The sequence below is a fragment of the Coccinella septempunctata genome, chromosome 8 (genome assembly GCF_907165205.1).
Source record: "Coccinella septempunctata chromosome 8, icCocSept1.1, whole genome shotgun sequence".
Classification (NCBI taxonomy): Eukaryota; Metazoa; Arthropoda; class Insecta; order Coleoptera; family Coccinellidae; genus Coccinella; species Coccinella septempunctata.
The window spans coordinates 18,313,788-18,432,426 of NC_058196.1; the positions used below are offsets into that span (position 1 = coordinate 18,313,788).

Sequence of the window (118,639 nt, forward strand, 5' to 3'; positions counted from 1 at the left end):
CTCAAAAAGGGAGACGGGTACAAGCTATTCGGGGAATAGTGTAAGAGAATTAGTACCGTGGTTAAAGTCAGTTCAGGGCGTAACATTGTTTTTATTTGTGGTATAGATCGGATATAGGATTTTGGGAATTTCGTATAGAGTCGAAACGAAGAGCGTTAATCGTTGACGACGGAAAAGTGCGGGAAGTGCGGTTGAGTGTAAAGAATTCGCCGTACTGTGCGAGGAAAGTCTGGTGATCGAAAAGTTTACCAGCAACCCCAGGCGAACGACGGTCGCTGGTCGCAGAAAAAGGTAGAAGGTTCCAATTTTTGTTTGTCCAGAGTCCTGAAAGCTCCTCTAAAATTCATCTGATTTTTGATCATATTCTTATTGTTGTTGTGCAATTGAGAAAAGATAATTTTAATCCAAGATTTTATTGACGGAATTTTGATGTTTATTGCTTTGCGTACTTTGCATGTGTGAAAGTAGTTGAGATTTTATTTTGGTCGTCATCGACCAAATACATGCTTGTAAAGAAGTATTCAAATTTCTGCAATAGATTTATTCGTTAAATTTCACCAGAGTTTCATTTAAATTTTCTCCCCAGAAAATATAGAAAAACATCAAAGACCTGTCCTTCGCGCGACGGGCCGAATCCACCATTTTAGCCTTTAAAGGGGCCTTCAATTTTGTGTAGTTAACATCTTCAAAATAATCACCCCTGTTCAGTGGAAAGCCGCTCTTCCATTGATTCCAGATAAGGGGTGTTTTATTTCAACAGCACTCTGTACCAAAGATTATAGAGACTCTATAATCTTTGCTCTGTACTTTTAACTGGAAACCTCAATTTAAACTCCTTTGCCCCATTTAGTTCTACCACTGCTGGGTATACAATTTACTGGCTGGCGTGCAAACCCGTTGGGAGCAGAAAACAGAGCTGAGAACATTTTCCCACCGCCGGCAATGCGTTGTTTTGGGTGTGTTCATAAACTTACTCCGAGAGTAGAGTATGAGTATGGTCATGCTCAGAGAGCATACTCTGAGGAACTAAAAGTACGTTTGTGAACGCTTCGGGTAATCAGAGCTTGCTCTGAGTAAAGCTACATTCACAATCAATTCACAGGCCGAAGTGTACTTCGGCACGGAAGCTTAGCAGATGGCGTTCTCCGTTACCATTCACAATGAAATTCAAGACAAAATTTCTTGCAAGTCGCAAACTATCACTTCGGCAAGGAATTTCGTGCCGGCTATAGATGATGCTGATGCTTATGTTTTGATCAGTTACATTTTTGATTCATTTGAGTATTTGGTTCCAAGATTATTGCGAATGGTAAATTTCGTGCCGAAGTGCACTTCGGCCCGCGAATTGATTGTGAATGCAGCTTAAGTTTGTGAACGCAACCTTTCCCGACCTGAAATTTATGACATATGACAATCTATGATTGTTTTGTTTATAAAAATTAGGTTATGTTTTCAACATAGGTTTTCAAATAGAAACAGAATGACTCCCATTCCAGAAGAAAAATTACCAGAGTTCTTCAAAGACGTTGCTCGAAAAAATGTATTGTATGCTCCTTTAAGATCGAAAACGGTAAATCCTATTGACTGGAATTTCAAAATCACGTCATGGAAGCAGCTCATAAATTTATATTGTTCTTCAAATAAGGTTTTTTGCTTCTCATTAGAGTCGTTGAAGGTTGCATTTCAAGATAATGGAAGAACACCAAGTTGCTTGGAAGAGGTATTGGAGAATATGCTGCAAAATAAAGAGATCGAACCATTAGTAATTTTTATCGAGAAGAAGCCCAAAACATGGATTGAGTGGGCAAAAAAATCTCTCATTTCTGTGCCGTTTACATGGTCATTGAACAAAATGAAAAATTTTATAATTTCTCCTGATCTGAATAAATTGGAATATGTACCTTTGGATGTCATACATCATGAAGCGGATTTACTTCTTAAAGAATTATCCATTATTCACAAAAATGAGGTGATGAGCTTGGCGGAACTCATACAAGAAAGGAACATTGATGTTAACAAGCAAAGAGATTTTGAGATCTTGTTTGTGAGTTTATATAACCGGAATAAAATTGACATGCTAGAAACTGAGGAAAGCTCTATTAAATCTGAGAATTTACTGATAAAAATTTGCGATCCTAAACATTATGAACCAATATCAGAGGTGGATTTAGGCATACATACCCTGAAAGCCAATGAAAAGGCTTTAGAAAAAAATATTGAATTTCTAACAGAAAGTGCTAATAAGTGTAAGGATGAAGCTAAAGCCTTTATAGTTAAAGGCCAAAAACAGTTGGTAAATATTCCCCAATATCATTTTTCAACCAAGTTCCAATATTAATTGACTAAAAATGTTTCAATTGCTTGAAACTACCTAGATGTTATTTTCCTCATTAAATATTTTCATTTTTGTAGGCAAAAGCAAGTTTGAAAAAGAAACATGAGATTGAGTTACGAATAAATAAGAAAGCAGAAACACTTTATAATTTACATACTTTATGGAATAAACTACAAGATATGACTCTTAGTGAAGAAGTATTGGATTCTTACAAGAAGGCTTTAGGAGCCTTCGAAGGAACTCTCAACAAAGGAGTCAACACAGATGCAATAGATGATACAATGTTAAAAGTAGCAGAGGTAAATGAACAAGTCAGTTTGTTTTTAAATCAGTGGAAATTATTATAGCTTTTAGTATAACTAATTGTAAATCTGTATTACAGATGTTAGAAATACAATCAGATATGGAAAGTGCCTTAGGAAGATCGCTACTGGACAATGAAGATGAAGACCTGGAGAGAGAATTGGAGGACCTAATGGAAAATGATAAATTTAATAATGACAATAAGGGCAGTCCTAGCAGAGACAATGATGAAAGTTTGATTGAAGCCATGAAAACTTTAGAACTGAATTTACCCAGTGTACCGTCTTCTCCTGTTATTGTTCATTATTCAGATCAAAATATGAGCAAAGAGGTTAACTAATATTAGCAAGATATTATTTTTGTAAAAATTTTTTATGTTTATTATGGCCAATTCTAGTCTATTAAGTCCAGTGAGTAATTTTAATTGAATGAAGGGTGAAGATTGTTTTCCCAATATTTTTTCTGTTTCATGTACATTTTTAAATATTACAGTACATATTTATATATTTTATATTACACATGTTTGTATGGAGTGTTTTATTGAAGTATATTTTCAACATGAAACTGAACCTCTTAAATTTTTCAGAAAAAAGCAGAAATAATCAAAAAGTGTGGCCTCGCATTTTCACAATTTTTTTCATAACTATCCCAATAACTCATAAATCGTTTATTTTTACCTAAGATATGATATGCTTTTGAAATTGCCATTAAATCAGCTCTCTCAGTGTGCCTCATCAGCTAGAACTAGTTGAAAAACAATTAGAATTGTATTTTATAAGGGAATGGAAGATAACATGCAACCATATGAACTAAATTGATAGATTATAGGAATGAATATAATACCTGATGATAGGAATGTGGAAATACCTGATGTACCAGGATGTTCCTCATCAATTAAGGAAGACATGCTTTCCAATGCATTTGCTGAAACACAAGGACTCAGCAATTTTGGTTCGGCCTTGGTGCAAACCATATCACTAGGCCCTTCCTCTCCATTATTTTTGAGTTCTCAATGAGGGGGTGTTAGTCGAGTGAATTTAAATTTAGAGATTCGGTCTGGACAAAGGTCAAGAACTAGAGAACAAGGAAATTTATAATAATTAGGTGAAAAATTAAAATAAAATCATAACTTTATTACATAAAGCTTTGGTTAATTCATAAATAAAATTTAATACAAATAAACAGAATAAAGTATATAACAGAATGGGAATTAAAAATATGATAAATGAAACTGGTAAAATAAACTGTTGTTGCTTTGTGATTAGCAAATTAAGAAATTATTTCCTTCGAATCTTATTTTCTTGCAGTTGTATTTTCAATGAACAAAAATAATAAGTTTTGCCAAGTCATACATGCAAACGTCTCCATCAATTTAATCTCTGAATGTGTGCCTACATGAAACTATTTCTTGGTGAAGACAGTCCGAAAGGCCCGAAGAATAAAATTTGGTTAGATTTTCTGCTAAACCAACTAGCTCAGTATCACAGCACCTTTTCAGAGTCGAAAGGAAATATTACTTGAAATCTTTGTATGGTTGCCTCAAATCCTTTGAACCGATGTTCTATAGTAATTCAAAACTCCCCATGTAGCTATGTCCCTTCTGAAATAGAGTAAGCATTGTAATATATGAATATGATAATAAGCTACGTTGGACGAAAATAGTAATTTTAGAAACAAAATTAATACCTGCAGAAGAAGGGATTACCCAAGCTATGGGAATAGCATTTCTATTGAGTTTCTGTAAACTTGAATTTGTGAAAGCTTCTCTTGGGAAATGGTTATTGCAAATTCTGTGATGTTTACTAACAGAAAATCCTTTCAAACCCAGAGTTTGCATCCACAGCTGATTCCTGCGAAAGAATATATACATTTTCTCACATGATCTTGGTTTGAATAAACAATTTTTCTTACTTCTCGGGGTTGTATGGAAAGCAAAATAATTTCTGAACTTCTGACTCGGAAGCCCCACATATTAAACACTTTCTATCAGCCATAATAAAAACTCAATACAAAATTTAATAACTCACTCTCAAAATTCTTCTGCACTCGGCATTCTCTAAAGAAAAAAGAAATTCAAAATTGATCAGATAAGATAACAGACATAACATAACCAAAGAGGAATTTGAATTTTTGACTTAACCAAAGAGTCATCAGCATTTTTCTTCTTCTTCTTTATCATTCTGTACATAAACATTTCAAATTATTCTGAAAACGAATGTAGCGCTATGTAAAAAATGGCAAATCATAAATCAAATGCGAGAAAAGGATTCAAGCGTATTCAAGTTAGGTTGACTCTATAATATAATAATAATATATAATTTTTTTTATTTTTCTAATACAGGGTGATTCATAACTATTGGGACATAGGCTAAGGGCAGATTGTTTGGACCAAAATATGGCGATAGGACCAAATATACCTCAATAAAATATTGCTGTGGAAAGAGATAGAGGGGGATACAGGTTGTAATAATGTACCATATCTAGAAACAATTTTTAATTTCGAATCAATTGAGTTGACATACATTTCCATTCGACATTATACAAAAACCATTAAACGTCTATATACAGGCTGCTTCAATTATATCGTCTTGAATCGTCAAGAATACCCAAAGTACGGTTACGGGGCGTGAGAATGTCCATCTTGTCATGGGAATGGAAACATATGTTCGTAACTCTGAGCATATAAATAGAAAAATTACTAACACTATGAACAAGACTGTTCATTAATAAGATATGCTCTCACTTTTCTAACGCCCCGTAACCTGTAGATAACTCTTAATAGAGAACAATCAAATTCCAAGTACCCATAAAACCCTAATCAATTGCACCTAAAATAATTTCTTTTAACACAAAGGATACCTGACATCTGACCGAGCACCTTTCGTTGCATATATAACTTCTAGCCATTTTGGGTATTCTTGATGAAGTTGAGCTAGTGCAACTCCATGCTGTAAAATCCCTGAACGGTTTTAATAACTTGGAAGTTTCAGCACAGAACTATATCGATAAAATTACCACAATTATATAACTGTCTCGACTGGAATGAAAAATGTAGTTTACAAGAGAGGGGGCGCCGAGTACCATGTACAATCATAAAAATCCAAGAATTTGACTGCTGAAGTAGATATTTGTATCATAACTGTAACTTATACGTTCAACCTGTTCTTCGAGTAAAAATCGGACTAAGTTCTTAGATGCCGCCTTAGAAGTTTAATATTCGTCTAAATCAAAGAGTTCACCATTTCCCTCATCGTCTAACTGCAAACTTTGGAAGTCTACCTTGTACCTTAGCAAACCTGTAAAGAAAATTACTAATTAATATTATCTATAATTATATTTGAAACATTGCAAACAAAAACATACACATCAATATTTATAAACAGACATAAAGTCGGCCTGACATTAGATTCATGTATAGGACCTTCATAAATGATTGAATCACAACTAACCTACTAAAGTATGACATGACGTTAGGGACGGCTGCCGATCAGTAGCGCCAACTGAAACTCGCACAAAACCGAACAATTTCTTAGAGTTTGTGTTGTCAACGTAATATATTCTATTAAATCTTTAAAACCCATAGTGCAAATTCATAGGAGGGAAGAAATAATCTTATACACTATATATTCTGAACTCCCAAGTTTATTTCATACAGGCTGACATGTTTCGGCGGTTAAGCCATTATCAAAGTCATTTTACGAAACTTTGGTTCAAGTCAGGTAATGGAATTATTAACAACTCTGGTTCGAGTCGAGAGAAAACATCAAAAACTCAAAAATTACATTAAATATCGAAAATCTAAAACTCGTGATAGAAACTGGCGGAACATTAATGGTTTAGGTTTAGATTAGGTAGGCCGCAAAGCTGATGGTAACGTTAACGTTAACCACTGACGAATGAGCATGCGTCAATTATAACAACTCTCTAATGACAAAAACGTAAGATTTATTTACTGTGCTCTAGACGCAAATTAGGGCCAAATGACCGATTGGGGTTAGCCTGGTTGGTTAATACTTCGAAGTTTTTTCTTTAATTCATAATTATTAATATCATTGAGCTTGTTCACGCTCAAAAACTTTTTTTTGTTGTTGTTAAATTGGTAAGTTTATACTTATTTTTAAAAATCATGAAAGTCAAAGTACAAAATGATTACTAAGCGACGAATGCCCAGAGTGAGGAGATCGAGACTTCTGTTTTCTCTGCTGGAATCTCCATCGGGCAGCCAAGGGCTGCAGGGCAAGAACTCCACCAAGGCTGCTAACAAGGCCCGAAAGGGGGGATAGAGGGAAGAAACAGCAGCAACGATCAGAGAGACCAAGGAGAGAGTAATTAGCGAACTTCTGCAGAACGCCTTCGACGTTTGGGCACTCTATAGAGGGTACCCTCCATAGGTCTGTCAAAAGACGGCTATTATACGGTCGCTGGGATAGAAACCCTTAAGAAGCAATTACACCACATTCAAATTCAAATTAATGACTTTCTCCTCCTGCTAAAGACCTTCTATTGATATGTGTTTTTCAAGGATATTTGATGAAAAAAGTAGTTCATTGGACAAAGCCAATCATATTACATTCGGAAATGGAAATGGAGAAGAAAATTATTTTTCACATTTCTCCGAAAAATAAAAAAATAAGGCTTCGCAACGATTACTCATCCATTTCAAGCATTTTCCACCAAAAATAATGAAATAAAGATGAACAGTTAAACCAGTGGAACGAATCTTAAAATTAGAATTCTCTTTTTTTGTGTGAATATCAACATCAAATAGTTCAATTATTTCCTTTCACCGCATCTGAAAAGTCACGTGGTATGATAATTAAGATACTCTTAAGATGATGGCTTCCACCCACTTCCCAAATCACATGGGAATCAGCAAAGAAATCTGGACACTTGTAAAAAAATTCGTTACTCCAAGCTTGGTAAGCAAAGCTGCAGATGATGATGAAATCTTCATGGCTATGGCTCAACAGGGCTTGGATTGCTTGATACACTTCCTGATAAGCCTTTTCAGATTCAGCCTAGCATGCAATTTCATTCCATGTAAATGGAAGAAGGTACTACATGAGCATACCAGAGAGCAATAATATCCTCTGAAGGCTCAACAGTATGCAAATCCACTTATCTTGCCTTCAACCTTATAGCCAGAAGTGCTGGCTCTCAATTCTAGAGAAACCTTGATAGCTGCAGTTCTATAATATCTTTCATGCTGCCCTCACTGAATTCCCGGTGAAGGCAGCCAAGGCTAGACGCGTTCCCCAAAAACAAACGTCATCAACGAAACACTCTGTAGGCTTCAAAGGGGAAGGACGAAATTATTGAGCATTTTCTTTGTGAGTACTCTTGTAGCGTGTTGCGATTATTCTGTATATTTGTGAATGACCGAAAGTCATCGTTGGTTTAGTTTAGAAGATCATCCATAAGTCGATAAGTGTACCTATAGAATCGTCCTAGTTCAGTTGGTAATTAGGAAGAGTTGTCTGTAAATGAAACCCATGCATGATATTATTTGTTCCTTACTGGGAACTCCTTTTTCCCGAAATATAATATTGTCACAACTGGGCCGATGCCAAAGCTAAACCGCCTAAAATCTGATAAAAAATACGGCCCATTGGTATGACAATCGCCAGTGCTTGTGCGGTACCGATTTCGAACAAGGTTTATTTATTTTGTTGAGCATGTTTACTTCTTGGAAAGACCAGAAATAATACGTGGGTTTAACAGGGTTTTATTCCGGTTCGAAAAATGTATTCTCTGATATTAAAAAACAAGATCTTGAAGGAGCATATGAGTAGTTTTCCGAGTTTGAGAAAACGAGAAATGAGCACTAGGCCTATGAAAATGCAGTCTGCAATGTCATTGAAATTATATAATGATGATGTTAAAAAGAACCAAAAAATGATGAGCCACTTGATTTACGTAATTTAACAAAACGTAACAAAGAATTGTCTTTTCGTGGACATAAGTAAAAAAGTTTTCAATGCCGGTAATTTCAAAGAAACTCTCTATCAGTTACGGTTCAGATACAAGAACATTTAAAAAGACATCAATGTTTCGAATTCACTTTGGACACTTGAATATGTCAAAGAATGAGATTATTTCTTGTTTACCAAAGTGAGGGCGATTTTCAAGAATCGTTTCGTTTATCTAATCAACGTTAACAATCTGTTGTCTTTTATTATCTACATATTTTCTATAGTCGTTGTTGCCAAATGGTGAAATGGAAAAGGAGCATTGAAGATTTTGTAAAGGTACAAAGATGTTGAAAATACATAATATAAGGAACTCTAACGAATTGTCAAAATCGTCGACAGCGTTCACTGTCGTGGGGCACACAAGCTTTTCCTTCCATTGATTCGCATGCTGTTTTGGTCGAATATTGTGTTTTGTGAATGTCTTTGGAAAAAAAGTTCTTCCCTACGTTAGATCAGAGTGATTAGACTATAAATTTCTAATAAATGCCTCTTTACACTGATACTAAAAAGCTTTGTGTGCCCCACTGCAATGAACGGTCATCTGATTTTGACAAATCGTTAGAGTACCCTATGTATAATGACTGAAAGACGCTTATTCTTCTTCTATGTGCGATGCCCCACTGGGCTGAACTGAGGCCTAGTGACCCATTGTTCATCCGCTTGTAGTTGGAGAGACTCAAACCCTGAGACAAGCTGACAAAAACGCCACAAGTCGACAGAGAGGATTCCCTTTCACCATAGGAATGGTGAGTGTTGTGTTTCCTAGGTGTCATCCATTCTTAACTCTTCGAGGTTGCTATAGATGAACAAAATATGTTCAACCGTTTCATCAGTGCTCCTGCACCAGAGGCACAGGAAACGACCAGTCAGTCTCATTCTATTTAAGTGTTCATTAAACAAATAGCCAGTCCACTGCTTCACTAGACTCGGCTGTTTCCTCTCAAGAGTCAAGAGTTTTTTGACCTCGGGTACAAAGGACGGTCTCTCAATGAGAAGCCTCGACTTCCTGAGACCACTTCTCATGCTCATTCAGAGGAAAATTTCCTGTCCAGCCATCTATTAAAGTAGAGCCTCCCTGCATTCCTCTACTAGGTGTGGGTTGACCCTCTCCGCAGAAAGAGATTTCAGGGTCTGACTGTCGCAATAAATAGAGATGTGTTTACCGGAGTTCCCTCTGCGGATATTCTCTAGTGCACAGTCCAGAACAGCATACAGTTCAGCCTGCACTATGGAACAATCCTTCCCTAGGGGGATGGACAGATTGAAACAATTCCCACTCCAGTCCCTGTGGACATCACAGAGCCATCGGTGAACCAAGTGGAACCTTTACTCACAAGAAGCCTGTTTGATGTAGACCATAGGTTTCTGCCAAGAACAATTACACTGTAGGGTTGGGCGAAGTAGAAGCTGGTGCCCTCGCGGTCTACTCTATGGAGAAGGGATGCGTTGGCATCCTTCACCATCTTGAGAGCCCTTGCGTGCCCCCTGAACAGTCCTCTATCGCGCCATTGTCCCTGTTCCCAAACCCTACGAGTTTTTATAGCCACCTCTGTAACAATGAGGTAAACACAGCCAGTAGCGGATCCAGCTCTCGAGAAAGGGGGGGGGGGTCACGGTCAGGTGGATTACATACCCGCCAATAGATTTTTTGGAGACAAATCAGCACCCCCAAGAGGAATAGTTCTTCAAACACCTAAATTAGTCAATACTAATCAGTGAATTGGAACTTAGCTTGAAATGGACAAATTATTCTTCCAAAATTAAGATATTTTTCATTATTGGAACCAATTACCCTTCAATATTCACTTAATTATGATGAGCAACTAAAAAAAAACAAAAAACAGAATAAATGTTTACGAACACTCAAATTCAATTCAATTTTCTCAATTGAAACATTTTTTTATAAAACACAAGATTTGAGGGTTCTTCCAGTCCAGGGGGGGGGTCATGACCCCCATGACCCCCCCCCCTCCTGGATCCGCGCTTGAACACAGCACACTCCATGGGTGCCGTAGGGGTGGATCTCAGAGCGCCTGTGATGGTTAGGCATGCGATCCTCTGACATAATGGTGCTGCTGAAGTTCTTCCCAGTCCAAGTGTAGGTAAGTATAGGCCTCACCACTACAGTGTACAACCAGTGCATAATGTGTCATTTGAAGCCCTATCCCTTATCAAGTACTCTTCGAGAAGACCAAAAAATTACATTAGCCTTGCCTCAATGTGTTCGGTCCACAGTAGTTTGTAGTCCGGGGTCACATCGAGATATCGGACTTGCTCGGATAGGGTGAGCCCAATCCCTAACAAGCTAGGAAGCTTGATGTTGTGGGGCTTCCTCCTCCTAGTAGAACCATCTCCGTTTTACCAGGATTAACCGAGAGTTCATTCTTTAAGCACCATCGTTCAATCATACACAGAGCATTCTGCATCAGATCGAAGATGACACTGAATACCTTACCTCTGATCAGTAGGACAAGGTTTCCGCATAGGCCACAACAACGAACCCAACCCTAGCCAGCTCAACCAGGAGCCTATTCAGGACAAGATTCTACAGTAGACGCTTGAAAATAACAGTTATAATTTGAAAAGGGGGCTGTAGTTCACCGCGAATCTTCAATTCTCACATCAATATCATCACTTGAATCCATCTAATTTCTCATCGAAAAACACAAATAATTCGTTTTATTTACAGATGCAGACACTTCGATCTCAATAAACGTACGAATTCCAGGTTGAAATGTCTTTTGAGTGGGAATCTGTTTAGATGAAAAAACCGGACATAAACATTTGGCACTGATTTCAAAAGTATTTTAAATCGAACGATTATTTCTACCTCAAACAAAATATTTCACTTCTAAACAAACATCGTTACTAAAATACGGTTGCAGGTAAGAATATCTCACACATATTGATACAATTAAATCCATCACATTCCATAAAAAAAAACACCAAACCAAAAGGGAATCCCATCAAACGAATTTTGATAATATTCCAGTTACTAATTATGACATAAAGTACAAAAAACCAATTACTAAATAAAACGCCAAAAGACCACAAATTAGAATAAAATAAAGGAAAAATCCACAAGCAAACTACGAGAACACATTTATTATATGGTGTATACCTTTTTTATTAAACCTCTAGGATATATGTGGACCTTTTTAATAATCATCAAGGTCAACATCATCTAGAGGCTCATCTGCCTGAAGAGATTGGAAATCAACTTTGTAGCGTAGAATACCTTTAGTATTTTCATCCGAGCAGCACAAATAGGACAAATAGGATTAGTGTTAGTAAGTTTGTTAATCACAACGATAAGAAAATTTATAACACATAAGTGAATTTGCAAAGAAACGTCAAGCAAAAAAAATGTTGTTGATCAGGAAACCCCATATAAGCAGGTAACCATAACATCTCATGAAATCATCAACAGATAATTAAAAACCTGGATAACTCAAAAGCATATTTTCAAAGCTGGATACTCACCGCCTATTCCTCCAAAACCTCGAACAAATTGCGATCCTTCTTGAGACTTATCCGTGATTATTTCTAAAGTAGCACCAAAATTCTTGTAGTTATTTGCCAGCCATTCCAACAGCGGCTGGCATTCAACTAATTCTAATTCTACGCCACTCTGAAAAAAAAGCATGTGTAGAAAAAACATGGCTTACAATGCAAATGCATCATGTTTTATGTTTTTCATTAGGCACTTAAACAACCTAGATGTATTACAGTTTCAAGACTGAGAGAAGGGAGATCAATTTAATATATAGAATATTATACTGTCAGGTTTTTCGAATCATCAAATATTTTAGAAGATAAGAGCGTTCCTCAGTTTGTTCAAAAACTCGATTTTTACATGTAATTTGAAAATTTCCTTGGTTATTTTGAGTAAGAATCACATTTTTAATTAACTCTATGGTACCAAAAAATTGAAAATTTGCTTAGTGAAAACATAATGCATATACTCCATTCAAGAATTATTATTCTATCTCAGGAAGCTGTGAAAAATCGAATTTAAGTTGGTATGAGCATAAAAAGATTTTGACTTGCGGAATTCAGGTTGGTATTGGAATAAACACTGATCCATGGACCAATTAAATCTTAGAACATAGAACATGTTCTATGTTCTAAGAATTAAATATGTACTTTGAGCATAGAATACATTCTATGAATATGTATAAGTCTATGCACTGACAGAAGATATTTTAAATTTTGTACTCTTTATATTCTTGGATCAATAGAACAAATTGAGAAAATTATTGTATTAATATAGAATGCTGATATATTTGCTCTGTTCCGACCTTACTGACGTAACTTACCATTAGGGCTGGGCTTTCAAGGCCTACTGGGATGTCAGTAATTCTCGAGTGGATAAAAATATATTTTCGAAATAGACAAAAAGTCGAAATTTGGTCATATTTGAAAAAACAAACGAATATTAACGATTTTTAATGAGAAGTTTTCACGAAGATCAAGAGTCCTATTAACATTTTTTTTCTATCTGGTCTGGAATTACGAGAAACAGCCAAAATCAAGCAATGAATAAGGCAGGAAAGAGAGGGCAAAAATTGCAGCAGACACACCTTTGGCTCCAATTTTGACTTCATTTTTTCTTAGATAAGGTGTTGTATGAAAAATCGATTGGTACATGTCTCAACTTCGGGGGACTTGTAGTTTGGGAGATATGATTTTTTAGTTTTAGTTCTTATGAAAATTGCGATTATTTGGTATAAATCAGTCGAATTGTAATATTTTCTCTGATCAGTGCTTGAATAACTAAATCCAATCGGTTATGCATTTAATTAATATTTGAAAATGATATTTTCATGTACAAATATGATTTTTCACTGTCCCAACCTAAACTAACCCAACCTCAAAACCATTATTTATATTTTCATCGAAAATTGAAAAATTCCCCACATTTTTTAGAATAAACTAACTGAAAACGTTAACTCATCGAGTTCTCTTAGTGCTAACATTCGAATTCATTGAAATTGATGAAAAAATCAAAGACAAAAATCCAAGGTGGTCGCTAAAGTCAAAAAAAGGAAATTTTATATTTTGTGTGTGAATACTTACTTCTTTGTCAGTGAAGTGAGACTTGTCCTTCTCCTGCTCGGGGGTCAAATGCAATATTGTCTCGCTACCAGAGGTGTGGTTCTTCAGAACGTATCGTTGGATGTCCAAATTTTCCCAACAAATCAACGTTTCCACTGCACCCAGTTCGAGACCTCTGAGTGTATCTTCAACTCCAAAACAGTATTTGCCGGTGTCCTGGCTGATCTCGTCGAAGTATCTTCCTATAAGCTTCTTTTCCTGGATGAATTTAACGTTTTGCAAAGATTCGGCGGCCAGCTCGATAGCCTGGTTGAATCCATTTTCGCCTCCATAAGACACGTCAACCAACTTGATGACTTTCACTTGCAACCTCTGAAGATGAAACATAAGTTGGTGGATTTTTTTTTTCATTCATGTTTTTGAATGTTATGAATAAGGAATCAAGATTAGAAGTAATGAATGAGAGATAAAGTCAATTCTCAACACTTAAATTTGGTTGCTCAAAGGAAAAATCTAGGAAGATCATAATTTGAATATTTATATCTATTTTCATTAATTCATGTCCAGTAGATCTCAATTCCTGGACAGCAGAGATTTTTTTATTAGCTTCTTGAAACCTACATATTGAAACAAACAAAACAAAAACTTACCGGATCAAACATGTCAGACTGGGATAATTCAGTCTTAAAATCCGCACTACCAGCCAATATCAGACCTGCTATATTTGGCTTGTCATTAGTAATAAACAATTGAGTGGCAACTTCAGCTACTTTCCTAACATAATTATGACGTTTTTCCATACGGAGACGTGCAAAACGCAGAGCCGACTGACCTCCTCTTCCATGTTTCTTCGGAAGGTCCACAGTGAACTTGTGCAGCACTTCTCTAGTGTTACCTGTGGTCATAAAATGTGATTAGAATTGCTTCTCAATAGATACTAAGTCGCTTACCTTGTAGAGTTCCAAAAAGAGCTCCATTACCATCCATTACAATAAAACCAAATTTGTTGTCATCAGCTAAAAGAGCAGTTAGGGCTTCGGTATGGAATTTATTGTCGCACAAATAAAGGGAGGTATTGATTGGTTTGAAAGGTTCGAAATCGATATTAACCTTTTTTTCTTTGCCCTCATCTGTTACTATAGTTCCACAGTATATTACCAATCCATTTGGAGGCACTTAAAAAAAGAAGGAAAATAATCCAAAACATTCTCTGCAGCATTTTTGATATTATTATATAGTTCATTCCTAATACAGAGCGTCATAAATATTTGTAACATTGCAGTGGGCATCAATTTTCAAATTCTTTAATATTTATAATAAAACCCATCAGTACCATGCACCACAAGGTATTTCAAATCCTACCGCAATATTATTACAATAATTTATAACGGCCATGCATAGACATCGATATGTAACATTTGATTTTATGATTCAACCATATGGACTGGTCTCACATGATAGATTCATTCAGAAGATGGAAATGGATATGTTTGCAAATAGTGTAAACATTGATCCCTTCCTATATAGTCTACTACCTCCTAGAGAATTTGATGTTTCCTACAAGATTATTTCTCCTGTTTTGGATGTATTAAAACTTTTATTATCACGATTCAATTCAAATCATAAAAATTTGTGTCATTTAAACTATAAGGTTCATTAATTTTCTGATAAATGATAATACTTTAACTGAATTATCTGTGTTAGATTTTGCCCCAGTAAATAGAACACCAATGCACATTTTTTTCATTTCTTACAGTAACGGAAAGTTACAGGTAAGTTCAAATAAAAGCTTTCGATTTACCCTTTGTATAGAGCTTCAGTCGATGTTGTACCGAAGTGATTGCACCTAGCACAGACAACCTGTTCACTCTCGACTTAATGTTGGAGGCAGTGCCAAATTCATCGGCCAACATTTTGCTAATACGTGATATTTGATCCTTGGGCGGAATGATGAGGGAAATCATACTCGTTCCATTCCTTGAAAGAGATGTGGTGGTAAAAGCATATGTTTTAAGAACGGTCAATTTGATAACCTACCCCCTTGCTTGTTCTAAACTCTTTATAAGCTTCTTTATTTTCCATATTTCAACGTTACGATCAGCCGAAGTCTCTTCGTTTGACATGTTTAATTCGTTTTATGGGTATTACTGTGAGTAATTAATATAAACGTGTACCCAATTTGAGGTTTTTGACTTACAAATGGCGCGACCCTGTCCTGTCACACTAAACCCAGTGGGGAAAGGAAAGAGTGAGATGAGAAATAACTGACGAGCGCTGCACCAAACCAGCTAAAACCAGAAAATAGTACTTCAGAACTACCATCTACTCTGTAATCTGTGAGACTGAGAACTACTGAGTCTAACCATAGAGTGAAAAGTGAAACCGAAATCACAAGCGCAGAAAAGCAGGAAATAAAATTTTCCCTACCGCGTTCGGCAATAGCATCCGAGAGCAGGAGGATATTTTAGTCACGTGACCATACGTGACCGTACGGATGTGTGTCCCATAAGAAAAACTTGGTTATTTGGCAATAAAAATAGTCTAGATACTATCTTCAATCTTGAATAATTCTCACCTCTTCGTTGAGATGATTCAATATTTAGAAAATTTTTTTTTTCATCAAAATATATTTTACGTATATATTAAAACGTACCACACAGATCATGGAGGGCTCGACTTCGATTTATCCCCACCTCAGATGTTTATTTTTTATAAATAGAATTTTTATGAGGAATCAAATGGTATTGATTTCAATCTGCGGAAGCAACAATTTTTTGAAATCTTCGTAAAGTGCACTAAATTATGACATTTGCATGTTTCAACAAATTGGGGTTTGAAATAATTTATTGGGAGAAATGTGAATAATTGATAAGTTTTGAATAATTCGTGCCCCACCTTAGATTATGATGATTATTTTTTATAGATAGAATTCTTTATGAGAATTCGATATTGTGAATCAGATTTTTTGTCGATTTTTTCTTGAATGCAGTAGAAGGTACAAAATCTTTTCGTACAACTATCAATCTCTGGAAACTTTTAATTCGAGAATAACGATCGAAAATTTCATCAAAATCCGTGCTATAACATGAAATGTTATATTTTTACTTTATGGTTTTTTGAACCCAAATCAATAGAGAAAAAGGATATTTTCATGTATGAAGGTGCATTCACAATTCACTTCGCGGGCCGAAGTGCACTTCGGCACTGTTTTTTTTATTAAATTCAAATTGTCATAAACGAACGATTTCAGAGCAATCCGACCGGCTCGTGGCAATTGCTGAACGCGGTATTTGTTCTGTTCTTTGATTGTTGAAGTCATAGATATCTGCTTTTGTTGAGAAGTTGCGTTCTGTGGTTAAGTAGTAAGAACAGGAACAAAAAAACTAGAAAGTATTCGCAATGTTCAAGTACAATTAGGCAATTTTCTAATTAATTTTCTATAGAATGGAAAGAAAAATGGGTTCAGTACAAATCCCAGGAACCAAATATGTTTCTCAAAGTTCGCAAATGTTGGTTTCCTCCGGAATTCCCGCTCTAGATGAAATTTTAGGTAAAATAGTAATTTTCAGGTTAGGATATATGACCAGAAAGAGATTAAAATATCCGTTTGCCTCATTCGTTTTTCAAGTGAATACATTTTGGAAAGTATCTTGAAAACTGTATATTACTGCTAGTAATCGATTTATGGAGTTGTTAATATTGGTTTAATTTCAGGAGGGGGTTTACCTGTTGGTACCGTAGCCCTAATTGGTGAGTTTCTCCTTGCTTTTGAACTTTCATTCACCATTCCATCTCACATTGTCCCATTAATTTTTTTCTCAATTAAAATTTGAATGATGGAGAACTTTCGGTTAATGTAAGTTGTGCAATGATAAAGCATGGGATATCAACACTCGGAGTATAACATTTTCCTTTACTTGGGTTTATTATTTTTGTTTCGGTAATTACTTGTAATGGTTGTATTTTTTTCAGTATAATAAATTATTAGAGACCTTCCAAGATCCATCTTTATATGGTACTATATACTTTATACTACTATATATTACATGATGTTGTTTGTTCAAATTGGAGTATAAGCATTTTAATTCATTATAATAGTATTTTTTGATTTGAATTTTGTATTTATATTTCGAAATTGTGGGGAGTTTTATAAAAACTCAGATCAGAACATTCAATAGGAGTGATGAAAACATTTTGTGTTACACCATAGCATATATTTTTTAATCGATATTGCTGCTATTGAGCTAGTACAATTATTGAACGTGATATGTTTAATTATAACTATCTTATCTTGCATGAGTCATCAAAATGAGATATTTGATTTGTAATGGAAAATAGCTGTTGTGTTGAGGCATGTTTGAAGTTATCACTTGCGCTATTCTTGGACTAATTGTTGACTTATCATTGCTTGAAAGAAACACTAAAACATAGTGATCAGTACTTCTTAATCAAATTTTTTCTATTGATTATTATGGTCCATTCAAAATGAAGTTTAACATCTACTAATAATTCATCATTGCGAAAAGGGCTTCATGAACTATGAATTAAGGATCAAAAATCTCCTGGTCATGAGGAGGCCTATTACATTTCCGGACTTACAACAGATAGTCTGATGACAGTTTAATTTTCGTTATTGGCTTTTTCATCCAGTTCTTTCAAGGTAGATATTCGGTTGAAACTCAGTTGCAAACCTGTCTAGTCTGGTACATTGCTCTCAGAGACTCCCGCTCCAAAACTTTCTAGTGTCTACGTTAAAAGTTGAAAGTTATATTTAAGCTGGTCTTTGTCACAACCAAGTCGATTCTCATGTTAAGCACTTTTCTAGCCTTTCTTTTGGTCAGGTGTGGTTTTGGCACAAAGACTAGCCTGTATCAATCTTTCAGTGATAGGTTGTAAAGTCTGTGTTGCTCATTTTGATGCGTGAAGAGGAGGGAGGTCGAGTAGCATTTCCATGGACGCAGTGGGTGTTTAGTTTTGCAACTGTTTAGTTGCAGCAGTGAGTACAATGGATTTATATGGGGATGCGCCGACATGCAAATGAAATAGTTTCAGCCTCGACATAAACTAAGCGATTGCGCAACTGTTTTGAGCACAACGCTTGTAGTGCTCCTGCGTTCGTTTATTTGCGGTTGGGTTTATACTAGTCGGTGCTGTTTCCTACTGAAGTGTTAATAATTAAATATTATAGAGTTTCAAAATTGATGGTCACTGCTATGTAACAATCATTTGCTTAGCTTGTGTTATAATATAGATTCTGTTTTTCACTGATAAAGAGAGTATATGTTAAGGCTAAAGTTAGGCACGATCGAACAGGTGTCTCTACGTAATGAATTCACAGATGAAAAATTCGTGAACTTGGAGTCCTGTTCGTGAAAATGACTATTCGAATATTTTCACTGTTTTATTTTAGTTATTGTTACTGTTATTTTTAGATCAATCAGGAACATTTTCATTTTATAGGAATTTTTTCGTTTTTACTCATTTTATACATGGTGCATCAACAGAGCGACTCAATCGACTCTACTTAGCGCATAAGCTAAAATTATTCTGACTTTATGGGAAGGTCCGAAAGTGGTAAAAGACGATACCCCCCCGTTTTTTCAAATGAGAATAGCCAAAATTCGTATCATATTCTAAATATGCAAGAAATTATTATTTCAGAATGCATTGTACCTCAATTGTCATGTGTAATTTATCAATGAGCTTTTTTGATGTAGACCACTTTTTTCGACAAATTTCGTTGTAAGGGTAGTTTTAACAAGAAATCATATGTTTAGAATTGTTTGAGATAAATGTATGATTTTTTTTTAAATGAATCCTCAAATTGTTTTCAAGTCTTTTCCATTCTACAGATGGTCCGAAAGACACTGCGATTTTTCGAAAATGACCTTTGAAAAATGTCAATAAGTCCATTTCTTAAAATGGCATGCCTCGAACTTATTTGTCTGTTTGATACCCTAGTAAGTGATGTTCATATTTATGGAAGCATTTTAGGCCTAAAATTAATTTTAAAAACAAAAACTATTCATTCAGGCCAAAAATGTTTTCGATATGTTATGTAGGGTCTTATCATTTCCAGTAGTTCTTTAAAACTCGTTACACTCATTCGGTAATAATTGAAAAACTTTTTGGGATATTTTCGTAAATACAAAAACATTTTGTGAAATTGACCCTTTATCAAACGCTGTGAAGTGAATATGTGTTCCTAAATTTTCTTCTTTTGGAATATTTTCTTCCTCCTATGAGTCCAAAGGCACACAACGTTGCTAACACATCGATGTATTGCAAGTGAAAATTTACATGTCGGCGTCCACCTGGAGACCAAACTATTCGGTTGCACATATGGGCGCACTCCATCCGCCTGCAATTAAACATCGTAATACGCGAGATGGTATACTATACACAATTAAAGGAATTCCTAATAAAAAATGAAATACTCAGAAACAATCAACATGGATACACAAAGGGGAAGTCTATAAAAACGGCAGAGTACCAATTCATTAATGAAATAGCCCTTGAAAATGGAGAACTAGCTGCGGGGATGTTTCTTGTTCTGACCAGAGCATATGATTGTTTGGACTGTAAAAAATTATTGAGTAAGCTGGAGAGGATATGGGATTCGAGGACCAGCATTGCAATGGGTGAAATCATATTTCACATTAAGAAAACAAATGGTGAAAATGGAAGTTGAAGAGGAAGTGTATAAATCAAATATCTGGAATAACTAATGCTGGGTATACCACAGTGAAGCATTACCGGACCTTTTTTTTTGTAGTATACTTAAATGATTATAAAGTGAGTGATGATTCAACAAATAGGAAGGTAAAGTACGCAGATGACACCAACCTACTTGTGAAAATTTATATCCAGAGCTGAAGGAATCATGCGAAAATACGATGGAAGAAACTGATAAATTGTTCAAGAGTAATAATCTTATTTTAAATAGAAAAAAACCAAGATTGTACTATTCACTCCAAGTAATGTAGGCATGGAAGAAAACAATACAATAACTCGTGAGAACGAAAAATATCAAATATCAGAGCAATCAAAATTTTTGGGAGTACATATAGATAATTGGAAAGAGCTTATAACAGATCTCTGTGGAAAAATTCAAACAGCATAATATGAGATTTGTTCGTAGAGTGGTTTGTAGTGGTTGTGAACTGTACAGACCAAGCGAAATTCCATTTTAGGGTAGCGAACATCCATTTGCGCTTGCTCTGTACAGTTCACAACCGTTGTGAACCACTCTACGAACAAGCCTATGGTTTCAGAATAACATAAAAATATTTTAGTCAACGTAACTTTAAAATTGTGTATCATGCAACAATAGAGGCCAATCTTCTATGGATTCGGAAATATAAAATCCTTATCTGTGTTGAAGAAAAAAGCAATAAGAATTCATACCTGCATGAAATATGATCATTCAAGCAGAGGTATATTCAAGAACATGGGATTGCTAACCATTTACATCATATATGAGTACATGCATACCAGAATATGCACTTTTTATTGAGAAGAATCCTTACCTAAATATGAAAACCCGAAAATTACTATGAATCAAGAAATATCAACTTTATATACCCGAAACACAATTTAACAAACCAAAAGCAAGCTGAGTACAGATGCCTGAAAATCTACAACTGTTGATATAGATTCAACACTATAAGGTTCTAGATTCTAGATCCTTATTATTAGTCTTGAAGATTATACAGGCTGGGCCATCCCGAATTTTGAGCTTCGGGATGGAATAACGAAAAAACGCTCGTACAGGTCAAATTTTGTTGAAAGGGGGACAAAGAAGGGTGTTCAAATGAGTTTGATATCACTACCCCTCTAGCCGCAACCCCTAACAGCTTTCATTTTTGAATAGGGAAAAGGGGTCGAGCAGCACCTTGTTGGAAAGGCAATTCCATTTCCTGCATGAGTGTATTTTTTTTTTCATCGCTTTATTATTATACAGAGTGACTCAGTATTCCATCAATAACATTCACACGCCGAATTTGGATCTTTGAGATGGAAAAAACGCTCGGACGGGTCAAAAAATGAATTCGATATCACTACCCCTCTAGCCCCTACCACTTAGAGCAATTTTGCGTTGAATTGAAATTTTATGATGACTCACGAGCGAACTGTCCCACACCAACTGAAACTGCTAATTGAAACAAGCCTATAGATTAGGAATTCCATTACATTTTTCAGATTAGACTAGGCCACATTCAATTACCTCAAATTTGAGATTTTTCAAATAGAATTTTGTAGCCGATCCCGTTGAAATAACCAATTTTTCTTTTTTTTCCACAGAAGAAGATATGTATGGTACATATGCCAAAGTTGTGCTGAAGTATTTCATAGCTGAAGGTGTCGTATGCAAGCATTCGGTATTTTTAGCTAGTCAAGATTCAAGTCCTCATGAAGTGGTGAGCCTGAATAATAGAAGTTTTACCTTCACCACGTAAATATTCATCTTTTTTTTTTTTCAGATAAAAGAAATTCCTGCTGTGATCCATTTCGACCAAGAAAACACTACTAGTTTCAGTGAACCCAAATCCTCTGATACCAAAATGAAAATAGCCTTCAGATATGAGAAATTACCAACTCAAGAAGTGGAGGATAAACATATCACATTAGGACACTTTTATGATCTTACAAAGTCAATGCCCCTATCAGATATCGAAAATACAGATATTTATTACTGGAACGGAAGCAGGGTAGAAAATGGTTAAGTTATCCTGAAAAATGTATTCACATTTTGTTGACTGGTCTTTTATCTTTAGGTGTCAGTAGCTTCTCGAATCCTGCCTATAATGACTTGTTGCGTCAGATCAAGACCAAGATAAAGGATGACAAGTATTTTCTCAAAGACAACCCTTCAAAGAAATCCATACTACGAATAGCCTTACATTCTTTAGGGTCACCTCTCTGGTTACCTGTTAGGAATTCATTACATTCCCTGGACTCAAGTAGAGATTTGGATATGTTTATTTTCTGCTTGAGGGCCTTGGTTAGGTCTGCATTAGCTGTAGCTGTGATCACTATTCCGTCTCATCTTTATAGGGAGGTATGCTATTTGTTAGAAACGAGTGCGATCTCTTAACTATTAACTAGTGGGCGATACAGGCTTTCTCAGTCAAAATATATTTATATTTTGAATAAATTCTTTCATTAATAAGTATTGCATTGTTTCAGCATGCATTAGAAAGATGCATACACTCTAGTGACATATCTATGCGGCTACAATCCTTTGCCGGAACGGAATTGGAAACTAACAAAGTATTGTCTGACTATCATGGATTCTTTCAACTCACCAAATTGGCCCCAATAAATTCATTTGCTTCAAGACATCCTGGTTCACTAGAGTATGTCTTCAAGTTGAGGAGGAAGAAGTTTGTGATAGAGAAATTGCACCTGCCACCAGGTAAGGTTCGATTCCTACACATTGTTGAAACGATTTAATATGAGATGAAGTAGAGTCAAATTTTTTATTTTCATTTCAACTACCATAATGTACATTGTTAAAAAAAAACATAATTAATGAATTATTCTCATGTTTCAGATATAGAGGATACTAGCAGCGATAGAAGTAATAAAGGAAAGATTATCACTCCTGGCTGTCATGGTACAAATAGGCAGTTACTAGATTTCTAGTAAGAGATACTTTGTATTTATAGATTCTATTTATTACCAGAGATCTTATTAAGCCGAATTATTTTTTTTTATGAATGTGATAACTTATTACTTATGTGTTTTATCGATTATGATACTTCTCATAAAATTGTAATTAGAATTCTAATACACCTGAAGGTTGTTTGTTATTGAATTTACGACTGCCAAAAGTATTCAAAGATTTCAAATTAAAACAAGAACACAGTGAAGTGAAAACATAATTTCATGAATAAAATATGTAAAAATTCTTGTTTGACTTATTATTTGAGTATTAATTTAATTTCTGTCTAGGAGAATCAATCCAGGTGTTAGCCTTGCCCAATTTCTTCCACATGATCCCAGTAATTTCTCCTGTTTTATATGCACAGCTATTATTGTGGTTCCGATATATCTGATTACTGATTGTTGGGTGTGTTGGACGGATAAACCAAACCTGCCACTGCGACCAAGCGGTCTATTGTAGCACACAGGCAAGCTCGTAGAGCTAGATTTCTCCCTCCAGTCCCATCCTGCCCAAAAAGGAGATGATGTCGGAGGGGGAGTGATTCTTGGGTTCCTCTAGGATCATCATCTTAGGAGAACCAAATACTCCATGTCTAACCCTGTCTGCCGCCGGGCAGTCACAAAGGATATGCTCAATCGTTTCGTCCTCCTCTAAGCAGAGTCTGCAAAGCGGGTCATTGGCGATGCTAAGCTTTTTAAGGTGGGCTCTGAGTCTACAGTGTTCTGTGAAAGCCGCCATTATAGATCTCAGATTTGTTCTAGAAAATCGTATCCAACGACTAGTGTATGGGCTGGGAGGCACTGAAATAGCCCTATGCGAGTGACACAATCCAGGACGGTTGCGCCAGTACTCCAGGACCTTTTGCCTTATCCAGCTGTTTCGGTCCCTGATTAAGGAAATTCCTATACTAGGTTCCGGGCCAATAAGCGCTGATGTTGCGCCTTCTCTGGCTAGAGCATCCGATGCATCGTTGCCCCTGAAGCCAGAGTGTCCAGGTACCCAAATCAGTTGCAGTCTGTTTGAACTTCCCAATTTGGAGGGTTTAGATCTGCATTCAAATACCTGTGCCGAGTTGCATTTGTCTGCCGCGAGAGATTTAATCGCAGCTTGACTATCCGTTAGGATTTTTATTGACCTACCCGCCCAACCAATGTTAAGCAAATGGCTTGCGCATAGATCAATGGCGAAGATTTCTGCATGAAAAGCTGTCGTCGACTTTCCCAGATTGGCACTAAGTTCAGTCAGCGGTCTACGACTGTAGACTCCGGCTCCACATCCCTGACTGGTTCTGGAGCCATCAGTAATCCAGCAAGGTCCTTGTAGATAGAATTCCTTATGACCGAGCCATTCGTCTCTGCTTGGAATCCACAGAACACAAATAATTGGAAATAGTTGGAATCAGAGAACTGAAGGTTCCATCCGTGATGGTTCTAGTGATTATCTGATCAGTTCTCATGCCCATCACCTCGTCTGTCTCCTGTTGGACTGAAAGACGACTGGGCACGAAAGTGAGTTTGCGTTGTGGATGTAGGTATAATCTAATAAGGCGAGTCACTTATAGGGTTCCATATTTATTTAAAAATCACAATGTCTTAGCAGATAAACTACGTGTAAAGGTATGTCAGTTCAAAAACAGTTTATGAACCGTTGCTTGCAAAATGATTTCGAATGAATATTTTCATAATCAATCGAAATACTGGAGGTGACGTTATTGGGGTGAAAAAAAATCCGATTGATCATATTTTCGTCACTACCGACGAGATTTGTGAGGAATAAATGTAAATACTGTATATGATTCAAAAATTTGGGGGAAAAAATGAGTTGAGAGATTGCAGAAGCAGTAGAGGTACTATTGTGAATATGATATTTCCTTGATTCATATTCCTTCCCTTGAAATGAGTATAAAAAAACGAAATGTCCGTTGATTGGTCCCATGTGGATAAATAATTTTCGCAAAATTATCATAACTTTCCTGAAATTTTTTACAGCAAATATTAAGGTTAGTAGCGATTAAAAAAAAATTTCTCATTTCAATATGGTGTTTTTGTATGAGGTGAGAGTTTCACGAAGACTTCGGAAATAACGGAACATTGTTTAAAGTTTTTCCATTTATAGTAATTTTCGAATGTCACCCACGAATATTGGAAAAATTATCGTTGAAGGCGCTGATGCTGACATTTTAATTTGCTTCTACTCGATCAATACAGACAAATCAGTGAATGGCTTCCTGATTTCTTATTCGTTTTTAATGTTTTTCCTAAGGTGTAGAACGCCAAAATAATTTAACTCCCAATATATCGACGTGTTGTTCATTTGTCAATTGCCAGCTCGTGTCAATCAAATGTCCGTGGAAGCTCGACTACCACCACATGCAGGTGAAATTTAATTTTCGTTGGGTTTTCTTGGTTTCTCAGTTTTTCTGTCAACTTTTCCGAATTGTTCTTCCGTAAGATCTTTTCACAAATATGAGGAGGGTTTGAAAAAAATGAATAAAAGGATTCTAGACGTTTATGCGATGATTCAGATATGAATGGACACCATAAATGAATAAAATAATCGTATTGACTTCTCCATTACATTAGAAATGAGTACTTGGTGTCTGCATATCATGCACTAAGAGATATCTGCGAATTCTGTGATTAATCAGAATTACCGATATTTGGATATTTATTTCTTACAAAAGTAATGAATTTAAAACCATTCAAAAAGTATTAATGAGTGAATTTTGGGCCTTAAAATGATTTAAAAAACTTTTCTGAATGCTACTGTTTATTGCACGGATTCACAAGACTCAATTTAGCAATAATCAAAAAGCAATTCATTCATTCAACACACTACTTTCCTCATAGGAGAAATTGCATAAATTTTCATTATAAGTAATCTTCATCATTATACTTCAGTCGTAAAATATCACTTCTCTACTATTCAATTCTTGAACAGGCCTAGTGTTATTCTTCAAATCACAATAGAGCATATGAGTTTTTCTTAACTTTTTCATTTGGCAGCAAGATATGGATAGGGGCTCTGGGTGTACTATCCATCTGACTCCTTCAATGCAGGGTGGATGTGTCAGAGAACCAACATAACTAAAATATCCTCTGGAAAAACATGGTGCTAAAAGTGATACAGGAATTGTCTCTATCTCATATCTTTTGAATGATTCAGATGCTGGTCCAAGTTGCTCTAAAATTATATTCAAGTACGGATTGGCTATTGGAGTCGTCTGAAATAAAAAAATTAATGTTATGAGGCGACTATACAAGTATCGTCTGGAACAGTTGTTTATGCATCTGGAGGCCAGATTCGGCATGGTTTCCATCGAATCCATGTGAACTGTGGAATAAGTACAAAGATGACTTGTCAGAAGACATATTACATCGTATTTGTGGCACATCAGGCAATCCTAATCTAGAGGTGAATGCTTCGATTTTGATCGAAGACCTGTGTTATCTCAGTCTGGCAGTTTGTTGGTTAAGTTAGGAATGCCATCATCTTGGAACTAACGACGTTTTCAATAGAGAATAGGAACGCGAACGAGAGTATGATCGAGATGCTTTAAACCAATTAGTACAAACAAATGTACCACTATTGAATTCACAACAAAAGGTTATGATAGGATAATGATGACAATTGAAGGAGGGAATGGGGAGGCTTATTTTTCCTTGATGCCGCCAGTGGAACTAGCAGAACCTTACTAATCTCAATAATTTTAGCTACTATTCGAGCAAAATCAGAAATTGCAGTAGCAGTCACTTCATCTGGGATAGCAGCCACGTTCAGCCACATTCAGCAGTGGCAAAGGTTCTGACTGCAAGTAAAATAATACTGGGATGAATGCACAATAGCCCACCAACGAGCATTGGAAGCACTTGATCGGACCATTAAAGACTTGCCCAATGATTCAAGATGTTTTGGGGGCGCATTGATTCTTCCGTCAAACATTACCGATCGACCGCTGCCGATGAAATAAATGCTTGCCTAAAATCATCAACTTTGTGGGGCTATGTGCAAAAACTACAATAAACTACAAACATGCGAGTTGCATTGTTGAGTTATCCATCTGCCAGAATTTTCTCAGAACAATTGCTGGATATAGGTAATGTTCCGGTCGATCAATAAACAGGTTTGATTTCATTTCTTCCAAAGCTGCACTTTTGTATCAACCAAGGATGAGCTCATAAGCAAAGTATTCCCAAATATAATTGCCAACCACAAAAACCTGAATTGGTTGAGTGAACGAGCCAATCTTGCGGCAAAGAATATAGATGTTGATAAGTTAAATTTGAATTCAAATTGAAATTAAATAGTGCAACAAACCAGAATGAAATTAAAAATTATCCTAGTGAGTTTTTGAACTTTTTGGATTTATCAGGTTTGCCACCACACAATTCACAACAAGGTCGGATCAGTTGTCATTATGTTGAGAAATCTTAACAAGCCAAAATTATGCACGCTTGGTGGTGAAACACCTTAAAAGTAACGTGATTCATTGCACGATACTCAAAGGAAAGTATAAAGGTGAGGAAGTTCTTATTCCCAGAATTCCGAAGATCCCAACAGATATGCCATTTGAGTTCAAGAGAATTAAATTTCCCGTTCGTCTTGCGTTTGCTATGACAATTAACAAATCGCAAGGCCAGTCCTTGGGTGTGTGAGGCTAAAATATAGAAAAGAGTTGTTTTTCTCATGGCCAGTTGTATGTTGCGTGTTCACGAGTCGGAAAACCTTCTGCCCTATTTATTCTCGCACTAAAACTAAAAACGTCGTTCATTGCAAGGTACTACAATGAAGGAATTGAAAAATATTCAAAACTGAAATTTATAATATGTACAACAAGTCGGTACCTACCTCTTAAATAAAGAGAATTCTTTTAATGTAAATAACAATGTACCATAGACTTAAAATAACATGGACTCCGCCTGTGAGAGAGAGGTCGGTAGGTTGAATAAGATGGAGAGGTTGTGGGCAAGCTTGTAATGAATTCCTGTTTACTGAGGAAAATTGGAGTTCATTTTAGTGCATTCCTTTCATTTCACATTTCCGCCTTTGAAAATATTTAATTCTCGAATATTCAGTGCATTCATTCCGATAGGCAGAGTAAATGTAAAAAACCGTTTATCTGTGTTTAACGTTGTTTTTCTTGCATGCCGTTGAAGATTTTGACGTTTTTCTGATGTTGATATGCGATATAAACCGGAGCTGACGACGTTTTTCACTCTTGTCGCATTCTGGAATTTTCAGATTTTTAGCTTGTGGGGGGATTTGCCTATAAAAGCAGATTTTCCCCCGCGACAGTCTCTTTTACTCTGTACTCTGTACTCTCTTTTCTCTACGATTCGATTTTGATTGTGTGCACGACAAGCCGTTCAACGAATTCAGAAATAATTTTGTGTTGCGAGGGTTAGTGCTCTTAGGAATTAATTTTTAGTTTTCGTTTGTTTTCCGCGAGTGCCTGAAATAAAGGAGGTAGGTCTCCGTCTTTACCGTTCAGTTTCTTTATTAGACCTACACCGGTTACTTCTTTGACACTGCTGTACTGTATCGCTTTCTGTTATCTTTTATCGTACTTTGCCCTGCTTCGCGAGTCTGACTTTTCCCTTCGCTATCAGTCATGGTGCGTAAGCCCTTGGGGTAGTGAAGAGAGAGTCCCGTCAACACCCTGTTCGCGTTCCGCGTCATAAGTGTTGAAATCGAAATCTCTTATTTTCTATCAGTCATGGTGCGTAAGCCCTTGGGGGTAGAGAATAAGAGATACCGCTCGTCGTCAGTGAAATCCCGTAGTTGCGCTAAAAATAGACCTTTTCTTCGCTATCAGTCATGGAGCGTAGCCCTTGGGGTAGCAAATAAAAGTCTCGAATAGATCCGCCCTGGTTGTGTTTCTTTTAATTTCTGGAGAAATACAGTTGATTACATCCCGATACCGTATAGCAAGTCATTTCACTTCGCGAGGTCATCCTCAGTATCCATTTCGTCAGTTCTGGTTGGCGCATTTTATTGAACAACATTTGATTTTTCACTGTACCCGGTATAAACTTTATAAAGTGCTCGTGATCGGATAGAATTTCCCGAATGTATGTTAGCTGATCGATTTGCTCATTTTTCATACCTACACATATTTCCGTTGTATATATAATCAGTTTCCGAAGGTGTGAATAAACTTTTACACAATTCGATTTTGACTACTTCGTTATCGCTACCACCCTAGATAACAGCGAACTCTGTCTCCGACTAGCAGCTACTCTGGTAGGTTTGCTATTCTTCCTAGTGAAAAGAATAGCTGGCGCTCGAGATAAGTTTTCTCCGAGGAAACCACGTTACAAGCTGTCAAAAGGTTATAGAACACACAAGTTTATGAGAAAATTTTCTTTAATAAATTTTCAACAAGCTTCCGAGAAGACAAACAGGAATTCCATAGCATTCCTTCGAAATGAATTATGTCAAGAAATATCTGAGTTTTATTCATGAATAGATGTAATGAGAATAATAATCAACGTATCAACACCTTATGGGCAAAGTCTGCCAGAATTGTAAAAATTTTCCATGATAAATGTTCAATAAGCTTCCGAGAAGGCAAACAGGAATTCCTTAACATTCCTTCGAAATGGAAAATATAAAAATTATGTGAGTTTCATTCAAGAATAAATATAATGTGAATAATACTCAACGTATGAACACCTTGTGGGCAACGTCTGCGTCACATATTTGTTTAAATCCATCATATGATTTTGACATTGCCCACACGGAATCAGTTCATCTCTTTCTTATTCGATTAGAACGCATAAGCTCTTCTCTCTTCAATGCACCCAACCTCTCGATCTACTGAAAAGTCACGTGACAGTGAGTCCATTTTATAAGTATTATAAGTCTATGCAATGTACATATCTATTTTAATGTAATTAAATTTTTGTATATTTTGTACTTTAATTTCATCTAATATATTTCCTGCTTGAAAAAATAGCAATGGTTAGTACAACTTTATGTAACTCTAAAGGCGCATTTATACCAAACGAGCATTATTCGCGAACACTGTTTGCAAACAGTAGTTCGGGCGGTGTAAACAGTCATCGGCGCCGAACAGAGTTCGCAAACCCTGTTTTCGAACGTTTCAGAGAGCTCGAGCTCATTTCGCCACATGCCGGTAAAGTAATGTTTCATTATAAGGCACTGTTTGCGAACAATGCACACAATATGCACAGGCGGAGTAAACACTCATCGACGCCGAATAAAGTTTACGAATCCTGTTTCAAAACGTTTTAAAAAGCTCGATCCTACGAAGGCGTAGAAGGGCCACATAATATTTTAAAAATATTTTTCCTTAAATTCCGACTTTGAAGTCGGAATTTAGTTAAATTCCGAGTTCAAAGTCGGAATTTAACAAAATTCCGAGTTCAAAGTCGGAATTTAACTAAATTCCGAGTTCAAAGTCGGAATTTAACAAAATTCCGAGTTCAAAGTCGGAATTTACTAAATTCCGACTTCAAACTCGGAATTTTATTCAGTTCCGAACTTCTACAGGGTGTTCTACGACGACGTAGATTTGTTCCTGAATTACAGTTTGCTTTTCTACAAATATTAAAATTCATATAATACAAGGTGTTCCCACATTTATGATGAATGAATAATTATGTGCACAGGGTGTACATTATTATTTGAGTTTTCTTCTATTAGAACATAGATACATGGAATGGCCATTCAGTGCTACGAATGAATTGTTTGTAGTCCTCACATTCGATGTTTCTCTGTCTAGAGCGACACTAAGAGAGTGGCATTTTATTGAAAAACTCACATGTGCCCTGTATATTCGTATTGAAAATTGATGCGCCAATGATGTCCGAATCAACTGTCTCAATTGTGATTGGCGAATGTTTATTTTCCATTCCATGTATCTATGTTCTAAGGTCATAACAATGATATGACAACCTTTTACAGACATGACATGACATGAATATTTTTTTAGACATAACTGTTTTTTACGTATATTCCGGATATTTTATGAAAAAATTTCCTTTTCTTATGTACTCGTGAGGCTCAACGGACAAGAAATCAGTACTCTCCGAGGTACACCCGGTGTGCTTTGATGTTTTTTACACGAAGAGGTCATTACAACGGTGAGAAAACCTCATATAGGTTGCTCTATGACGAATTGGTTCATTTCCAAATATGCTGAGCTATTCATGAGAGGATTCAGATTGCCCAAAATAAACACGTTGTTCTTTAATAAATATTGAACTTGATGTATTTTATTGGAGTCATTAGGTCCATGTTTTTTAATAATTATGAAATTATGGTCGCAGACAGGTAAGGTTGGGGCGGTTGGGCACAACCTCCCCCCACCCCAGTACTGAAATAGTAACCATAAAATAACATTGAGTTCCCAGGCCCCCCCTCTGTATATATGGAGAAATAATCTATGTCGTCGTAGAACAACACCCTGTGCATCTAGCCTGTATCGGTTTCGAAGTAAATAAAATTCCGACTTCAAAGTCGGAATTCTACTAAATTCCGACTTTGAACTCGGAATTTAGTTAAATTCCGACTTTGAACTCGGAATTTAGTTAAATTCCGACTTTGAACTCGGAATTTTGTTAAATTCCGACTTTGAACTCGGAATTTAACTAAATTCCGACTTCAAAGTCGGAATTTAAGGAAAAATATTTTTAAAATATTATGTGGCCCTTCTACGCCTTCGTACGATCCCGTTCCTTCTCATGTCGGTAAACCGACGAATCATCAAAGGGATTCGGATTTCCTTGCACTTCTGGCGTCATATCATCGAAAACCCCTGTGGACCGTGATAAGTTATATTGGGTCTTGGTATATTTTGAATTGTGGTGAGATCTCTCGATTCGTGATTTCATACTTAATCAATTCATTTGAAATGGAGTCCATTTACGATGGCTTCACAGACAGACGGTAATAATTTTCGATATTGATGATTTTGAAATTCGGTAAAGGTACATGACACTTCCATAAGAATCTCCTGTAGCCAAAAATCGTGTTAGTGCCAGTCTAACCGACGCTGGAATGCTCTCACGATAATTGGTGTCTTTCTTGACACTTTTTCCTCAAATTTGGCGAGTAATATATTAAAGTCCAATAGTGACATGCGGCAGAAATTTCTAAAAAGTTCAGTTCGTCTGCTCTCAAGTCATCTAGCAGCTCGGTATAATTTCTTCCTTTCAGAAAAGAATTGACCCAGGTTGTTCGTCCCTTCCTTTGGCGTAGTTCTTTCATTCGAGAGAGTATTACTATCAGAGACTCTGATTACTATAGATTCAGTAGAAATTGCAATTTTAGATAATGAGGGCGCCATGCCGGTGCACTTTAGAGAGACCTCCTTGAATTATCAAGAACAACTGCTCGTTCGGACAGGCGCGGGCTGTGTGAACACCTCCCATTCTGAGTTTTCGAACGTTTGAAAATATTTCAAAACGTTTTGAAATGTTCGAAAACAGTGCTCGTTTGGATAAATGCACCTTAAGGCGAATCAAAGTTCGCCGGGTCAGCTAGTTACCTGATAAATATAAGCAACCATGATAGCATCACCAGCATCAGCTGCGATGAACTTATTCCTATGACCTGCTCTCAAGAAGGTTACCTGCAACTCCAAAGCAAACCGCTTGTTATTTATCATGTGTTCAGTACCTTCTTCGTCGTTTGGACCCCATCTTAGATTTAAGCAGTGCAGCTCGTACACTCCATCTAACGGTCCACCACAAATTTTCGGTATGGAACATCCTTTATATTCCGGGTACAAATTAACTGAAAAATATGAAAGCACATCAAGAAACTTGTAAACGAATATCGAAAAAGTCTGATCATTGAAATTATTAGGGCACTATGCCCCTCTGGTCGGTCGGCCTTGGGGTTGTCTAGCAAGGTTCTGACGTTCCATGCTGCAGAAGCTATGTGCTTTTCATTGGTTGTTGTACGATGATTCACTCGCTCAGGCACCCTCCCCCGGTGATCCGAATGGGAGGGTATTTTACCTCCGGATACAAAATTTTTGTCCTGTTCGACTGATCCATCCTTTTGTAGGAGCTGCGATAGAAGGTGTTTTAAAGCTGCACTGATAACGCTGTCAGTGCAACAGTGGTTGCGGTGGCGACTAGATTGTCTTGTGGCACAGGTAACCTGAGACGACAACTACTAAGACGTAACTTAAGCAACGCAGAGAGCCATTTCCTGCTCAAGCCAATATTAAGGCTAGGTGATTGTGGGAAACAAAGTTATACCGCTCATGTGCGGTCGCCAGAGTCTCGTTCGTAAGAACAGGGTGCACCACGAGTAGGTGAGGATGGCATTTGAGAGGGGAGGCTATAAAACGCATCCTTTCCCCTTACGAAGCCGTTAAGTGCTCTTTTTCAAGCCTTGTATTAGTTTGAGGGGAAAAAAGTTTGAAAACTCCAAAAGAATTGAAAAATACATATGCAATTCTATTCGACCTCGAATAACAGATTATGAATCAATGAATCCACTGTATCTATATTTTTCAAGGGCCAATTTAACCACGGAAATAAACTCTGATAAGACGTAAACTGGCCGATTCATGTCGATGACGCATATTAACTTCAGTTATTACGGAGTATTTCCTTGTAATGCGGTCTTTCTACTTTTCTTATTTCACTTCATACACAAAGCAGTTGTAAATGTTAGAAACGTTTGAATTTTAATCTGAGTTCAAGTAAGCGGAGTAAAATCACTGTTTGGTGAAATTGGCCTCAAATCATTAGTCGAATAGTTAAAATTACAATATTTCATTTCATGCTTACTTGTATGACCATCATTAACAAGGATGAGCTCAGATGGAGGTGACCGATAGTCTCTAGAAAATTCTAAAGGATTGAGTAGAGTTTCCACGTGGACTACAATGGCGCACGAAGACTGTAAATTTACAGGACTTTGATTTTCTCCACACGCATTTGGAAATTTTTCTTTCCATGAATGAGGTCCTGAAAATTTCATCAACTTTATTTTCCCCGATACTCCACCAACTCGAATAACTTTCTTCAATCTACGGGAAAAATTCAGGTTGTTCCGCTACCATCAAGCAACTGCTCTACCACTGCGTGATCAAATTCTGAACTACATGATGATGCAATTCATTTATAGTTCAACAAAACAGATTTGAGTCGTTTCATCGGTTCGATTTCATGATCAATTGTGTCTTGTATGTAAATCAGAAAATCTTTACCATCGCATTCTCCATATCCATAGGATCCCATAGTTTGAGCTTGTCTAGAATATGTTGGTTTATTGGTAACATAAGTGCAGTACTCAAAAATTGCGAGATAAACTAAAATGAAAATTCCGAGAAATATATAGAAAAAATCTAAGCAATATGAATCCAACATAACAGAAATTTCAGGGACTACCAGAAACGACAACACATGACAAACACTGATTTGTCACGTTCTTTTGACGCAAGGGAAATGGAAGTGACTTTTACTGAGTTCGAATATATAAATCAAAGATTATTATCTTTGATATAAATCAGAGAAAAATAGAGTGGAGCAGAATTTCAGATCATGTGACTTCAGAGTGTAGTGATCCAAAATGAATACCTGTTCGTTTCGAGCAAGTATAACGTCCAGTTTCATAATCGAATTTAACGTCACTTTAAGCTTAAAGCTTCCTTTACTGTCATTTTTAGTAGGGTTAAAGGAAGCTTTAAAACTGAAGCGACTTTAGGTTTGATTATGAAACCGGCCGTTAAACGAAAATAACGGTTATCCATGATGAAATTGGACACCTTCACGGATCGAAAGCTTAGAGGCGATATGATAACTGTTTTTTGAGCTATTAGAGGATTCTTTGGAGTGGATTTGTCTTCGCTTTTCACCTTAAATACGAATCAACTGAGGGGACACAACTATAAATTAAGAAGAGAGCAATTTTTCACCCGAGGACGGGAGTATTTTATATCAAATAGAGTATTCCAGCCTTGGAATGGGCTCCCCTCCGATATAGTGAACTCCTCTAGTGTGAACATTTTTAAGAATAGGTGGGATGCATGGAGGTGTGGAGGATGACTGGCCAAGGCGTTTTTTCTTCAACTTGTGTATATATTTTTTTTTTTTTTTTTCTGGAAAGAGTATTTGTTTGATTGTTCATTTTCTGTACAGGATGGTGAATTTGTTTATTATTCCTTTGCCTTGAGTTATATAGATTTATCTCAACTCATTTGTACTTTATAATAATAATAATAATAATAAGACTCTGTCTACCTTACGTCGAGTTTCATAATCGAATTTAACGTCACTTTAAGCTTAAATCTTCCTTTACTGTCATTAGTAGGGTTAAAGGAAGCTTTAAAATTAAAGCGACTTTAGGTTTGATTATGAAACCGGCCGTTAAATAGTTAAATGAGAGCAATTATATTTGTTGTACCTACTTAATTTTGATGGTAGGCTATCCGACATCTCACAAAATTTCATATGTCCCTCGAATTCAAAGATATTAATGTATGTAATATCTTTGCTCGAATTAATATTTTAACCAAAGATCAAAGAGTAGAAAGATAGGAAACGCCCCCATATCGCTAGTAGTAAAAACCGACTACATTTTGGCCAGTGAAAACACATTTGACAATGAGATGACGCTGAAAACGTATTGTCAATACAGAAAAACTGTTTAATAACAGTTTTCTGTTTTATAATTGAAGGGCGCAAAATACGAATTCTATTCCTTGTATTGAATTTTAATATTGACCTTGTTGAGACCAGAAAACAAACATCCTGAGCGACCAAACAAAAGGATGGTTTTGTTTTGTGACCAGGATGTTTGTTTTCATCTGAACATTGTTTGGAATCGATTGGTATCAATGAAATACGCTGTTGGATGGGATAAATTTTCATTTGCAATCTATAAAAAATTTACAAAAATTTGAAATTTGGGTCAACGAATAGAGTTTTGACTAGGATACAAGAGTATATGGTTATCTGCTATAGGTACGTCAAAGGTGTTTTTTCTGTGAAAACGTTTTGAATTAATAAGCTGAGTTGAATTTGTACAATTTATATCAGAAATTTATATGAACCAATATTCAATTTACCGTCATAGAATACACATTTCCGTTACTTAGAATATTATTTACAAAATATTCAGAACCACAATTGAAAAAAACCTTACAGAGGTATACAAGACCTGTTTTCTGTATTTAAGCAAGTACGGGCTTTTTACTGAAACCTTCTGTGAGTGTTTTGTTCATTCATCAAACAATTTGCATATTGTGTCATAACACTCATAGAAGGTTTCATAAAACCATAGAAATACCATAAAACTTTGACTTTCCAAACAACAATTTGACAGTCATCCGATTCCCAAATCGAAATCCATAAAACCTTTGCATTTCTGAATATATTGAAGGCAATTGAGAATCTTTGAATGGACGTATAAAAGTCATAATTTCCCCTAAATGAGCCCTTCATGCAAGGGATGCTTCCTGCATACAACAATTTACGTGGATGAACGGTTCTCAATCGACTTGCATTAAAATGTTCATTGCACATGGTGTAGTCAGTAGTGTTTGCAGGCCTTTACGCCCTGAACATTTTATCCACTTCGTAGCACTGAAAATAAAAATCAATGAATGACCGAGTCACATGTTACCAGTTTTTATACTTACATTCCCATTTTCCCCAGTAAAATTCGTTTTATTTGATCCACAGTTCTTCACCATACAATAATTTTCGAACGATATTCTGAGGTTTCCCCCAAGAAATTAGGCAAAAATTTCAATAATCAGACACTAAAACGGGCTCGAAAAACAAAAGGCGATACAAGATTGTCTATGGATACGAGTATCAAAACATTCAAAACCCGTTTGACCAAAATTGAAAACCTCGCAAAATTTCATAGGTCCCTCGAATTAAAATTTTAACCAGTCTTAGGGCCTTAAAAACACATTTGAAACACAGATGGCGCTCACATTACTTAGTCGCTTCGTTTCCTATCTTTCTACTCTATAATCTTTGATTTTAACCAGTCTTAAAAACACATTTGAAACACAGATGGCGCTCACATCACTTAAGTCGTACAGTGACTTTATATGAAGTCACTGTATTAAGTCGCTACGTTTCCTACCTTTCTACTCTATAATCTTTGTTTATTATGTTATATTATACTATAGATATATGGAAATGCCTTATACCAAGGAGATATATCTCCTTGCGTTATACACCCAGAGCATAGATGTATTTATGTTCCAAGATTATACGTATCTCTGTTATGTTTCGCAATTTGTCAGGTTATCTATGGATCTGACGTTATCGAAGAATAATGAGCAAATATTTTAAAACTGCTTCAGACAAGAAGAGAAAATCAACTGATCCATTCGGAGCAATTTCTCAAATCTGCCATCAGAAGGATGAAAAGAAAGCTCTCGCGAATTACAGTACTTGGTTACAGGAAAGACATGCTGTTCATAATAAGCTGTCTAGAAAATTGAAACGACAATCTGGGGAGCTGCTGATGAATGTTGGAGAAGAATCTAACCAAGTCAAGGAAGAGAAGAAAGCTTTAGAATATACAAGAATACCTCAGACATTCGATAAATATCGGGGAAACCCAGAATGGTGGGAATTCCCACCAGGCTTGCACGATAAATGTTCATGTAGCAGGCAAGAGGTTACATATTTTTATCAAAAAACCAAAGAGCAAAGGAACGAAATTCCTGAGATAGAGAAAGTTGGACTGCCTGGTTTCATCAAAAACGAGAAAATGTTATACCCAAGAACAAGGTCAGTGCAAACCAGTCAAGAAATCGCTCTTTGAAAATTTGTAAGCTGCAAGATTTTTGGGATCTGTTTCGTTCCAGCTCATTATTCAACAGATACTCGTTATCAGTGTTTTTTCATTTAAATCTGCAACTCTAAGACCTCCAGTACTAAAGCGTAAACATAACCGCTGTCTCTCCACGTGTGTTATGGAAAGAGATAGACCGTTCATCAAGATCAAGCTGGCGAATCTCCATACAACAAGAGATTATTTCTTCTTCTGTCCACAAATTCTCCTTTCTATTTCATCAGATCCCATTTTTATTCAATTTTTTTTTTTAATAGACAGAATGGTGAAGAAAAAGTTTTTGAAAGCGGCAATAAAAGAAGTTTATCCTTTTCAAGAAAAACCAACCAAAATTAAAGTAATATCTCATTTAGAAAAAAAATCAAAAGTATAAAATAAGCTTTTAAAATGGGAAATACTGTAGGTGAATAGATCAAGAATCAAGAACACTGTAGGTGAATAGATCAAACGAATAAGGTAGATAGATGTGGAGTTTATAAGCTTACTTCTTATGATTGTTCGTCTTTTCAAATAGGTCAAACAGGCAGAAAATTTCAGAAAAGCAGCATATCAGAACATAAAAATTTTTTTACGTGATGAACTTATCACAAATTTTAAATTTAATCGATGTCCATTTTGAAGTAGATTATCCGTGACGTCACTATCAAATTTTGCATTTCACACCACAGAAAACTAATATTACACCTCCTTTTGACTAGGTGTAAATAAACTACACCTCCTCTACACTGGTGTCAATCCAATCAGCAAACGAAAACTAAAATCGAGTGTAAATAACACCTAGTGTAGAAAACTGCTACACTATCTATGCAAACGAAAGGACCTAGTGTTTACATTGCTTGCGCAGTTTAGTTTTCGAAATCACTTGAGTCTTCTAAATCATTTAAATTTTTCGTTGATCGATCAGAAATAATTCCAAAAATTCCACTCTCTGATCGGGAGGACCTAAAAGCAGGTCCGGTCTTCCAAATGATGATTCAACCGTTCTTCAGGTGTTCGAGGAACGCAACAGGACCCTATTGTTGGGGATTCATCTCTCATAGATGTACGTTTATTAGTCATTGAAGAATGAATGCAGTTACAAACGACCGATGAAAATGTGTCTTTATTGAATTGATAATATCCAGAAATCACGCTCCAATTTTTTCAGGCCATTGTCTGTTTAAAACCTTCAGTTGTGAAACAGACTTTAATGATATCTAATTTCAGGAATGTTTACCGGAAGTGGCAAGATTCAAACTATCGCAAGAATAGAGTAGAAGAGCTTTCTTCGCTTCTGAAAAATATTGAACCCCATAATCCAGAATTTGACCGGTTGATTGTGATTGGAAGAAATGCACCATGTAAACATGAAGAATCGCAGACTATTACCAGTCTCAGCAAGAGTTTTAGCGACATGAGAGATGGAAGGAGAAAAACCAGTGTTTACGATTCTTCCCTCAAATGTTGCTTGAAAATAAATGGGGTCTACTTTTATGAAAACTCCCAGTCGTTATCTACTTCCAGAAAATTTCACGTTCTCTTCGAGTACGACGTTCAAAGCTTGCCTCTACAAACTCAATATATAGTATTTGAAAATGTGGGAAGAGTCACCATAAGAATATCTTGGAAAAAAATGAAAAAATTCAGGTTGTTCAGAGACATCACAAAGAGAAATAATACAGAATTCTTCTGTTTCGATAAGAACATGCTGATACTTGTTCCTGGACAAATATTCAACTTTCCCATATGGTTCAGAACGAAGAAAGTTTGCACTGTGGTCGACACTTGGGAGATCACAACGATTCCAAAGTTCTGGTCCGAAAGCATTCGGGTGTTCTTCGTTCTGCAAGCTCAGACTCATATTGAAAATTTTATGACAAGGATCAGGAATATCAAGTTGACTATAAACCAAAGAGTTAAGAAGAGGATAATCAAGGAGATAATAGAGGATATAATGAAGAAATCGAAATACCAGGTTTATAAGACTATAGATTACTCTTATTATGAACCTGAATTATTTGAGGCGATGAATTTCGATGACTCGCAGCCTTTGCGTGAACCTAAATATCAGTACGATAAAGATACTGTCGAACAGTTGAAGAAATTTTACGCTGAAGTAAGGCAATCTTATCATCCGAAAAGATGGAATTTGAATGTTTGGGACCTACAAATTCTCGCTAGAGTTAAAGATCTGATAGATTACGCGGAAATGCGAACATCCGAATTCAGTAGATATAGAGCGATGATGGCCTCCAAGTGTGATATGCTGGATGATAAAAAAAGAAGTACGTCAGAAATTATACTGAAAAACAAACTATCAGGTTCGGAAATAGATGGTCAGTCGGATCCATTTCTACAGAAAGAATCCAGATATGGGCAATTGATGAAATTATTGTGGAACATGTCACCTCCTTCCATATCCGTCAATACAGAAAGGACGAAGTATTTTCAAGTTTATTCCATATTCAATGCATATTTCACACTCATTTCTTTGGAACTTCACCAAATCAAAACATTTTCAACAAGTCTGAATGAACATTCTCAGAATTCTCAGGGTAATGTACTTCGTCTAATTTTCGAGAAATTCGATGAAACTCAACTAATTCGTACCAAGAGAGCTTTTCAGGAGGACACTTACGCGCAACCTAAGCCCGAAATATTGCAAGATATCTCAGCCACCGAAGTTCAGAAGATACACAGTTTATATTTCACGAGTACTTCTTCCTACACGGCTGTGGGTAAAAAAGCGGATAAGAACGAGAAGAAAAAGGGCAAGCAAGAGGATAATAGGATGTCGAAAGCTAAACCAAGCCAGATACCATCCACCCTGAGCAGGAGTTCATTGGATGAGATGGGATTGGTGAACCTCGACTTTGACCCATTCGATGACATACCTGAATATCCTAGAGAAACTTTACCGATGAAGCGATCATCAGTGGAATCTGGAGATAAATCACATGATCTATCAGAAAAGGGGCAAGAAAATGAAAATAACAATTTTCTTAATATTTACGTTATTATATACACTCACTTGTGTAATGCTATAGATGCCATGGTTGATGCGTTGGAAAGTGCAAGGGAATACAAAGTGCCCCATGAGAATATCGAACAACTGAAAGCCTGTTTCAAGCTATTCCTTGACGAAGAAGAAGTAGAAACAGAGGATCGCCCTATTAACCCCTTCACAAACCCCGAAGAGCGTGATTATTTCGAAAAAATTCTGAGAGCTCATTTGAACGAAGTAACTGGTAAATATTTGATTTGCGGTAAAACTGAAGAAGTAACAATTCAACGTCACCCGGTTTCCTTTTGGAGTGCAGAGAAGGAAATAATCCCGGAAATACCCCAAGCGCCCTCTATATTTTCTCTATATAAGCCCGTACCAGATGAAATTCGATATGTAGAAAAAGGAGCCCAAACACCACAAGTTACTGAAGTATACGAGATTGAGACAGTTTCATTTGGTAGTAAGGAAATCTGCGAGTGTCCTTCCGAGTATAGACAGTCTCCAGCCTCTCCACCGGAAAGGTTTTATTATTCAGACGATGAAGTATTTGGTGAACCAGATGATCAAGGAGGTGTCTCTAAGGAGACCTCATCGAGAATCGGCCAAAGCTCTTCCGATGAAGCCAATGAAATTCCTAAAAAATCAGCTTCTTCTGTTCGTGGAGCTTCTCTGTCACTACTGAAGGAGTGGAATAAGAAACAGTGCTCGAAAAATGAATTGGAAGAAGTGCAAAATCGACCTACCTGAAAGCTTTTTCGCTCTTTCCAAAAAGGATTCCCGATTGTGCTTCTTTGTGATTTTTGTCGACTAGCCAATCTTTCAACATCAGTTCATCTTTAATGAATGTTATCATCTCTATTTTCTGTCATAAGTTATTAAATTTGAAAAGGTACATACGCTGCCCAATAACTATTGCATTTGATAGTTACATCTTATCTATTGGGTCATTCTTTCTTTACCTGAACTGAACCAAAATAATATGGACAGCTACAAGAGATATTTTCATCAATCTAACATTCAGTGTTATATCCGAGATGAAGAGAAAATATGAAATACCTATTTTCAAGTTTCTGGATCATCTGATTGTAACTGAAATCTATCAATCACGTTTCTCCAAATGGTAAACCCAATAAATTATCACATGCTTGGATTCCTCATCAAATTTTCATTTGATTTCGATCACTGATTATAATGGGGAATTCTCCTCAATTTGGGTTTTCACAGCATATGCAAGTTTAAACTGAATAATTATGAGTTCCATTCATGAATTTTTCAAATGCACCGCGGGAACTATTCAAAATCATTCTTCAAATATGAGGTTTTGAAATTTAAATCGCTTCCTTTCTCGTTTACTATTTGGCAACAGCGCCTATTAGAAAATAAAAAGAACAATGGCTTCTTTATAAAATAACAGCTGTTGATTTACAGCCAACGTAAGGCACGTACTCACTGGTGTGCCTCAACAGCAACCGGCCATACCATCCCATAAAATTTTACGGGCATCGTAGTAGACTTCATAGACAGCCATCTTTGTCTATCTCATCAAGATAGTGTAATTGTTGTCCTTTATTATCGATGCATATTTCAGTCGATGTTGCCAACTTGTGCAATAGATACGAAACGCTTTAAATTTTAAGTACCCATTTTTATTTTTCATTTTTAAGTACTCAAAATAATTTTTTTGGGAAACGGTTGGAATGGTTATTTCAAAATGTGACGTTTCAAAGATATTTCATAAAAAATACATCATTTTTGTCAAAAGGTGTATTCCCTGTTCCTGGCAGAACAGCTTAATATCTGGTCACAAAAGATCTTCAATAATTTCTATAGTTTCAATCACAGAACTGGAATATATATATAAATATCACCTAGAAAAGTATTCGAAGAAATATTCAAATTCAGAGCATATTAATCATCATTCAAAATGTTGTTAGGCTAGTTCTCATCGCTCCATGTGTGTATTTCTTATGGCGCTGTTTTGCTACAGACGACTGCGATAAATGCAGTAAGCGGTGCAAGAACCTCGAAGCTGTATTCGGGTTCGGCTTTTGGACGGTCCGAGAATTGTTCTAGGACTGCGCAAAACTGTTGCGCCCTAGTATAAAATCCTCTGCGCAGTTCTAGAACCATCCTCGGACCGTCCAAAAGCCGAACCCGAATACAGCTCGAGAATAACCATTGCAAGATCGTCGCGTTGTTGATAGTCGTTCCGAGGAAAACGGATCTTTAGCAAACCAGACTACTTCCCCATAAGTTATTTTTGGTCTCACAATCATGGCGCATACTCCATTCACTTTCATTTCAGCACTCGGTTGGCCACATTCCACTCTGTATAGTGAGGTTATGACGCTTGTCAAAACATTTTTGGGTTTTAAATAAACGCTATGTTCTCCGTTCTACGTAAAAGTCACAGTAATTACGTATTTTATCACAATGTCGAATCTGTCGAATTTCTTCGGAAAATATGTGACGAACATAATTGAAGTTTATACAAACTGATTGAAGGCATACCAAATCTAGTTATTATTTGCATGGAAAATACAAGAGATCGGTTTTTAAATATTTTTATTTATGCTATGGCAGAAATTTGAATTATTGACACATAATATGCAGTAGCTTGAGAAGAGTTAAATTTGGTTATCTTCTTTGGCTGAAGGTTGAACACGTTACATCTGTTGTAGATTTAAAAAAAATCATCCCGTAGATGAAATGCATCTGATGCAGGGGTAGAGAATGTGTATCACTCGAAGAAATTAACGGACAATTACAAGAAAGTTAAATTCTTCAACAAAAAATCATCTTGCATCAATGGAAATCAAAATAATTAAAGAAAGTTTCAAAGGCAATAGAAACTTACCATGAACAAAAATTCCACATGAATTAACAATTAACAGTACAACTGGCTGATTCCTTAAGACATTTACAATATATTGTACAATTTAAATGAAAATTAGAAAAATAAATTTTCTGGAGCTTATTCTATGATGACATTAATGGAAAATGCTGTAGTAACTTTTCACATTCGTTCACCCTGATATAAAATTCACAAATGCCACCAATTTTTTGGGTTTCAAAATAGAAGGAAATTCCTCGTCATCCTCTTCATTCACAATCTTTCTGATTGTGGAAACATTCAGCTAAAATATCGGCTAAAGATAGGTGTGAGCATAAACTTATGATTAGCCGGCTAAACTTAGGTTTATATTCGAGGACCGGCTAAAGTTCGATAAAATATTCATTTGCGTCAGGGAATTTCATCTTTAGCCGGCTAATGTGCACATTACCCAAAACGAAACGGCTAAAAATGTATTCGATGGATATGCGGAGGGGTGATGTCTTTTGAATGGTAGAAGACAAACGCTCGCGGCCACGTTTTTGTTTCAATTTTTAGGATTGAAAAATGCAAAATAGCTCGTATTTTGATGAAGAAGTTCGCGACATCATTCTCTCCCTTTTTCTCGTTCAATTCCCTTGCAAATTATGAATAACAACAAGATGAAAGATAACCATTTACTCTACAGTTTTCCCTCACTCTCAAAATAGCATGTTCGTCTCAAATTTTGTCATTAGGCGTTTAGATTTTTAGATTCGCTAAAAAGAATACGTTGAGACAAGGTAAAAACACATATACTTCATTCACTTTTATTTTAGCAGTCGGTTGGCCATGGAAATTTGACACATTTCACTCTGTATAGTACGAAAATATGGGGTTATAAAGCTTGTCAAAACATTTTTGGGTTTTAAATCAACGCTATGTTGCCCGTTCTACGTAAAAGTTTCTGTTATTACGTATTTTATCAATATGTCGAATCTCTTCGGAAAATATGTGACGAACATAATTGAAGTTTATAAAAACTGATTGAAGTCATACCAAATCCAGTTATTTGCATGGAAAATACAAGAGATCAGTATAATATCATAATATGCACCAGCTTGAGGAGAGTTAATGTTCGTTATCTTCTTTGGCCTACATCATTTGTATATTTCAAAAATATGAACTCGAAGATGAAATGCATATGATGCAGTGGTTTGGAATGGGTTTCTCCCGAAGGAATTAACAGACAATTACAAGAATTTTTCTTCAACAAAAATCATCTTGCATCAATATAAGTAAAATGAATTGAAGGAAGTTTCAAGTTAAGATGAACCTTTGACCAAAAATTTCACATGAATAAACAAGTAACAGGGCAACTTGCGCGTATTTGTGGCTATTCATCTTAATACATTGATGTAATAATAATAATTATAGGTATTTATTAGTACCTTAAGACATTTACATTATATAGGACAAGTCAAATGAAAAATAGAAAATAGTTATTTTCCTATCAAGTGCGGAAAGTGATACTTGCCCGCACGAAACTGCCGTTGCCCGAACGATGCGAAGCAGAGTTCGGGTAAGCAGTTGAGTGCGGGCAAGACACTTTCCGCAAGAGTTAGGAACAATATTTTTTCTACAAGCGCTTGAAATATATAAATGTATCCATTTCACGAAAAAATCATATCTCATTTGATTAATTCATATATAATGACAGACGTAATTCTGCATGTCTTTACCATTGGTTTCTCATCGTTGACGTTCGGTGCATAGAGACATGATCGAATTTAATTTACTCTATAAAATTTGCGTGCGGGAAAAACCCCTGCTAATCCATTCCCGCACGCAAATGCGTGCGGGAAAGAAATAGCAGGCGTTTTTCCCGCACCTTTTGGGAAAGTGACTCTTTGCAACTTGAAATGCGTGCGGGAAAAAGGTTGAACGCGCACGCTTGTGGAAAAAATTCATTTTAGGGAACTTATTGTCCGATGACATTTATCGAAAATCCTGTAGTAAACTTTTCGCATTAATTCACTCAAACATAAAATTCTCAAATGCCACCACTTTTTTGGGTCTCCCAATAGAAGGAAATTCTTTGTTATCCTCTTCATTCACAATCTTTCTGATTGTGGAAATATTTAGCTGAAATATATGTCGTTTAGATTCAGATGAAACATTATATAAATTCTCTTACATTGAATATGTTCGCTAATGCCTGACGTATTGTAGATTTTAGAATATCAGGGTGTAACTATTTGAATGAGTGGACCTGAATTCTAAATAGGACTTCTTGAAACCCCGTCTTTATTTCAATCACTTTCGGCATTTTCGTAATAAAAATTGTGGCAACGGCGTTATGACATTAACGACATTTCATGAGTGCCAACCTAACTTCGTTCTAGTTACAAAAACTTGAGAAAATTATTTCATGGCCAACCGACTGCTAAAATAAATTTGAATGAAGTATATATGTTCATTCTGAATTTCTCAACTACCTAACATATTGCTTTTCTGCTATTGAAAATATGCAAAATTAATACAAAAAAAGCATTGCATTAGTAGCTTGATTATATTACTATTTCTTCAAATTTTTTTAATTGCCAAAAATTCGCGCCCCTCAAGCCTTGTCAATACTTTTCTTATCTTGTTTTCTATTAGCTTCGACATTTTTAGCCGATGGGCTGTGGTTACACTTAAGTTTAGCCGGCTAAAGATAGAAGAAACTAACATTAGCGAATACCCGAAGCTAAACCTAAGATTAGCCAGCTAATCTTAAGTTTATGTTCACACCTATCTTTAGCCGTAACATATACATTAGAATATCGGGGTTACCTACTATTTGAATGAGCGAACCTGAATTCCGAATAGCACTTCCTGAAACCCTGTCTTCTCTTCTTTTCAATCACTTTCGGCTCACTTGTAATATTTGTTTGATTTCAAAATTGCTTCGTTGGAACAGATAAGGACCATCATGACTGGAATTCGAACTAAAGCCGTGGGCGACGATGATGTAACGCTGGATATGCTCGTTCATGCGTTTCCAGTAATAGAATCGTATGTTCAGCATCTGGTCAATAGCTGCATAGTGGCCGGTGTGTTTCCTGTGCAGTGGAAGTACGCTATTGGTATACCGCTTCCGAAAACAGTGGAGCCTACTTCTTTTTCGGATTTGAGGATCATCAGTATTCTGCCACTTTTGTCTAAGGTGTTGGAGAAGGTTTTGTCTGATCAGATTTCGGAGTACGTCAATGACTTCAATTTGCTACCATCGTACCAGTCTGGCTTTCGCAGGAATCACAGTACTGCTACTACTCTGGCATCGGTCACAAATAAAATATTCCATGATCTTGATCGGGGTTATTCTGTACTTCATATTTTGCTTGATTTTTCGAAGGCATTCGACACGATTAATCATTCCCTTCTGTATGCCCAGCTAAAATATTTTGGTTTCTCTGCCTCAGCTGTTTCTATGATAAGATCCGTCCTAACATTCCGAAGTTTAAAGGTGCTGGTGGACGGCAGGTACGCGACACCGAAATCAATCTGGGCAGGCGTTCCGCAGGGTTCCATATTGGGGCCATTGTTGTTCATTATTTATGTGGCTGATCTTTTCTCTTGCTTAGACCACTGCATTGCTGAGGCATTTGCTGACGATGTTCAGTTGATGTTCTGGTTTAGGGGAAGTGAATTGAATTTGGCTTCGGCTAGAGTCAACCAGGACCTTGTAACGATTCGACAAATGTGTAAATCTCATAATCTTTCCATTAACTCGGCGAAGACCAAATGTATTGTTTATGGTAAAAGGAAGGATAGGGATAAAATCAGAGCCAGTTTGGATCTCAGTCTCAACGGGGATAAGTTAGATATAAGTAATGACGCCAGGAATCTGGGAGTCTTATTTGATGAAGATTTGAGATTTCGGAAGCATGTTTCCACTTTAGTTAGGTCGGCGTTCCATAAGCTTAGAATTCTCTATTCTGCACGTAAATATTTGACTTTTCAGATGGGAAAAATTTATCAGAGGTATTAGTTTTGTCAACTTTCAACTATTGCGACATAATTTATGGCCCCTGTTTGGAATTCAGCTTGTGCAGAATTGGTGTTGCAGATTTGTTTTTGGTCTTCGTGAGTTTGATCATGTGTCTGGAAAGATCAAGAATTTGGGTTGGCTGAGGATGGAAAACAGGGTGATCATTTGGTTCCTAAATCTGGTGTTCACTCCGTCAACATTAGATACCCGTACAGGTTGACAGTTCCGGCTCATCGAACAGCTGGGTTTCGTAGGTGGTTTTCCTTTAATGCTGCAAAAGTAATGAATACATTTGACATCGATGTTAGAAATTTCACATCGTTTTTTGCATTTAAGTCTCAGCTTAAATCTTTTCTATTTACCGGAGAATAGATATGTATTTTTTTCAGATTTTTTTTAAGTCAGTGGTGGTACTCATATATTCCTTTATGTTTAATTAATGTAGAATGCTATTTTTTTTTGCATGGAGATTGTTATTCTCTTCCTTTGAGGCTGTTGGTTGTCTATTCACTATGTGTGTACTCTATATTTCATTTTTATATTGTAATTTACCATAGGGGATGTAGAGTATTGGAAATATACTGTACGCAGCGAGATGACTAATATAGTTGAAATATGAGTTATGTAAACCATAAGCAGATTTGTTCCAACTCGTGGCATTCGATTTAGAGAACTGATGTGAATAAAGTGTTTCCTACAATTACCGAGTTTTCTTTAATACATTACATTTTGGCGACGAGGATAAAGTAAATTTGATTATTGGAATAGTGGAAAGTGAAGAAGGACAAGAGGAGTTCATAAGTGAGAGTTCAAAAGTGACAAAAGGAGTTCAAAGTGAGTAAACAAAAAATACTGAATTTCGAGTTCATTTGAATTCGGTTCGAAATTGGATAAATTTCCAAGTTAGCTTTAATTGAGCTTGTCAACTGAATAAAATTGGATAAATTTCCAAGTTAGCTTAAATTGAGCTTGTCAACTGAATAAAATTGGATAAGTTTCCAAGTTAGCTCAAATTGAGCTTGTCAACTGAATAAAATTGGATAAATTTCCAAGTAAGCTTAAATTGAGCTTGTCAACTGAATAAAATTGGATAAGTTTCCAAGTTAGCTCAAATTGAGCTTGTCAACTGAATAAAATTGGATAAATTTCCAAGTTAGCTTAAATTGAGCTTGTCAACTGAATAAAATTGGATAAGTTTCCAAGTTAGCTCAAATTGAGCTTGTCAACTGAATAAAATTGGATAAATTTCCAAGTTAGCTCAAATTAAGTTTGTCAACTAAATGAAATTGGATGAGATTCCAAGTTAGCTCAAATTAAGCTTGTCAAATTAATAAAATTGGATAAATTTCCAAGTTACCTCAAATCATTGGATAAAGATAAGTCTTTATACAATGCTCAAATTGAGGTTGTCAACCAAATAAAATTGGAAAAGTTCTAAGTAAGCTTAAATCAATAAAAAAAAAATAAAATAAGAAATTGGATTAATTTCTCCAAGTTAGCTAGTGAACCAAAAGACCCAAATTCTCATGCGCCAATATACTAAAATGAAATATCTGGTATCTGATTTCTAGAATGACCACTCTTTCGGGAATTGAGCAATTCCAATGCGAAGGTGATCCACTATCTCTAGGATCTAGATGGGAGAAATGGAAAAGAGCGCTACAGATCTATCTTGCCGCATCGGACATAGCAGAACCAGCCAAAAAGAAAGCCATCCTCTTACACTCGGGCGGCATGGCATTGCAAGAAATATTCTACAGTTTACCTGGAGCAGATATTGATCCCACAGTGGATGGCAACCAAGTCGTAGATGTCTTCAAGTTAGCTTTACAAAAACTTGATGAGTATTTCTTACCTAAGCAAAGTAAGTTATTTGAACGATATTCATTTCGTTTGATGAAGCAGGCAGATGATGAGAAATTTGATAAGTTTTTGGTGCGACTGAGACACCAAGCATCGAAGTGTCACTTTAGTGATATGGAGGAACATTTAATCGACCAAATAACTGAAAAATGTAAATCGAAAGATCTGAGACGGAAAATTTTATCTCTAGGAGACAATATCAAACTAGATGATATCATATTGGAAGCCAACGCCTTGGAATCTGTGAATCGGCAAATGCAGAAATTTGAAGATGCTGATAAAGCCACCCCTAGCACTAGCGACACAATAAATAAATTGCAGATTAAAAATGACTTTCCTAGCGACTTGAATAATCTAAAAAAACAAGGTTGTTCTAGATGTGGAAATCTGCGGCACAATTCACAGGATCCAAGGTGTCCTGCTAGAGATTCAACATGCACAAAATGTAATTTTAGGGGTCATTTTAGAAAATATTGTAAGTCTAGGAGAAAAAGGGAGACGCTTCCCCAGAGAAGCGAAAGAAAAAGTAAATATAGTAAACAGTCAAACTCGATTAATAAACTGGACAGTGAATCTGAGGACCCGGATTACATATTCCATTTGGACGATGATACAACTATCGTTTGTAATGTGGGAGGTATTATGATACCTATGATAGTTGATTCGGGCAGTAAAAACAACATTATAGATGAAATTACCTGGGAAAACTTGAAACAAAGCGGAATAAGTATACGGAAACAAGTGAAGGGAACAGACAAACAGTTTATTTCATATGCAAGTAGCAAACCGTTGACAGTATTAGGATATTTCGAAGCAGAAATCAGAGCTAATAATAAAAAAGAAAATGCTAAGTTTTACGTTATAAAGAACGGCAAAAACAACCTTTTAGGAAAAATAACCGCAACCTCATTGGGTATTTTGAAAATCGAAGTGAATGTAAACTGTGTGACGTCTGCTTTTCCCAAGATCAGGGGCATAGTCGTAGATATTCCAATTGACAAGAATGTGCAACCTGTTGTACAACCGTACAGACGAATACCGATACCTTTGGAACAAAAAGTTGACCATATATTGAAAGATCTACTAGACAAAGACATAATTGAGGAAGTTAATGAGCCCTCGAAATGGATATCACCCATGGTCCCTGTGCTTAAAGGAAATGGCGATGTTCGTATTTGTATTGATATGCGACGTGCAAATCAGGCCATTTCCCGGGAAAATCATCCCCTACCAACAATGGAAACTCTTGTTCCCCAGTTGAGGAGGGCTACCTTATTTTCGCGACTGGATATAAAAAATGCTTTTCATCAAGTGGAAATATCGGAATCTTCTCGTTTCATTACTACTTTCATCACCAGGAAGGGCCTTTTCAGATACAAAAGGCTTATGTTTGGTATAAATTGTGCTCCAGAAATCTTCCAAAAAATTATGGAAAAAATACTGATCAATTGCCTTGGCACAATCAACTTTATCGATGACATAATTGTATCTGGGGAAGATGAGAATCAACATGATGAAAATTTGAAAAGAACACTAGATACGCTCAAGAATCACGACATACTTCTTAACAATGAAAAATGTCAATTCAAAATGAGTTCAGTCAATTTTCTTGGCCACGTTCTTTCAAGGGAGGGCATCAAACCTTCAAAAACTCATATTGATGCAATAAGGAACTTTCGCGACCCAAAAACAATTGATGAACTGCAGAGTTTCCTAGGATTGGTTAATTTTGTTGGTAAATGGATTCCGAATCTGGCAACCATAACCGAACCCCTGAGAGAACTTCTCCGGTCAAAACTAGGGAAGAATGCCAATATCGAAAATCATTGGAAGCGAGAACAAAAAGAAGCGTTTTCCAAATTGAAAAATGCTCTTTCTAGTAGATCTGTTTTGGGCTACTATGATCCACAAGACCGAACACAGGTGATAGCCGATGCGAGTCCTGTGGGTTTAGGTGCTATCTTGTTACAGTTCGACAGTAAGGGAGCTAGAGTTATCTCTTACGCTAACAAAAGTTTGACAGACTGTGAACGGCGTTATTGTCAAACCGAAAAAGAAGCTCTAGCTCTTGTATGGGCCGTTGAGCATTTCAAAATATACTTGTTTGGCAAAGATTATTTCGAATTAGTGACTGATCACAAGCCTCTGGAGGTTATTTTTGGTCCAAAATCCAAACCTTGTGCTCGTATTGAACGATGGGTTTTGAGGCTACAATCGTTTAAATATAGAATTGTCTACCGCCCAGGAAAAACAAATATAGCAGACCCTCTATCCCGTTTACTCGTCCATAATGAAAAAGACCAGCCCTTTGAAAAAGAATTCATCCATCATTTAATTGAGTACACGAAACCTGTAGCTATCACCATAAAAGAACTTAAAAAATATACAAAAAGTGATAAAGAAATAGAATTGATTAAAGCAGCTTTAAAGGAAGGTAGTTGGCCAGAAGGGACTGAGAGGTTTAAAATCTTTGAAAATGAGCTTTCTTGTTATTCTGAAATTTTATTACGGGGTGATAAAATCGTTATACCAGAAAAACTCCGGAAACGAGTGCTGGATCTGGCTCATGAGGGTCATCCCGGGATTGTAGCAATGAAGAAACGACTCAGAAGCAAAGTATGGTGGCCAAAAATAGACAATGATGCGGAAAAAATTGTGAAAGATTGCAAAGATTGTACCTTAGTTTCTGCACCTAACCCCCCCTGAACCAATGAAAAGACGTAAATTGCCAATAAGCCCATGGATAGATACAGCTATTGATTTCATGGGACCTCTTCCAAGTAATGAATATTTATTTGTAATTGTAGATTACTACAGTCGATATAAGGAGATTAAATGCATGAAGAATATCACCTCTTCTGATACCATTAGAGTTTTGAAAGAAATTTTCTCTAGGCTAGGTATACCCGAATCCATCACTGCGGATAATGGAAAACAATTCTGTAGCCAAGAATTCAAAGACTTTTGCAAAAATCATAATATTATCCTATTCCACAGTATACCCTATTGGCCTCAACAAAACGGAGAAGTAGAACGCCAAAATCGAGATATACTGAAAAGATTAAAAATTAGTCATATTAATAAAAGAAATTGGAAAGATGATTTATTAGACTATTTGATGATGTATAATAGTACTCCTCATTCTACTACCGGCAAAACACCATCGGAATTATTTTTCCGGCGACAATTTCGTGACAAATTACCCATTTTACCTTCCCACTCAAATGAGTTCTCCATGGATGTAGTGGAGGAAGAAATCCGTGATCAGGATATATGGGAAAAAGAAAAAGGGAAAATTTATGCAGACAGAAAAAGAAAAGCCCAAGAGAGCGAGTTACAGTGTGGAGACAAAGTATTCGTCAAAAATATTCTTAAAGAAAATAAGCTTACTCCCACTTTTAACGCAACACCGCATACTATTACCAAAAAACAGGGAGCTGATGTTGAAATAGAGAATGACGAAACGGGACAAACTCTTCGAAAGAATGTTGTCCATTTGAAGAAAATTGCCGGTGAATGGACAGTTGCTACACCACCATGCACATAATGATTCAAATATTTTACCGCTATATTTAATTGCCTTAGATTGTAGCGTTATCATCTTATTTTCTTTCGCACCTGGAGTACTATTTGCATTTAGATCAATATCGGTTATTGTTTGAATTTTGTGTATCTGTATCTATTTGTTTATCTGGTTGAATTGAAGTTTATATTTCCCCAAAAGGAGTTAATTCATGTTTGCCATTTTCATTCTAGATTAGTCTAAGGCCATTAAATCTTTATTTTCTATATTTTTTGGTTCATATAAGACAAGTATATATATATATATATACATTTCTCACTCTCCTATATATAACTTTAATATTCAAGTTTATTATTATTGTAAGAAAAAATGTTTCATTTTCTAATGTTTGTCATGTTTTTTTTCATTCTCAATTAGTCTTTATTTATGTAATTTTTCTGAACAGAAACGGTATCATATCTATATACCATAGTTTCAAATAGAATTTTATTTTGTGAGAATAAAGAAAAGAAATGTCATGTAAATTTGAACTTTCTGAAAAATTATAAAGAAAGATAGAGATGTAGAGTATTGGAAATATACTGTACGCAGCGAGATGACTAATATAGTTGAAATATGAGTTATGTAAACCATAAGCAGATTTGTTCCAACTCGTGGCATTCGATTTAGAGAACTGATGTGAATAAAGTGTTTCCTACAATTACCGAGTTTTCTTTAATACATTACAGGGGAGATTAAACTTCGCCCGGCGATTCTTCTCGATTTATGTAAGTTGTATAGTTCTTTTTTTTACTTGTTAAGTAGTGCCAATAAAGTCGATTTATTATTTTTATATTGTATATATTGTTAAACTGTGAATGCTGTATTGGGTGTTGCCACCTGTGTGTATTCCTATTTGTCTTAAATGAATGAATAAATAAATAAATATTAATTGATACCAGTTGTGGCAATGACCTTATGACATTAACGACATTTCATGAGTACATGCCAACCTTTCTCCGTTCTAGTTACAAAAACTTGAGAAAATTATTTCACGGCCCACCGAGTGCTAAAATAAAAGTGAATGGAGTATAGATTCATTGCAGTATTTCGCTTATTCGGCAGATCCGGAGTTATTTGTATTGCGGAACCAGTTTCACGAAAGAATATGAATTCTTGCACTGAAAACACTAATAAAACATTAAAATTGCAACAGTGAAGCACTAGTTTTACCAATAGAAAACGCTATTAGTGTAGTCGCCTATCTCCGCCACTGCTAATTCTGGTAAGAATCAACAAACAACTCATAGCTCAGCCGAAGATTCAAGTCACTTAAGGTACCATAAATAAGCAACAGAACGCCTTATCCCTTTCGCGTCTGCGTCATTCGCCAAACTGCTTTTCATAAAGTTGGTAGCACGAGTTGTTCAACCGCATCATTCAAATTCATCGCTGAAAACAGTGAAAACATTAGAAGCGAGCGTTCAAACACTAGTCCTCGTACGAAACGAGAAGCCAGAACGTGAGCGATTATTCGAATCCTCGTTGTGTTTTGTTTATTTAGTGCGCTATTGATATCATTATGTCAACACTTCTGCTCACCCCTGGATTGAAGAAGAACGAATGCGTATGTGAGGATGAAAGGCCCAGAGTAGAAACACCTCCAGGTAAATTCAAATTCTTTTTTTAGGGGTGGGGAGGACTGACCGAGGAACTGACGATTTCGATCGATCTCGTGATAATGATTCATTCGACCGCGGGAATTTTCATTCAACCATCAGGGTCGAGTCAAGAATGAGTTAACCTCGTATGATGAACGGTCATTCGAATTCAGAGTAATAAATTATTATCTAATTACATTTTCTAAAAAATGTTGTTCTGTAGAGTAGAAATTTTTCTTCTACAGGGTCGGTGTTCGCTGAGTGACTGTATAATAAATATACCAGGTGGCCCACCCTAGACGCGGCGCTCATTTTGAGGGAGTGAATAAAGATATTTTGAAAATCTTTTCTTGTGGTGTGTGGGGTGTTCAAAAGCACAATTTAAAATTATTGTCATATATACAGGATCAAGATATAGACCAAAGTTATACTTTTCTAAATGTAACACTCTGTATTTGACCTCAAAAATGGAATGACGAGCTCAAATTATGATGTTATTTTTCAGATCACTTTATACATTAGAAGGACCATTTATGAGATAATGGTGAAAATGGTTTACTAGTTTTGAATTAAAAATCGAAAATGGCTCAGAAACTATCTGGTTTAGATGTAGGAAAATCTTATGAAGATAGTTTCGAAATTAATTTTTTCTACAAGCGTGCGCGTTCAACCTTTTTCCCGCACGCATTTCAAGTTGCAAAGAGTCACTTTTCCAAAACGTGCGGGGTTTTTCCCGCACGCAAATCTTATAGAATAAATTAAATTCTATCATGTCTCTATGCACCGAACGTCAACGATGAGTAACCCATGGTAACGACATGCAGAATTACGTCTGTCATTATATATGAATTAATCAAATGAGATATGATATGTTTCGTGAAATGGAAACATTTAGATATTTCAAGCGCTTGTAGAAAAAATATTGTTCCTAACTCTTGCGGAAAGTGTCTTGCCCGCACTCAACTGCTTACCCGAACTCTGCTTCGCATCGTTCGGGCAACGGCAGTTTCGTGCGGGCAAGTATCACTTTCCGCACTTGATAGGAAAATAACTATTTTCTACAAGCGTGCGCGTTCAACCTTTTTCCCGCACGCATTCCAAGTTGCAAAGAGTTACTTTCCCAAAAGGTGCGGGAAAAACGCCTGCTATTTCTTGCGGGAATGGATTAGCAGGGGGTTTTTCCCGCACGCAAATATTATAGAGTAAATTAAATTCTATATCATGTCTATGCACAGAACGTCAACCATGAGAAACCCATTGTAACGACTAACGACAGAATTACGTCTGTCATTATATATGAATTAATCAAATGAGATATGATCTGTTTCGAGAATTGAATATATGTATTTATATATTTCAAGAGCTTGTAGAAAAAATATTGTTCCTAACTCTTGCGGAAAGTGTCTTACCCGAACTCAGTTTCGTGCGGGCAAGTATCACTTTCCGCACTTGATAGGAAAATAACTACACTATTCAACAAGGGTTCTCCCACCTAAGAAATTTATATATTTTTTGTTAGGTATTCCTCACCTTATTACAAAAATAATAGTACTTACGTTTGTTTAGCTCCCGTTCTCAAAATAAATGACATTCGTGAATTGTCCATGTTCGCACTTCTGTACCCTACGATACTTTATAAAATAAACAAACTATTGAAACAAGTTCAGTTTCTGGCAGCTTTGAATGACTTTGAAAAAGAAGCCGGAGTTAATTTATAGAAGTGACCAAAAATTTTCTTGGCAATCACAAATCTCCGCAATATGTAAATATCGTCAAAACGATGTTACAGGCTCATCAAAAAATGGGATGCAACATGTCCCACCTAAGAGATTTATATTTTTTTTGATAGGTATTCTTCACCTTATTACAAAAATAATAGTACTTACGTTTGTTTAGCTCCCGTTATCAAAATAAAAGACATGCGTGAATTGTCCATGTTCGGACTTCTGCATCCTACGATACTTTATAAAATAAACAAACTATTGAAACAAGTTCAGTTTCTGGCAGCTTTGAATGACTTTGAAAAAGAAGCCTGGTTGTCCTTTGTAGAGGTGACCAAAAATTTTCTTGGCAATCACAAATCTCCGCAATATGTAAATATCGTCAAAACGATGTTACATGCTCATAAAAAAATGGGATGCAACATGTCCTTAAAGCCCGTTTGCAACAGCCGAGAATTCTATGGAGAATTCTCTACAAAATTCTCGCAAGAAAACGGCAGAGATTATTTTGTATGTAACTGAACAGAGAATTCTACCGAAAGTGCGTATGCAACGGTATATAATTCACGGCGCATGAATTTTCGAGCAAATTCTCTAGAGAATTCTCGGCTGTTGCAAACGGGCTTAAAAATACACTTTTTGCAATCACATATTAATTTCTTTCCACAAAATATGGGAGCCGTAAGTGACGAGCATGGAGAGCGATTCCATCAAGACATCACGTCATTCGAAAAACGCTACCAAGGCAAAGGGGAACCCTCTATGCTTGCTGATTATTGTTGGTCCATCATTAGAGAAATACTGGAGTCGTCCTACAGCAGAACAGACAAAAGATCTAAGCGATCGGAATCTTTTACACCATTGCAAATATTGTAATGCATTGTTTTTGTTAAAAATCATGAATATAATCATTAAAAAACAACAAGAGCTAACTTCCACTTTTTATTTATCGTGCGTTTATACCTTGGCTACGAAGATTAAAAATATATATATTTTCCTTAGGTGGGAGAACAAAGCTATAATTTTGTCGATCAGTGCTATTTACGTTCAACGAGATATAGAAATACCGGGTATGCCATTTGAAATAAGAAAGTTTTCGACGATCATCAACTACAAATGTCTACAAAATTCTGTCTGTATCGCTGGCGTAACTAGTTTCTTCATTTTGCTATTTAAAAAAACTCCATATTTTCGTCATTATTTCGTAAAGGGTGCTTCTGGGCTATAAAGTACATAATAGGAGGAAATTCATCATAACTTGAGCTTGCTATTAAATTTTTGAGGTCAAATATAGGGTGTTATATTTAAAAAAGTGTAACTTTGGGCGATATCTTTTTTTCGAACACCCTGTATATATGACAATAATCTTAAATTGTGCTTTGGGACATCCTACACACATCACAAGAAAAGATTTTCAAAATATCTTTATTTACTCCCTCAAAATTAGCGCCGCGTCTGGTATGGGCCACCCGGTATATCAAAAGTATATCAATAAGGCGAATCTTGATCTCACTTACAAATGTTGGATATATTTCCTCATTTCATATTTACAGGGTGATTTATGTTTCTGGTTCTGCAGAAAATATGTATCCTGCCATACAGCATCGGTGATTTACCATGGTTTCAATTTAATTTTCGTACAGTTGAGAACTGCCCTCAGATCGACCAACTATCAGTATCAGTTGGAAATTCCAGGTGCGGACAAACTTTCTGTTTTCGTTAAACCAAAACAAACATCCTGTATATACTTCCTTGTTACCGCCAGAGCCGTGACGAGCACACACTCTTTCAGAATCTTTTATGTAATGAATAACCCCATGTCACTTGAAACGGTACAAGCCATTTTACAATTTAAAACAGTTTCATCAAATCAGAAAATATATAAATTCACCCGAAAATAATTTTATGAAAAAACTAAAATTCTGACAATTAACCAAAAATAGAATAACAATAAATCATCTATTATTCTCCTATAAAGAAATAATTCTTTAAGTCAAATATGGACATTAGCAAAAAGTCTAAAAGTGCCTATACACGCACCGGCGAACTGCAGTCCAGGACTGCAGATACGTAGATCTTCAGTGCAACTGCACAACAGTTTTTTGGAGTTTCAGTTTAAGTTGACAGTCTTGGACTGCAGGTCGCCGGTGCGTGTATTGACTCCTCTTAAAGCTCTATCTATATCTATATATCATATACATTCACACGATTGTGGAAACTGTGGTTTTTTGGACAAAACTTAATGAAAAATTGTTCTCCAGTTCTGAGGGAGACTGTATTGGCATTCAGACTAATTCTATGTAATTATTTAATAATCTGTAAATGAACATCAAATCGAAGTTCTTTCTTCTCACAAGGAGTGTTTGCAGTCCCATCATATCGTAAAGATTATTATAATTTAACTCTCACTGGGAATTTTGAGCTTAGAAATTTCTTCTGTACCCTTTCTAGCTTGTTACTTTACTGTGTAGGTACATGATAAAATGGTGACCACACAACAGTAGCATATTCTAATATGGATACCATATATACCAATTTAAGGTGTATCAGAAGTGAATAGAATATACTGAAATATGGTCTTTGAGTACTAAGCAAAAAGTTCTGACAAAGAGTTCTTTCGTGTCTCGAGCACAAAGCACTGGAATTTCACTAAATACTGATTACCTACTAAGCGCTTCGTGAAAGTAATTCGATTTTTTTAACACTAAAAGCTCTTTGTTCAAGAACTGTTATCGATGCGATTTTTTGTATCTAATTGAGAAACCATACCTTGTATAAAAAGTGAGTCTTTGACTCGCACAAATATTTTAACAGTAGATTCTTGAGGTCAAAAAAAACTTTTTCCCTATACCATTTTTTTCGATTTGGCGCTGATAAAAGATAAAGCCATTTCATTCGAAAAAACCGTTTGTGACATTTTTTTATGGTTTTTCAACAGCCTGTATATTTTAAATCGAGCCGATTTGGAATAAATGGTAAAGGAAAAAAGTGTCTCTTTCGGCCTCAAGAATCCTTTGTTAAAATATTTGTACGAGTCAAAGACTCACTCACACTGTTTATTATTCAAGACGATACATTATTGATTAATAAGAAGCAAAAAAAAATTTATAAAGAGAAATTTGATCTTCGAACCGTTCCATACTTCTACAGTTTCAAGATTTCGTATGGGAAAATAATGATTTCCATAGCCATATCAAAATCTTTATCTTCATGCGAATGATACCATTTGTCTTTGTCTAGACACATGTTCGTATTGGTGAGAAAAGAATTCACATGCTTATATAACTTTGAAGCAATAAGAGCATAATGCGCTCCCGTATCAGTCCTATCACTTTTTCTGTCAGAAGTTTTCACAGACGTTACTGAATCTGACTATGAATATTTTATCGAATATAGTCCAAACTTTCAATATATTTATTACCTCTGAAATCAATACAGGTTCGTAAGGAGACAAGTCGTCTATCTCTTATACAGGTCGATTCAACGCTATGGCCTTTATCAAGACGTTTATGGAAAACTGCTGAAAATTTGCATGTGGTGGTTTTCAACCACGAACTTTCTCCCAAGAATATTTCATATTCTCACATTCGATTCGGTACTTAGTAGAACAAATACATAGACATACAGACATGGACTGTGCCTTCCCTTCCTATCTATGCATGAAATACGGTCAAAAAAAGTGACAGAGAGAAACGCACGTCGGGAATGCAGTTGTCTCTTTCTAGAATATCGATTGGTCCACACTCACCTCCATGTGAACAAAAAAGAGAAGGTAAATGCCCGACCATCATTTCTCTCTTTCTATAAAAAAAGCCAATTTCATGCTGACATTGCTCAGTCCATGTCTCTATGTCTATGAACAAATACGAGAAGTTAAGGGAAATTGAATAGGCTGGATGGCATTCTCTGTGAGCTGTCTCTGCGCATTCTGACTGTAATTAAATTTGTTAATTTCTTGCTATTTTCAATTGAATTTAGGATTATGGAGTTATCCTAAAGCTATAACCAGTCATCAGTCATCTAATTTTCCACAAAGTAGGTCCATTTTGCATTTAATTTCGATTCATTGGTCATAGTTACCAAATTACATTCTTCAATTTGACCGTTGAATTAGCAAATAATTGTTATAACTATAGTTTTATGTGCAAGTACTATTTACTGCCTTTTGGGTTATAAAATTTATCATTGGAATAACGGATATGTTTAACGCATTCTCTAACCTAATGGATATACTGATATTCGAAATCACCAAACTCATATAATTGATCAATTCGGAAAAATGGGTTATTACCATCTTAAAATCCAAGCCGAAGGACTAGCACAAACTATTCAATTGCCTGGATTACTGAACCAGGAGAATAAGGATTTCAGGGAAATGTATTTTACAGGAGACGTGGAGGATCATTTTTGGTTTATCCCAATTATTGTTCTGGGAGAGTTGGACCTCACAATTGACCATTATAAAACACTAGCTTCCCTTCCTGGCTCTGCATGGATGGCGTAACTATTGGAAAAAAAATTGACAACCCATCCTCGATTTCTTCTTTTTGTCACTCAATCGGAATCTTCTTTTTCTCACTCAATTCCGCGAAACCTGGACAGACATCTGTTCGAGAATCAGTTCTTTCAATTGTCAAAATCCTTATAAAATATACTCTATGACTGCTCAATCTGTTGTAGGAAATATATATATATATATATATATATATATATATATATATATATATATATATATATATATATATATATATATATAATAGTTATTTATATAGATCTGGATCTTGTTAGGATTTCTTTTTAGGGGGACATTTCATAGAAATATTCTATTCTGAGGAGATCATTAACAGGGCATTTGAATTCAAGGAGCGATACCATATATCATAAAATAATAGATATGAAAACTATATTGATTGTTAAATACTGAAAAATGGAAAGTTTGTTTGGAAGAGGAAGGAGGAAATTTTGGATAAAAATTATTATGAGTTTCTACTTTATTATTTATCCTGACGATACCTATAATATTCAAAATTTTGTTGATTCATCTATGTTCTACGAAGGCCACGTAATATTTCAAAATTATTTTTCGTAAAATTCTGACTTTAAAGTCAGAATTAAGTTAAATTCCGAGTGTTTCACATTCCTTGGTTTAATTTTGATGAAATATAATGATTAACTGCATATTGCATTCATATATTTGCAGTGGGCGAAAAACCATCGTATTTTTGCACCATATGTCGTGATCACGACCCGACATTCCATTAATTGTCATTACGCCGTTCATGTGACAAGAAACACTATAATTTCACGCCTTTTTTTCGCTGTGACCTTTTAACTAATTAAACGCAAAGATATTTCATGTACTTGCTGAAATAGGATAGCCAGAATGTGGTTTGTGATAGATATTCCACGGATTCATCACAGAGCATCATCTTGGAGGGCCCTCTACGTCACCAAAGAAACTTCCAGTTATTATGTATACGCTTCCTCGAGCCCATTTTTTTCTGCTTTGTGTTCATTATTTTCAATTCACATTTATCTTAAATAATAGATAATAATAGCCTATCATCATTTTATTACATGGTCCTTCGTGCTGTGGTGTTTGTGTCTCCACGATGATTGACAAGCTCCGACGTTGCATCGCACTACGAAAAAGCGCTTTGCATGAGATAAGCGGTCTGCATCAGTTGGCTGCAGACGCTCAAACCAATAAAATACTATTAGCTAAATTTAGAGTACAATATTCTAAACAAGTTTTCAGAAGACAAAGGGGATTTTTCTAGTTTTAGGGACATATTCGACGATATTGTGCATCGCAATAAAAAACTACAACGAGTAGAGAAATTTAATTACTTACGTTCCTCTCTGGAGGAAAGTCCATTAGATTTGATTAGGAGATTGAATGCCACTGCTGATAATTATCAAATAGTTTATGATAGTTTAGTTAAGAGGTATGTATATACCATATACCAACCCTCGAGCACAAGCTCGCGCTCATTGGCTGAAAATTGGGAATTTCCCAGTCTTGTCTGAAAATCCTATACCATTACGTGAATTGTTAGATACATTCGCTGTTAACTTGAAAAGTTCAAGGAACATGAATGTGGCTGTAAATTGTGATATTAATTCAAGCGCTATCAGAGTCTTCAATATTCATAATGATTGAAGTAAAGGTTTTAGGACTCATCTAAGTGAATAAAGGAACTACTCTATTTTCTGCACCAAGCTTCGCAATTTACTCATTTTGAGGGATCAAATGAAGATATTTTGAAAATCTTTCCTTGTGGTGTTTGTAGGATGTTCAAAAGGGTGTTCGAAAACAAAGATAAAGACCAAAGTAACACTTTTTTAAATGTAACACTCTGTATTTGACCTCAAAAATGGAATGGCCAGCTCAAGTTTTGATGAGTTTCTTCAGATTACTTTATAGCTCAGAAGCACCCTTTACGAGAGAATGGCGAAAAATCGAAAATATGGGTTTTTTTAATTAGCAATTAATGAAGAAACTAGTTACGCTAGCGATGCAGACAGGATTTTGTCGAGTAGACAAGTTGGCTATTCCTACATATTAAAGAAAATTTCAACTCTGGAATATATAGAGTGATCATAATTAATTCTCAAACATCAACTACAAATGATCGTCGAAAACTTTCATATTTCAAATGGCACACCCGGTATTTCTATATCTCGTTGAAGGTAAAAATTTTCGATTTTTAATTCAAAACTAGTAAACCATTTTCGCCATTATCTCGTAAATGGTCCTTCTAAGGTATAAAGTGATCTGAAGAAAATCATCATCATTTGAGCTTACCATTCCATTCTTGAGGTCAAATACCGAGTGTTACATTCAAAAAAGTGTAACTTTGGTCTATATCTTTATTTTCGAAGATCCTGTACATATGACAATAATTTTAAATTGTGCTTTTGAACACCCTACACACCCCACAAGAAAAGATTTTCAAAATATCTTTATTTAATCCCTCAAAATGAGCGCCGCGTCTGGGGTGGGCCACCCGGTATAATTCTCAGATCAAAACACAGTTATATATCATTACCCTCTGAACATCACCGAAAGTGAGGTTAACTATGTGACTGTGTCACTTTTTTTAGCGTATTTCCATTTTTTCTTATCTCGATCATTTCGCGTATCAGTCTCTTATGATAGTTATTTTTCGATTTCAAGACTTTTACATTGTCAACATCAGCTTTATGATCTAGATTATGGGCATGTATTGATCAGAGCACACCTTTCATTTCCACTCCTTATATCAGATTTATGGTGGTATTCTGCTTTCATCTGTAAACCAATCTGTAACTTTTCATGAACTTACAGAAAAATTACAATTCTGAACGGTTTTTAGTGGTCTATAGCTTACAGGAATCCGTAACTATTTAAGATAAGTAGTTCAGAAGTGACACTGTCAATGAGATAGTGACAGAAAGATTTCCAGAATTGCATTATTTACGAATCTGTCAATCTGAAACTTACAGATCGATCGTACGCTACAGATTCGTAACTTACGAATGAAAAGCAGAATACAACCATTATGTTGAGATAATCTACTTTTCACCCACTGCGAAGTCTGAAAGATATAAACCTTATCACGTTCCAGGAAACCTATTTGATATATGACGTTACTTTTCAGCGGTACTGGAATCGGATCATTGATTCTACTGTACAACTTCCCAACTGTTTTTTGAGTATATGTTGCTATCTGTACATTTTCATCTCTGAAGATATTTTTTATTTATTTTTTGTTAAGTCTTTTATATTTTATGAAATAATATAATTAATTTCATATCAGTTGTTCGTGTTTGCTGTTCATTTTTATTTATCGTTATGTTTGATGAATGCAATAGTTTTTTTGTCATGCCAGCTGGATAAGAATTCTGCACCAATATTTCATACAATTGTTTTGAATCTTGTTTCTGAAATGTGCTATGGTAGATTTTGATCACCCTATTTTTCATTGGTTTTATGAAATTGATTTTTATGTTGATATTATGGTCTGAAAAATTAGCACATGATTTTTTTCTGCACCAATTTAGTTTTATTAAATTTATCTCTCTGTGTACCTTTGTGTCCAGAAATGGTACGCCACAGTCTATATCCTCCTCTTCAACCGTAAACTTTAAAGCATGATATTCATTAAAACATTTTACTAAGTGATTAATTAATTTACATACCTAATACCATTAACGTTGTAACGTTACCCAATAAATCCGTTCATATGAAAGATAATATTATTCTTTTGTCACTCGATTTGGATAAAGTCCTAAATGTGCCAGGTGTCAGTCCGATCAGCCACGCATAGTTGCGTCAGATATTTGAAAAAATCGCAGCAGGAACGAAATTTATTTTGCAAAAGTCAACATTTATGCTTTGGTTGTCTTAGTTTATTTCATGACAGCAGAAGCTGCAAATCTACCACCTCCTGTCGTAGATACAGTAGTCGAACGCATCACACTACCTAACTTACATTCACATTCTACTCTGTAATCTGTGCTTACATTTCGATTTTCGAGCATGGACCAAGCCAAGTCAACGCGGCTGAAGGCGGGTACAGACAGCATGGCAAGATTGGCAAGCCTTGGCGAGAGTTTTATCGAACGTTTGTAGAAACATTGGTTTATTCTCGATATTTGTGCACCGACAACAATACATACGTCAGGCATTTCGAGGAAAGTGAGAAGGCGAACGTTGAAAAAGCGTGCTTCATTAATGCTTCAATAATTGTACATGTAACGGACATTTCATTGGATATAATATATGCATTTTCCATTTTTATGATAGACGTTTTGTGGATCCCAAATAATGGGGTACCTACTTTTCATATAAATTAAGGAACTCTGTAAAGGCATCATTGTTCCTGTTTTCGATCATTTCCATTTAAAAAAACAATAATAATTGACAACAAGAATCATTATTAATTCCCATGCAGTACTCACCATACACGACGACACGACTTTTTTTTGGTGTAGCAGGGGGAAAATCTGCAAGTCAGACGAACCACCTTCTCCTGAGGGGGAACAAGTGTGGGGATTCTCACTCTCCTGAGCTCGAGACCCACTAAAAACCTTTAACTGCTTCTTGAACATAGGTTTCGTGCTGGGATTTATGTGTTTATCCTCCATTGGATAACACATTGGATTTTTCAATAAGTTTCTGTTCTTATTTTAATCTCTTTTTATTAATAATATAATAATAATTGATCTCCTGACCTCCTTCGGTAAATTCGCATTCTCCTTTTGTCTTCCTCTGGGTCGTAGTCCACTAGTCTCCTGAGTTCTTGATTCGGGTGGTTTTTCGCTGTTTCGAATAATTTCTCTGCTTTTCTGTTCATGAATTCCGTTATGGTTTCCTATAAATCTGTCTATTCCTGACAAACCAAGGTGCATCTATTGCACATCGTAGCAGCTTGTTTTCAGTGGCCTGAATTCTTTTCATATGGCTCTTTAAGGCGAAACCCCAGGCAACTGATCCATAAGTCAGTTGAGGCCTAGCAACGTCTTTAATAATCTTCAATTTTGTCTCTTTCGACATGTGGCTTCTTCTTCCTATCACAGAGTAGAGTCTATTCATCACTGCTTTCGTTTTGTCGATTGCTTGTTTGATATGACTTTTGCAAGTAAGTCCTTTGTCAAGCGTTATTCCTAAATATTTGACTTCATTTTTACAATCGATTTCTTCGCCGTCAACTTCTAGATTCATTGTGGGTCGCAGTCTTCTCTTCTGAAGTAATATTGCTTGGCTCTTTTGTCCATTGAGCTTGATTTTCCACTTTATGCACCAGTCATTTGTTTTGTCAATCGTTTCTTGTAGAACTCGTTCTATTACTTCTGGGTTGCAGTATCGAGTTGCTGTGCATGTGTCGTCAGCATATAACGTTAGCATGGTTCTTGGATTCTTCGGAATATCCTGAAAGTATATGTTGTACAGAAGTGGCCCAAGCACTGACCCTTGGGGTACTCCAGCCTCTATATCTCGTTTCATCAAAAATTATGGTCTTCCTTATCTAATAAGGGCAACCTACCATAAACCATTCAATTTCGTAGAAATTGTTAAAACACCTTATAATATCAAATATGTCGTGTCGTGTTTACGGTGATCAAGTCAACTGGCGAGTCTCAACTCTCAACAAGTCCCTTCGATGTGTGTTGAAAATACCGCTTTGTAGGCGAACCCTGGCCAGCGCCAGCGTTGGCTTTGCTTTTCAATAAAACGAGAAAAGGCACAACGGTTTAGCGTTGTGTTTGATTCGTGATCTAAGGTTTCCATTATTTCTCAGAAAAGCTTCTCGGCCTTTAACATTCGTAGTTGTCCAAGTGAGACTTTTATTAATGGGATTGGAAATCAAACGCATTTGAAAAATTTAGGCAATGTTGAGGTTTTAATTTTGAACGCTACTATCTTGCCGAAACTATGCGATACACTTCCTTCATCTAAAATATCGCGTCAATCTTGGCGTTATTTAGATAAGTTTGAGATAGCCGATGATAAATTTCATTGTCCCGCCAATGTTGATGTTTTATTAGGGGCCGATTTTCGACAATTTTTCTTGATAATCATATTCGAAGTTAAGACGAAGGTACAGATGCGCTCCACACAATATTCGGTTATGTTTTGATAGGTAAAATAAACAATAATACCCCGATTGAATGGGTTCATTCATTATTTTGTGAAACTCATTTCGTCGAGGATTTGAATAGATCGATGAATACCTTTTTTGATTTTGAATCGGTTCTACATTTTGAAGATATCGCAGATACGAATATTTGTGAGGTTATTTTTCCGATAGTCACTATAGAAAGAAAATAATATTGACGATACGTCGTACCACTTCTATGGAAGTAATACTTTCATTTCAAGACTTGGCTGTAAAACGTTTTTTGTCTTTGGAGCGTCGGTTATTGAAAAATCGTGATTCACACAAAGAATATTGTTCGGTGATAGGAGATAAGGAGTGATTCGAAATCCTTGAATGACTATCTTTATGTAGGTCCAAAATCGCAAACGGACATTGCAACAATTTTGATTAGTTTTCGGTTGAAGAAAGTCTGTTTACGGTGGACATAAAACAAATGTACCGTCAAATCTTAGTGGTTCCTGAGTTTTCCGTTTTTCACCTTCCGACGATTTAATTGACTTGCGGATGAAAACCGTTCCTTATTGTATGAATAACGCCCCTTTTCTAGCTTTGCGCAAGTTGCATCAACTCGCCTTGATGAGAGGAGACATTTTCCTGCTGCATCCGAAATTTCATGAAGTTATTGGCAAGAGGTGGCTTTGAGCTTACGAAAATGGGCAAGTAACGAGTCCAAGTTTTTAGAAAATTTCTGGAGGTTTGAATTTCATTCAATCCTCTTTCTTTTGAGACGGGATAAGACGCTACAATAAAAATTTTGAGTCTCTTTTGTGATTTCAATCACGATTTGAATCACGCTGTTACGAAACGTTTACGAAATATCCAAATTACCCGGAATCTTTGATCCTTAGGGATTTCTTCCCTATGTCACATCTCTGTGTAAGCATTTAATCCAGCAATTATGGAGGTTAGGGCTTGACTGGGATGACACATGAAGTGAACTTGTTGTCAACCATTCGGATTCCTCGGTATTTCGACCTTGATTTAATAAGTGATTCGGCGGAAATCCACGCTTTCTTTGAATTTTGGAATTTAAATATTAATGCAATACTTCATGCAAGAGATTAAATCCATGTTACTACAATATTGCTCACAGTTGCTTGGGAAACTTTGAACCTTTGAGCTAAGTTTTCGTGGGGGCAGTTTAGTCTAAGTTTCATTAGGCACATCAGCAACTAATCAATTTTTGGAACTTTTTCCACAGTCCAGTCCATATAATAATTGATTGGAATATTACTAGTAGTAATATTAATGAAATGAAGCTTTGACATCTTGGTAAACCAGTATATAGCTTGCAAAGGCGATCATTACTTTGAATTTCCTTAAAACTGAAAGGTCCACCTCTTACTTCACTCCTACCTAAGTTTTTCTACCTGTTGTTTTAGAAAATAAATCTCTGTTTCTAACAGGGTTAGGTTGTTGAAGTTGGTACGGTCGACCTAGAAGATCCTGGTTCAGAGGCAATTCTGTAAAATATAAAATAAAGATGGACTCAATGAAGTCTCTTTGCTGAACATATTCAACAGGCATTTCCGTTTTATCTTCACTCGATTCTGTTGCGACTTCGGAGTTCTTTTTTTCTTATGTGATGGAAATTAAAACCATCTTTCAATGTTGTGGGAAACTATCACAGGATCGTTCTTTTTTTTCCTTCTGGAAAATGGCATTAACACAAACGTGCGCCAGTTCCTGGTTAAACATCTCGTCTAAAATTAATGAAAATAGAGGTGCTGGATGGTCAAATATTGAAAGATTATATGATAAGGAAATTCACAATTATTACCTCACAAGCTCAATCCACCTATTTCGCAGCTTTTTATCCGTAGGAAATGAAAAAATCCTATAGGTATCTTTGACCTTATAATGTTTACAGTCAGGATCCCAACAGATATCTAACCATCTAAAACAAATTGCAACGTGAAAAATATGTATTCTTTAGCGTCTTCAAATACTTAACTTAAAATCTACTAGAAAGTGTAGATTTTTGCCAGTCCGAGCTAAGATGTTATCTTTTATAGCCTTGTGGCGTTGATCTGTCTTACTAATTGAAAATATCTGGTATCTCGTGTCTTCAAATGCCATTTTATAAGTTCTGCCGTCTTTTCGACGAAAGTGGAAACTATTGTGATATTCGTTCAAGTGTTCCGGCAACACCCCAAATTCTGGTAGTCTTTCTCCCTTTACGCCTTATACTGATGGCGAGAAAGTCTCCTATGAAGTATTTATAGGGGAAAAGGTACATGATTGCTCAACTTATTCAAAGAACTTGTCGTTTATATACCTTCAAATAGCTATTTGTGCAAATAAATTAGAGAAAATGAGAATAATCCGAATCGCCGTAATATAAGTAAAATCACTTTGGATCTGGAACCTACGCCAACGAGCTACGTCACACTGATGCGCCGCGTTCTGAGTACGCCGTTCATGTGACAGCAAACGCTACAATTTTCCTCCTTTTTTCGTTGTGACTTTTCACTGATGAAACGCAATGTCATTGTAAGTGCTTGCTGAAATGAAATACCCACAGTGTGGTTTGTGATAGAAATTTCACGGGTTCGCCAGAAAGCATCATATTGGAAGGCCCTCCACCCTCCACTGCGTTACCAAAGAATCTAAGATGCTAAGTACGCTTCTTCCCGCCCATTTGAATTCTACTTCGTGTTCATTATTTTCAATTTATCTTCTCGATAATAGATCACGGAACGCGCTTTCATCAATCCCCTATAGAAATACACCCTTGTAATTCCGGCCGCTATCAGGTGGGATCGATATTTAATAATTCTTAATAGTCTATCCTCATTACACCCAGTTCATTTGAAGTCGAAATTTTATTCACATCGGAACCGATACAGTATACAGTATAAATGCACAGGGTGCTCTACGACGACGTAGATCATTTCCCCATACACAGAGGGATTGATGAGAGGTTTTGTTTTCGTAATACAATGTGTTGCATTTTTAACGAATACTACAATTCATTCATATTTTATATTCACACATTTATAATGAATGTTTTTTTTATATACAGTGTATTTCATAGTATAATTCAACTTTCCCAACATGAGGAAATCATAGCAAGGTTATGAAAATCCTATACAGTCTATTTATTATATGACGACTCAGAATACAAAATGTTTTATACAAAACTATTTTTTCATATGTTTAGGATATTATATGAATCAATATTGTACGAGAGCTAGCAATATTGAAAGAACAAGAATTTCAGGAAGGCTGACTTTTGAATATAGGATTCCTTAAACTCACTTGAACAGAAAACGAAACCTCTGCCAGTTGGGACATGTTGCGTTCTCTTGTGCGCATCGCTTTTTTATTGATAAAAAACATGAAATTCCACTTATTTTAGGAAGATTTATTTAGCTTCATTGAAAATGACAATTTCTCAATTTTCGTTCATAACTCAAAATCTATGAACGTTAGGCTAGATCTGTTTTCAGTTTTAGATTACTCAACAAAAAAGAGCAATGTGTTATCAGTTTTCTTCTAGCTGCTATATAGTTCTCGAGATCCCTTCAGTAGACAACGAATTTTGCCCTCCTTGTACAGTTAAGTCGAAAATTTGGGTTTTTAGACCTCAATTTTGACTTAAATGGCTCTGCACATTTATTGTTGATAGTTTCTTCTGGAAGTTGAATCTTGAATCGTTAACATTGTGGATCTCAAGCCCCTTTTCATTTACATTGATATCACAGTTAAAGTCAACACAAATGTAGCATAAATTTTTTCATTCATTTCCGATTTTCCGGGAAATGAGTGAGACTTTCGCAATAAATTGTATTATGAAAAAACCATCTTAGTTCCCCTTGTATACAGTTTAAGCATTTTGCCATATTCAAATCGATATATTGTATATTGTTGGATTTCAGTGGAAGATGAGGATGCACACATTATCATACCAGAATGGCGTTTGCAGAAGGTTCAATCACCAATTGAGTTGACACACGACGAGAGCAATGAGTACGATCATTTCGAACCACTAGAATTCCATGGTCATTGGGATCAAGGAGGCAGAGCCTTCTTCACTAACAATGGATATACTGGTGAGTAAATCCTACTTTTAGGTATGTTATGCATATGTTACCGGCAATGGGTAACATTCAGGTATTCTATGCAACACTTATGCAATGTTGGAAATGCCTGCTGCGTCCAGGCAATGTATAAATTATGAATGTTGTGGTCCATTTTCAATACATACTTTATCTGGGTATTGTATACAGTAGCCACAGATTGTATACAATACCTGTTGGTCCGCCGGCAATGCGTTGATGGAACGTGGAATCCGGTCTATTGTTAAATTTTATGTGAATAATTACCTATTGAATGTTGGACAAATGAAATAACTCGGGTTTTCTCATAATTCAGTTCATTAAAATTGATACTCAGAGGGACATCGGAGTACTTGTTGAAAATCCTTATTTCCACAGGGTATTTTATTAATTTCAATACTAGCTGACCCAGCAAACGTTGTTCCTCCATAATTGGGGAATATTTGGTACATAATTGGAAATTTTAAACTTGCACAATCGCGATGTATACATATGGTACTCTAAATTAATTAGGTGATTAGTGATCAGTATCACTAATCGCTCAGATTCGAAACAATCGATTAACTGATAACCGAAATGCTGTTCATTTAAGAAATGGATTTAATGTCTGTGAAAAAATAATCAATAAAGAATTATCAATTAATTTACCATGAAGGGCAGACTACCCAACATACCTGCAAGCGTAATTGAAATTCTGTCTAGTTTTCTTGAATGCTTAGAATGAAACCAATGGGCATTCTAAAACCTCTAGAGACAATATCATCAATGTGATGTTCAAATGATAACTTTCTATCCAAATTAACCCTTTGGTCCTTAACGACTTTTACTACTTCTAAAACTAAACCGTTCCAAGATAAAGAGAGTGCTGATGATATTATAGTTCTTTGTTAATGTGGTACATTTGCATTTAAAGATATTCAAAGACAAACAGTACCGAAAGCAAAATTCATAAATTCTATTGAGGTAGTCCTGAAACCTTCTGGCATCATCCAAGTTCTCCAAGTCGAAGTACATCTTTATATCATCGGCATCGGCATGCTAGAAGAGAATCATCTATATTCTATAAATATCATTAATGTACAAAGTGAAAAGTAGAGTTACCAAGTGGGAACCTTGGGGTACTCCCTAATGTCTAACACTCAGGTATGACCAGTGGCACTCCGTGAACATTTATCGTGGGTCGGCAGATTGATTTTTCAATATAGGTATTCTATACGTATTATATACCTTCTTCATCAAACTACACATTTTCGAAAAAGGTTTTGTCATGTTTTGCAAAAACAGCTATCCTGGTGTGATAAACTTTTCACCACAACAACTAACAAATCAACTAAGTCCTGTGTTCCACAAAAACCAACAAATTCTTCAACCCGATTTCTGACTACTCAAGTAAATTATAAATAACTCTAAAGGGAACGATCAAACCAAACACCCTTTACTCGCAAAAGAAACGAAAACAACGTTCTATTCACAAAAAACAACTCAGACGACACAAACTGAGAAGGACGCTTGGCAGAAAACAAACATCATCACTCATGTTCAAAATCGAGGGAGTTCAAATTTTGTAAAAAAAAGAGTATTGGACTGTATAACCAGATGATTGAGTTGGAGATGGTATTGTAAAAACATTTATTGTTTATCGTTCATAATCATAAAATGAATAAGTCACCTGCATGAAGCTAATACAGTAATAAAAACAAATATAAACAACATCTATAGACTCAGACAGACATTATTCAACTAAAAACAGAGATAATCCAGTGTAGTTCTAATGAGAAGTCACTTGATGCCAGACTTGGACTTTGGAGAAATTCCGATAAATTCAAAATCAACACAACGTTTACAGTGACAGAGCAATCAATGTTAATTGATTGCGTAGCCTCTTTATTTCATCAGAAAAACAGAAGGTTAGAATAATGAATTTTAATGAGAAGGCTGAGTTGTAATAATTAGATAGGCCACGAGGTGATAAGTAAAGTATCTAAGACTGGTCATCAATAGAAGATTAATATATTAGAAGTGAGTCGAGCAATAAACATAATTTGAATGTGAGTAGAACAGGAATATTATAAGTTAAATGAGAAGAGCAAGAATATTGAACAGTGCGAAAATTCATCAATGAATACAACATTCACAGATATGGACTGCTTACAAGTGAGCACTATTAGAACGTCCATCAGAAAAATAGAAGATAGAAGATGCAATTGATAAATTATGAGAGGTTCAAAATGAGAGTACTTATGAGGGAAACCACTAATCGTTGGTTTTGAGAAGCGCAGAAGGCTTGAGAACTAACGTGCATATCGAGCACGATGAATGAATATGAGAATACATCAATGAGAGTACGAAGTATAATGAGTAGATCATACCAATTGATAGTGTACACGAATACCAGAGCAGACCTTTCAGGGTGGAACCAGGACGAGAGACTGTCAACCAGTATCATGGCTTAACACTGACTCTTCTACCATATTTGAGAAGTTCACATCGTGTTCTGAAGGAAAACTATTGATTCCAGGGTCCACCCTTGAGCACATGAGGATTCATTGATCTAAAACAGTAATTTGTCATATTTATGTAATTGAGCGGTTAACATAGTTGACTGAGCTATGAAATGAACAGATTCAAATAAAAGAGATGATCATGAGAAAAAAATAAATTCATTCATTATCAACGAGAAAGACATGAGAAGTTTCAATTCTGGTGCTACATACCCATTTCTATGTGAGAAAATCTAGAGAGGTCTGAAAATCTATGTAAATTGTAAAAATATAATAAAATATATATTTCTGAGCGGACAAATGAATGATTTGACTCGATTTAACATTTATTCAGCAGTACTGTTGAGGATTGAAAGTCTATTTAAAGATTCAATGTAATTCTCGCATGCCATAGTATGTATTATATATTCAGCAAGCACGTTCATGAAATAAGACAAAAATTCGTTTTAAGTAACAACAATCTCTTGTAATTTGTTATGTAAAACTGAAACTATCGAATATTCGTGAAAAAAAGGCATTCAATAAGGGAGGAGCTTAATTTTCATCGTTATCTGAATAAAATTCCAACAAAAATTACTGAAATTCAATCAAATTAATCTCATTTGTATTCACGCTCCATCGATATGTTTATGGGGCAAGGGCCTGCTGAGTACCTGACTGAGCGGTCGCTTAGCAAGTTGCTATAGGCTAGGAGGCACTTTCGTCTTCGTATAGTTCGAGATGAACATATTACGTCTATGAACTCATGAGGAATTTGAATAAACCATAGATGTCATAAAGTAAAGGTTCTCCTGCAGATGAGCTGTTAATCGCGCGAAACATGTTGAGGATATATTAAAAATCACCTCAATTTTATCTGGAATAGTGTTTTATTTACCTCTACTATGAACTGCCCAGATATCAGGACTTTCACTACTAGATCATAGATATCGTATACCTGATTTTTAGATTTTCATAAAATGGATAGAATGTTTCGAATTTCCATACATTTTGTACATAGGCAATTCGATTTTGGTAATTTGACACAATTATTTGTGTTTACATCTTTGCTGGCCGGATTTTTTCCTACACTGCCATCCCTGACGGGCCGCCAATGGGTATGACTCAATCCACTTCAACATATCCACTCCGACGCTATAGTGTGGGAGCACATGCAAAAGTGTCGCATGATGAACTTACCGAAGGCTTTGGAAAAACCCGCTTAAATATCGTCCACTTGGGTACCTCCATCTAGATTTTGAGATATTGCTGTGAGGTGATTAATTACTGAGGACTCATCTGCCTTGATGAAAGCCGTGCTGTCTAGGACTGACGGTGGATTTGAGAGGAAAAGATAAGTAGTCTGTAAATATTGACTCCAACAATTTATTAAAGTGGCACAAAACAGGGATGGATCGATAATTCGTTATTGGGTTCGTTTCTCCTTTTGCTCTCCAGATTGATTTTTGGTAGTTTCCAATGTGAAGTCGGAGCACAGGATATAATGAACACGGAATTTATCGAGTGCTAACCTGCACCTTCATTTGTTTTGGGTTGAATTCCGTCCGTGCCAACATAATCGAGATGGGCATGTGTGGAATTCCTAACATTATCAAGAAGAGTAAGCCCTATGTGGCTTATGTGGATCCCTGAAAACATTTGCGAAGAATTATCCGAATGCATCCGCATTAAGGTTGATTCTCACTATACCTTCCATGTCCATTCCGTATCCTCTCCTTTCCGCCTACTTAAAATATTGTGCAGTGCAAATGGATAGAAGTATGAAGTATGCACACTTTACCTTCCATATACCTTCCATATCCATTCCATATTTTTTCCGACCGTAAATTCACACCATACCTCCCGTATCTTCTCCCTTCCGTCCACATAAAATAAAATATGGTTTTCGCCATATTATAAAACCGTTACTGAAAGTAGGATCTTCAGTTTGGTGCAAGTAATGAAACCGCAATAAATTTGAAGAGTTGAGCAGAGTTTGGATTTGTTTACTCATTTTCGAGAAGATGTCACTACAATCTATATCATACGCCATACTTGTTCCGTCTCCCCTACACTTACATGTGAGAAAACGTAGCCTGCTAGAAGAATATCCCTCAACGGGGATCTCCTACCCGGAAACTGGGTTGGACATATGAGGATATTGAATCAATTGGACTCAAACCTCTTGGCAAAACCATCGGATGTTATGCCAATCATTTTCGATTTCGAAATGCTCCTTTGAAACGGTCATAGCTGACCGTCCTAGTGCAATAAGTTTCGTGAATCGTTTGGACAAAAAGTCATCCATGTGGTTTACTGCTGGATCAAAATCAGAAAGGGGCACCGGCATTGGCATATATGGACCGAAACTGAGGATCTCTAAAGCCCTGGGTAGTGAACCTTCTAGACACTGGCTGTTTATGTATGCGCTCAGGAGTGTCTTCAAATGAACCACAAAGGTGCGCATATCTATATACCAACGGAGAGCCAGGCCACGCGAGGCCCCTGGAATCACACTGCCAGAGATCTCTGCTGACATGGGAGTGCCGTAATACCATAAAGCAACTGGCAGAGACAACAACGTGACTCTACTATGGGTACCAGGCCACTGTGGTGTTAAAGGAAACGAAAAAGCCGATAAACTTGCAAAAAAAGCATCAAGGTTTATACCTGCTGGACTTGAGCCTTTCTGTGGGCTTGGAAAATACCAATACAAGGCAGCGGTCCAACAATGGGAGTTGAACAACAGATTAACCCTCTGGAGAAACACTCCTGGACTTACTCAGACAAATAAATTCGTAATGATTTCACGATCTACACCAGAAAACTAAAAACAGCTAAAGCTGCCACGAGCTGAGCTTCGGGTGGTGGTGGGACTGCTGACAGAGCACTGTCGGTACAAATATCATTTACACCGTATAAGTAAGTCAGCAGATGAGATTTGTAGACTTTGTGGATCAGAAGCAGAAACAGCTGAACACATGGTATGCAAGTGTCCAGAGCTGGCTGACCTAAGAACCACTCATATGGGGAAACCGGTTCTGGATACTCACGAGGTAGCGGCTAAGGCCCCTAAGGATGAACCGACCCCGGTTCAAATAATAGAGAGTTGAAGTGCGCACAGAACGTTAGCCTGAACGTAAACGTTAACGTGACAAATAACGTCAAATATAACGTTTACGTGTTGTAATGAAATTTGAGTTGAAGTGCTGCTATCATGAAACGTCAGACGTTAAACATAACCTATCAATTTGATTTTGCTTTCGTTTCGCGTGAACTCTCTTTTATCTGATATTGATCTTCGACAGCTGGAATAACATTTGGAATATTGATGTTCTAATGATTAATATGCCTAATAAAGGGAATTTTCAGCTTGGAAGTATTTTATTATCAATGAAATATTCAAGTGTTAGAGACATGAGAATTGCAGTGTAGTTACAGCCATTTCCTTATGTAGTGAATGTATGTAATCTGATAACACAGTAATTTAACTTAATCCTTTTGATAACTTTCAAATCACTGCTGATTTCCTACAATTTTCGTTCATTATGAGAAAATACACAGGAAATGTAAACAATGACAGTTTGAGGTTATCGAGAATTGCATTTAACAATCAAAATTCGGCCATTCGCAAGTCATCGGTGCTACTCGTTTAACGTTCGGTTAACGTACGTCGATGTTCAAGGTATACGTGGGAGACCGCTAGTTTACGTAGGCCGTAAAGCTGACGCTAACGTTAACGTTAAAAACGGACGAATGAGCATGCGTAGATGTCAATTATAACGTTAACGTTTACGTTCATGTCAGCACTTCAACTCTCTAATAGAGAGTTGAAGTGCGCACAGAACGTTAGCATGAACGTAAACGTTAACGTGAGAAATAACGTCAGATATAACGTTTACGTGTTGTGATGAAATTCGAGTTGAAGTGCTGCCATCATGAAACGTCAGACGTTAAACATAGGGCCTGTTCCGATATTGCTGAACAGTACTGTCAGTATTTCAGAAACGATGCCTATTGGCCCAGTCGTTCGAGTTCTATTGTTATTCGATTGCGGGCCAGTACTAACAGCAATATCGGAACAGGCCCATAACCTATCCATTTGATTTTGCTTTCGTTTCGCGTGAACTCTCTTTTATCTAATATTGAGCTTCGACAGCTGGAATAACATTTGGAATATTGATGTTCTAATGATTTATATGCCTAATAAAGAGAATTTTCAGCTTGGAAGTATTTTATTATCAATGAAATGCTCAAGTGTTAGAGACATGAGAATTGCAGTGTAGTTTCAGCCATTTCCTTATGTACTGAATGTAATCTGATAACACAGTAATTTAACTTAATCCTTTTGATAACTTTCAAATCACTGCTGATTTCCTATAATTTTCGTTCATTATGAGAAAATACACAGGAAATGTAAACAATGACAGTTTGAGGTTATCGAGGATTGCATTCAACAATCAAAATTCGGCCATTCGCAAGTCATCGGTGCTACTCGTTTAACGTTCGGTTAACGTACGTCGATGTTTAAGGTATACGTGGGAGACCGCTAGTTTACGTAGGCCGTAAAGCTGACGCTAACGTTAACGTTAAAAACGGACGAATGAGCATGCGTAGATGTCAATTATAACGTTAACGTTTACGTTCATGGCTGCACTTCAACTCTCTATTAATAATAGTATCGGAACGGCGAGAACTGTACGCAAGTACATGGGGAATGCAGAGGAACACCGTCTACTCCGACAGGAAGTGCGGGTGGAGCAGGAATCCAACCTACAGCAGGGAGCCGAGGAGCGACCCGGACCCGACCACCACCACGAGCCCGAAAACCTGGAAAGGGCTCCAACAGAGCTTAATCCTTTTGATATCTGAGATATCTGGGATAAGTGAATTTTCCTCTGGAGAGGAGTGTGAAAGCCGCAAGGCTAAAGTCATACACCACGAGCATCTTCTGCTGGAATTTCCAATTCGACTCACATACCTAGATTCATCAAATTATGGACGAGATTGAGCAGTCGACATAATATACCTACTACATTATAATATAATTGTAGAAGGTCAGGATTGTAGGAAAATGTTAAAACTCGGTGTCTTGGATTTTCTTCACTCAATAAAAAGACTTTTTGATCCTCGTTGGAATCTTCTTCACAAGAAAACTAAGACACGAAGTTTTAACATTTTCCTACATCCTTCAAACTTACTCCTGAATAATTATATGGAATAATCAGCTATGTACAGATTACACTATGTGAAAATAAAAATAGAAAGAAGTTTGTGTCAGTTTTCGAATTAACAAATACTTGTGGTTTAAGCGTTACCACTAAACTTATTGTAAAAAACACTAAGTTTTTTCGCTGTTATTGCGTCCCTGAATGTTGTATTTTATCTTTTCATTTCCGGCTCGATAATGTCTAGCATTTCTTGAAATTTGTATTGTGGCATGCGGAAATACTGAAAGAATTTGGTTTCGTCATCCATTTGTTCTTTATACAGTATTACGAATTATCCCTCAATATTTCTCATTCTTAGCATATGGTGCACCCAAAATTGAGTTATTTTTTCTTTTCGATTGGTTTTTTGTTGACGTCATTTCATTTCTTACATAAATTATGTAAAATTTGAAATATTGAAGATTATCTATCTATCTAAAGAAGATTTTCTTCATTTAAGATAAGAGCAGGTAAAATCTAGTTTTCAACCGACCGCATTCTTTCAACACGTTTTCAATCACTGTTTTTCATAAACTGATCGATACGCGATACCGAAGTACCCGAGAACCCGACTTGGAAGTTCTCTCCTATTCTGCAACCTTTCTTTCCTGAAATAAAGTAACTTTTTTCGTGTAGTTTTTGTTCACGTGACGAAAAAAATCCGTTATTACCCCGCACTCGAATGAAAAAACCGAACGAAACAGTCTCAAGGAGGCTGTTACAGTCTCGTAATGACTGTATTTAGTTATGTTCGTGGAGTAATTCTGAATCAGTTCTGAGATCAGTGAGAATTTCCAACGAAAAATGAAAAATAACAGAACAATCACCTGGATTTTGAATGCTAGTTAATACTCAAGAAGTAGTTGGCTCAGGTCAAACAGTAATAAGCTTGATAATTTCGGTAAATGTCATCAGGTGCTTTTCTAAATTCCCAAATTCATTTTGTGGTGTACTCAAATCATCTCTTCGCAGACATGTTTGCTGAATTCAAGTAAAATGAGAATCTTACATTTTGTAAACTGAATATGTTTCGATGGAGAATTCCAATCTACATTTGCACAATTATGAGTTTAGAAAGTGTATTGCAAGCTATTTCATGAGCAAATTGCAGTTGAGAGAAAAGGGGAGTTTCATTGTAAGATTGTTATAGTTTCAGCGAACTGCAAATTTTACAGCGAAATCGCTTGTATAAAACACAAGGTGTATTTAAAGGTGAAGCTTTTTTTGAAACAAGGTAGAACTGGTCAAAATGAAGCGTTTCACCAAAAATCACCTATACAAAACTTTCAAAATAACAAAGTTGAAAAAAAAACTGAAAATGATTACTGAAATAGATCCTAATACGACCCTAGATCATTTGTTATCTGAATTATTGCATAGGAGTGGAAAAACTTATCTTCTAATGTCTCATGACTCAACCATGTGGATGTTGACCTGTTCGATTTTTACGTGGGAATGAAAATAGAAATTTATGATTGCCGAATTGTTCAAATTATTTAATAACTCACACGATTTCATGAAATGGCTTATTTCGGTACCAACTGACACAAAGAGACTTAGGGCACAAGTGTAAAAAATATAATATTAGTTCAATATCTCACAAAATAAAATTCGTCTAAATCATTAACAGATTTTTTCACAATGGGCATCACAATCTTCTTCTTGTTCGAACCCTCAGGGTTCGAACAAGAAGAAGAGGGTTCAACCCTCCAATATAATCGTTGTAAAAATGGGATGAAATATGGTAACAATAATAGCATTTTGTCAACATAAGCACTATCAATAAACTGTCTCAATTTTCTTCATTTTCTTCACCCTAAATTGCACGATACAACAATTTTTTCAAGTGACCTGGTGCAATTGCATAATAAGATAAACTCGGAAGTACTGAGTCATTAATGTCTAGCCATATGTTTATGTTTTGGTCCGTTTTTCCGATGCCGGAGTCACATTTTTGGTGAAATGACCTAATTTTATGCCTACCTGCGTATATTCTGGGTTTTGAAAGAGGGTTTTCACGAAATCAGGAATTTAATTTATACAGTGTGCGCTTTGTACATAAATTTGGACCTATTACCTCTATGGAAAATCGGAAAATCCTGTTTCAAATTACGATCGAGTTTTCGGAAGAACTGACTTCTGACCCACTTTACAGGTAGATCTACTAATTATCATATCGCCATCCAAGTCGTTTCTTATTTTAAACGGTATTTGGATTCTACCCTTTTATCTTTCTTTACAAATATACATGTTAATGCGTTTTTCATTCCATCGTTTTTATTTTTCAGTTACGTTAAGATTTGAAGACCGTGATCTGCCTCTTTTACTGGGCGGGCCTCTCCACAACGACAGCTACATTTTTGAGCAACTGCACTTTCATTGGAGTGATGATGACCATAGCGGTTGTGAGCACATTTTTGAGGGGAAAGCGTGAGTAACTTCATTAATATTCATTCAAAGTCGGGATTGTTTACACCCCTGTGTTATTAAGAGTATATTGATGAACGATTGTAACATCGGAGTACGTATTTTCTTCTGAATGTCAGCAATACATTTCAAGTTATCGAACAATATAGAATATGTTTGAGGTTTAACGGAGACCATACAATACGCATATTATACAAAAGCTTAGGAAAAAACATCAATTATTAGAGGAACCCTGCCCTCCCGTGGAAAGTGTAGTGACTGTGAAATTTGAAATTTCATTATATACATATAGTTCGAAAGTAGTTGAAACTTCGATGTTTCAATCATTTTCTTATAATTTTCCTGTCGAACAACAGAGCAACAGAGCTAATATATTTTTAAAGTTGAACTAAAAAAGTCCATGACCAAAAAAGCAAGGATCAGAAGAAATACCTGATATCACCATTGGAGAGATAGAACCAGTCTTGAAGAAAACAAAAAACAACCGGTGGTCACCAGGTGAAGACAATATAATGTCAGATGCAATCAATATAGGTAGCCAGAAGTAAATTGAAAAATTGAGAGATCTCTTTAACCTCTGCCTCTTCAGTAGCTCGATTCCCAAGAGATGGCATGAACCATCTCCACTAAATAAACTGATATTAATTTGAAAGGCGTCGTTTTCATTGAAAAAAACTTCTTTCTTTCTCCATCTCTGTTTTCTGTAAAGAATAAAGAAAGAAAAAATACGTGAAAAACGCAGAGCTAACAATATAATTTTCAATAAAATGGGGTATTTTCCTAAATTTCAAAATATATGTTATTAAAATCTTTATACCTCAAATATATCGAAATATATTTTTTTCGAATTTTATCATATTGCATTTTGTCCTTATTCACTTTCGAAAATTCTGATTTTGGAAGTGCTCTCTTATGAACATTCTACGTCATTTTCACAATCCGGCAACGCCTTTTGAGTCAATAATGGTCATGAAAGTTTTCTGATCAACATAGACGTCATAAATATCAAGTTTTGTGATCAAATTTGACAAGAAAAACAAACAATGACACAAAATGTCATCGGTTTTAAGAAAGTATAGACACGGATTACAGAAACAATTTTATGCAATCTGTGGATATCTTCTTGATCGGTTCCACTGTTGTCGAATTAACAAAAATTACTAGACTTTAGTAAAGGCATTCTACGTCACAAGCTTTCACATATTCGAATGTTTACTAAGTAGTTTCGAAGGGTGTATTTCTGAAATTTCTGAATTTTGAAGCGAGTCTTTTAGGTGTTGGATAACTAATGGAGAAGGGTTTCCATAAATAATCTTAAATTCGATTTTGGAGTTTTAGGAAACTTGCCCATTGATTTGAAGATGATGATTTCTCAGCATAAAATCAAGATATTTGTGAATAACTGAATAAGTGGCCGTATAGAAAAATATTTCTTGATCACAAAATCTCACAAACCTATCAGTTGTCGGTACGGGCTTCGCACCCATGAAACATCTCACAAGAGAAAGTTAAGTTTGTTTGCGTCTATATTTGACCAGGAAAAACCTCTGTATCCTGTCCTACCAATACCATATGTTTCCCTTTACTATTTAGAGTGGTGAAAACAAGATACTTCAAATAGTCTTCATATTGACTAGGTGATTGTCGTTTCTCTTCATGATTTATATACTTTCTGTTCATCCCTTCGACTTTGGACGAATGATAAGGGATAAGGTTGAAGAGAAAACTTAAAAAGCAGGATCATAATTGAATTTTCATGATAAGTTGGCTTGAAATATTAAATATTCAGCTCGTCTCAAAATTCGAATTGTAAAATTTTCATTGCATCTATAAATTCATCTCCGTGCAAGATTCAAAGGATTCAGTGGCAGGAACTGTGGGTTGAAATATATTATGTACGTGTGTAATGAATTCATGGAAAATTTCAAGGTTGAGTCCTTATCCAAATATGTATTGCGTGCATATTGTTATATCGGCAATAAAAGAAAATTGTTATACCATAATCATTGTTGATTGTATTCGCCGTCATGTTGGAGGAAGTGAAGGAATTTGCATTGTATTCCAATCTTGTTATACTCAATTGAATTGAACCATTTAACGAGTCATTTTATGTGCAGAAAACCGTGAACATTTGCCCAAGATTAGGTGTCATCATTGTTACATGAAGTCGTAATACTGATCATTATATTCTGGTAGAAAAACAATTCTATTTAGATCGGGCAGCAGGTTAATCAAGGCAACTCATTTGTTGCTCCAGGCCGACCTGTCTGCAGTCTGAATACCTAGAAAAACTACTCCTTGGATATATGTGGTCATGATGACATTCTCGAGAGTCATTCTCTGTCTATCAACCAACACGATTCATAAATCAAAACTTGCTCTTCACTGATGAGCCATTGCTGTGCCTTTGATTAATACAACACTATAAAAGTAGGCCTTTGTTGAGGCAATTCAACAAGTACTACTCTGTCTGACCAACATAACACTTCGTACATGACATATAATAAAAGGGATTTTATATATCACATTAGAACGCTGTGTAATCGGTGCCGCATCTTTCAGGCGCGAAAAGAAGAACTTTGTAGATTCACCACTATAATATATCATAAGCACTTCAGGTAATCGGTTCTTAATTAACTTAGCGATTTTTAGTGATGCCTGTGGCAAGAAAGGTGACATGAAATAGATTGGTGAGTTATTTTCACCCTCTGCAGGCATCAACGAGGTTGATCCTTCAAGATTCACTTCATTAATTATTTTTATTTCCAAAGTTAGTAGGGTAGTTGTTCTTTCCCGGCAAAGACTTAATTTTAATCACTGATGGTTCAACAAACACAGGACAACACAAATTGAAAACTCTAACAGTCAAGACTTAACAGTAGCAATTTTTTGTGATCTGCTTCATACCGAGTCACAATTCAGTAAGCGGCCGGCATTGAAAACTATCTTGTGGTCAAAGAGCCACCATAATTTCTCATCACCCGAACATCCACAAACGCCAAAATATGATCATTTTCACGGGTGAACTACAACCTATCATGAAAACCATTAAAGATTGTCAGCAATTCATGGATCTTATCAGCTGGAACAGCCAAAAATATTTCACCAACAAATAACTTGACCATTGACACAAAATTCAGGTTATTCATACACACTTCTATAGTACATATAGTTCATTTTACGAATGAGGCAAGACTAGAGGTAAGTCGATTTCCCATTGCTGTGCCATCACACTGTAGATATAGTTGATTGTTGAAGGTTGAAGGAGTAATAACTTGATTCAAAGATGAAGCATAATGCTTCCAAAAAGAAATTTTTGGCATTTCAGTCTATGCAGACAACATTGACTTAAGATTTCGGTGAATTGTAATTCCTTCAATCTGTACATGAAATCGTTTGATATGACATGATTAAGATGTCTAAAACTCTGGTGTATTCACTGATTCGATCTTGTTTTTAATTTCGAGGGTATATGGGATCAGTTTCGTTTTTCCCTCTGTAGGTAGCGCTGTTTGGAATTTTACAGAGCATTGTCAATTGATATTTGAAAATAATTTGAATATTTTCCTACGACTTACGAATATGCTGTATTTATAAACGATTATTGGTGTGTGAAAATGTATTAGTTTCAAGAAAGGGTGTAGAACATTTATTTATTCAACATGTCGTTCAATAAGTTCAGTTTACTGTATGGACAATCAAGAACTATTATAGCTAAGAATTCGGTGTTGTTGGAATTTGAAGCAGAAGCAAATCAGATGAACGAACATTCGGGACAGATATAGCTAAGTTTTATGGCAACTTCAGCAATATTTCTGGAACTGTATCGGAAATACGTAATGTAAATTGTGAGCATCTATTGAGGATCAGAAATACATTAATCCATTCGAGTCTGTTCTTCAAAAATGTTCTTCCTGAGTAGATGTAGTGAAAATTCCCTTTCCGTCAACTGAATATATTGGATATTTGACAAATCAAATGTGTTTTATTATTTATTAAAATCATATTGAATTACCCCCCCCCCCCACGAATTCAAGTTGTCAAACGGAAATTATCTTGAATAAGAACAGTAAATACTCCTTCGTACCCTTATTCGATAGTGTTGAAATATTTACAGATTTGTTTTTACAACGAAAATCAAACTGTAAATCACAAATATTCCTGAATAGCTGACAAAATGGGCCAGTTCATATTTTGAACTCGTTGATCGATATTCGATATCAACGCGAAACAAAATAAAACGAGAGAGTATCATTGGACTTCCTTTGGCAGAACAAGGATAGAACGAAACAAATGACATGGTGGCGCCGCCATGAAACTGATCCCATATCCCCGTTTTTTGAAATGTTGATGTTGATGCTTGCTAAAAGTGACAAGTAGACATACCAGTGTTTTAGACATCTTAGACATGATGTACTTAAAATTTGGAATGTCAAATTGTTCTTCATTTTTCACCGAAGTTTAATAAAAAAGTGAGATAGATAGAGTGATAAGCAGCCTCTTCAACCACTAATGAAGTTGAAGGGTTTCCAAACGATTGAGAGAAAGCCTGAAAAATTCATCTCGTAGACTTTATATACGTTTGCAATTATTGGATCTGACGTTAAAAAAGCCGATCATCTTAACTGGAGCTCAACTCAGAACACTGAATTCGACAAGGAAGAATGAATACGTATAATATATAAAGAAAAACAAGATACGGAACTACGTTTGACGCAGTTTTCTCGCGTTGTCTTCATTTCAATCGAGGGTTTTCATATACCATTTCAGAACTCAAGAAAGAGTTCTTTCTTTAGTTCAATGTTGTTTACCGACCACCGGATTTTTACCGTCCGAACGATCAGCCAACTAAAGTCGACTGAAATGGTCGGTAAAAAACATTGAACTAAAGAAAGAACTCCTTCTTGAGTTCAATGGTGAACAATCGGTGCTTGTACAAACGTGTACTTAGTCAAGTACGCCACTACATCCCGGTATTGCCGGTATTGGACGGTTTCTCACCGGCATTTTACCGTCACCGATCAGTGGTCGGCGTATGTGCAAGGTCCCGTTCCCACACGTGGTTTACTATTGGAATTTGGACGAGCGATATAAAACCGGCCGTCCAAAATTGGTGTGTGTGCAACTAGGCTAAGAGTCACTGTATTTAGTCGCTTCGTTTCCTATCTTTCTACTCTATAATCTTTGCTTTTTAAGCTTATGTCGTTTGGTATTCCTATGCTTATGTTTTTATTTGCAGAAAGATCCTTTGTCGAATCGCAATTTCATGGATAATCTGTCATTTTCCATAGCAAACTCAAATCGCCTTTCGAGATATAACTGTCGTTTCGGCATTATAATTTATGTTAACGTCAGTTTTGACGCAATATTTTCCAATGTTTTCATTCAAGCTTTTTGTTGTTTTACTCCTAGGGTTGATAACATCAATTATTGCATCTGAACTAGAAAGGTCTGCTATAACGGGTTCTTCAAACGACCCACATTCGAAAGACGCTGTTTCTGAGAAAAATAATCTTGAGGATTCGTTGTCAAGTGGAATTAAGTACAAAAGAGAGAGCTTTCAAAGTTTGGATAACATAAACTCCTTATTGGGAGATTTGATCGGAAAATTGAGGGATTATAGGCGGAAAAGAGAAGCACGTGGAAAAGTATAAGGTATGCAGATTCTTGAAAATTCTGATTTAATTTAATATAACAGAACTGGAATGATTATAATCTATATAAAAAATATTTCATGAGGGAGTATTATAATATATATTGTAATGAAAACAATATAGGTTCAACTATACTTCATTCAATTTTATTTAAGCAGTCGGTTGGCCATGGAAATTTGACACATTTCACTCTGTACAGTACGAAAATGTGGGGTCATGAAGCTTGTCAAACATTTTTGGGTTTTAAATCAACGCTATGTTGCCCGTTCTACATAAAAATTTCTGTTATTACGTATTTTATCACAATGTCGAATCTCTTCGGAAAATATGTGACGAACATAATTGAAGTTTATACAAAATGTTTGAAGGCATACCAAATCCAGTTATTTGCATGGAAAATACAAGAGATCAGTATAATATCATAATATGCACTAGCTTGAGGAGAGTTAATGTTCGTTATCTTCTTTGGCTTACATCATTTGTAGATTTCAAAAATATTAACCCGAAGATGAAATGTATATGATGCAGTTGTTGGGAATGGGTATCTCCCGAAGGAATTAACAGATAATTACAAAATGTTAAATTTTTCAACAAAAATCATCTTGCATCAATATATAAGTAAAAGGAATTAAAGGCAGTTTCAAGTTAAGATGCAAAACTTCACCGTTGAACAAAAATTTCACATGAATAAACAAGTAACAGGGCAACTTGCGCGTATTTGTGGCTATTCATCTTAATACATTGATGTAATAATATTAATTAGGTATTTATTAGTACCTTAAGACATTTACATTGTATAGAACAAGTCAAATGAAAAAGAAAAATCCATTTTGGGGAACTTATTCTCCGATGATATTTATCGAAAATCCTATGGTAAATTTTTCGCATTACTTCACTCAAATAAAAAATTCTCAAATGCCACCACTTTTTTGGGTCTCCCAATAGAAAGAAATTCTTTGTCATCCTCTTCATTCACAATCTTTCTGATTGTGGAAATATTCAGCTGAAATATAAGTCGTTTAGATTCGGATGAAACATTATATAAATTCTCTTACATTGAATATGTTCGCTACCGTCTGAAGTTTTGTGGATTTTAGAATATCAGGGTATAACTATTTGAATGAGCGGACCTGAATTCTAAATAGCACTTTCTGAAACCCTGTTTCTTTTTTCAATCACTTTCGACATTTTCGTGATAAAAATTAAAAATAAATATTAGTTGCGGCAACGGCGTTATGATATTTACGACATTTCATGAGTGCCAACCTTACTTCGTTCTAGTTACAAAAACTTGAGAAAATTATTTCATGGCCAACCGACTGCTGAAATAAATTTGAATGAAGTATAGTTAGTCTCGATTTTGGCTCTTATACTTAGAAAGAATCATCAGCTTTTGAAGAGATGAATACTCTTCCTTGGACATATTACTAAAGTGTTCAGGATTAAAATATCACTCAGTATGTGGATATGATTTTTGACCTTCCAGAGCATAAATGCAGCTCTACTACGTGGTATTATAAAGTATATAATATGCAAGCTGTTCCTTAATTTCCTGCGAAAAATTTGAGGAGTTGAATGCTCGTATGAAATTAAGATTGGTCTTTCTTATAACAAAATTTCCTCAGCCCACCCCTTTCCGAGTTTTTATTTTTTTTCTGAAATCCAGTTAGAAACGTAGAATACATGTATTTTGGCTGGAGGTCGTAATTTCCAGCATTTATTATGAATCCTACTTCAGACAACTAGTTGTACATAAAAAAATTAATTTTGAAGATCAATTTTTAATTATTAATTTCAAGAGAGCATTGTTTTTCTCTTTATATTTGTGTATTATCAATAACTAAACATGACAATTTTGAAGAATCGATTAGACTATAATTGTTGAATACATTCAACAGAATATTTGTTGAAGAAAAAATTTCAATTTCGAATTTCTAAATCCATTTTCATGAAGTGCTCTCGATAGGTGGGACTGGCATATCAATGATTCATTTATTTCGAGACATGATATTATGATGAAAAACTACACACAAGGTGTGATTCATGAGTTTGAAGTTGAATAAATTCAGTCCAATCCTGATTTTTGTCGGAGTTCAATGTTTTGTTTCATTAAAACTAACAAATTCAACTTAAATATAAATTTTCAGTCGAATCCATCGAGAATTTCAGGAGTTATAGAAAAACAAAATTTGAGAAACTTTAGAAAACCCCCTGTATAAAGAAAGTGTAGGTCCTAAAGGCACCCATAAGAGGGTGAGGTGATTATGAACTCATCTCAATGTCCTCTATTCACGGTTTTCATTTGTCCGTTTACTCGTAAAACAACCATACTATAAGGAACAAGTGGGAGAAACCAGCTTGCTTCTAGGGATGAAGAGCTGATTGAGAGGGTTCGGAAAATGCCGAAAATGGTCTAATTGTCTAAACGCTGCGTCTCGCCGGCAGAGTAATATACCAAACAGAGTCGAATAACCGGCAGTACCCAGGTAACAATGTCTGCCCTGGAGACTTACGGGAAACGAACGAAAAAAGCTTGAGAAAAGTGGGATATTTGATATATTCCAAACTGTGTGATACGATTTGTTTGTGCTCTTGGAAATTTTTGCCAAAAGTGAAAATTTGTAACATACATCTCTTATTTACACAAGATCGGTGCTGGACAAAATCTCTTATGCGATTGTGGTAACGAGGAAACTTTGGAACATATGGTACTTCATTGTGAAAACGACAGGCATCATCACAATTGATTAGTCCAAAAACTTCAATTCATATTCAGACTGGAGCGCGTTTCATTGAGAATTCAACTTGCCCTAACTTCATCGCGTTAGCGGTTAAAATCTGCATCTGCAACTATCCCGAAAATCTTTCAAAAGATATAGAGATTGTCGAATGACACAACATGAGTTTTAACTGTTTTATTGGGACCAATAAAATTGGTCCTTGAGTCCTTTTAAACATAAAGAATATTTTTTTCAGATATTCAATGGAAGCTCACGTAGTCCACTACAATAAGAAATATAGCAGTTTTAACGAAGCTCACGATAAACATGATGGTTTAGCTGTTGTTGCCTTCTTCATTCATGCGACAGACGACGACGAGCATCCTTGCTTCAACAAAATCACAGAGGGCGTAAAGAAGATTCAGAAAATAAATACAACCACGGAAGTTGCCTCAGGTAAGTATTCAAATCAAGTACTCATTTTATTCGAGTTGTGGTTTGTGGCCGATACCCCATACCTGATAAGAGTCCATATGAACAAAAGAAACTGATAACCAATTCGCTTAACAGGGTTGAAGGTCAGGTTGTTGGAATAAAAACCCTTTTTCAGACCATTGCCGACATGTTTCGATTTTATTCTAAAATCTTCTTCAGGGCTCTAAAATGAATTACAAGATTTTTTAATTAATAACACTTATAAATAAAATGTGTTGGAACATGCAATGGGACAATACATCAGTAGGTACAACAAATGAATAAAAATCATATTAATATCTGCATATTACAATGCATAGATAAATTCTAAATTGAAAATACGAAAATTGAGAGAAACATTGAATATAATTCAGCTCAGTATACAGGTACCTGATTTAACATTAAAATGTATAGGTATACTGAGCTGAATTATATTCAATGTCTCTCTCAATTTTCGTATTTTCAATTTAGAATTTATCTATGCATTGTAATATGCAGATATTAATGTGATTTTTATTCATTTGTTGTACTGATGTATTGTCCCATTGCATGTTCCAACACATTTTATTTATAAGTGTTATTAATTAAAAAATCTTGTAATTCATTTTAGAGCCCTGAAGAAGATTTTAGAATAAAATCGAAACATGTCGGCAATGGTCTGAAAAGTGGTTTTTATTCCAACAACCTGACCTTCAACCGTTATAAGCGAATTGGTTATCAATAACGAAAGTCTCAAACCAAAAACTCAAAAGAAACTGAATTGAAATTGAATTGAATTCGCTAAGATGAGTTTTTACCACTACACTACATACGCATGTAGTAGAGTTATGTAGGATCGAGTCAAAAATAACATCTTTCACTGAAACAAAAGTAATTGAGGCAATTATTTAAATTGGTTTTTCCTACAATCGACAAATATTCAATGACCCTTGAACTGAAAATGTCTTCGAATTTTTCATCGTCCGCATCACTTGCGGATCAAAGATTATAGAGTCTATAATCTTTGTTGCGGATCTCAATCCCAATAAACTATACTTGGTGGTGTGGGAAAACAATTTGAAAAAAGAAGTATAGAATTCTACTCGCTGAAAATGTTTATGCCCCACTGGTATGCTCCACAGTATTCACTTGCAGCACATTTTGTGCTCGTTGAATAATAATATACAACTCCAATGACAATGAAGCATTATTTCCAGACTGCCTGACATGGATTAATGAAGCGGCCAAATGTAAAGGATATTATACCTACCAAGGATCTCTAACAACTGAACCGTATACAGAGTCAGTCACCTGGATTTTGTACCCTACACCAATACACGTCAACAGGCAACAAGTGAGTATTTTATTATACATATTACTTATAAAAACTCAACTCCGAACACAGGGAATACCATGAAAAAGAAAGAAAATAAATAAGCTCCTTTATTTCTAAGGGTTACGTTTCTAAGGAACATGAAACTGCAAGAAATTGTGCCGAAAAAAAACAATTTTATCTAATTCAATTTTAATCAAGATATTCTTGTATTGCATAGGGTTCTATATAAAAAGGTACTTCCTGAGCTCTCGCTTGAAGTTTTTATGTGATTTAAGTCTTTGTAGTCTATTTGGTACGTTGATGCATCTGTAGTGAGTTCAGTTTTCTGCGAATGTAAGTCCATAGTATATGATGTCGTTGGTTCTCATTGAATAGCTGTGACTCTTTTCAAATCGGAAGTCACCGATATGTTGTAATACAAATATCAAGCATTCATAGATGTATATGGCATATATCTACATTGAGGATTTTGTGTTTTTTGAAGACTTGTCAGCAACTTTTTTTTTAATTTCATTTTTGTAATGGACCTTATTGCTCATCGTTTTTGAATTGCAAAAGTTAGCTTTATATCTGAGCAGGAATCCAGAGGACGAAACCGTATTTTGCTATGGATTCAAAGCAGGAAAAAAGGGTTTTGTCTTCTTTCCTCAAGATAAGTTTCCAGCCATTTATATGCTTGGTCTGGTATTCCGCACACCCATGGTTTCTTCAACAAAATCTCCATATTTAGGTTGTCATATGCTTTTGATAGATACAGGAGCATTCATACTGCATAATTTCCTTTCTCTAGTTAGTAAATAATTGCTTGGACAAAGTTGTAACCAGCTGTTGTAGTTGATTTGCCCTTTGGATAGCCATGCTGGGTTGAGCTCAGCCAATGAAATGACTTCATTGGACTATCATGAAGTTGCATCCGAATGAAAAACTGAAATATCACTAGTTAGAAAAACTCAAGGGCCTCTCACTTTAGATTCCGTTAAGCCACAGTCATACAACTGGGAATAAATTTAAGCGTTCCTTAACTTTAAACGACGCTTGGTTAAGTAGGTACTTCTGTCAAGGGGCACTGGTGCAAACTGGCCCTAATTCAATACTTTATTCATCCTTAGGACATGGGCAAATAGATATATAGTTGATGTCAAATTGAAAAAGTACTACCAAACTTTGAAAATTTTTGATTGTTTTCTTCCATTTTCCACAGGTTGCACATTTTAGAGAACTCAAATCTACCCCATGTGAGAACTTCAACATCTTGAAAAATGTTCGGCCTGTTCAAACCCCACCACCTCACAAGAAACTGGATATTATTTACGCACGATCGCATAAAATGAGTGACTAATCTTTCTTTTTAATTTGTATGTTTCATCACCGTTAGGAGAATTTGAATTGACTTTTGGTACTCGCACCTGCGGTTTAGTAAATATTTAAAGAGTGAGAATGTAATCATATAGTAATTGTAATTTGTATTTTATTATGATTATTCTATTTTTGGAGGAGATATATTTAATATACATCAATTCTTTCAGGATGATGTTTTGCTTATATTAAATTTTATAGATGAAATCTAATAATAAATATTCAATCCAATTTTGCATGCATTTTAGTGCATTCCTTTCATTTCATATTTCCGCCTTCGAAAATATTTAGTTCTCAATGAATGTACTGAATACATTCATTCCGATAGGCAGAGTAAATATAAAAAACCGTTTATCTGTGGTTAACGTTGTTTTTCTTGCATACCGTTGAAGATTTTGACGTTTTTCTGATGTTGATATGCGATAAACCGGAGCTGACGACGTTTTTCCACTCTTGTCGCATTCTGGAATTTTCAGTTTTTTAACGTGTGGGGGGATTTCCCAGCAAACATTTTTAACTCGGCCCAACGTTGGGTTAGTGCTGCGATGTTAGAGTCGGTATATTGCAAATAGTGTCACATCGGCCGACAGCCGCCCGACGGACTATGAGCCGACATGTTGCAGAGTCTGCACACCGCAGATCCGGTGACGATTCGACTGTGCAAAAACACATCGGTTCAGCGTCTAGACTATGCTTCAAATACGCTCCTCAAATTAATCGTTACGACGTCGGTTCAGCTTCTACAAAATATTGAAAGAATGCTTTTACAATTGATCGGCACCACGTCGGCTTAACGTCTAGACAATGCTGGGAATACGCTGTTCCAATTAATCGGTACAACGTCGGTATAATATATACATACCTGCAATACTAATGCTCTTTCTCACCAACAATCTCTAAATTTTAAGGGACACCTAAGCATATTTACGTGACATTTCTTACTACTCATGTACGATTTCTGTCTCATCAACTTTTAGGAGACACTTAATACCAACTTAACGATGCTAAAATTGAATTCGTACTAGAGTTAGAAAGAAATGCCAAGTAAATATGCTAAGGTGCCCCTGAAAATTTGAGAATCGTTGGTAGAAATTGGCAAATCCAAAAAAAATTAAATATGAATTATTTGATCAATAATTTCTGATCTTTGAATGTTTCTTATGAAATCTCGGAATCATTTCTCATGTTGAAGGAGATCTATTTTTTCTTCAAATATTTTTTGAAACCTTGCAACACTTCTATTGTGATTAGGGCAAGACAATTTATACAGCCAATTGAAAAGAACCTTCATATATTCAAACAACTTAAATATAACGCTCATATAATATTATACATATATAAATACTTTGTAGGTTGAAAGAACACATAAAAACGACTAGCTTACTTGAAAAAAAAAAGTATATATTTATTCACTGCTCATTTTATAGCCTGCTTCTTTTTCCTCCGCTCTTTTCAATCTGCCCCCTGCTCTGTCACCGGCATTGCGAAGCCAATTCATTACATGATTCATTTCCACATCAGTGGCACTTCTTGTAATAGGATTTATCCTTACAGATCCTGGATAATAGAATTTCATTATTTGTATAAAATAAATTATTGAATTTCATATAGAATATCATCTTATATGTGTTTAAATTAATTAAATATATGTCAACATGCAAAATATGTATTCAATTTAAGTAACTTCCTTACATTCAAAAATGTCAACATTTTCGATCAATACAACATGAAAACTCACCATGATTAAGCTCAACAATATTCGCCATTGCTTCTAATCCATTTTTATTATTAATTCCCACCCGACCAATTCAGGGAAATTCTTGATTCATGGCTTATTATGAGTTAGATTATTTTGCGTGTTGTCTCTGCTACGTCCTTACCCCCGTTGAGGCCAAATTTGGACAACTGAAAAATATTTGTATATATAGATTTTTCTGTCTTTCAAATTGTAGAATTTTTTCTCTAGAATAAAAAAGACCAAAACCAAAAATTGAAAGCATATCCCAAAAGAGTAGATACATAATTCTACCTACACATTTTTTCAAATATTCTAGATCATATATAAGTATATCAGCATCGAATTTCTTCAATTCTTCGTACCTTTTTATTTTGATGGTGTTCTTATCCATTTCTATCTCTGCATTTTTTTTATCTACATGCAATCTCAAAAGATCGTTGAAGTACTCGGTTCTAATGATGGTGATGATGTACTACTTGGACCTAATATTTCGAGAACTCTCTGTTTCACGTGATGATATTCCTGACGCCTACTCCGACGTTTATTAGAAATAGAAATACCATTTTAATTTGATTTCTTGTACTCACCTGCCCTGGGACATCACTGTTACTATGTTAATACAACACAACACAAAGAGGAAGTTTTCAGAAAGAAAAATTTCGTCAAATAGCCTACTCTTAAAAACTCTTTTATCTTCGAAACACGTGCACACGTACGCCGCCTGAATGAAATAACGCTTCGATACGGAATTACGGAAATTAGATTGTCTGGAAGCTCTTATGCAAAATCCCGCGAAATTTAAATAGTACAGCTTGACCTTATGTTAAGGGTAAAAAGCGCTGAAGATGCATCTAACCGCAACCGATCCGATGAATATAAACCGCAAAGAAGTTGCTCATCTAACAGCAGCGTTTTGCCGACGCTGGCTAGATGCTCATGTTTCGCCACATCTTCAGCAGCGTAAACCATGTCCTCGGATCTTCAAAGGTCCGATGATGTGTAACAGCAGTACGCACTTCGCCAGCAGTAACAGCACACAGCCGACGATTTACCGACGATAAATGTTTGTTGGGTTGCCTATAAAAGCAGATTTTCCCCCGCGACGGTCTCTTTTACTCTTTAGTCTCTTTTGTCACTTTTACGCTCTGTACTCTCTTTTCTATGCGATTCGACTTTGATTGTGTGCACGACAAGCCGTTCAAAGAATTCAGAATAAATTGTTTGTTACGAGGGTAGTGCTCTTAGAAATTAATTTTTATTTTTTGTTTTCCGCGAGTGCCTTGAATAAAAGAGGTATGTCCCCGTCTATACCGTTCAGTTTCTTTATTAGACCTACACCGGGTACTTCTTTGACACTGCTGTACTGTATCACTTTCTGTTATCTTTGCCGTACTTTAACCTGTTTCGCGAGTCTGACTTTTCCCTTCGCTATCAGTCATGGTGCGTAAGCCCTTGGGGTAGTGAAGAGGAAGTCCCGTCAACCCCTCTGTTCGCGTTCCCGGGTCATAAGTGTTGAATTCCAAATATCTTCACTTCTATCAGTCATGGTGCGTAAGCCCTTGGGGTAGAGAATAAGAGGTACGGCTCGTCGTCAGTGAAATCCCGTAGTTGCGCTCAAAATAGACCTTTTCTTCGCTATCAGTCATGGAGCGTAGCCCTTGGGGTAGCGAATAAAAGTCTCGAGTAGATCCGACCTGGTTGTGTTTCTTTCATTTCTGGAGAAATACAATTAATTACATCCCGATACCGTATAGCAAGTCATTTCACTTCGCGAGGTCATCCTTAGTATCCATTTCGTCAGTTCTGGTTGGCGCATTTTATTTAAAAACCGTTGATTTTTCACTGTACCCGGTATAAACTTTATGAAGTGCTCGTGATCGGATCGAATTTCCCGAATGTATGTTTGCTGATCGATTCGCTCATATTTCATACCTACACATATTTCCGTTGTATATATAATAAGTTTCCGTGAAGGTGTGAATAAACTGGTACATAATTTGATTTTGACTACTTCGTTATCGCTACCACCCTAGATAACAGCGAACTCTGTCTCCGACTAGCAGCTACTCTGATAGGTTTGCTATTCTTCCTAGTGAAAAGAATAGCTGGCGCTCGAGATAAGTTTTCTCCGAGTAAACCACGTTACAACCCATTTTAATATGACTATATATTTTGAAAAAAATTGACGATTTCGAAAGAAGCAACGATTTTTGATGGGTAAACTTCCTCATACAGACTATGAGGAATCTGATGCAAAAGTTTTTTTTTTAAACTGATGCATGTTCCGTGGGTCCCTACATTTTCTCAATTCACAGTGTAACGGCACTCCACTCTATTATTCTGCATACTGCAGGCTACTCAATAATGTGATTGAAATTATGAAATGTGATATTTTACGTTCAGAAATAGTATAAATATATATATTTTTTGTAGAAATTAGTTGTTATTTTGTTTTTGAAAACTATATTAAGTTCCATATCTCTGTAAGTTTGAATTTTGTGATATTTCTCATATTATATGTTACTGCCAATTCACAATGATGTTAATGGTAATGGTAGTGTTAAAAGTGAGCTACGATGTTAACGCTTAAATAATAATTAATTTAAGAAATATTTATCATTATCATTTACATTACGCTTGACATTAACATTGATGTGAACAGTATCGTAGTAGCTCTATTATTTATTATTATTTAAGCGTTTACATTGTAGCTCACCGTTAACATTACCATAACCATTAACATCATTGTGAATTGGCAGTAAGGTAGGTGCCGGTAATAAGGCCTGTCGGATCAAAAGAGCAACAGAATGAGAACTCATATTCCAATACTCTGAAGAAGGGAGCCCCACAAAGAAGACCCCTTACATTTATAATGTATCTACGAAGACCCAGGTGGTTAAAACACCTCAAATTGAAACTGCCCCACCCGCCAAACGGCTGAGAAAGCCGTTCTCGAGTGAATTTCATTATTTGTTATTATTGATGTTTAATTTTGGATAGCTTTCATATACCGAGAACTGAAAAAGTTCAAAAAATATGGCTAGAGAGAATCGGTAGGAAAGAAATAAAACAGTCACGCCAACCTCAATTATATTTGGTGTGCGAGAACCATTTCCATAAGGATTGTTTGACCCAAGTAAAAAACTAATGAGATTTTCATTGCCAACCCTCAATTTACCAGGTAATAGTGCCTAGTGATTCAACTTAATTTTAATGCTTGTCTTTTTCTTGATAGAATACTGTGCTGATCCAAATGAGAAAGACATATTCTTCTACGATACATGTATTGAAACATGTGTTAAAACATCATCCAAGAAGGAGGTATGGAGTCTTTATATTTTATTGTCCACCTTCTTTATTTACTGAATCAATTATTCAAAGAGTCACCAAGTATAGCATCAGCTTTAGTAGATTCTGAGGAAGATTTGAGGGTGCTGGTTCCAACAAAGTGGTATCGAAAACAAAAGGGAAAAAATGTTTTGAGAGAAACGGAAAGAGCAATTTCTCAAGCTATAAAAGAAGGTATGTAGTCTTCCATAACTATTGTATAAAATGTAATCGTTCAATTTTTCAGAATCCCAACCTTCAAGACAAGAATATTCTGAAGAAGTAGAGTGGTAAGATATTTCAGAAGGTTTATGGTCTATAGTACCTTTTTTCCAAAGTATAATGTTCGGCATGATTTTTCAGAATCTCAACCTTCAAGAGGAAAGGATGAAGTTTGTCTTTGACGCCACTGGTTATACCAAAAAAAAAATATGATTTTCACTAAGATGCTGAGTGTATGCCCACTTGAGATGAAATGTGGCGAGAAAGTCTTGAGACTCAGGGGTAGGTTAACCATGAGATATAAATGACATCATACACCTACATGTGACAGCCTTTCAGAGCATAAACTCATTTGAAATCATTTCATTTGCATTCTTTATTGATTGCATAAATAGCTTGAGTTGTTTTGTGAAATATGTTTTTATTCGTTATATTTTTGTTTGATAAATTATTATTATAAACCATCAATGAGTCCTTTATTATAAATCTCATGTCTTCAAATACATATGCTTTTTTATAATTATGGAAAATTATTGGTAATGAATAACGTAAATCTTTTTAAATTTTAATGGATTCAACGGCGACCTTTCTTTCCTTTCCCTTTACCAGAAGAACTACTAGATGCTGGTTGGTCACCTGCAGCTTTAACATTACGAGTTTTAAGTTTTGGAATCATTTCACCTAAATGAATCAAGAGACTGTCTCTTGTAGGATAGTCAGGATTCACGGGAGTGCCATCATTGTTTTTTAATTGTACCCTTATTCTACCTCTGAATAACAATTCTTTGCTTCTTTCGCGAGAAAAACATTTGTTTTCGACACCAACTAAAAACCCAGTGGCTGATAAAACATCCCTGATTTCTTGGTATGTGGGATTTTCAACACATTTATCCTTAGCTATTTTACGTCCCTGCGGTATTGTTTTTTTACTATTTATGTAAGCTGGATAAATACATATCCATCTGGAAAATATTCGGTAGGTAAAAATCATCAATATCAATTTGAATGTTTTACCGTTCGCGATCACTATGCGTTTTGTCTGGAGACCATTGAAGAATTGGAGTACCAGGATGTACATGGGAATGCATCTTTAAAGAAAAAATAATCGAATTTGGAGATTACTTCTCCAGCTTTTAGAGGTTGTGTTGTGGTTGTGACTTGTGAGTTGTCAAATGTTGCAATGTAAATCATAGAGAAAATTGTGTCGTATATCTGTGACAGTCATTGAACTCTTTCTTGGTTGCGTTCACAAACTTACTCAGAGCTTGCTCTGATTACCCGAAGCGTTCACAAACGTACTTTTAGTTCCTCAGAGTATGCTCTCTGAGCATGACCATACGCATATGAACACACCCCTTTAGTTCAATGGTGACAGCATAGAACACTAATATACAGTAGGGATGGGCGAAAAATATCGATATATCGAAATATCGATATTTTTAAAAAAAATAATCGATAAATATCGTCGATATTTCGAATTCCGATACTATCGACTATCGATATTTATTTCGAAGTATCAAATTTCGATATTTTTCCATGTGTCGCACATCGTTGATCTGATGTGTTAACGACCACGACAATGAGTGGTGTATTGGGTTAACTTCGTAGTTCAATCCTTCGTATCTACGCATTGAACTCTATGGGTTCCCATAGAGTTCAATGTATCTACGGTACGGGTAGTTCATTGTTACGCTTTGTGACAGTAGTTCTAAACGAAAAGAAAAGGAGTGCACGTGCAATTACTGCAATTTGCACTCAAAATAGTAATTGATATTAGTTTTGTATTTTAAATGATGAAAATATTGATAACACTTCCAAATCTGTGCTTCATTCCGAATATTTTAATGAAGCTCATGGGTAACCACAAATTTGGTAGGTATATATCGTTAAACCGATATATTCAAATAATAAAAATATTGATAACACTTCCAAATCTGTGTTTCATCACGAATATTCTAATATATCGATATATCGAAATATCGATATTTTTTCACGATATATATCGATACTTTCGAGAAATATCGATACAATATATATCGATATTTTTTTCACGTTTGCCCATCCCTAATATACAGTGTGACAGTAAGGTGCACAGAAGCAAAGAGTTTACTCCATTGAACTCTATGGGAAGCATAGAGTTCAATAGTTTACTCAGAGATATTCTATATCTCTGAGTTTACTTGATGATCTGTGATCATAGTAAACGAGTTCGAGGGGCGATCGTTTTTGCCTCGGTGCTAGTCAGATTACTCAGAATCGTTCGTTTATGATATCCAGCCAGAAATGTATATGGTCCATATATACACCAAAGAGTATCAACTCATTGTTGTTACTCACAGATCTGAGACCAAACCAGAGATATTTTGGAATCATAGACACTGTGTGTTCCGTAGATAGAGGAAGTCCTCTGTGTTCTGTCTATGATCTAAATGTCAAATGGAAATGATATAACCTGATTGATTCAATTAATCTATGATTTCGATGCCCTGTTTGATGTTGGAAAAACTCTTTAAGTTGTTATTTACATTTACCGAAGTATTGAGTTTTGATAGGCAAGTAGTGCTAGTATAATATATACAATATATAAAATTGTAATTCAATTGAATTTTAGCAATGTCTCATTTGAGTAGGAGAGATATCGATGATTTACGGCCATCGATAGATAGAGCAGTTTATAAGATTCTTGGAGAGAAGGATTCTTCATTGGTCAGTACCGCAGTTCATTGTTTAAACTCAGGGTATGATAAACGCAAAACTATTGATAAACTTTCATCTTATGTTGATAGCAAAAAAGCGTTGAAACTAGGGGATAAAATATTTGATTTGATAGAAGATTTGAAATCATCTAGTTCTAAGAAGCGTTCTCGAGATGATATAGTAGAAAGAGAATCCAAGAAAAGCAAGTCATCTAGCTCTAGATACGATGAAAGGGACAGAGGCAAAGAAAGGGAAAGTAGATTTGACTCTGATCAGTCTCGGCATAAAGAAAGAGATAATGGAGATAAAAAAACGAATGGTGAACAGAAAAAAATCTTGGATTTGGCACCTAAGACCAATGTTAATATATCAAACATTGCTATTCCAACACCAAGTATTTATGGAATACCTCTGGGATTATTGAATAGGGGTGAAGCAGATAAGGCAAGAAAAATTGCCCAACTGCAAGCCCAGATAAAGAATAAATTCTCTTCTGGAATATTAGGAAATGTCATTCAAATTCCTGTTCCTTCTAATAAACCAACACCACTCATTCTAGATGAAGAGGGAAGAACTGTTGATAAATCAGGTAAGTTGTCTCATAATAAGTCTCTCTTTATCATTACTAGAAAAAAGGGTTATGATAATAATCCATGTAGACCTTTTTTCGGCTTATAGGGAAAATGGAATTCCGAAATTCTACCTATTTCTCAAACAGGAAATAGATTGTATTTCCAATTTGAATCATTTTTTGAGTCATTTCTTCATAGTTGCTCTGGTGAGGAATACAATAATATGCTTTCCATGAAAAATGGCTGCATGCAGAGATCCTTAAATTATCCCCTAACAATGACAAGAAAATTCTGTTCAAAAACTGAAATTCAAGTGGGAAACTAGTAGTTGGGGAGCCAAAGAGTGAAATTCGGGATTTGCTCGAGCGTGTCAGAATAATATAAGGGGACATACCTTGGACCCTGTAGAGTACCTCTACCAAAAATTAGACCTGTATATAGGGGGAATTGTCTAGGAGAGCCTGTCAGAATTGTAAAAAAAAACGATCATTTTACATACTCGAGCGTGTCAGCTTGCGTTCACAAACTTACTCTGAGCAAGCTCTGAGTAAGCTCTGATTACTCGAAGCGTTCACAAACGTACTTTTAGTTCCTCAGAGTATGCTCTCTGAGCATGACCATACTCATACTCTACTCTCGGAGTAAGTTTATGAACACACCCTCAGATGAAGATATATGTGGTTAATTACATGTTGAAAAGTATATATTCGCTTAATCTGACAATTTAAGCTTGTCGAAAATGTATGGGAGGGCGCCAAAGTTGCAATAAAAAAACGTGACGTGTACATTCTCGAGCGCAGTGGCTTTTTTCTTATATTGAAGCTAATAATTCAAGAATAATGTACATCAGACAGGGTTTCTACATTGACCTTGCCCTTTCACATGTGTGGCTAAGCTCCTCGGCCGTATCGCCCTCTAACTCGAGAACGGTTAAGAGTATGTAATCGCTTCAGACAAAACTTGTGTAGAATTTTATTATCTACAACTTTCATAATGAATACAAAAAGGATTAGAGGTACAGGCAGGGCAATATTCGAAAAAAAGCATTTTTATCATCTTTAAAGTGTCAGATTAAGAAAACCCCCCCTGATTAGTGTCAGATTAATGGGTCAACACATCTACAACACTGAGATTAACCATCTGTATGAAAATCTGACACGCTCGAATATGTACAAGTAACGATCTTTTTTTACATTTTCAAAGGACCGCTGTGACCTTGCGTCACGTCAAAATTGTCAGTCCCTTGAAAAGTAGCTTCCTTTGGGTCCAATTAACATATCTTCCAAAAATCTGACATGCTGGAAATTTTTTTTACCATTTTCAACGCCAGTCCCACCGCGCAAACTGTCAGATAAGCATGAATTCATTATTGTAGACGCGTAGGGCATATACAATATCTTATTCTGACACGCTCGAGTATGTACACTTGTTGTCAGGTGTTTTTTACATCTTTGAGACCCTGCAGACGCTTTCCCTATAAAATATTGCTGTGGAAAAAGATAGAGGGCGTTAAAGTTGAATTTTTTTTTCGTTTTTTGCTAATAATTTCACTGTATATTTTTTCATCCGTTTTTAAGAAAAACACAAATGAACAGGTCATAGCATCGGAAGGGGGTTTGAAGTAACGATTTATTTATTTTATTTATTTATTTCGACGATAAAGCCTAATTAAAAACAATGTAACATAAAAGAATCAACTTAAATTAAAGAATGTCATCGCAGAATAAGTTCTGGAAAATTGATTTTTCTATTTTTCATTTGACTTGTCCTATACATTGTAAATGTCTTAAGGTACCAATAAATATCTAATAATAATTATTATTATATCAATGTATTAAGATGAACAGCCACAAATACGTGCCAGTTGTCCTGTTAATTATTTATTCATGTTAAATTTTTGTTCAAAGTTCATCTTGACTTGAAACTTCCTTCAATTCCTTTTACTTATATTGATGCAAGATGATTTTTGTTGAAGAATTTAACATTCTTGTAATTATCTGTTCGGGAGATACTCATTCCCAACCATTGCATCATATGCATTTCATCTTCGGGTTAATATTTTTGAAATCTACTACTGATGTAACCTACCTATTCAAACTTCAAACTTTCGCTAAAGAAGATAACGAACATTAACTCTCCTCAAGCTAGTGCATATTATGATATTATACTGATCTCTTGTATTTTCCATGCAAATAACTGGATTTGGTATGCCTTCAATCAGTTTGTATAAACTTCAATTATGTTCGTCACATATTTTCCGAGAAGATTCGACATTGTGATAAAATGCGTAATAACAGAAATTTTTACGTAGAACGGGCAACATAGCGTTGATTTAAAAACCAAAATTGTTTTGACAAGCTTCATAACCCCACATTTTCGTACTATACTATACAGAGTGAAATGTGTCAAATTTCCATGGCCAATCAAGTGCTAAAATAAAAGTGAATGGAGTATACCTATATTGTATATGCTCGCTAACGATATATTCTAGATATTAGGGAGAGCGCCCACCAAAGTAGCGTAGCGCTGACATGGCACATACATGACATGCCTTCTCTCTTTTTCAATCACTTTCGGATTTTTTTGTAATATTAATTGTGGCAACGGCGCTATGACATAAACGACATTTCATGAGTGCCAACCTCACTCCGTTCAACTTACAAAAACTTGAGAAAATTATTTCGTGGCCAACCGAGTGCTAAAATAAAAGTGAATGGAGTATACGCTTTTTCACTCGAGTGAGAATTCGTGGCCGGCGTAGTATGAACAGATTCAGAGGGCGGTCCATATGAACATTTGATAATTTATCACCTTCGGCCGGTGGGCCAAATTTCAGAACTTCATTTTCTCTAGAAGCTTAGTTATTATGATAACCATGAATTTCAGTTTATTTAGTTTATGGAGTACCAGCCTCATCAATTCGAAGTTACTGGAGAATTATTTTGGCTACACCGGGTGGCCCACCCCAGACGCGGCGCTCATTTTGAGCGAGTAAATGAAGATATTTTGAGAATATTTTCTTGTGGTGTGTGTAGGATGTCCCAAAGCACAATCTAAAATTATTGACATATATACAGGCTGTTCGAAAACAAAGATATAGACCAGAGTTACACTTTTTTAAATGTAACACCCTATATTTGACCTCAAAAATGGAATGGCAAGCTCAAATTATGATGAGTTTCTTCAGATTACTTCATAGCTCTGAAGCACCATTTACGAGATAATGGCGAAAATCGAAAGTATGGAGTTTTTTAAATAGCAATTAATGAAGAAACTAGTTACGCCAGTGATACAGACAGAATTTTTTCGAGTAGATAAGTTGGCTACTCCTACATATAAAAAAAATTTCAACTCTGGAATATACAGTGATCATAATTAATTCTCAAACATCAACTACAAATAATCCTCGAAAACTTTCTTATTTCAAATGGCACACCCGGTATTTCTATACCTTGTTGAATGTAAAAATTAATTTCGAAACTATCTTCATAAAATTTTCCTACATCTAAACCTGATAGTTTCTGAGCAATTTTCGATTTTTAATTCAACTAGTAAACCATTTTGGCCATTATCTCGTAAATAATAATAATAATAATAATGACAGAAAGGCTAAGAAGAGACATTGGACGACTGACGGAGTACTTGAACGGGAATCGCGGAAGGAAGGTTGTGAAAGCTGCCAAAGAAATCATCGATGGAAACAGAACACACACCGAACGAGAGACGGAGAATGCTACAGCACACCATTGCCTTGACACTCTGAAGCAAAAATTAAGTCTGTATGCAGAACGCCTGAGGAGATATAAAAGCAATTATAGCCGGAAAAGAGACAATAATTTATTCGAAAAGTCCGAAGAATCTTTCTACCGGTCACTCACATCGTCGGATGGCGAAAATGGAAAGTTACCACCAAAGGAAGCCATTGAACAATTCTGGACCGAACAATTATCAACGAAACCTCAGTTCAATGGAAATACCGGATGGATTGAAGATGAAAAATCTGAAGCTATAAAATATGAGCCGATGCAGCATGACATGATCACAATTGAAGAAGTAAAATCAGCTATCAGAGGACTGCACAACTGGAAAGCACCTGGGCCTGATGGATTACAGAACTTCTGGATCAAGAAACTTTGGATCATGCATGACAAATTGACTTCCGCAATAAATGATGTCATTGAAAATCCTGAAAGAATGCCAGTATTCCTTACACATGGCACAACATACCTGTTACCTAAAGACCAAAGGAATACAGAAGACCCATCCAAGTACCGACCAATCACATGTCTTCCAACGATGTACAAATTAATCACATCGTGCATTTCGAACCGAATTTACAACCATTGCGAAAGGAATAACATCATCGCCATGCAACAGAAAGGATGCACCAAAGACAGCCGAGGGTGCAAAGAGCAACTAATAATGGATTCAGTTATCTGCAATCAAGCGTTCTCCAAGCGAAGGAATCTTTACGCTGCGTACATAGACTACAAAAAAGCATTCGATTCTATACCTCACGAATGGCTCTTGACGATCTTGAAGATTTACAAGGTGGATCCCAATATTGTTAAGTTCCTTAAAAACGCCATGTCAACCTGGCGTACTAGTCTTCAAATGAAAGCAGCAGATTGCTCCATTACAACAGGACCTATTCCAATAAGACGCGGAATTTTCCAAGGAGACTCGCTGAGCCCTCTGTGGTTCTGCATGGCCCTGAATCCCTTGTCTCATAGATTGAATTCTACGGACTACGGATTCTCCATCAAGAGCGGCAGTAGAACTATGATGAAACTGAATCATCTCCTTTACATGGACGATTTGAAACTCTTCGCATCTACCAAAAAACAAATGCAACTGATGCTGAAAATGGTGGAAGGATTCTCGGAAGACATCAAAATGAAGTTTGGACTAGAAAAATGTCGACTGCTAAACATAACGAGAGGGAAAATAGAAGATGGTACGTTCAAACTCAAGGAAGGTGCAGAAATTGAAGCATTAAAGGAAGGAGACACATACAAGTATCTAGGCATAAAACAGGCAAGAAAAATCAATCAGACTCAGATGAAGAAAGAATTAACGGAGGAGTTCACCCGAAGATTGAGGAGGATAATGAGAACTGGTCTTAACAGCAAGAACCTGATAAAAGCGATTAACACCTACGCTTGCTCGGCGCTGAGCTATTCATTTGGTATAATCTCTTGGACGACCACCGATTTAGCAGCTTTACAGAGAAAAATACGGACGATGCTGACTAAACACAATAAACATCACCCCAAAAGCTCAATAGAACGGACAGAGCTGCCACGACATCTTGGGGGTAGAGGAATTGTTGATTTGTCCAACCGTATGTCCCAGGAAATTGAAGGACTTCGAAACTATTTCTTGAGCAAGGCAGCTTCGTCAGAACTCCATCGAGTAGTTTGTGTTGCTGATACTTCCACACCGTTAAAGCTACACCAGGATCACTTGGAAACCGTCGAACACTCTGCAGAAAGTAAAATGCAGAAACTGATTGGCAAACCTCTGCATGGGAGGCACCAGAATGAGGTCAACCATGATTACGTCGACATATCTGCGTCGAACTACTGGTTGACTTCCGGAAGGTTGTTTCCTGAGACAGAGGGCTTCATGCTCGCCATCCAGGATCAGGTGATTCCAACAAGAAATTACATGAAATACATCGCCAAGGATGCCTCAGTGGCGGACGATAGCTGTCGTTATGGCTGTGCGACACATGAAACTATCCAGCACATCACCGGGGGATGTCAGAAGTTCGCGGGCACGGAGTACAAAAATAGACATGATGCCGTTGCCAAGATTCTTCACCAAGAATTGGCACTGAAACACCAACTTCTGAGTTCGAAAAAGGTTCCTTATTACAATTACCATCCAGATGCTGTATTGGAAAATGAACATCACAAGCTCTACTGGGATCGCACGGTTCTCACAGACCGGAAAATAACCCACAATAGACCAGACCTCATATTGCTCAATAAGAATGAGGACAGAGCACTATTCATCGATGTGGCGATTCCAAATAATAACAATCTTCTAGATAGGCACACTGAAAAAATTTCAAAGTACAGAGATCTCGAGGAACAAACCAGGAGACAGTGGAAGCTGAAAGATATCAAGACCATCCCTATTGTCATATCATCTACAGGCCTGATACCGAAGAAACTGCTAGAGAACTTGAGGAAGCTTCAGTTGGACGAAAATATCTATAAAGTCATGCAGAAGGCGGTACTGCTGGGAACGGCGAGAACTGTACGCAAGTACATGGGAAATTCAGAGGAACACCGTCTGCTCCGACAGGAAGTGCGGGTGGAGCAGGAATCCAACCTACAGCAGGGAGGCGAGGAGCGACCCGGACCCGACCACCACCACGAGCCCGAAAACCTGGAAAGGGCTCCAACAGAGCTTAATCCTTTTGATATCTGAGATATCTGGGATAAGTGAATTTTCCTCTGGAGAGGAGTGTGAAAGCCGCAAGGCTAAAGTCATAATAATAAGTTTATTGCAATAATATAAGATCCATACAACTATCCATTATCCATCAAAAAGAACGAGAAAAAAAGAAAATTATACATTGCAAACGGTCTCACGTCAGTATAACTGTTATTACTGTGACACCGAAAAATCCCACAAAAAAAAAATACATACAAAAGTTCGAGAAAAAAAAAACAATTCACCCATGTTCCACACACCGCCCAACAAAAAACCCATCATGGATTGAGCACCCCCTGAGGAGTAACATATAGCATTGAAAACAATCACATGTCGGATAGCAAGTAGCCTTAAAATCCACACTACGCACTTGAAGAGAGGAGTAGTTTCCGATAATTGGACTTGAACACCTCCGGTTTGCAGGACTTAAGATGAGGTGGTAAGCGATTATATAATGAATACACATTAAATGAAAAAGAACGACGAAACAAGGCAGTTCTGAAAACAGGTGGAGAAATCATACCTCTGAACCTTACATTGATATTATGAACATCCGATCTGAATCGTATTTTGTTATACAAATAGGGAGGTGATTTAAAGTATATAATTGAGCGAAACATCACTGCAGAGTGTAGCTCACGTCTTTGCTCCATACTCAACCAATTGCAGCATTTCAACTTATGAATGACTGGTTCATACTTTCTAACGCCATGAATAAAGCGAAGACACGCACGCTGGACCCGTTGGATTCTCACCCTATCATCAACACGCAAGCAGGGACCATACAACACGTCACAAAAATTAAAATGACTTAGTACGAGTGAGTCAGTAAGTAATATTTTCATCTTCTGCGGCAGGAAATGCCTATGGGGGTAAAGACTTCTCAATGCAGTGTAGGCCTGGTGGTCCTTCTTAGGTAGGTAGGAAGAAAATCATCATAATTTGAGCTTGCCATTCCATTTTTGAGGTTGAATACAGAGTGTTACATTTAAAAAAGTGTAACTTTGGTCTATATTTTGACCCTGTATATATGACAATAATTTTAAATTGTGCATTTGAACACCCTACACACACCACAAGAAAAGATTTTCAAAATATCTTTATTTACTCCCTCAAAATGAGCGCCGCTTCTGGGGTGGGCCAGCCGGTATATCTTTATACAGGGCATTTTCCTACAGGGGGTGATTCTTTCACCATTTCGAATAAAAAACTTTGTATGAAAAGGGTCGGCATCGTACGAACTGCGATAATCGGTTTCAAGAAAAAAACTTTTTGTACTCGAATTGAGTGCGATTTATGTCCCATAATAGATTTTCATGTTCATTTTTTTATACATACCTTATTAGTAATGTGTATGCCTTGGGCAGCCTACTAAGATGTGAATTTTTGTGAAATAAATTAAATATTTGCATCCTATCAAGATTTTGCATTAATTGGTGAACTTTTCATATCAATGGTGGGTTTATGCAGTCATTTTTAGTATTAAGACCAAATATTAAAATAAGAACTAACATGTATTTGCCATAATAGTGCCCATTGGCGCGTGATCCCAGCGTAAAACCTGACGTGTGCTACAGAAGAAATCTTTTCTGTATAAATTCGGCGCTGTTATGTATATTCCGGCTCAAAATAAAAATTGCCTTCGTTTGAAATTTACATTCAAGTAACTATAATAAGCTAAATGAATCTGTAGGAAACTACCGCCTTAATCATTATTTTTCCCCTATCTAGGTAAAGCTGTTCAGTTGACCCATGTTGTACCTACATTGAAAGCCAACATAAGAGCCCAAAAACGAGAACAATTCAATAAGTCTCAAAATCATGACAAAGTCCAGGAAGATAGTGGTGAAAGTAAATTTATTGATAGTCGGCTTAGTATTAAGCCAGCTGCACGTACAAAACGTGCGTTAAGGTTTCATGAACCTGGTAAATTCCAACAAATGGCTGAAAGACTTCGAATGAAAGTGAGTATTGAAACAACTGATGCTCAAGAACTAACAAGTGTTGATGTACCCATCCCGTAGGTAGCTCATTATATCCAAATCGATATCATCTTTGTCGCATGATGGATTCATGAAATCATATATAAGAAATATTCAGGATACTGTGTATTAAAGGTAGTTCTGGTATATACAGGGTCTGCCACCTAAAACTCCCCAGGCCAGTATCTTGGTCAATTTTTGAGATAATTCTGCTACCGGGATGTCAAACAATGAAGTAACTTTGATCTCATTGAGTTTTTTCTATACTTTCCAAATAATTTCTCCATTTTCATGAATTCCTATAAACAGGGTGTTTTATGGTCATATTTTAGTTCAATCAAATTTAATCGTGCTGGTCCCGAATTTAAGATTTCGCTGCAAGGTCAGTCGATGAGAATATCCACTCAATATGCATTCTCCTGAAAATTAAATAGAATATGACGAATGGTTCCGAAGTTATAGCTTGTGTAAAATATGGACCAAATGAATAAAGCACCCTGTATTTTGTACAATTTAGTGAGTTTTTCGTCACCATTTACCTCAGAAGCAATATTTTGAATGTTGCTTCTGATCCATTTACTTGACCAAGGCAGCAAAACTTTACTGTGAGAAATAAGTAATGGAACTTTTGCAGACATTTAAAATTTATAGGCCCAGTTGCAGAAAAGTAATTGTAATTTTGATAAGTAATGATCTTATACATAAGAAAATCAGGTACGCTGTTGTTCAAATAGCTGCTTGTGGTAAACAGAACGAACTGTATTTGAACATACAGGGTGCTTTACCACAAATTGGACAAGTATACTGTAGTCTTATAGACAATATTAGGAGAAAAATTTTTGCCTTATCATAGTTACACCGATTTCAAAGCATAAACAAGATACAGGGTGTTTAAGGCCATTAAGTGCTAACTATCGGTATAGTTATGTTTTCAATTATCCACTGAAAATTATCACTGTGTTTAAGGCCATTAAGTGCTAACTATCGGTATAGTTATGTTTTCAATTATCCACTGAAAATTATCACTGTCCATTTCAGACAAATACTTGAGATAAATTTTTTTGTAGGCCCAACTTGAAAAATTGCAAAATGAAATTTCACAAATTGCAAAGAAAACAGGTATATCCTCCGCAACAAAATTAGCTTTAATTGCAAAGTCTGAAGGTGCGATCGAAGAAATTCCCCAGATGGAATGGTGGGATTCAGTTATTTTGGAAGATAATCTAGATACAATGAAGGATGGCAAGATTGCAATAAAAACTATAGCCATCAATACTTTAGTAGAACACCCCACTCAGATGAGATGCCCAAGTAAGTAAAACAAAAAATATTTTCAAAAATCTTCGAATTATTACAATTTTCAGCATTTCGAGTAAAAAAAAATTCAACAAGCTATCGTTCGTCTACACTGTGAATAATGAAAGTCTTGACAGCTTATCCAAAGAAACAGTTCTACATTCGAAGTCAGATATAAAATTAGTATAGATTACTCAATGAGTATTTGGGTTAATCTCATGCACAGTAATAATAATAAGCATTATAATGAGGATTATTCTCACAACACATAATTGCAGTATGCAAACAAAACCTGGTTTCGACTTGACAAAGGAGACTGGGGTTATCAAAATTGACTAATTTTATTTCACATAAAAAATATTAACCACAATCACATAATTATAGTCTAAGCCAATCAGAAATCGTGTCTTTCTACTGGCGAATTAATTTTCCAAATCGCGTCAGTAGTTCCAGAGATTTCTTCCTACAAACAAACTCACAAACTTTCTCTCTTTATAAAATCAGTTTAGATTATATATAAAACAACATTTTATTTTAGCCGATCCTATTAAACCTTTGTACATGCAAGTTTTCTTGACGAAAAAGGAAAAAAAGAAATTACGAAGACAAAACAGAAGGGAAATGTGGAAGGAAGAGCAAGAAAAAATAAGACTGGGCTTGGAACCACCACCAGAACCAAAATTGCGTATCTCGAATCTGATGAGAGCATTAGGAACTGAAGCTGTACAAGATCCAACAAAGATTGAAGCTCATGTCAGAGAACAAATGGCAAAAAGGCAAAAAGCTCATGAGGATGCCAACAATCAGCGAAAACTGACTCCTGAACAGCGACGGGAAAAGAAGGTAAGATAACAAGTCTCTTATGACGGATGGATAATTCCCCAGTACAAGATTTTTTGGATCTTTTCAACTTGACTTTGTCAAATTTGCTTTCCTAAGTCCATTTTGTAGGTTGTTATCCTGTGAAGAAATCCGTACTTGCGTTTTAATCGCTAAATACTCATTTTTTAGGTTAAAAAATTGAAAGAAGATACAACTCTTGGTGTTCAAGTTGCAGTATATAGGATAAAAGATCTACATGAATTAGCATCGAAAAAATTCAAAGTTGAAACTAATGCTAAACAACTTTTCATGACAGGAACCGTTATGCTTTATCGGGATTGTTGTGTGGTTGTTGTGGAAGGTGGACCTAAGCAACAGAAAAAGTACAAAAGGTAATGGGTCACAAATTATTTTTATTTTTGATTTAATTCATTATCTGTTCATTTTCTTGTTTGTTCTGAATGGCTTAATGTAACATCTAGAAGAGGAAGTTCATTATCATTATCTCTTCCAATTTCATTGTGAATTCTCATTATGATTATATTTTTTGTATTTGACCTCTTCCCAAAATACTTTTTCCATTTGATTAATACTGTTTAAATTTTAGATTGATGTTGAATCGAATAAAATGGGAAGAAGATGTGGTGAAAGATCCTGATGGTAACGAAGTACCCAATCAATGTGTCCTCGTATGGGAAGGTACAAGCAAGCAGAGGAACTTTGGGGAGGTCAAATTCAAAGTATGTCCTACAGAAAGGATGGCCAGGGAGCATTTTAAAAAACATAAAGTGGAACATTATTGGGACCTCGCTTATAGTGGGGCTGTGCTAGAACAAGCAAATGATACTTTTACATAACTTTATTTTATTACTCATTCAATATAAAAGATCATGTAAATAAAAATTTCCTTGAACTCAATTTGAAAAGTTACTACTGATTTTGTTATTGTGCATCTCAAAATAAAATCTTTCGATCAGTATTTGAATGACGCAAGACACTTTCATCGTTCTATTAAATAAAATGGATCATGTCTTGAGAACAAGTCCATGACCAGAATGAATTACTATACAGATACACAATATCAGTAAGCATCAATAAATAAAAGTACTAGCAACGCTATCGATACAGTTGACAACTCAAAATTAGACTTTGGTATATGACTATTTTAGTCGTATATAATAATATATTGTCATCCATTTGATATTTTATGCAAGTAAACGAGTTTTAGAAATTGGACTTGAATTTATTCTCCTTTAAGACAAAATCTATATTTGATGGTCCTCTTTTTCAAAGCTATAAAATGAAACAAGTTGAAATATATATCAACGATTGTGCTACGCGACAAAAGATTTATAGAATCCAGAGGCAACCTCTCTGACAACTGTCTGATAGAATCTATTCACCCTCATTTGTTTATGTTTATGGATACTATACATGAACATATTCAAAATCAATGAAACCACTTCAACTGATATTACATATCTTTTGATTTCTGTGAAAATATAAACATATACCGTAAAACCGGGTGACTTGAGACGAAACTTCTCAATTTTTTGGAGAGCGTGGCAACATTGTTAATCGTGATTATTTTTTTGAGCGTGGGTGATGCTTTTATTAGTGCGTGGATAGAACTTGTCGATGAGAAGCGGTGGTTTAAAAAAATTGAAGTTAAGGTTAGTTTCCTATCTTGTAAATGGAATAAAAAGTGATAAAAAAAATTGATAAGTTTGGAGTCCCACAAGGGTCAGTCCTTGGGCCAATGCTATATCTATTGTATGTGGAGAATATTGCGCAGTACATCATGTTTGCAGACCACACAGTTTTATTATTCTAGCAGATCCGAAACAGAACTGGAAAACAATTAACAAAACATTGGAAAAATCTCACGAACGGCTGTGAACAAACAAACTAGTGTGAACGTAAGATTTAGGGCCAAAAATAAGATAACAAATTAAATTGCAGATAGATTGAACAATATAGGACGATTTGAAGGGTTAAAATATATAAGTACCCGGGTCTGGTGGTAGATGAAGACTTAAATTAGGACTCACACACTGATGGAATAGTTGAGAAGCTCTCAGGTCTGATGAGCGCAGCAAAGCACGCCAGTCCGTATACGTCACAAAACTGCAAAGTGATCTTTTACAATGCACGTGTACAGTCCATCTTCACATATCTGACATCTTCTTTTAGAATTCAATGGGGGAAAATTTAATTCAAAGACTCCAAAATTAAAATTAAAAACATACATCTTCCAAATGAGACCAGCACCATCTACTTGTATAAAAAGTTCCCAGTGCTGCCGATCTCTAATAAGAGTGTGAAACAAGAACAGTGTAAGTTGATCTATAAGATAAATGCGGGTTATTTACAATCAATGGTGAATCTTAAGAAGTATTCTGACAAACACAAATACGATACAAGAAACGCCAATAATCTTTATAGTGATTTCATTTTCAAGACAACCAGAGCGTCAAAACTTCCAACATACTCTGCAATAAAGTCATATAAAATGAGTTACCCAAACTCTTGAAAAAAGAAGACGACTACCATAATGTTTGAAAAAGGGTTAAAAAATATATTATGCGAAATCTAACAAACTTTGTTTATTGATTACAGTTTTAGATTACAAAACATAAATAAAATGAATAAATAATTGTCATAATAACATTAATCAACTGTACTGTGTCTATAAATTCAATAAGTAATTTCAAAAGAATTCACAGCTCGCTTTTGCATACGTTTAATCACTTTTTTACGAACATTCAGTGCTGAGGGTTTGAAATAAAAAAGAGTTGAACAGAAGTCAAAATAATTCAAATCTCGGCGAAAGACAATGAATATTATTACCGAAGGAATAAAAAACAGGACCGCATTTCGAAAAAATCACATAATTTTCCCGGATTTTCCCGGATATGCAGAGTTCACACCTAACTTCTGATCCCTCATTTCGCCCGATATTACTGAACCGATGACAATAATAATTAATGACAACTTAGACTATGCAAAATCCCTCTTTATCCTTCTATTTTTATACTTACCACTTTAGGGCCCCTGCTCTTTCTCCTCTACACCTCCGACCTGCCTCGACAGTTCGGTTCCACCCTGTCACAGTTTGCCGATGACCTAAAGCTCTATAATGATCCCATAACGGAACACGGTACTCTTCAGTCTGACCTGGATACTTTGCAGGGGTGGTGCGAGGAGTGGTAAAATTCTATTTTTCAAGCCTCTACTCCCCCTCAACATCAGTAAATGCGTCGTCCTCCACATCGGAAAGAACAACCCCCGAAAGAGATACACCATTGGTGGAGTTAACTTGTCCCCAGTCTCTCAAATCAGGGACCTCGGCGTTACAGTTTCGGAAGATCTCAGCTGGTCCGCCCACATACAAAGCATAGCAGCCAAAGCCAAACAACTTGCATATATATTGAACAAATCCTTTAGAGGCTGCGACGATCGAGCTTTCGGATTAATATACAGGACATATATTCGTCCAGTACTTGAATACGCTGGTCCGGTCTGGTGGTGTTCCACGAGGGCCGCTTCCGAGGTCCTTGAGCGAGTGCAGCGGTGGGCCACTCGTATACACTATGGCCCGAGCCGACCCCCGTACGAGCGGCGACTTGGTGCAATGGGTTTGACACTATTCGAGGATAGGCGTGTGCGTAGCGATCTGATTTTCACTTTTCGAGCTGTGACGGGTCAATTCGGTGGGAGGGTTCGCGATATGTTCCCTCTGAACAGAAACAATCTACGAGGGCATATCTACAAACTGAGACGGGAGAATTTCAAGTGCGCCCAACGTCAACACTTTCTCCCTAATCGTGTGTTTCATAACTGGAACCGATTGCCCGGGGAGGTTGTTCAGTCATCATCAATAAACTCCTTCAAGAACAATTACGATAGGTGGAGGTCCTCTCGGTGAGGGACCTCTGGTGTGCTGTCGGTGTGCGGACTGTGCTGTGGCGGGTGCATTCGAGTGTTGTGTTCATGCTGCGGTTTTAAGGTAGCTTTGTTTGATCCTAGACTCTATTTACCCGCGCCCGTTTGTACGCATTAGATGTTTATTTTTCCAGACTTTGTGAATCGAGTGTATAGGTTTGACCTCTACTCGTTACTGTTGTTAAATAAATAAATAAATAAAAAAAACCTGAATTCGTCCGATTCCTATTCTCTTGTGTTGAATGTGCCAGTCAATATGCTTGGCTCTTTTCAAACATTGAATATTTGTGTTAATAGAATTCAAGAAAAGATGTTCTATGCTACCAATTATCTAGGAAATGTGTCGAGATAGAAGAACTGCATCTCTTATTATAATAGTTTTCCATTGTTATTTCATGAAAAGAAATAAATAGGTCAAAGGTTATTTGGGGGAATAAATTTTACTACTTTTTTGTGTTATGAAGCAAATACACTTACGGATAACATTTTCCAGAAAAGTTTACATCATTTGTATCTAAATTCAATATGTAATTTCAAAGGAATTCACCGCTAGACTTTGCATACTTTTTTACGAACACTCAGTGGGTGGTGAGAGTTTAAAATGAAAAAGAGTTGAACAGAATTTGAAATAATTCAAAATCTCGGAAAAGGAATAAATACAGGACCGCATTTCGAAAAAATTAGGTACTTAAAATATGAATTCGTCCGATTACAATTCTCTTGTGACAATAAGTGTGCCATGCAATGAGCAAAAAAAACCCATGAAAAATAATCGAAATCGGACCTTGTAGTCCAGAGAAACTAATAGCCTTAGGATACAAAAAAGCAAGTTTTCTGAAAGGCCGGGATGACCTGCATTCACCATTAGGCTATGGCCAAAGACTCATGAAACACCCTGTATATGATTTTCACTAACATGAATTGTTAAACCACAACACGTGTTTGGCTATTATATACAGGTTGAGTCTTTGACTCGTAGATTCTTGAGGTCAAAAGAAACACTTTTACTTTACCATTTTCTCTCCAAATCAACTCGGTTTGAAAAATACAGGCTGTAGAAAAACCATAAAAAAAATTTTGTAGTTCTATCTCACGAACGGTTTTATAGAATGAAATGAATTTCGGAATATAGTTTTGCATTTATTTGATTAATCTTTCTCGAAATACAAAAGATATAGGTATCTCCCACGTCTTCCAGTTTTCTCATTTATGACCAATGTAAGTACCATAACAATACAAATTCAAAGAACTCAACTCTTGAAACTGAGTTGGACGCTATCCTATGAATATTTGAAAAATTTTGTAAAATAAAAGTATATTTTTCATATTTTCTCGTATATGATGCACCCTTTTTGAGAAATTTGATGTTCGAAAATCAAAAAGTATCTGTGAAATTTGAAAAATTCGGTTGACTGAATACAATACTGTTTAAAAGATCCACAGATGTGTAGTGTCACAGATTTACCTAGTTATTCTTGAGGTATTTTTGTTTCTCCAGGGATGGCACAGCTCAGTATGAAAACTTGATATCTCTTTTTATCAGGGCCGAATCAGAAAAAAAGGTATAGAAAAAAAGTGTTTCTTTTGACGAAGAAGAACCTACTATCAAGATATAATATGTACCCTTGTGAAAGATTCACCCTGTTTAGCATATATTCATGTAAAAATCAGTGAACATCTAATATAAGTCTGTTTTTTGTACAGTTCTGTACTACAAATTACCTTGCGCTGGTCAGTGACGCTTAGGGAAATACTAAGATACTAAGATTCGTAATCAATTCGTTGTCCGAGTGGCGTATGGGCACGCAAGTTGGCAAGAAATTTACCATTCGATTAAACGAATGCGCTTTGAAGTTTGGTTTGTAGATTATCTGCCATAGGTGAAGAAAACTAGAATTAGAAGAATAAATGTGCAATTATCTATTCCTTTTGTGTTTTTAAAGGTACTTGAATCAATATCCAGCAGAGATCATTAAATAAACCGCTAGAAGATACTCAAATGAGTTAAATATGCAATACCTATCTGACAAAAAAATAGGCTCGAAATTACGTGACGAACAAATGAGAGTTGCATCTTGCAAGAAATTTCGAATGGTAACAAAGAACGCCATTTGATTATTATTAGCTTGCGAGTTATCTATTAACTGCAGGCTACTCTGCTACTGGACAAAAAGCGTGATTGTTTAGTTTTGACGCATTGCATTCTGAAGAAAAGGTTTTAGAATTCAATGAGTTTTGCTAGGACTTTCTACGTCACGTAGGCGCAACACAAAATACTCACCCTGATGAATACTAATAGAAAAATGGGCAGAGGGCTGGGAGATCTAAAAAAAACCTTTTCGAACCTTTAGGAATGTTTTTTCGAGCTTCATTGGAAACGACTTGAAAAGTCATAGATCTAATGCGACGAGGTGAGGAGAAAAAATAATTGCGGGAAAACCTCCCCTGTTTGTAACAGCCGAAAATTCTCTGGAGAATTCGCCACAGAATTTTGGCAAGAAAACGGCTGCTTTCTCCATCTTCCATA

General features: G+C 36.0%; 10 protein-coding genes and 1 long non-coding RNA gene across 14 annotated transcripts; 7 read left to right on the plus strand and 4 right to left on the minus strand.

Moving 5' to 3' along the window:
• Positions 1-1,427: 1,427 nt before the first annotated feature.
• LOC123319137 (charged multivesicular body protein 7) lies at positions 1,428-3,149 on the plus strand. Its single transcript, XM_044905990.1, has 3 exons — positions 1,428-2,293; positions 2,413-2,634; positions 2,718-3,149. Exons 1-3 carry the CDS (start codon positions 1,481-1,483, stop codon positions 2,976-2,978), a joined length of 1,296 nt encoding a protein of 431 aa, XP_044761925.1. The 5' UTR covers positions 1,428-1,480; the 3' UTR covers positions 2,979-3,149.
• A 1,968-nt stretch (positions 3,150-5,117) lies between these two features.
• On the minus strand, positions 5,118-15,926 carry LOC123318641 (eukaryotic peptide chain release factor subunit 1). Its single transcript, XM_044905315.1, has 7 exons — positions 15,706-15,926; positions 15,470-15,645; positions 14,619-14,843; positions 14,319-14,563; positions 13,690-14,040; positions 12,094-12,241; positions 5,118-5,934 (listed from the first exon to the last, which is right to left on the minus strand). Exons 1-7 carry the CDS (start codon positions 15,789-15,791, stop codon positions 5,849-5,851), a joined length of 1,317 nt encoding a protein of 438 aa, XP_044761250.1. The 5' UTR covers positions 15,792-15,926; the 3' UTR covers positions 5,118-5,848.
• A 1,087-nt stretch (positions 15,927-17,013) lies between these two features.
• On the plus strand, positions 17,014-23,581 carry LOC123318642 (elongator complex protein 4). Its single transcript, XM_044905316.1, has 7 exons — positions 17,014-17,218; positions 17,383-17,418; positions 21,973-22,088; positions 22,152-22,389; positions 22,446-22,729; positions 22,858-23,086; positions 23,225-23,581. The coding sequence occupies exons 1-7, from the start codon at positions 17,113-17,115 to the stop codon at positions 23,314-23,316; spliced, it is 1,101 nt and encodes a 366-aa protein (XP_044761251.1). The 5' UTR covers positions 17,014-17,112; the 3' UTR covers positions 23,317-23,581.
• A 2,503-nt stretch (positions 23,582-26,084) lies between these two features.
• Positions 26,085-34,755, minus strand: LOC123318900 (carbonic anhydrase 13-like). Of its 2 annotated transcripts, XM_044905677.1 has the most exons (4): positions 34,533-34,755; positions 34,111-34,290; positions 32,853-33,100; positions 26,086-26,561 (listed from the first exon to the last, which is right to left on the minus strand). In XM_044905677.1, exons 1-4 carry the CDS (start codon positions 34,690-34,692, stop codon positions 26,235-26,237), a joined length of 915 nt encoding a protein of 304 aa, XP_044761612.1. In that variant the 5' UTR covers positions 34,693-34,755; the 3' UTR covers positions 26,086-26,234. The 2 variants fall into 2 exon arrangements, with proteins under 2 accessions (XP_044761613.1, XP_044761612.1); XM_044905678.1 differs by lacking the exon at positions 34,111-34,290 and having other exon boundaries at positions 26,085-26,561.
• A 2,848-nt stretch (positions 34,756-37,603) lies between these two features.
• Positions 37,604-42,021, plus strand: LOC123318800. Its single transcript, XM_044905544.1, has 2 exons — positions 37,604-38,079; positions 39,350-42,021. Exons 1-2 carry the CDS (start codon positions 37,619-37,621, stop codon positions 41,874-41,876), a joined length of 2,988 nt encoding a protein of 995 aa, XP_044761479.1. The 5' UTR covers positions 37,604-37,618; the 3' UTR covers positions 41,877-42,021.
• A 6,520-nt stretch (positions 42,022-48,541) lies between these two features.
• LOC123319358 (uncharacterized protein K02A2.6-like) lies at positions 48,542-52,543 on the plus strand. Its single transcript, XM_044906276.1, has 2 exons — positions 48,542-48,808; positions 49,546-52,543. The coding sequence occupies exon 2, from the start codon at positions 49,547-49,549 to the stop codon at positions 52,541-52,543; it is 2,997 nt and encodes a 998-aa protein (XP_044762211.1). The 5' UTR covers positions 48,542-48,808; position 49,546.
• A 2,202-nt stretch (positions 52,544-54,745) lies between these two features.
• Positions 54,746-93,296, plus strand: LOC123319075 (carbonic anhydrase 7-like). The gene is made up of 6 exons (XM_044905923.1): positions 54,746-55,006; positions 71,249-71,422; positions 81,407-81,548; positions 90,176-90,375; positions 91,590-91,726; positions 92,910-93,296. Exons 1-6 carry the CDS (start codon positions 54,922-54,924, stop codon positions 93,045-93,047), a joined length of 876 nt encoding a protein of 291 aa, XP_044761858.1. The 5' UTR covers positions 54,746-54,921; the 3' UTR covers positions 93,048-93,296.
• Positions 93,297-94,487: 1,191 nt separating this feature from the next.
• On the minus strand, positions 94,488-95,426 carry LOC123319076. Of its 3 annotated transcripts, none has more exons than XR_006538447.1 (3): positions 95,390-95,426; positions 94,803-95,331; positions 94,488-94,621 (listed from the first exon to the last, which is right to left on the minus strand). It is a non-coding gene; the product is annotated as an uncharacterized LOC123319076 (long non-coding RNA). The 3 variants fall into 3 exon arrangements; XR_006538446.1 differs by lacking the exon at positions 95,390-95,426 and having other exon boundaries at positions 94,803-94,969; positions 95,165-95,362; XR_006538448.1 differs by lacking the exon at positions 95,390-95,426 and having other exon boundaries at positions 94,803-94,969; positions 95,098-95,362.
• A 2,169-nt stretch (positions 95,427-97,595) lies between these two features.
• Positions 97,596-98,423, plus strand: LOC123318350. The gene is made up of 4 exons (XM_044904960.1): positions 97,596-97,983; positions 98,038-98,123; positions 98,183-98,324; positions 98,377-98,423. The coding sequence occupies exons 1-4, from the start codon at positions 97,950-97,952 to the stop codon at positions 98,421-98,423; spliced, it is 309 nt and encodes a 102-aa protein (XP_044760895.1). The 5' UTR covers positions 97,596-97,949.
• A 387-nt stretch (positions 98,424-98,810) lies between these two features.
• Positions 98,811-99,507, minus strand: LOC123318761 (signal recognition particle 19 kDa protein). The gene is made up of 2 exons (XM_044905492.1): positions 99,366-99,507; positions 98,811-99,313 (listed from the first exon to the last, which is right to left on the minus strand). Exons 1-2 carry the CDS (start codon positions 99,437-99,439, stop codon positions 98,926-98,928), a joined length of 462 nt encoding a protein of 153 aa, XP_044761427.1. The 5' UTR covers positions 99,440-99,507; the 3' UTR covers positions 98,811-98,925.
• Positions 99,508-100,791: 1,284 nt separating this feature from the next.
• On the plus strand, positions 100,792-113,085 carry LOC123319094 (U4/U6 small nuclear ribonucleoprotein Prp3). The gene is made up of 7 exons (XM_044905944.1): positions 100,792-100,903; positions 100,963-101,637; positions 109,799-110,031; positions 111,117-111,360; positions 111,884-112,188; positions 112,357-112,559; positions 112,775-113,085. The coding sequence occupies exons 2-7, from the start codon at positions 100,965-100,967 to the stop codon at positions 113,022-113,024; spliced, it is 1,908 nt and encodes a 635-aa protein (XP_044761879.1). The 5' UTR covers positions 100,792-100,903; positions 100,963-100,964; the 3' UTR covers positions 113,025-113,085.
• The last annotated feature ends 5,554 nt before the right edge of the window (positions 113,086-118,639 follow it).

What these genes read in the sequence shown, in the direction of transcription:
- LOC123319137 (XM_044905990.1), top strand. Translation starts at nt 1,481, where the DNA reads ATGACTCCCATTCCAGAAGAAAAATTACCAGAGTTCTTCAAAGACGTT. An exon ending in TTAAAGGCCAAAAACAGTTG is followed by an intron (nt 2,294 to 2,412) that starts GTAAATATTCCC and finishes TCATTTTTGTAG; the next exon opens with GCAAAAGCAAGTTTGAAAAA. An exon ending in CAATGTTAAAAGTAGCAGAG is followed by an intron (nt 2,635 to 2,717) that starts GTAAATGAACAA and finishes TCTGTATTACAG; the next exon opens with ATGTTAGAAATACAATCAGA.
- LOC123318641 (XM_044905315.1), bottom strand. Translation starts at nt 15,791, where the DNA reads ATGTCAAACGAAGAGACTTCGGCTGATCGTAACGTTGAAATATGGAAA. An exon ending in ACTGAAGCTCTATACAAAGG is followed by an intron (nt 14,844 to 15,469) that starts GTAAATCGAAAG and finishes TCTTTTTTTAAG; the next exon opens with TGCCTCCAAATGGATTGGTA. An exon ending in AGTCTGACATGTTTGATCCG is followed by an intron (nt 14,041 to 14,318) that starts GTAAGTTTTTGT and finishes TTTCATCTTCAG; the next exon opens with AGGTTGCAAGTGAAAGTCAT.
- LOC123318642 (XM_044905316.1), top strand. Translation starts at nt 17,113, where the DNA reads ATGGAAAGAAAAATGGGTTCAGTACAAATCCCAGGAACCAAATATGTT. An exon ending in CGCTCTAGATGAAATTTTAG is followed by an intron (nt 17,219 to 17,382) that starts GTAAAATAGTAA and finishes GTTTAATTTCAG; the next exon opens with GAGGGGGTTTACCTGTTGGT. An exon ending in ATTCAAGTCCTCATGAAGTG is followed by an intron (nt 22,089 to 22,151) that starts GTGAGCCTGAAT and finishes TTTTTTTTTCAG; the next exon opens with ATAAAAGAAATTCCTGCTGT.
- LOC123318900 (XM_044905677.1), bottom strand. Translation starts at nt 34,692, where the DNA reads ATGTTGGATTCATATTGCTTAGATTTTTTCTATATATTTCTCGGAATT. An exon ending in TGTTAATGATGGTCATACAA is followed by an intron (nt 33,101 to 34,110) that starts GTAAGCATGAAA and finishes CATATTTTTCAG; the next exon opens with TTAATTTGTACCCGGAATAT. An exon ending in TGGTTGCTTATATTTATCAG is followed by an intron (nt 26,562 to 32,852) that starts GTAACTAGCTGA and finishes TTTTTATTTCAG; the next exon opens with ACGACTCCAATAGCCAATCC.
- LOC123318800 (XM_044905544.1), top strand. Translation starts at nt 37,619, where the DNA reads ATGAGCAAATATTTTAAAACTGCTTCAGACAAGAAGAGAAAATCAACT. An exon ending in ATGTTATACCCAAGAACAAG is followed by an intron (nt 38,080 to 39,349) that starts GTCAGTGCAAAC and finishes ATCTAATTTCAG; the next exon opens with GAATGTTTACCGGAAGTGGC.
- LOC123319358 (XM_044906276.1), top strand. Translation starts at nt 49,547, where the DNA reads ATGACCACTCTTTCGGGAATTGAGCAATTCCAATGCGAAGGTGATCCA.
- LOC123319075 (XM_044905923.1), top strand. Translation starts at nt 54,922, where the DNA reads ATGTCAACACTTCTGCTCACCCCTGGATTGAAGAAGAACGAATGCGTA. An exon ending in CACATTTTTGAGGGGAAAGC is followed by an intron (nt 81,549 to 90,175) that starts GTGAGTAACTTC and finishes TATTTTTTTCAG; the next exon opens with ATATTCAATGGAAGCTCACG. An exon ending in TACACGTCAACAGGCAACAA is followed by an intron (nt 91,727 to 92,909) that starts GTGAGTATTTTA and finishes CATTTTCCACAG; the next exon opens with GTTGCACATTTTAGAGAACT.
- LOC123318350 (XM_044904960.1), top strand. Translation starts at nt 97,950, where the DNA reads ATGAGATTTTCATTGCCAACCCTCAATTTACCAG. An exon ending in AAACATCATCCAAGAAGGAG is followed by an intron (nt 98,124 to 98,182) that starts GTATGGAGTCTT and finishes CAATTATTCAAA; the next exon opens with GAGTCACCAAGTATAGCATC. An exon ending in TTCTCAAGCTATAAAAGAAG is followed by an intron (nt 98,325 to 98,376) that starts GTATGTAGTCTT and finishes TCAATTTTTCAG; the next exon opens with AATCCCAACCTTCAAGACAA.
- LOC123318761 (XM_044905492.1), bottom strand. Translation starts at nt 99,439, where the DNA reads ATGCATTCCCATGTACATCCTGGTACTCCAATTCTTCAATGGTCTCCA. An exon ending in ACGCATAGTGATCGCGAACG is followed by an intron (nt 99,314 to 99,365) that starts GTAAAACATTCA and finishes AATATTTTCCAG; the next exon opens with ATGGATATGTATTTATCCAG.
- LOC123319094 (XM_044905944.1), top strand. Translation starts at nt 100,965, where the DNA reads ATGTCTCATTTGAGTAGGAGAGATATCGATGATTTACGGCCATCGATA. An exon ending in AAGAACTGTTGATAAATCAG is followed by an intron (nt 101,638 to 109,798) that starts GTAAGTTGTCTC and finishes TCCCCTATCTAG; the next exon opens with GTAAAGCTGTTCAGTTGACC. An exon ending in CTGAAAGACTTCGAATGAAA is followed by an intron (nt 110,032 to 111,116) that starts GTGAGTATTGAA and finishes ATTTTTTTGTAG; the next exon opens with GCCCAACTTGAAAAATTGCA.